Source organism: Carassius gibelio, chromosome A25 (assembly GCF_023724105.1).
Source record: "Carassius gibelio isolate Cgi1373 ecotype wild population from Czech Republic chromosome A25, carGib1.2-hapl.c, whole genome shotgun sequence".
NCBI classification, from domain to species: Eukaryota; Metazoa; Chordata; class Actinopteri; order Cypriniformes; family Cyprinidae; genus Carassius; species Carassius gibelio.
In genome coordinates this window covers 7077367-7203482 of record NC_068395.1, presented here as the reverse complement: position 1 = coordinate 7203482, position 126116 = coordinate 7077367, and the positions used below count along the sequence as shown (strand labels likewise).

General features: G+C 36.9%; 3 protein-coding genes across 7 annotated transcripts; 1 reads left to right on the top strand and 2 right to left on the bottom strand.

Moving 5' to 3' along the window:
- The first annotated feature begins 12398 nt into the window (after nucleotides 1-12398).
- LOC127946887 (fibroin heavy chain-like) lies at nucleotides 12399-27869 on the top strand. Its single transcript, XM_052543710.1, has 11 exons — nucleotides 12399-12594; nucleotides 13984-14118; nucleotides 14702-15706; nucleotides 17144-17436; nucleotides 17531-17674; nucleotides 23837-24062; nucleotides 25522-25656; nucleotides 26273-27220; nucleotides 27257-27292; nucleotides 27407-27574; nucleotides 27611-27869. Exons 1-11 carry the CDS (start codon nucleotides 12480-12482, stop codon nucleotides 27721-27723), a joined length of 3318 nt encoding a protein of 1105 aa, XP_052399670.1. The 5' UTR covers nucleotides 12399-12479; the 3' UTR covers nucleotides 27724-27869.
- A 5597-nt stretch (nucleotides 27870-33466) lies between these two features.
- On the bottom strand, nucleotides 33467-72280 carry LOC127947299 (liprin-beta-2). 4 transcript variants are annotated; one of them, XR_008151268.1, is made up of 27 exons: nucleotides 72170-72280; nucleotides 69476-69681; nucleotides 61625-61711; nucleotides 59984-60097; nucleotides 56401-56538; nucleotides 52509-52712; nucleotides 51664-51756; nucleotides 49322-49433; nucleotides 47055-47116; nucleotides 46855-46930; nucleotides 46646-46758; nucleotides 45824-45888; nucleotides 44800-44860; nucleotides 44545-44580; nucleotides 44043-44184; nucleotides 42485-42623; nucleotides 42147-42269; nucleotides 41927-42071; nucleotides 41394-41505; nucleotides 40854-40942; nucleotides 40645-40767; nucleotides 40417-40542; nucleotides 40062-40250; nucleotides 38980-39162; nucleotides 37801-37866; nucleotides 35883-36568; nucleotides 33467-35177 (listed from the first exon to the last, which is right to left on the bottom strand). XR_008151268.1 is itself a non-coding variant. In XM_052544306.1 (27 exons), exons 1-27 carry the CDS (start codon nucleotides 72231-72233, stop codon nucleotides 35844-35846), a joined length of 3054 nt encoding a protein of 1017 aa, XP_052400266.1. In that variant the 5' UTR covers nucleotides 72234-72280; the 3' UTR covers nucleotides 35724-35843. The 4 variants fall into 4 exon arrangements, 3 of the variants coding, with proteins under 3 accessions (XP_052400266.1, XP_052400268.1, XP_052400269.1); XM_052544306.1 differs by lacking the exon at nucleotides 33467-35177 and adding an exon at nucleotides 45536-45610 and having other exon boundaries at nucleotides 35724-35954; XM_052544308.1 differs by lacking the exons at nucleotides 33467-35177; nucleotides 35883-36568; nucleotides 37801-37866 and adding an exon at nucleotides 45536-45610 and having other exon boundaries at nucleotides 38339-39162.
- Nucleotides 72281-96539: 24259 nt separating this feature from the next.
- On the bottom strand, nucleotides 96540-125899 carry LOC127946999 (synaptotagmin-9-like). 2 transcript variants are annotated; one of them, XM_052543874.1, is made up of 8 exons: nucleotides 125341-125899; nucleotides 118355-118718; nucleotides 117593-118139; nucleotides 109753-109788; nucleotides 101501-101621; nucleotides 99490-99661; nucleotides 98457-98586; nucleotides 96540-97621 (listed from the first exon to the last, which is right to left on the bottom strand). In XM_052543874.1, exons 1-8 carry the CDS (start codon nucleotides 125486-125488, stop codon nucleotides 97550-97552), a joined length of 1590 nt encoding a protein of 529 aa, XP_052399834.1. In that variant the 5' UTR covers nucleotides 125489-125899; the 3' UTR covers nucleotides 96540-97549. The 2 variants fall into 2 exon arrangements, with proteins under 2 accessions (XP_052399834.1, XP_052399835.1); XM_052543875.1 differs by lacking the exon at nucleotides 109753-109788 and having other exon boundaries at nucleotides 96542-97621.
- Between the last annotated feature and the right edge of the window lie 217 nt (nucleotides 125900-126116).

Here is a 126116-nt window from a genome sequence, read left to right as displayed (position 1 = left end):
TGCTGATGCTCCATACAGAAAAATAAGACAAAAACATGCACAAAATAGTTAAGTTTCCTATGGTCAAATTTGATCCTTAATGTCAAACTGAAAACTATCAGGTATAAAATACAAAATATAAAGTTAATTTGAGTGAGATGCTTGATACCCACCATGCAGTCTTCTGATCAACACGCTCATTTCCTGTGTAAAGTTAATGAGTTACCAGTACCCCATTTGTCAAAAAGACACCCTTTCATCCCTTCTATAAATACGCCACTCTTAGTGTTTAACAGCAGAGGACACAGAATGCATGAATTATCCTACAGGACCTTTGTCTGTTTTCTCAGCTTGTTGGGTTTTCTCGGAATGACCTTTTTGCTGTTCATCCCAGTGGTAAGAAAATGTTTAATTCAATTGAATGGGAACAATTCACGGATTAATTACAAAACTTTGTCCTGCCATTTGATACCCAGATGCAAAGTGTGGATCTACTAATACAAGAGGCATCCTTGACCATTCCTTGAGGGTAATCGGAGGATCAGAGGCCAGACGAGGTTCCCATCTGTAGTTGGCTGTAACTGTTTAACTTTACAAATTGCATGATAAATTAATAGTTTTACATTCCAAAAGGCACTGAACTGTTGGATATATCAGTGTGCAAAAAGTCATTCTACTATCATCTACAGGTGTCTCTTAGAATCAGAAGATCACATTTCTATGCTGCAGCTATCTTAACAGGCCACTGGCTTTTGACTGCTGCTTATTTGCAAGTGTATACAATAACTTGTAAGACAGCGGCTGTAAATAGCGATACAGGCTATTGTGCAAATAGCTATAGATAGCGATACACTATGTGCAAATAGTTATAGATTCTATAACTATTTGCACATAGTGTAAATATCGATACACTACAGGTATGTGCAAATAGCTATAGATTCTATTCACACTATGTTAAAATAACATGAATTTATGCTATTTATACTACTTATTGCAAACAATGGCTATTATCTGCACCTCAATATTGTAATACATTATAAAACATTATGCATTACATTATAATGTTTATAAAGTATTACATTATAAAACAATAACTTAATGAGCGTACATTTGAATTTGAATTTAAATTATTAAATGGATACCACCTTACTGGCACAATAAAACCCTCCCTACACCTACCCTAACCATACCCAATAATTCATTTTCAACTTTTTGATTATTTCCTTCTATTTCATTGAAAATAAAAGCTTTTCTGATGTGATTTAAAATTTGGAAAGGGAGAAAAAGTTTGCCAAAAGGCTAATTCAAAACCACGTTGATCATGTCAAAATGAGTACGACAGACGTTTTACCATCTGCGACACTGGAGCTGACGATTGCCGACTCTTTTGTAATATTGACTAGCCAATTCACAAATGTTAGATGGAGTTAGTGTAAATAACTTCAGCCAACATGGCTGGCTATCTGCACTTAGTGTAAATAGACACTCCTAATGTTTAAACCTATCAACACTTCAGTGACTTTCTCTCAAATATATATATATAGCTGCCTGCCCTATGGACTTCCTGCACAAGATTGAGGCTGTAACAGGTGATTTCAACCAAAGAAAATTGACAGAAGGGGAGCAGAGCTTCCATGTAAAGACTGTAAAATTCCATGAAAAATATCAACACTACTCTCCCATGAGCTATGACATTGCTTTGCTTGAGATCAAAGGACACATTCACTTTGGCTAGTCATTCTGTGAGATTAACTAGATTCTTGTATTTATCCGTTCAGTTCATTTATTTCTAAAGCACTATACAAACAACAAGGAGTTGTACCAAAGTGGGAGTCATATCATGGGGTAAGGGTTGTGGTCAAAGCTGGAATAACAAGAAGATCAAACCCTTGTCCAGAAGAGGCTCACTATGAGTTTTTACTGACGTCTTAATTTTCCTGTCATGGATCAAGTCTTATCTTAGGAAAAGTGGGTATTGTTGTCTACTATAACTGGTAGTGGTTATTAATCAGGTTTAGTTCTGAACTGAAAGATTGGCTCTTCAGGAAGACACTTAACCTCATCTCTTTTGAAGTCACTTTAAATAATGACTACTTGCCTATAGAACTTAACACAGGTGTGGACAGGTCCCTGTGCAGTGTACCTGATGGATTTGTTCCTGGAAGTGAAGGCATCATCAGAAATCACGCTCACCCAGGTCAAAGCAACAACAACAAGTGAGTCATATCTGTATCTTAGACATTTGCAAACAAAAAAAAGAAAAAAAAATCTGAAACTTTAATTCAATTTTTTGCCACAGAATGTGTCTGTGGTCTATCCAAGTTGCAGCTGGAGTTTGACCTGGAGAATGACACACAGTGCCATAGTGATCGTTTGACTGTGTGAATAGAGGCAAATAGACGAGGGGGGGAAAGAAAAGCAGAAACTATGACTTTGTTGTTGTTCTGCTTTCTGCAAGTGGTTGTGAGGTTATCTGTTTCCTTGTGACCTTGCTCAACAGACCGATTGTGGTGGTCTCCCTTCATCTCTTCTTATTGGTCTTATTGGTGGCTCTTATAGTATTACAGTGCAGTTTGTGTCTGATGTAGCAGCACAGGTGCAGGATTTGCCTTCCAATTCAGTGGTGTTGGCAAGGACTACAGTTTTGGTGAGTGGAATCTGCCCGACTGATTTCTTTTGTTGTGCACCTAACTCTGAAAAACCCTGAGTTCCTTGAAAGTGACAGTATAATGCTTGCGGTAATCTAAACGCTCAAGTCTGTTTGGTGACATAAATGTTGTGATTTGCAAAGTTTTCTGCTTAAGCTGTTGTGGTGTTCATTTACATTGTTTCTAGATTTTTGTGTAGAGTGATAAGATGCATTTAAAAAAAAAAAAGCTAAAAGTTTCATTGGCCAAAAAAAAAAAAAAAGACCAGCTAACATTAATTGACTAATATCAGCAGTACATGTGAAAGTGTGAAGGAGTGTGTCTATCATACTAAATAGACTGTAAGTGCAGACTAATGGAGGTAAGAAGCACTTCCAGTCATTGTGTTCTTGTTAGCAAAGGTTACCTCCAAAGAAACATGTGCAGCCATCATTGCTTTGCATTAAAATGGCCTAGCATGCAAGGAAATTGCTACAAAGAATATTGCATCTAAAAGAACTATTTACTGGATCATCAAGAACTTCAAGGAGAGATTTTCGACTGCAGTGATGAAGTCTGCAGGACGTCCCATTGTGTCCAGCAAGTGCGTACAGATCACGTGGATACATCCAGGAATTAAGAAAAACTGAAAAGTTACAACATTCTTTCAATTTCTGAAGTAACTACCCTCAGCTTTGCCATAGAAGAGAGACGTTGCACAGACAAGTAAGCTAAGCGAGTTAAGCAGTCATTTAATATGGACTTTGGCTAACTGTAGTGTTCCAATAAACCATGTTAAAACTATTCTTCTAGTATTATGCATTTATTTTTCATCTAATATAATTTCTGAACAGAACTTAGATTTTTTCAAGCATAGTGAAATATTTTAGCCATGGTGCGAAGGTGGAGGATTGGACAGCAGAAAATTGGTGCAGTTATTTTCTTTGATGAAGCTCCCTTTCCGACTGTTTGGGACATCTGGATAATGGTTTGTTCAGATAAGAAAAGGTTAACACTACCATGAGTCCTGTGTGGTGCTAACAGTGAAGCATCCTGAGACCATACTTGTATAGGGTTGCTTTTCAACCAAGAGAGTGGGCTCTCTCATAATTCTGCCCAAAAACACTGACATGAATAAAGAATGGTATCAAAACGTCCTGCAAGAGCGACTTCTTCCAACGATCCATGAACAATTTGGTGACGATCTGTGCATTTTCCAGCATGATGGAGCACCATGTCAAAAAGCAAGAGTGATAAAGAAGTGGCTCGAAGATCATTACACTGAAATTTTGGATCTGTGGCTAGGCAACTCCCCGGATCTCAATCCCATAGAGAACCTGTGGTCAGTCCTCAAAAGCCGAGTGGACAATCAGAAGCCCACAAATTGTGATCAACTCCGAGAACTAATAAGGCAATTATTAGTGAATTATGGACCGCCATCAGTCAGTATTTGACCCAGAAGCTAATATCCAGCATACCAGAGTGAATTGCAGAGGTTATGAAGAACGAGGGTCAACACTGTAAATATTGACCCATTATATATATTTTTGCCAATAAAAGCCTTTAAAAAGTATGATATGCTTATCATTGTTTTTCAGTATACCATAAAAACATTAAAAAATCATCTACAAATAATGAAGCATCAAACTTTGCAAAACACAAAATTTAAGTCACTGACAAAACTTTTGGTCTTGACTGTCATGATCGCAATACATTGCATGAGTGCTTGAGAACTGCTTGCCTACTGTGTACTTTAATAGCATGCTTGAACAGGCCTGATGATGTTGTTTTCGAGCATTGGCTCATGTATTGGTCTGTGTATCCATGCAGTCCCGTTATTTAAAAAAAAAAATGTCCACATTAATTGTGTTCTCCCTAGCAGCATAGGTTATGCCCAACTGGTCTGTTGGTTTCATCACTTGGTCTGCAAGGTGTGTTCATTTCCCGAATCAGGTTGAGAAGCAAACTAACTTTTTCTCAGTAGAATTGTTTTCACACAGAGAGAGGAAAGCTTATCTCAATGAGACTGTCTCCATATTTGCTTGTCTGCCAGGGGGCCTTCTACCAGTGGTAAGTTAGGAGAAAGTAAGAGCTATGTTCAAATCACAACACTTCTTCCCTTAGTATGACCCTTGCTAGACAGAAATGTGACACTGCTGCAATGTCATCGGCCAGGCTCTACTTCACCAGTTTGTCCTTTTGTGTTTGTGCAGGTGCTGAATGTGGAACAGTGGGGCTGTGCAAAGCCCTGTCTACCCACAAGCCTACAGCAACAACATTCTTTGTCGCTGGCTCATCTACTGTATGCCCCAGAAGGCCACATAGTCAAGGCAAAAACAACTCTTTAGCCCTTGTGCTGGCCAAGTTATTGCCTGGTGTCTCCTCTGTCCAGTCGTGACCTGTCTGTCCTGTCATGAATGCATGCATGTAGTGAGATTGGAATCTCTGATAGGTTTCACTGCAAGAGAGAATGTGATACTCAATTAGAATCCAAAGACTGACACCATGACGTCACTGCAGTCATGTAACGCTGGTTGTTTCCTGCTGTTTACAAAGTGAACCTTACAGAAACTTTCAGTGCAGTAGTTGTAACTTTTTACCCTAAATGTTATAGTTAAGACATCTACTTGGCTATACTATGTTCATAATCATATCACTCTGTTTCCTATATGCTAACATGCTAATTACAATAGAATATCTTCACTATGTAACTTACAGTTTGTCTTTGAAAAATTTGACCTTGAGGAGTCAGAGAACTGCAAATATAATTAAAGGGTTAGTTCGCCCAAAAATGAAAATTATGCCATTAATAACTAACCCTTATGCTGTTCCAAACATGTAAGGCCTCCTTTTATCTTCGGAACACAGATTAAGATATTTTAGATTTAGTCCGAGAGCTCTCAGTCCCTCCATTGAAGCTGTGTGTACGGTATACTGTCCATGTCCAGAAAGGTAAGAAAAACATCATCAAAGTAGTCCATGTGACATCAGAGGGTCCATTGGAATTTTTTGAAGCATCAAAAATACATTTTGGTCCAAAAATAGCAAAAACGACGACTTTATTCAGCATTGTCTTCTCTTCCGTGTCTGTGTGTGAGAGAGTTCAAATCAAAGCAGCTGGATTTCCGGTTCGCGAATGAATCATTCAGTTCACCAAATCGAACTGAATCGTTTTAAACTGTTCGCATCTCTAATACGCATTAATCCACAAATGACTTAAGCTGTTAACTTTTTTAATGTGGCTGACATTTCCTCTGAGTTCAAACAAACCAATATCCCGGAGTAATTAATGCACTCAAACAGTACACTGACTGAACTGCTGTGAAGATGAACACCGAGCCGAGCCAGATAACGAACAATAGACTGACTCGTTCACGAGTGAAGAACCGTTTCTGTTAGACGTGTCCGATTCGTGAACCGAGGAGCTGATGATACTGCGCATGTGTGATTCAGCGTGAAGCAGACCGACACACAGACGGTCTGAACTGAACTGATTCTTTTGGTGATTGATTCTGAACTGATTCTGTGCTAGTGTTATGGGTGCGGGTAAACTGAAGGCTTGAATCAAGGACAATCAATCATCGCCAATGACGCCATTACGTCGAGCACAAAAGAACCGGTGAACCGTTTTATTTAACCAGTTTATTGAATCGAACTGTCCGAAAGAACTACTGGTGATCCGAACACCGATGCAACTGGTTCTTCACTCGTGAACGAGTCAGTCTATTGTTCATTATCTGGCTCGGCTCAGTGTTCATCACAGCAGTTCAGTCAGTGTACTGTTTGAGTGCATGCATAACTCCGGGATATTGGTTTGTTTGAACTCAGAGGGAGTGTCAGCCACATTAAAGTTAACAGCTTAAGTCATTTGTGGATTAATGCGTATTAGAGATGCGAACCGTTTAAAATGATTCAGTTCGATTTGGTGAACTGAATGATTCGTTCGCGCACCGGAAATCCAGCTGCTTTGATTTGAACTCTCTCTCACACAGACACGGAAGAGAAGACAATGCTGAATAAAGTCGTCGTTTTTGCTGTTTTTGGACCAAAATGTATTTTAGATGCTTCAAAAAATTCCAACGGACCCTCTGATGTCACATGGACTACTTTGATGATGTTTTTCTTACCTTTCTGGACATGGACAGTAGACCGTACACACAGCTTCAATGGAGAGACTGGGAGCTCTCGGACTAAATCTAAAATATCTTAAACTGTGTTCCGAAGATAAAAGGAGGTCTTACATGTTTGGAACAGCATAAGGGTGAGTTATTAATGACATAATTTTCATTTTTGGGCGAACTAACCCTTTAACTCACAGTGTTAGGAGACATTGATGACAAGGATGAAATAGGTAAAGTACAAAAATATGATTAAAATTTAAGCAATTCATACAATTTATATATAGTTTTATTTGAACTACTGTATACTGTTCATATATATGAGGTTGGTAAGACTTTTTTAAAGGGTACATCAGATGCTAAATTCACTTCAAAATGTGTCTTAGCAGTGTGTGGACACAACCACCCTACAATGATAAAAATTAATTCACTCCTTTCTTTTTACATTTTGAGCAGTATGACATCATCACCACTGATGGGCTTTCTCATTTTAGCATATCTCCACCCTCAGCCAGTTACGCTGTCTGCGATTTTCTCAGCACGCGAGCAGCTGTAGTGAAAACAAATGTTTCGTAAGCAATTCAGGTGTTTTGCATTTGGATGTAAAAGTGAACATACAAGTCTTCATTTCTCCAGACATAAGAGCCACTGAGGATGCAGTGGATTATTTTTGTTTTTGATGGTAACACACCACTGAATACACAAAAAACATAAGAGGGGGTGGAGTGAACATTAGCTCATTATCATTTAAAGAGACATGCACCGAAACGGATCGCTGTGATCAAGGGTGTTGTGTTAGACGACTGTTGAGGAATTTTAACCAAAATATGTTGCACACATTTCATGAAGACCCTAAAGTATCATACATACAACTTGTGGAAAATGGATGTTCGATGTCCCCTTTAATGTAATTCAATTAAAAAATAAATTATTTCTATTTTAATAAACTCCCTCTCTCTCTCTCTCTCTCTCTCTCTCTCTATATATATATATATATATATATATATATATAAAGTATTCCTTGATGAATAGAGCAGCATTTAAAGATCTTGCACTGGCCCGTATGAGAAAGAGAAATGTAGTTTTTAAGTGCTCTGCTAATTATAATTTTGTGGTTGAATGTAATGGGAACGTCTCTCCAGCTGTTCTCAGCTAATTCGCGAAATGCTTCTGCACAGACAACACCATCTCCGCCCATAGTTTCAGAGACTCCTTTTCTTTTATCAGCAAAATAGGTGAGAGTCAACATGAGCAAAGAAAAAAGCTCACAGCAGGTATTCAAATTTCACCCAACCAAACCTGACCCACATGTTTCCGACATGTCCAAATAGTACGCCACAGAATAAACATGCAAGCCAATCTAGAAATATTTATACCTCTACCAAAAGGTCAACAGTAATGTTAAAGGTTAAAAACCTGTTGCAGTCTTTAATGTATTATTTTATGTTATAAAACGTAATAAAAAAAACTTTAAATATTAAAAACATGTTTGTGGCGAGTGGGGCGGGGCCGAGAGGCGTGGGAACGAGGAGTGAGGCCAGGTGTAGTGATTGGAGATGAGCTACACCTGAGCCCCACCGCTAGTATCGAGTCCCACGTAGGAGATGGAAGGATATAAAACTGGAGTGACGACCGTGAAGGACGAGAGAGGACCAGGCCTAGGACATTATTTTATGTTTGCTTTTTATTTATGCGCACCAGTCGTCCGTGAGGGGCTGGTGCGCCGTTTTGTATTTACTTTTGAATATTAAAATGTGTTTTGATTGTGAAAAAAAAAAAAAAAAAAAAAAAAACTGTAACAATATTCCCTTTGTAATCATCGGGAAGAAGGAGGCGGGAACCGGCGCACAATCAAAAAGCATTTTAATAATTAATAAATAAATACAAAACGGCGCACCAGCCCCTCACGGACGACTGGTGCGCACAAATAAAAGCCAAAACATAAAATAATGTCCTAGGCCTGGTCCTCTCTCGTCCTTCACGGTCGTCACTCCAGTTTTATATCCTTCCATCTCCTACGTGGGACTCGATACTAGCGGTGGGGCTCAGGTGTAGCTCATCTCCAATCACTACACCTGGCCTCACTCCTCGTTCCCACGCCTCTCGGCCCCGCCCCACTCGCCACAATGTTATTAAACATAAAATTCAAGATTTTTTTCAAAAACCTATTTGAATTAAATATAAATTATTTAATTAAACTTTTTCCCTTAATTATGTTAGTTATATAATTTATAATTAAAATGTTTATATTAAATTTCGAAAGAGAAGTCGTACCTAACGGTCGGACACCACATATATTATTATAATTTTTTACAAATATTTTACATAAAATCCTATACCGCAACAAAGACACAATGAATACTGCTTATACAGAAACCAAAATACTTCAGATGCATGAAATGATGAAAAAATTATTCTTATGGCACATTTCCTCACAGATCTCAGATAAACAGTGTTTGGTGATCGGGGGAGGAAGTAGATGATGACAGCAGAGTCTCACCACATTTGCACACAGGCTTGCTTTTGTCCTTTCTGCTGTCCACCATCACATCGACTTGTTTGTTGAGCTCTAAAAGAGGCTCCTTGTCTCAGAGGGACTTTAGAATGCATGGAATCCAGTTGGAGTCAAAAACACACACATACTGAGTCACAAATGTGAATGCGTTTATCTCTGAACAGACTGTGAGGGTGTACCACAAAGATTCATGCAAATATTCTACTGACTTCTCAGCTCTGTATGGAATGATTTGCTGCCCCTGGGTTGGACACCCGAAATACAGCAGTGGATGATGGGAAACTATTGTGCCAAGTAAGCATTGGTCTGGGTGCTTGGTATAACTGCAATGGGGCGATCATCCAGACACAACGGATCCTTTCTGATGCACACCGTGTCTATAACCTGTGAGCACAAAAAATGTTTTAAAAAGGTTTCTAGAGTCGTGTACATGTATTATCTTTGGAAAAAGGTCATTCAAACTTATGCATAAACAGTATATACTCTTTTTTTATGATGATTTAACTTTTCTTTGCAGGGAAAAAAGACATTTGAGCCTTTTATCAGTGACAACAAGAGGCTCAAAGAAACAGGTGAGAAGGACATTGACAGGAACAACATGAAACTGGTTGGAATGTTGTTCCAGGAACTTAGGATTTTGACCCAATTTGGGATTCATTCATTCATATTGTGTCCAAAAATGAGTTCAGAAATTTCATTTTTGGGTGACCTATCCCTTTAACACAAATATCTCTTTCTCATATCCATGATGGGATTGGTGTACTGGTACACCCTCATTATAACCCATCCTCTCTCGAATACAATGTGGCTTTGGTTAAGCTGAGCTCTTTGTTAAAACTCAAAGTACACAGCGTGTCTGTCTACCCTCTACTGGACAGGAAATCCCACCCTCCCTCCATTGCTGGGCTCTGTTGTGGACCAGCCAAATGTGTACGCCACCAGTTTGCCTTCACAAGTTGAAGGCATGTACGCCAACATGACATTTCACATCTACTTTTTGAATAAATTGAAAGCCAACCTAGTGCTGAACTTTCAGAACTTGAATGTGACTTGAAAAACTGATTTCCTTTTATTGTAATTTCTCTGCTGCACATTTTGCTCTCTGTGGAGCTTTAGTTGTTAATAATGTTGTACTCTTTTTAGCAGGACATGGGCAGCACACACTTCAATGACTAAAAATATCCGTGCTGGAACAAGTGGTGTGTGAACAATGGCACAAAACTAGATTGACACCGACTATGCTATGCTATGGAGAATCATGCATGGTGTAGAGCAGTAACCTACTGTACGGTTAATACTTCCTAGAAGGGAATGTTATTGCAGAAATGCTGACCTCAAGTGGATAGGTTTGGTAATGATTCTTGAATTGTTTGCTCAGTTACTTTGATGGGCTCTGTACCAAATTACAGACTTGATTTACATTTGCTGATTCGAAATTACTGTCAAACAAGGAAGTGATCCATGAAGGCGTTACAGGATATACAACCCCCCCAAATCAGATTCCTTCTTAACATCGGAAAGATAATTAGCACATCCTCAATTTATACAGAGGTCAGACAGATTCAACCACAATTTCAAAAAGAAGTTACGTGTCTGCTTCAGCTATTATGCTGCCCGCAGATGGAATCAGTTTCCAGAAGAGATCAGATGTGATAAAACATTAGCCACATTTAAATGCATACTCAAAACTCATGTTTAGTTGTGCATTTACTGGATGAGCACTGTACTACGTCTGATTGCACTCTATTTTATGTATAATGATTTTCTATTTTTAACTGTTTTAAATTCATTTTAAATTAATTTCTAAATCATTAAAAAGTTTTTAAGTTCCCTGTTTTATTGTTCTGATTTTTTACGAGTATTATACTTACTTTTATGTAAAGCACTTTGAATTATCATTGTGTATGAAAAGTGATATGTTTCATGGTTACTACAGAGTGTCCATTGCTCCCTACTTCCTGAGCAGAGGAAATTGTGTTGAAGTTTAATGTCTAATGTCTTTACACACAGACAAGTGTGACATCATATACCTCTGTAAATAAATACAATTTATGTTCACGTCTCACACACTTCAATGCACTCTGAATGGAGCATATACATTCACTTTGAGATGGAATCATGGTGGAATATCATGTGATGTCCACTTCGCAAGGCACTTACGTTTGAATAGAACAAACGTCTGAAGCTTAAGAGAAACATAAAAAACTTGTGTTTGAATCGTCAGTGGCAAATCCTTTACATAAGTAAACTTACTTACAGACTGTGAGTCAGAACAGTCGGCATTGTAGTCTTCTCTCCCAGGATCAGGAAACAGTCTTCCATAAAATGTGCTGCACACATCTGAATATTTGAGTTGAATTGTTCTGGAACAGTGTTGTAAATACAACATAACCACTGATTTCTTGTTGTGTCCTCTTTTGAAAGGCCAAAAAAGTATTTTTGCTATCACAATTAAACATGGCACCGGTGGTAACAGCGAGAATCAAAGGTTACTTCTTCTTTCTTTGCGTGAACATTTGGGCGGCATTACGCAAATCTCCCCACATCGTGACATGTGGGGGCATGTTAGAATGAGCCATTTTAGGAGGGCGTGGACGAGTCCTAACTTTTATAAAGTATATCTCTTTGGGGATCTCTTTGTAACACTCCAAAGAGAAAGCAAAAATTTAAATTGCATCATATTACCACTTTAATATTTTAGGAGGAGTAAAACTGACATTTGTGCTTTTAACAGCCAGATGTATCTACACTAGCTATATATATATATATATATATATATATATATATATATATGCATTGAGGCTATAGAGCACACTCATTTCTGAAACAACCTCAGTATTTAATTCTGAGCAGTTTTCATTATCAGTAGCTCATTAGACGATAGCACAGAGTTTTATGTGGCAGTAGACGCTGTACCTGCTGACCACTGCATCTTCATTTTGCAGTTGATAGTGTTACCATAGAAACACACAATCCTCTTGTAATTAGACTATCTTAATTATTATGACATGGCGTGAAAGCACTGCAGTCTTCATATTGTTCAACACCTCAATCAAACACATCTGAACAAGCTAATCAAGATCTTCCAGATCAGGTGAGTTTGATCAGGGTTGGAGTTGACCTGATCTCCTTGGCTCTTTAAAACCCCATTTTTACAGCAATTTCTATTGCAGTCACATTATTATTTGTGTGCATTGTTGTCCACACCTCAATTCAGTGCATTTTCTAGTAGGGATCATTATGAGATCGCAGGTTGGGACGATGACAGCTCGATTGTACTTCTCATTGATTGCTGTATTATGTTGTCTTTCTGGATACTTGAGCCTAACAGATGTTATTCAAGGACAAACTGCAGGTGAGAAAATCTGTTAACTTGTTAAAGAAATACAAAAAAATAAGGGATTAAGGTATTTTGAAGCTAACAGTTTAGGGATGAGTATTCGGTTTTGAAACCCTTTTGATTTGCCGCAGTTCAATGTAAGCTTTGTATTAAGGTTGAAGACTCCTTGTGTAGTCCCTGATTTGATAAATTGCACTCCTGGCCTCCCCCAGTGATCCTCTAGTACAGGGATCCTCAAATCTGGACCTAGAAATCCACTTTCCTCCGGAGTTTAGGCCTAACCTTTATCAAACACATGAGCATGCTAATCGATGTGTTTAGGATCGTTAGAAAATCACAGGCATGTGACTGATCAGGGTTGGAGCTAAACTCTGCAGCACATCGTACCTCCAGGGCAAGACGTGTGGCTGGTTACTGTCTAGTGATTCTAATGGTCATGCTGACCCAACGAGGTCGTTTTCCTGATCGAGACCGCTCTGGAGGACATGCATGATGCTTTTGTCTAAAAGCCTGTCTGTTTCCAGCGAGTTTAATGATTGATGCTAAGGGTCCACAAAATAAACCCCTGTGATGCATTGAATTCAATGTAAGCTTTAAGCAGAGACCATTAAAACTAAGGTATTCCTATTAAAACTAACATGAGCCAAAACTTAAATACAAGTTCTTAATAATCACAAAATTAGGACTGTCCCAGAATGAAAGTCTTACCATTTGGGATTTAAGACCAATCTCAAATGTATTTATTCATTACAACACTAGCTACGCAAGTTAACCCTTAATCGGGATGTGCATGAGTTCTCTGAGCTCACGGTTACCGTTAATGTAAACCATGATTGGTAACGATTAGCCTATGTGTGAGGCTTCTTTTTGCTGACTTCAAAACGATAGGAGCTTTAATGCTTATGCTTAATGCGAATGGACCGGATTAGTAACGGTTAAAAAATGCAGCATTAAAATGCAAGCTGAGTACCAGTCAAACTCGGACAAATTGTGTGCTTAAGACTTATAGAGGTAATCTGCAGGAAGTGCAAAAAGATGTTTATCAGTGGGTCACGTGTTCACTCATAATTAAGAATTATGGTGTTCAGAACATGAGAACTCTGTTGCACTTAAGAATCTTCCAAAACTCTTGGAATTTATAAAGTTGTTCAAGATTTGTGAATCCGGTCCCTGCTTTGGTTTGCCACATCACTAAGAGCAAAAAAAAACGATGCTCATTTTCTCAGAAACCTGCTAGAAAAGGCTTCCCAAAACAGTTATTGGTTTAATTTTTCACATTTCCTTGGTTGGTAGATGGGTGGGGCCTGATTGTAGTTTTTGACCTGGAAAAGTAAGATTTTTCTTGATCTCACTAAGTGAATGGAAGTGCCCTCAGTGATGCTCTTTGACATGTCTTTATAACAGCAAAGCCAGGAGAGTGTCCACCTCAAACATCTGGAAGCTTGTTTAATGGGTCCTGTAACCGTGACTCTGACTGTCCCAACGATGAGAAGTGCTGCGGCAATGGAAGTGGACATTACTGTACAGCTCCTTATACAGGTATTGGTCATCGTTTTGGGATGATTTTGCCTTTATCAAAAGTCTTTCAATTTAAATATTGGATAAGTGACTTCTGGTAGCCAATGCTGAAAAAGAGCACAATGAATCTTCCCCCAAAGGGGTCTGTTTTTGTTTTTGTTTTTTTTTGTTTTTTTAGCTCTGCCCACAGGTGCATAGCTATTTGTTCTCTCCAGCGCTGTAAAGCTGATCTAATATTTACAAGGGTCCTAATTGCCATATCTTAAGCATCCTTTTGTTCCGCAGATGTTTTCCTCTGGCTTTTTCGTTTTTAATCCAACATCTGTCGCTCGTCTAATGTCCTTTCTATGCACTGAGTGATCTCTCCTCCCCATTCATGAGTAGACATGCCCCTTACTGCTGATTGGCTACAAGTTTTTGCCACTCTGGCCAACTTGGCTTTCTAAAGCATTTTTGAAAGCGCATAGCCCACCTTTTAATCCCTTTTGGATGGCTTTACAAAATGGAGTAATTTAAATGTACGCTGTAGGTAAAATTTGTTATTGTTTGTTTCTGTATATTGAAGTGGCGTACAGACTAACTGTTGCTATCTGTGTCCATGCAGTGAAGCCGGGTCAGTGTCCCAAACCGAAGAGCGTTCAAGAATGTGCTGACCTCTGTTTCCATGATGGCCAGTGTCCTGACACACAGAAATGTTGCCCAACCATCTGTGGCCATGTATGTAGTGAACCAAGTGATCAGCAAAGTGATCAGCAAAGTGATCAGGGTAGTGGTCAGGGAAGCGGCCAGGGTAGTGGTGAAGGTCAGGGAAGCGGCTACGGTCAGGGAAGCGGCTACGGTCAGGGAAGCGGCTACGGTCAGGGAAGCGGCTACGGTCAAGGTCAGGGAAGCGGCCAGGGTAGTGGTGAAGGTCAGGGTAGTGGTCAAGGAAGCGGTCAGGGAAGCGGCTATGGTCAAGGTCAGGGAAGCGGCTACGGTCAGGGAAGCGGCTACGGTCAAGGTCAGGGAAGCGGCTACGGTCAGGGAAGCGGCTACGGCCAAGGTCAGGGAAGCGGTCAGGGAAGCGGCTACGGTCAAGGTCAGGGAAGCGGCTACGGTCAGGGTAGCGGTCAGGGAAGCGGCTACGGTCAGGGAAGCGGTTACGGTCAAGGTCAGGGAAGCGGTTACGGTCAGGGAAGCGGTCAGGGAAGCGGCTACGGTCAGGGAAGCGGTTACGGTCAAGGTCAGGGAAGCGGTTACGGTCAGGGAAGCGGTTATGGTCGAGGTCAAGGAAGTGGTCAGGGAAGCGGTTATGGTCAAGGTCAGGGAAGCGGTTACGGTCAGGGAAGCGGTTATGGTCAAGGTCAGGGAAGTGGTCAGGGAAGCGGTTATGGTCAAGGTCAGGGAAGCGGTCAGGGAAGCGGTTATGGTCAAGGTCAGGGAAGTGGTCAGGGAAGTGGTCAGGGAAGCGGTTATGGTCAAGGTCAGGGAAGTGGTCAGGGAAGCGGTCAAGGTCAGGGACAGGGAAGTGGTCAAGGACAGGGAAGTGGTCAGGGTAGCGGTCAGGGACAGGGAAGCGGTCAGGGATGTGATCGTGGACTGGGTCGTGGATGTGGGAGACGTGGTAATTGAAGTGGTCATGGGCATTTTGCATAATACTTGCAGGAGATCTGTTCAATTCAGTGCTCTATTCATATGGCACGTTTTCCCTGTTTGCTTAAACCGTTTAGAAAGCTTTCGGGTCTGTCTCCCCAGCAGCCTCAAATAAAAAAAATTTCTGAAGAGTTGGTGTCTGGGTGTGTTTTTTTTTTTTTTTTTTTTTTTTTTTTTTTTTCCAATCCGATTCAATAAACGGTGCACTCAAACTCAATGTTTGGTTAGATTAAAAACCCTAGTGACTGGAGTCTGTTCCGCAAAATGAACAAATCTGAGTAATTTCGTTCATTTTAGCAAAATGTAATCTTACACATTACTTCCCAAACATGTCTAGTTGATCACACTACAAACAATACAAAACTAATGCTATAAGATACAGAAGAGATTATTTTTATTTTTTTAACCTGGGTCTTCAGTCTATGATTACCTCACCTTGTCTGAAAAGTGTTTGGGTTCAAGTCATTCCTTAATCATGTGACAGCCCCATATGCTAAACCAATGCAGTCCAAGCCGGAAAGAGAACGGAGTAGTTCATCGCACGAGTCTCTCGGGTCGGGTTCATTCCTTATTCACGTGAATGATTCATTCGCTATTTCTGTTATGGTTTCTTCAGGATCTGTGGCGTTTTATAAATAAAGCCATGTTATAAATAAAATATTGATTTAAATTTTGTCTTTTTGACTGTCTCAATAAATAAACACTAGGCTATATAATAATCCAAGCCTACAATACAAAGTATAGCCTAGTTTGTTCATTTTTAATCTCTCGGACATAAATCAGATAAGGTCAAAATAATATAAAATAATATCAAAGTGATTTCACCATATGGACAAAATTTAAAGCATAATGACACTCAACATCCCTGGTGAGTCGGTACAGTCAGCAGCTGTTAAAGCCGAACCCCGGGCAGCGGTTAACTAACCCGGAAAACTCCGCTTGTCTGAGCTTGGGCGCGTGGAACCCTGGAGGAAATTCCACCTAAACGGGTCTTTGGACCTTCTACTGCAACCAGGACCATCTCCAGTCGTCTTGACTACGTCTTGCCACTGGGTACAGATGTGGCTGGTCGAGAGAGTGAGGTTGAATACTGCGCAAATCACCCTCACTTAAATCCAAGTTTTCTGTGCAAGTCATGGCACTTTTTCTTACCATCGTCATCATCCAAGTCCTGTGGCGATGGGTGAGCGACGAAGCAGCAGACACGGATATGCTGGAAGCTGTAGCCGCAAACCTGCATGCAGGTGGCTCAGGATATTGTTCGTTCCCTCACTGGACCGAAGCAGCAGTGAAGTCCGGCAGCACACTGAGTGACTGAGCAGCCCTATTCAGGATCACACTGCTCACCTCCGTAGGGAGGAAAGGGTTAGAAAAGGTACCCTAAACATTGTCTGCTTCAAAACATCCTCGCCAGCCTACCGCAGCTGGCGGGATCCCGTATTAAAAAATAAAGCGAAAAAGACCAAAGTGAGACCACTCACTGTTGGCGCCTGGAATGTGTGCACCTTGATGGACACATCTGGATCAAAAAGACCTGAGAGATGCACCGCCCTCGTGGGCAGAGCCAGATATAATGTGGATGTTGCTGCCCTTAGTGAGACCCGACTGGGCGATATTGGACAAGTAACTGAAGTGGGTGCAGGTTACACATTCTTCTGGAGTGGACGAGGCCAGGAGGAGAGGCGTGATGCTGGTGTTGGTTTTGCAGTAAAAAAATCACCTGGTCAACCAACTGGCAAGCCAATCCAAGGGGATAAACGACCGTTTAATGACCTTACAGCCCCACCTATTTGGTAAAAAGGCGGCCACCATCATCAGTGCCTATGCCCCTACCATGACCAACTCTGACGAGATCAAAACCAAATTTTATAATGACTTGGAAGTCATTATTGCTGCTACAGCCAGCTCGGATAAACTTCTGATACTGGGTGATTTCAACGCCAGAGTTGGAAGTGACCATCAATCATGGAATGGAATCATAAGTGCACATGGTATTGGAAAATGTAACAGCAACGGTCTTCTACTGCTGCAAACATGCTCTGAATTTGACCTACTCGATATTCCAACTATCAAAGCGTAAGAAAACTTCATTGATGCATCCTCGTTCACACCACTGGCACTTGATTGACTATGTCATCGTGAGGAGGAGCAACCGGCACGATGTCAGGGTGACCAAGGTTATGTGTGGTGCTGAATGTTGGACTGACCATTGTCTCATTATCTCCAAACTTAACATCCGGATTAAGCCTAGCAGACGCATAAATGAGGAGGCAATTGCGAGATTGCCTCAAGTTGAAATAAACCATTCATTGGCTGTTTTACCATCCATTGAGGAAATCAGCAAAGCCATAACACTTCTCTCATCAGGCAAAGCTCCAGGGTCCGATGCCATTCCAGCAGAAATCTACAAGGCTGGAGGGCCTTGCTTAGTCGAGAAACTGACCGACCTCTTCCAGGCTATGTGGATATTAGTAGCCATTCCCAAGGAGTTCAAGGATACTACTATAATCAATCTATATAAAAGGAAAGGCAAACGACAGGACTGCGACAACCATAGAGGCATCTCCATACTATCAGTCGCTGGCAAAATCTTGGCAAGAATTCTTCTGAACCGCCTAATTGTCCATCTAGAACAGGGTCTGCTACCTGAGAGTCAGTGTGGTTTCAGAAAAGACCATGGAACCACTGACATGGTATTTACTGTTCTGCAGTTACAGGAGAAATGGCAAGAACAAAATGTTGATCTATATATAGCTTTCATTGATCTAACAAAAGCATTCGACACAGTCAACCGGGAGAGCCTATGGAAATGATGGAAATCATGGCTAAGTATGGGTGTCCAGACAAGTTCAATGGCATTGTGCGCAATCTTCATGATGGCATGATGGCCAGCGTCAGAGACAAACAAGAACTCTCTGATCCGTTCCCAATCACAAACGGGGTGAAGCAAGGCTGTGTTTTAGCACCAACGCTCTTCAGCATGGATTATCTGCCATGCTGCAAGACTCATTCCAGAATTACAACACTGGGATTAACTTCATCTACCGTTATGACAGTGGGCAGCGCAAATCTACCAAGGAAGGACATGTGCCTGTACCTCAGAGCTCTATATCCTCCCTGACCTGTCCAGTGTGCATAGCGCTTTTTACAACACAAATCATTGCAAATAAATTTTATGAAAAACAAATTTTCTACAATATTTAGTAGTAGCTTATTCAGTGGTGACTGTCAATTTCTGTACATATGGCAGAAGTGTACAGAAAAATCAAAGACTTAATCAAACAGACGATGACCACTATTAACGCAAATTATATTATGTGATATAGCAAAATTTGGTAGATCTGTGTTGTAAGAACACACCACCATATGCAAACGTTAGGAATAAGTAAATGATGATTTAACCAGACCACAGTGGGATCTGCATTTAACAGTCAAGGTTATTGAACAATTTATGTGCTGTATGAGTAAAGTAGGGTAGGGGTGTTGGGAATTAAAGTGCTTGCAGTATCCTTTAGTTAAATGTATAATACATATAAAATTTATTTTATAAAAAAAGACCATATACAGGTCCTTCTCAAAAAAATTAGCATATTGTGATAAAGTTCATTATTTTCCATAATGTAATGATAAAAAATAAACTTTCATATATTTTAGGTTCATAAAATATGCACACCAACTGAAATATTCCAGGTCTTTTATTGTTTTAATGATTTTGGCATACAGCTCATGAAAACCCAAAATTCCTATCTCAAAAAATTAGCATATCATGGCTATTCATGGAATAGGTTCTCTAAACGAGCTATTAACCTAATCATCTGAATCAACTAATTAAAGTGAAAGTGACATTCAGCCAAGTATGGTGACCCATACTCAGAATTCGTGCTCTGCATTTAACCCATCCGAAATGCACACACACAGAGCAGTGAACACACACACACACACTGTGAGCACACACCCAGAGCAGTGGGCAGCCATTTATGCTGCGGCGCCTGGGGAGCAGTTGGGGGTTCGATGCCTTGCTCAAGGGCACCTAAGTCGTGGTATTGAAGGTGTAGAGAGAGCTGTTCATGCACTACCGGCCCGAGACTCGAACTCACAACCCCTCGATTGGGAGTCCAACGCTCTAACCATTAGGCCACGACTTCCCTAACGCTAAACACCTGCAAAAGATTCCTCAGGTTTTTAAAAACTCCCAGCCTGGTTCATTACTCAAAACCGCAATCATGGGTAAGACTGCCGACCTGACTGCTGTCCAGAAGGCCATCACTGACACCCCCAAGCGAGAGGGTAAGCCACAGAAAGAAATTTCTGAACGAATAGGCTGTTCCCAGAGTGCTGTATCAAGGCACCTCAGTGGGAAGTCTGTGGGAAAGAAAAAGTGTGGCAAAAAACGCTGCACAACGAGAAGAGGTGACCGGACCCTGAGGAAGATTGTGGAGAAGGACCGATTCCAGACCTTGGGGGACCTGCGGAAGCAGTGGACTGAGTCTGGAGTAGAAACATCCAGAGCCACCGTACACAGGCGTGTGCAGGAAATGGGCTACAGAGAAGCAGCACTGGACTGTTGCTCAGTGGTCCAAAGTACTTTTTTCGGATGAAAGCAAATTTTGCATGTCATTCGGAAATCAAGGTGCCAGAGTCTAGAGGAAGACTGGGGAGAAGGAAATGCCAAAATGCCTGAAGTCCAGTGTCAAATACCCACAGTAAGTGATGGTCTGGGGTGCCATGTCAGCTGCTGGTGTTGGTCCACTGTGTTTTATTAAGGGCAGGGTCAATGCAGCTAGTTATAAGGAGATTTTGGAGCACTTCATGCTTCCATCTGCTGAAAAGCTTTATGGAGATGAAGATATTGTTTTTCAGCACGACCTGGCACCTGCTCACAGTGCCAAAACCACTGGTAAATGGTTTACTGACCATGGTATTACTGTGCTCAATTGGCCTGCCAACTCTCCTGACCTGAACCCCATAGAGAATCTGTGGGATATTGTGAAGAGAAAGTTGAGAGACGCAAGACCCAACACTCTGGATGAGCTTAAGGCCGCTATCGAAGCATCCTGGGCCTCCATAACACTTCAGCAGTGCCACAGGCTGATTGCCTCCATGCCACGCCGCATTGAAGCAGTCATTTCTGCAAAAGGATTCCCGACCAAGTATTGAGTGCATAACTGAACATAATTATTTGAAGTTTGACTTTTTTTGTATTAAAAACACTTTTCTTTTATTCGTCGGATGAAATATGCTAATTTTTTGAGATAGGAATTTTGGGTTTTCATGAGCTGTATGCCAAAATCATCAGTATTAAAACAATAAAAGACCTGAAATATTTCAGTTGGTGTGCAATGAATCTAAAATATATGAAAGTTTAATTTTTTTCATTACATTATGGAAAATAATGAACTTTATCACAATATGCTAATTGTTTAGAAGGACCTGTATATTATTAGAACATGCTTTAAAAGTTCAGTTTCAGTTTACAATTGTGACATACAATGTCATAAAATTTTGATCTGAACAAAAAATGACATCTTAATAACAATTAAAAAGTGCTTACAGGATTCCTAAAGAAAACAAAACCATTATAAAACAATAAAATAAATACAGCTGTCGAGCCTTTCCACTTGGATTTCACAGGTTTGCTTTTTGTATTCAAAATGTTTTGCTTGGAATCACAGAATCCACGACACGAGCACTGCCCCAACTGCACAAAACAGTCCCAAAATGAGAGACAGCTGCAGGGGCAATGCGCTGTGACCCTACCGCTCGCCTCGGGTGAGCCCCTCTTCACATGGGACATCCTCGCCATGGTCCAGTGGTGGACGTTATCACAAAAGCCCTAATGACGGCACAATTCAGCTTTGTACACGAACAGGGACAATTTTCAACCTTCATTACTAACAGCGATATTAATGCTGACATAAGCTAATACCCATAATAATGACAACACCCTAATAACCACCAACTGTTTGATTACCAGCAGTCTTCAAAATATCTTTTAAGTTCAATATAAGAAGCAACTCCTACAGGTTTGGAACGACATGAGGGTAAGTAAATGATGACAGAATTTCATTTTTGTGTGAACTATCCCTTTAAGACTCGGAGTGAGTCTGTTTGCTGATCAATGGAAACCCTAAATGAAAGAGCTGAGTGAGATATGTGGAGGAAATTTTTAAGCAATATTATTTTTTTTTGGCCATTTTTTCTTGATGACCGTGAAAAGAACTAAAAATATGACATTTTTGATCATACAGATAAAAATAAGATGATATATGAAACTGCAAAGGGTCTACTATTATTTGCGTATAGTCATAAAACAATGTGCTTTTCTAAATCTTCTTCTCTGTTTATAAAGAAACAACTCTTGCTTTTGGACTGACAAATACATACAAAATATGTCAAAATGCCCATCTTGGAAAGTGTGATCGAAAAAAACTGTTAGTTAAGTGTGAAATAAACAGTTGAGAGAAATCAGATGTGTATCATTATAATGGATGCATTGTCTTTTAAAGGCACCGGTGGTAACAGCGAGAATCAAAGGTTACTTCTTCTTTCTTTGCATGAACATTTGGGCAGCATTATGCAAATCTCCCCACATTGGACATAGACGTGGAGGCATGTTAGAATGAGCCATTTTAGGAGGGTGTGGATGAGTCCTAACTTTTATAAAGTTTATCTCTTTGGGTATCTCTTTGTAACACTCAAAAAAAAAAGCTAAAATTTAAATTGCATCATTGGTGTAAAAAGGCCTTTTGTATTAATCTGATTGATGTGCTTGTTTATGCAACGTATATGATTTTTGTATAATAACTGAATAATATTTCAATTCCCAACAAGACTGTTATAATAATCATAGGTAAAAAGGTTAAATAAATGAATTGATATTCATTTTGATGGTAACCTATCCCACGACAAACAAAAAAACAAAAACAACAACAACAACAAAAAAACCTCTACAAATGTATTCAGCCTCCTCGTCTATGGGATCCCGTGTTAAAGGAGAGACCATTTTTGTCACTTTGACCATGTCTGCATGATGAAAATATGTTTAAAGAACGTTCACTGCAAAAAAAAAATGCTTTTCTTAGAATTGTTGTCTTGTTTCCAGTCAGAATATTCTTAAATCAAAATGCTTTTTTGCTTATTTTGCTAATTATCTGCCAGTACAGTAAGAAATTCAAAATATGCTTGTTTCTGTTTGAATTAAGATAATTTTTCTTACCTTATGGCAGACAATTTTACATTTTACGTAAACTGTACTTAAATGCACTTGTTTTCCCCCGAGGAAACTAAATACCTTATACAATTGTAAAAATTTCATCTACAGAAACTGCATCTCAACGTCAGATATTTGTACTCCGTAAGAAAATAATTTTTGCAAAGTGAATGAGGTATTTAAATATCGCTTACGCTTTTGGGAGGAGACCGCAAGAAACTCTGGATTTACGAAGAAAACCTGTTCCCGACCAGGTTAGGTTCATAGAGTAAGTTATCACAGAAACTGACTCGGAGTATGTTACTGAGTAAGTTACCTCTTTTTCAGAAACAGTCATGAGTATCCCTGCTTTCTCTGGTTTGACAAACCTCCCATTCTGAAATGGAAAACCCAGAGTTTCCCCTCATTTCAGGGTTAACATACTCAGAGTTTTCACTTCATCTCCAAAAAATGTTTATATATATTATATATAATGAATGTATATATATATATATATATATATATATATATATATATATATATATATATATATATATGTATGCATTGAGGCTATAGAGCACACTCATTTCTGAAACAACCTCTGAAACATTTCTGAAACAACCAGTATTTAATTCTGAGCAGTTTTCATTATCAGTAGCTCATTAGACGATAGCACAGAGTTTTATGTGGCAGTAGACGCTGTACCTGCTGACCACTGCATCTTCATTTTGCAGTTGATAGTGTTACCATAGAAACACACAATCCTCTTGTAATTAGACTATCTTAATTATTATGACATGGCGTGAAAGCACTGCAGTCTTCATATTGTTCAACACCTCAATCAAACACATCTGAACAAGCTAATCAAGATCTTCCAGATCAGGTGAGTTTGATCAGGGTTGGAGTTGACCTGATCTCCTTGGCTCTTTAAAACCCCATTTTTACAGCAATTTCTATTGCAGTCACATTATTATTTGTGTGCATTGTTGTCCACACCTCAATTCAGTGCATTTTCTAGTAGGGATCATTATGAGATCGCAGGTTGGGACGATGACAGCTCGATTGTACTTCTCATTGATTGCTGTATTATGTTGTCTTTCTGGATACTTGAGCCTGACAGATGTTATTCAGGGACAAACTACAGGTGAGAAAATCTGTTAACTTGTTAAAGAAATGCAAAAAAAAAAAAAAAAGGGATTAAGGTCTTTTGAAGCTAACAGTTTAGGGATGAGTATTCGGTTTTGAAACCCTTTTGATTTGCCGCAGTTCAATGTAAGTTTTGTATTAAGGTTGAAGACTCCTTGTGTAGTCCCTGATTTGACAAATTGCACTCCTGGCCTCCCCCAGTGATCCTCTAGTACAGGGATCCTCAAATCTGGACCTAGAGATGCACTTTCCTCCGGAGTTTAGGCCTAACCTTTATCAAACACATGAGCATGCTAATCGATGTGTTTAGGATCGTTAGAAAATCACAGGCATGTGACTGATCAGGGTTGGAGCTAAACTGCAGCACATTGTACCTCCAGGGCAAGACTTGTGTGTCTAGTGGCTGGTTACTGTCTAGTGATTCTAATGGTCATGCTGACCCGACGAGGTCGTTTTCCTGATTGAGACCGCTCTGGAGGACATGCATGATGTTGCTTTTGACTGCGAGCCTGTGTGTGCAGCCTGTTTCCAGAGAGTTTGTTAATGGATGCTACGGTCTACAAAATAAACACCTGTAAATTCAATGTAAGCCTTAAGCAGATAATATTAAAACTTGGGTATTCCTATTTAAACACACATGAGCCAAAACTTGAATACACGTTAATAATCACAAAACTAGGACTGCCCCAGAATTCTTGAATCCCAAACAGTAAGACTTTAATGAATTTATTGGGTTATTTGAAGTGTATCTATTCACTACAACGCTAGCTACGTAAGTTAACCCTTAATCGGGATGTGCATAAGTTATCTGAAGAGCTCCCGGTTATTGTTAATGTAAACCATGATTGGTAACCATTAGCCTATGTGTGATGCTCCTTTTTGCAGACTTCAAAACTCCATAGGAACTCTAAAAATGAGTCGGATAGGAGCTTTAATTTTATAAATGCAATGGTCTTTGGCCGTATTCAGTGCATGAATGGACTGGATTAGTAGCAGTTCAAGAACGCTGCATTAAAATGCAAGCTGACTAGTCAAACTCCCACAAATTGTGTGCTTGATTTATAGGGTTAATCTGCAGGAAGTGCAAAATGATGTTTATCAGTGCTTCTCGTGTTCACTCATTAAGAATTAAGGTGTTCAGAACATGTGAACTCCGTTGCACTTAATCACGAACTTCTTGGAATTTATCATAAGTTGTGTTTAAGATTTGTGAATCCGGCCCCTGCTTTGGTTTGCCACATCACTAAGAGCAAAAAAACCGATGCTCTCATTTTCTCCGAAACCTGCTAGAAAAGGCTTACCAAAACAGTTATTGGTTTAATTTTTCACATTTCCTTGGTTGGTAGATGGGTGGGGCCTGATTGTAGTATTTGACCTGGAAAAGTAAGATTTTTCTTGATCTCACTAAGTGAATGGAAGTGCCCTCAGTGATGCTCTTTGACATGTCTTTATAACAGCAAAGCCAGGAGAGTGTCCACCTCAAACATCTGGAAGCTTGTTTAATGGGTCCTGTAACCGTGACTCTGACTGTCCCAACGATGAGAAGTGCTGCGGCAATGGAAGTGGACATTACTGTACAGCTCCTTATACAGGTATTGGTCATCGTTTTGGGATTTTGCCTTTATCAGAAGTAGGTTTGAATTAAATATTGGATAAGTGACTTCGGGTAGCCAATACTGATTAAAAAAAAAAAGTCCCTTCCCCAAAAAGGGTCCTGCCTCTATTTTAATAGCTCTGCCCACAGGTGCATAGCTATTTGTTCTCTCCAGCGCTGGAAAGCTGATCCAACATTTACAAGGGTCCTACTTGCGTTATCTTCAGTATCCTTTTATTCCGCAGATGTTTTCCTCTGGCTTATTCGTTTTTAATCCAACATCTGTCGCTCGTCTAATGTCAGTGATATGCACCAAGTGATCTCTCCTCCCCATTCATGATTAGACATGCCCCTTCCTGCTGATTGGCTACAAGTTTTTTGCCACTGCCCAACTTGGCTTTCTAAAGCATTTTTGAAAGTGCATAGCCCACCTTTTAATCCCTTTGGATGGTTTTAAATGCAGGATGGCTTTACAAAATGGAGTAATTTAAACTTACTCTGTTGGTAAAATTTGTTCATGCTTGTTTCTGTATTTTGAAGTGGCATACAGCCTAACTGTTACAGTTAGTCTGTATAGACCTACAGACTAACTGTTGCTATCTGTGTCCATGCAGTGAAGCCGGGTCAGTGTCCCAAACTAAAGAGTGTTCCAGAATGTGCTGACCTCTGTTTCCATGATGGCCAGTGTCCTGCCGCACAGAAATGTTGCCCAACCACCTGTGGCCATGTATGTAGTGAACCAAGTGATCAGCAAAGTGATCAGCAAAGTGATCAGCAAAGTGATCAGCAAAGTGATCAGCAAAGTGATCAGCAAAGTGATCAGCAAAGTGATCAGCAAAGTGATCAGCAAAGTGATCAGCAAAGTGATCAGCAAAGTGATCCGCAAAGTGATCAGGAAAGCGGCCCGGAAAGTGGTCAGGGAAGCGGTTATGGTCAAGGTCAGGGTAGCGGTTACGGTCAGGGAAGCGGCTACGGTCAGGGAAGCGGTTATGGTCAAGGTCAGGGAAGCGGTTACGGTCAAGGTCAGGGTAGCGGTCAGGGAAGCGGCTACGGTCAGGGCAGTGGTTACGGTCAAGGTCAGGGAAGCGGCTATGGTCAGGGTAGCGGTTACGGTCAAGGTCAGGGTAGCGGCTATGGTCAGGGAAGCGGCTATGGTCAGGGTAGCGGTTACGGTCAAGGTCAGGGTAGCGGTTATGGTCAGGGAAGCGGCTATGGTCAGGGTAGCGGTTACGGTCAAGGTCAGGGAAGCGGCTATGGTCAGGGTAGCGGTTACGGTCAAGGTCAGGGTAGCGGTCAGGGTAGTGGTTACGGTCAGGGTAGTGGTTACGGTCAGGGTAGCGGCTATGGTCAGGGTAGCGGCTATGGTCAGGGAAGCGGCTATGGTCAGGGAAGTGGACAGGGAAGCGGACAGGGACAGGGAAGCGGACAGGGTCAGGGTAGCGGTCAAGGTCAGGGACAGGGAAGCGGACAGGGAAGCGGTCAAGGTCAGGGACAGGGAAGTGGTCAGGGACAGGGAAACGGTCAGGGACAGGGAAGCGGACAGGGTCAGGGACAGGGAAGCGGTCAGGGACAGGGAAGCGGTCAGGGTAGCGGTCAAGGTCAGGGACAGGGAAGCGGACAGGGAAGCGGTCAAGGTCAGGGACAGGGAAGTGGTCAGGGACAGGGAAACGGTCAGGGACAGGGAAGCGGACAGGGTCAGGGACAGGGAAGCGGTCAGGGACAGGGAAACGGACAGGGAAGCGGTCAAGGTCAGGGACAGGGAAGTGGTCAGGGACAGGGAAGTGGTCAAGGTCAGGGACAGGGAAGTGGTCAGGGACAGGGAAGTGGTCAGGGACAGGGAAGTGGTCAGGGTAGCGGTCAAGGTCAGGGACAGGGAAGTGGTCAGGGACAGGGAAGTGGTCAGGGACAGGGAAGCGGTCAGGGACAGGGAAGCGGACAGGGAAGTGGTCAAGGACAGGGAAGCGGTCAAGGACAGGGAAGCGGTCAGGGTAGCGGTCAAGGTCAGGGAAGCGGTCAGGGATGTGATCGTGGACGGGGTCGTGGATGTGGGAGACGTGGTCATTGAAGTGGTCATGGGCATTTTGCATAATACTTGCAGGAGATCTCTTCAATTCAGTGCTTTATTCATATGGCACATTTTTCCTGTTTGCTTAAACTGTTTGGAAGGCTTTCGGGTCTGTCTCCCCAGCAGCCTCAAATAATAAAAAACTATTTGGAGAGTTGGTGTCTGGCACTTATTTTTTGATTTTATTTTTTGTTAAAATCAGATTCAGTTAAGGGTGCACTTGCACGTAATGTTTGGTTAGATTAAAAACACTAGTGTGATTGCTGTTAGTATGGTACATTTGAGTGTAAATGCTGGCATCCAAACTCTGGTACGCACACCAAACAAGTGGATAAAGATCACTAAAAAGATGGGTCTCCGTCCACTTCCAAACAAACTCTGGTCCAGTTTGAATGCAACAGACAATACCAAAAGAGTAATGACAAGATGTGACCAATCTGATGACATGGTGTAACCAGTGTTGGGAAAATTCAAACTCATACAAACCAATTCATGGACAAAACTATTTTTCGTATGGACCTGACATAAAAAAGGTGTAAATCTTTAATTTGGGGACATGCAAAATAATTAAAAGTTCTCTCCTGAACTGCACCTTCGAGTCCATTTTTCTCCAGTCTCTTTATTTTGCCCCGTTATCCATCTCATGACTTTAATACTCAAGATTGAACAAAAATTATACTTTAAATATATTGTACTATTGTAGAGTATTGCATAGAAAAATCCTAATACTGTACACGTATGGAAGCATATGGGTAGCATTATTCAATTTGGGATGTAATATGCAAAATGACAATGCAATATGTAAAATGGCAATGCATTTCTGTATATACATTTCCATTTTCCAATACATTTGTGCAACGTTTGGTGGAAAATGAAAATTAAATTACATAATTTTCATTTGCCATTTACTACACCAGTTTTAATATGTAAAATGAATATTAATTTTAACGCTTTATAAGTTGCAAAATTAAAATGAAAATGTATTACAGAAATGATTAGATATGTTAAAGCAAAAACTGTGGCAAAATGATCATTTAAATGCTATTTTTCTTAATTGCATTAACACTCACAGTCAAGACACTTACGATTGCATTTTCATTCGGTGTCCCGCAATGAATGTAGCAAAATTCAATGTGCACATTGAAAATGCATTCCGAGCCGATCACGTGTCCCCGCCCTCGCGCCACGTCAATCATTGTGTGAACAAGGCGGGGCTTGCAGAAGGTCAGAGACTCAAATCTCAAGAAGAGGATTCAATCAAGTGAGACAACATGGACAAGACAGTTGGTCCGTGTATGTTTTGATCATTTCGGTTTATGGCTTCAATATTTCATTCGCACTTGTGGGCGGAGCTGAAACGCTGCTTTCATCTGATTGGTCGAATCGGGTCGGTTTTCATCTGACAGCCTTCAGCTCGGTCTTGTCATTCTTTCAGGCAGAATAAGAGTCAGTGCGAGTGAAGCACTGAAATGTCTGAAACTACGCTCACTGTTAATTAGCATAATATTTGAATCAGATGTAGCTGGGCACATAATTCGTGCTGCTGAGACCTGCAAATTATTTCTAGGTTGAAGTATTGTATGAATATTGTCCCACTGATAAATACAGTGCAAATAGTTCTGTCCCTTTGGATAACAGTGAAGTGGAAATTAAAATCAATAATAGACTGAACAGTTCCATGTCTGTAACATTTACCACTCTCATCTTTTAAGTCATAAGGCACTAGGTATGTGTGTGTGTGTGTGTGACATTAATAAATAATTGTAAAAATGAATATAGTTAGATTTCTAAATAAAAATAGTAAAATTAGCTCTATGCTGCTCAGTGCTCCTGTAGCCTACCCCAGAGCGCCCTCTCGCGGCTGTAGTCGGTAATGTTTTCTCTTGGTCTTGAATAAATGTGACATATAGTCCAGTGCGACTTATGTATGTTTTTTTCCTCGTCATGACGTATTTTTGGACTGATGCAACTTATACCGAAAAATACAGTTAACATTATTATTATTATTTATTATGAGAGTAATTGACACAGACTAGAACTTTAATGTTTCACCCAATTCAGCTCATATCTTTAGACTCGTCCGACTCGTGTTGCTTGTATAACTGGCCAGACAATATTCATACAATACTTCAACCTAGAAATAATTTGCAGGTCTCAGCAGCACGAATTATGTGCCCAGCTACATCTGATTCAAATATTATGCTAATTAACAGTGAGCGTAGTTTCAGACATTTCAGTGCTTCACTCGCACTGACTCTTATTCTGCCTGAAAGAATGACAAGACCGAGCTGAAGGCTGTCAGATGAAAACCGACCCGATTCGACCAATCAGATGAAAGCAGCGTTTCAGCTCCGCCCACAAGTGCGAATGAAATATTGAAGCCATAAACCGAAATGATCAAAACATACACGGACCAACTGTCTTGTCCATGTTGTCTCACTTGATTGAATCCTCTTCTTGAGATTTGAGTCTCTGACCTTCTGCAAGCCCCGCCTTGTTCACACAATGATTGACGTGGCGCGAGGGCGGGGACACGTGATCGGCTCGGAATGCATTTTCAATGTGCACATTGAATTTTGCTACATTCATTGCGGGACACCGAATGAAAATGCAATCGTAAGTGTCTTGACTGTGAGTGTTAATGCAATTAAGAAAAATAGCATTTAAATGATCATTTTGCCACAGTTTTTGCTTTAACATGTTAGACATATCTAATCATTTCTGTAATACATTTTCATTTTAATTTTGCAACTTATAAAGCGTTAAAATTAATATTCATTTTACATATTAAAACTGGTGTAGTAAATGGCAAGTGAAAATTATGTAATTTAATTTTCATTTTCATTTTGCACCAAACGTTGCACAAATGTATTGGAAAATGGAAATGTATATACAGAAATGCATTGCCATTTTACATATTGCATTGTCATTTTGCATATTACATCCCAAATTGAATAATGCTACCCATATGCTTCCATATACACGAGTCATGTTTTTCCCTTACAAATTTACCATGCTTTTATTAGCCTATATAAAAGTACAGTTACCTTGTTTTTTTTTTGCAAATGGATTTGTATTTTTAAATTTGTAAAATTTTACATTTTTGGTTACAACAGTTAAACAATAGTAACCATTTTCACTGGATTTATAGTAAAATAATAAAACGTTAATTTTCGTAAGGGTTGTGTTGTTGTCTGTCGTAGCTTCCCCAAAAAATCTGATTATTTTTCTGCTAAATTACTACTGTAACATTACAACAGATAATAATGATGTCCTTTATATAGTATTTTGAGTGATGACTGATGAGCAACGTGCTGCTGCTTGATTAAATAAACAGAAAAACAAAGACAAAAAAAGCACCTTTACAGATGAAACTGACCTGAATCCCTGAACAGTAGTTCTGCTTCTCTGCTCCAGCTGTGCGCTTCCACAGTCCACTCTTTTCTCTCTCTCTCTCTCGCATTGATTACTCGTCGTCTGATCCAAACCGTTTGGCGGAGGCGCGGAGAGCGCGCGAGACATGACTAACAGATTTATTAGAGATTTAATTATCAAATGGCGGATTCGCTAATGATCGCTTTAGTACATTCGGCAGGAAAATATACAATAATGATATTAAAATAGCGGGCCAGATTGAGGAAGCTGCCAGGCCACCGGGAATTGTACCGGTTCTCCCGGTGTCCAGTCCACGACTGATTTCTACTGACACACAGAACGTGCAGGAGTCATATATTGCATTTTGGGGGCTTGATATTCAAAGACACTAGTCCATGTCATGTTTTGATTCAAGTGTACTGACCTTTGATTTATCCAAAATGTGGCATATTCCGTCCGCGTTAGGCATTCCGTTTTTATGACTGGATTCTACAAACCAGACTGTATTTCCGCATCCCGAAAATTATTAGGGCGTATGTCTCAGAATAGTCAGTGCAATTTGGGAAAGAAATCAGTTAAATCTGTATGTGGATGTGTGTAAATATTCAAATGTAATCCCCTTTGTAATCGTTAAAAATTCCATAATTAACTAATTTATTTACAAATTTTTTCTTAGTAATTGTAACTAATTAGTTACATTAATTTTGTAATTAAATTACGTAACGCCGTTACATGTAACTAGTTACTCCCCAACACTGGGTGTAACAAATGCCAAATCTGGCAATATGTTGCTATACTGTCAGCAAGGTTATGTATTGGGATATTTCTTATTTTAGGAATAGGATATTTTTAGGAAAGTTGTCATTTAAGAACTCAATTCAAGTTTATTTTTAATTAAGTGATTTTCTATTTGTACGTGTGGCAGAAGTGTCCGGGAAAATCAAAGACTTAATCAGACAGACGATGACCACTATTAACAGCAAATATGTGATGCAATCAAACTTATAGCAAAATTCGGTAGAACGTTGTAAGAACACTACACCATATGCAAACCTTAGGAACGAGTAAATAAAAATGATTTAACTAGACCACAGTGGGATCTGCATTTGCAATCAGTCCTGGTAACACTGCACAAAAATAGTCCAATAACCTTGAATGAGTAAAGTAGTGTAGGGGTGTTGGGAATTAAAGTGCTTGCAGGATCCTTTAAATATATAACACACAAAATATATTTTATAAAAAGACCATATATTAGAACCTGCTTTAAAAGTTCAGTTTACAATTGTGACACACAATGTCATAACCTTTTAATCTGAACAAAAAATTACATCTTTATAGGGCTTGGGTGCCGCGTTGCATTCTGCAAAAAATCGTCACTTAAAGGTCCTATGACATGAAAATTTCCCCTTTGAGGTTTTTTTTTTTTACATTAATATGAGTTCTCCTAGCCTGTATATGGTGCCCAAGTTTCTAGAAATTTGAATCGGTGTAAATTGAGATTTTTCTATCTTTCTCTGCCTTTTGAGAAAATGGAAGCTCAAACGTGCTGATCTTGAATCTCCTCGTTGTGACGTTGTAAGGAGAATTGTTACCTCCCCTTTCTCTGCTTTGCCCGCCCAAATATTTACATATAATTCAGTCGCAATGTCAGCACAGGCGTTAAAAACAGACTTTTATGAAATGGATTCGACAGCCCCGCCAAAAACAAAGATGCCAATCAAACAGTGGTTGCCATTGACTTCCATGGTATATATTTTTTCCTAATATTGAATTCAATGGCAACCACCAACTGTTTGATTACCAGCAATCTTCAAAATATCTTTTAAGTTTAACATAAGAAAGCAACTCCAACAGGTTTGGAATGACATGAGGGTAAGATGAGGTAATTTTTGGGTGAAATATACCTTTAAGACTTGGAAACCCTTAATGAAAGAGCTGAGTGAGATATGGGGAGGAAATCTCTAAAAAAATATATATATATTTTTATAGTTTTTTTTTTATCTTTTGATCCTATCCAAGTTTGTTCTGTCTATTGGTTTTGTTTTGTACTTGTCATGCTTTAAAACTCAGTCATACTAAAGTTTTTATAAGGCAAAACGTGTCTTTGCACTACAGTATATACATGTTTTGCAAGATGTTGGTTCATAAAAACAAGTGTACAAAAAATAAGGGAAAAAAAGTAGCTGAAGCATAATATGGAGATTTACTTGTAAATATAAAGATGCATAGCTCTGACTAATTTTAAACTGTAATAACCAACTGGGGTCGAAGCCAGCACTGGTGTGGTCCATCTCCTATTTTCTTGATGACTGTGAAAAGAACTAAAAATATGACATTTTTGATCGTACAGATAAAAATAAGATGATATATGAAACTGCAAAGGGTCTACTTTTATTTGTGTATAATCATAACAAAACAATGTGCTTCTCTAAAATAAAGAAACAACTCTTGCTTTTGTACTGACAAATGCATACAAAATATTTCAAAATACTCATCTTGGTAAGTGTGTTCGAAAAAACGGTTAGGTAAGTGTGAAAAGTAAACAGTTGAGAGAAATCAGATGTGTATCATTACGATGGATGCATTTTCTTTAAAAGTGACCGTGCCTAATTTAAAAACTACTTTGGGGCGTTATAATAGAACTTTAATAAAACATAAAAGTAGATAAATAAATTGTATTATTAATAAATTACAAATATAGCTCTAGAGACAGTTACCTATGGTTATGATTTTTTTTAATACAGTTGTCTGATCGACTTTTTTAGTCTCAAGCATTCAGAAATCACTCAAAATAAATATAGGCAGTTTTACTGTAATAAAACCATGGTTACTTTTGGTAAGGATTGTGATGTCAACGTTTTTGTTGAAAAAAAAAAAAAGAGGCTGTAACATTCCTATCGCAATTAGGTGGCCTAAATTTAAATGGATATTTGAGTTAAAGGTTTGGTCATTATTAACCAAGGTTTTGATCGTCCCATAAGTGTAACAACAGCAATTATCTGGCCTTTGATGCCCTTTGCAGGCACATAGGCTAACGAAAATTGTTTATTTTGTATTACCAACATTATGTAGGCTATTTTATTCAGTGAAACCATGATTATTATTAACCAATCATTATTGTCTCATTATTTATATATAATACACTTTAAGTCATGAAAACTAAAATATTAAGTCCTATGCGTTGGTGGTAAAATTATTACCAACATAAAACATGTTACTAACGTCAACAGTCAAAGGTAAGGAAAGGGGAATCTCTGCTATTTCTGCAAAACTAAAGTAATTTGTTGTTGATTAATGAAAGGCTGGTGCATGTTGGCTGGATTATTGAATTCGAGATTAGTCTGCTGATTCCATCTTTATTTTACCTGATAAACTAATTATTTAATCCTAAAGGGGTTAAAGGCACAATATGTAAGTTTTTTTTTTTTCTTTTAATTAAAATATCCACAAAAAACAAAACAAAAACATATATTTTGCTGACTTGCATATCCCAAATGTTTTGAAGAATGTCTAAATCCAGAGAAATGAGCATATTTTACTAGTGTATCTGAACTAATTTTTGACCGTGTCCAGAGTGTCAATGTGTCGCCTGCCAATGACCTCACAATCCCTCAATTTCAAGTTTTGTTTTGAATAAAACATATGGAAACTCCAAAGAAACTTTAATATGTGGTGCGTTTTAATAGACCAGTGACCACTGCACAGAGTAGCATTATAAGAGAACCTGGGCCACCATCTGGATATGGGGGTTCTTGCTCGGCTGATCCCAGACCCAATTGGCACCCAGCCGGATCTTCTATTCTGGGGTCATTGCCGTGCAGTTGAACATGTCGGTAAGATTGCTGCTGTGCAGGATGAAGTAGTTCATCAGAAAGATGTCACTTAGGGTTGAAGGACTTGGGTGGAACTTGTTCTCCGGTTCCCTGAAAAGCAGACACTCCTTTGTTCTGGATGAGGTCTGGCGAGGTTGTTTTGTTGGGTTTAGCCCATAAGGTTCTGAAAATGCTGGTTTTGGCTTACTGGAGATCTGTTTGCTTCAGTCCAGCCGGTCTAGTTCAAAGTGTGGTTTCCCTTATAAACTGGAAATATTGATAGATAATTACACTACTGCATTTTCAATTTACTGTTTCTTCAAACTTTTCTATAACTCACCAAAAGTCAGATTCAAAATATATATATATATATATTTTATAACAATTTAATTATTAATTTTACTTAATTCATTTTTTTCAGAAATGTATATTTTTATTCAGTAAGGATGCAAATTGATTTAAAGGGACTTTGTAATGTTTGAATGTTTTAAACTGAATAGTTTTACACTGTCAATAAATACAAAAAAAGCAATTCAACAAGAATGCATAAATCAATAAAAAGTGATAGAAATTTAAATAAATTGTTTCTATTAATCAGATAATCCTGACAAAAAAATATTACCATGATTTCCCCCAAAATAGCTAACTGTTTTTACCTTAATAATAATAATCGCCATTATTAATAATTGAGCAGCAGTGTTAGTGGACAATAACTGAACTGCAAACCAATATGTTAGAATTAATTCTGAAGGATCATGTGACACTGAAGACTGGAGTAAAAACTAATTTTTCACAATATTGTAACCATATTAAAAAAAAAGTTAACTGTAAAATAGACTTCTTTCAAATAAAATAATTATTAATATTGTTTAAAATAAAATAGCTGACATCTTTAACATGACAGTTTGCCACAAATAAAATAGCTGTCAATGGTCACTGACATGTAAAATGTTGCAAGGTAAAATAACTCACCAATATTATTCTTTCTTTGGTATTGGTTGAGAGTGAACCTGTGGTCTGAGTTTTCTTCTCCTCTTTGGAGTCCTGTTAAGATAAGTATGCTCATTTAAAGCTCAACATATATGAATAAGGACCTCTTAAAGTTTGTCACAGTGTTTGTCGGTTGGATTATGGGACACATTGGACACTGGACAAGTCTTCATACACAAATTAAAGCCCCCTACTACAACAAACCCCTTTTAACTCTTGGGATGGATTTAACAGAGGTATATCAAGCAATGCAGTTAGCATGCAGTTCAACTGGCTATACGAATACTTTAAGAAAAACACAATGGTTGAGGTAGATGATTTTATCTATTGACAGAAAGGCTTTGCGAAAAGTGCTGTCTGCGTATTACACAATCATTTTTTTGTTTGCTCTTTAACTCCGATCTGATTGTCATACAGTACATCATAACCTCATAACGCCTCCAAAATAATTAGTAACACAATAACAAAAATAGTAGAGCTGTGTTCTTGAGCTGAATTATGTAGGATTGTGTTACACAGTTCAGGTCCTGAAGCTTTGAGGGTGAGGTGGGTTAGGTTGAGGTACACTCTCAGCAGGACGGTGGAGTTAATGTGACCCAGGCCGATCACACTATGGCGGTCTGGCTGCGTCTCATTCCTCTCAGCAACTCGTCTTGGCTGAGTAAGTACTATAAGTGAAAGGAAGTGAGGGTGTCAGGATAAGTGTGAAGCTCTGCAGAAGTTAAACCTAGTTAAGCAGTTCAACCTGAACTTTTCAGTAACAGATGTGTGACACTACAAAAACAATAAAATAAGAATTTTAAGCAATGGCAATATTGCAGTTTTAAGATGTGATTTTTATTTGGCCATTAAGTGTAACATGGACCTTTTTAACAATTCTGGTGTTTTCAAAAGCAAAACTTTTTTTTTTAAGCTATTGTTATATTGGTGCATATAAATATAATTTTGCCTTAAAGGGGTCATATGATGTTACAAGCTCTTGGTGCATGAAGAAGATATGTAAAGTTGCAAAGACTAAAGTCTCAAATACAAAGAGATATTCTTTATTAAAGTTAAGACTTTGCCACGCTCCCCTGAAACGGTTCATTCATGTCTACGTCACTATGTGGAAATATTTGCGTAATGCCGCCCAAATGTTTACGCAAAGAAAGTCCGCGTGGTTTCAGTAACCACAGTTAGTGTTGAAGCAGATATGTCAGGGAGATGCTGTGTGTATCTAGGAGAAAGCAAAAGCACTTTATTTGGCCTTACGAAAGTAGATGCATTTAGGAATTTTTAGATTACTTAGAACAAAACAGCAACATATTTTATGGACGACTGTTTTGTTAACCTAGGAGAGGAGGTCATTCTGACTTTGCTATGACAATCTGGTGTTTCTGAATCAGCTACTTTAAGTATGTTTTGTTATTAGTTTTAAGTATTTGCTATTGAATGTTTAAATGCAGAGTTTTGCGCAGTGCGTGAGAGAGAGAGAGAGAGCATTGCGTTAGCAAGCGCAAGGTTGGGGGTTCAAATCCACTTTAGGAGAAAATTGATAGCTTGAATGCAATGTAAGTTGCTTTGGATAAAAGGGTCTGCTAAATGCATAAATTTAATAAATACTATAAGTAGTGTCAGTTAGAGAAATATATGTAAACTATTATTATATAAATGTATATACGTATATATATATATATATATATATATATATATATATATATATATAGGTTATTTTTCATTTGAAACTACAGCAATATTCACATTGCTTAATTATATCGTTTTTATTTTTAAATTTATTGTATAATTTTATATATACTGTATATTTAAGTTACCAAAATATTAGAATAATAATTTATTAATAGGCACTGTAGAGTAAAAACAACAACAACAAAAAAAAAAAAACAGTAAGTTATCTACTTACTGTGAGGTTGTTAATTCCCCTTGAAAAGGCCTCGACCTGCATCCCTGATTCTTTAGTGTGCAACATCTGAAAAACCAAGATATCCATCAAATATATTGATGTAAATAATGTACGTTCACATTTATCTTTTGGTCATAGTTAGGAAAAATAATTTTATTAATAGAAGGAATTTTTTAGCAGAAGAAATGGGTGATAATGAAGTGCAGATATTGTAAATGGAGAGGAATCTACCTGCACAAGTGCATGAAAGTCCTTTCCCAGCATGCACTTCTCCACATTGTGAAAATGGGTGTTTGTTGATGGCCAGATGCATGGATGAATGCAGGTTAATGCTTAATGTTTGCAACATTGCAACAGTTGCAAACATTTTTCAGAGTTTGTTATTAAACATTTGTTGCAAGAATTTATTTCTTAAACCATTTACAGCCAAAAAACATAGTTCCACCCCCCCCCCCCCACAAAGGACAATGACAATGGAGTGGGGGGGGGGGGGGGGTTAGCTTCTCTGTGTGTACAAAAACAACAACAACAAAACATATTACTGGGATTGAGGAAGTTTATTGATTATGACAATATTTTAGGTTCTATATCGTTACACCATCTTCAACTATAAAAATACTTGTGCATTTTATTGTATAAAAATAGCCTCATGATTATTTAAAAATGTGCTGCTGAACATTTAATAGAAGTCTATGTTTTTTTTTGTTTTTAAATCACAAATATACCATTAAATTAATCCCTAAAATATGCAAATATTGCACAAAATTGTACAAACTGTCTTTTAAAACAGCACAAAGTAGATGTCAGGTTACAAAAATGGAATACTTTAATAAATCTCAGAATACACTTGTTTTTTTTTTTTTTTTACGATTCACAAAAAAATTATCAAATAGCTGTCCATCACAGGAAAAATGGCACTATTCTGAGAAAACTGTTCTGTTAAACCCTGCTGCCTTTGTGAGATGATGTCATTTACATAACTTAACCCTTGGGTTCAGGTCTTCCTGCGGTGTCCATACTGCTGTCTTGTGTCCGTCAATGAGGGATGTTGCGATGTTATAAAATGGCACCTGTGTGGTTGTGAGGTTGTCATGGGTTTTGTGGGATATGGGTGGAGGGTTATTGGCTGCAAGCTCAGCGGTGATGGCTAGCAGAGCATCAGATCTGTAGATCTCCCACCTGCTCCCGTCTCGGTGGGTCCCTGTCAAAGGTGGGGCTCAGACCCCTGATGCCGCTGTAGGGTCGGTTGGCCCCATTGAGCAGGGCCTGGGGTGGTGAAGCGTCCAGAGGGCAGATGTAGTCAGTGGAGTCCTCAGCACGCTTCTTACGGTGGCCAAAACTGGAGAAACCTATTTTACGTGGCTGTGGAACCACAAGTGAAGAATAAAACACAAAAGCATGATTAATGCATCATCTAATGCTTACTTAAAGTTAATATTGAAAACACTTAGTCATTTAGGATTTTCAATTTCCTAAAGATTTAACAGCATTATTAAATTATATTTTTCATACTGTATATTATAATGGCCAAATTCACTTTTAGTTCGATTTAGTTTTTAGTGTTTTTTTTGTATTTTAGTTTTTTATTAAGACAAAACAGAATTTTTATTTTTTACATCTGACACCATTTTATCATCATCACTTCTAGTACTACAAGCATTAATAATAATAATAATAAATCAGAATATTTCCACAAAATTAAATTAACTTTTCATTATTATTGAAAAGAATTAAAATAAATATTAAAATAATTAGAATAAATAATTAATTGTGTTTGATACTGGTACTAATTAAAATTAATGAACTGAATTGGGCTGGATTATCAGAAACTGCCTGCGAATTATCAAATTATCCTAAATCGGATTGTGACAAAAGACCAAATCTAGAACCTCCAGATTCAGTTTCAATTTTTTTGATAAAATAATAGAAAAATGAAAAGAGAATTTTTAATGCTGTTTGTTAGAAATAATAATTTTGTATCTGCAGAAGTAGTGCATTTTAAACACACACTTTCTATTAAAATTAATGGCTCAACTGCCTAAATGATGACAGAAATGTTTCATCTAAAGCTTCATTGTGCTTAGTTAGTGTGCTCAGCACATTTGGTCTAGATGCACATTTGCTGCATCAGCTGAGATTAATCCGGAACCGGGCGGCTGAAGCATTTGTCCGTTTGTCAGGGCTTCCAACTTCATTCAGTTGCAGGGATGAAGGCATTTCTAAATATTTGGTCAGCAAATGTCAAATCTGCGATTTCTCACCCGGACTTTAGCAGTGGTTGTTAGCGGCGTGTATCCTGATGATTCCAGATACTCTTGTTTCTCCTGCTGAGCCTGAGAGCCCACCAGCATGTTGAAATTAGTGGCCAGATGCCTCCTCAGCAGAGTCTTCTGAGGGGGGATGTTCAGGAGCATCGCAAGTGTGTCCGAGTTAAAACGAGGTTCCAAGATCTGTGTAAAAGAAAGATCTGCAGTTACTATGGTGTTCGGAGTAGTTTTTGGTGGGCTGCTATGCATTTGCTAGGGTGGTCTGGATGGCTGTTTCCTGGTTGTGAAAAGAGCCCATGGGAATTAATTTAGGAGTTGCAGGAGAACGTGTTAGATGCGAGTTACTCACTATGAGTCCTCCATGCACTCCGCTGCCTCTCAGGTTGGGAGCGTATTCTGCCAGGTCAGCTGATCTGAGCCACTCCATCACACGGTGATTGGACCACTGAACAACCTCAGAAGGCGATGTCTTATTCTGTCAGACAACATGAATACGCATATCAATAATGAGCAATATCAGTCCTGGAAGTATAGAGCTGGATTGCCCTCTCTTTGTTTCTGTTCATTTCATCCACACCTCATCTCCAGGTCTTCTTTTGAGGCAGCTGGGGTTGAACTTGTTAACATGTAAGACGTGGATAGCACACTTGATGCTAAGATGATGCAGCTGACTGGTGACTTTCAGAAACAGCAGATCGTTCTGAACATAAAACCAAATTATAAATACTGATCACATATGATATATTAGTTAATTCCAGGGCACTATAGGAAGTTAAAGATATTTACCACTGTCAAGTACTGCAGCATTCTACCGTCCACACGTCCTTCGCTAAACTGGTCTTTGTACTGTGGTAAACCAATATCATCCAGCCACCCTGTGTAGAAATAACAGTTTCTTTATATAGAGTGTAACTACATTTTGTTTTCCTTTTACTTACATTATTTAAAATATATATATATATGTAAGGAGAACTTGGAGTGTCCCTTAAAGTGAAGTAATTCCTTATAAAAAAAACAAAAACAAAGCAAATATAACTTTTTTTTAATTGACAAATAAATATACAAATTTAAACGTTTAATTTGTTTTAAAATGTAGTTAATAAAAAGCCCTTCATAAACGCAATTGAAATGTCCCAAAAATTCATTTGAAAATATTTATTTGTTTACATTGTTTTAATTAATATTTTGGACTGATTAATTGTATTTTTACAGCACTGGTCCTCCATGTGTGCACAAACAAAACTGTGAAAAAAATGTTTATCAGTAATGCAGAATGATGAAAATTGTTGGCGTTTGTCTCATAAGAGTGGTTTCATGGGTACATACGCGTGACCCAGATGTGGTCCAGTTCAGAGGATTTCTCTGTGATTCTGGTGCTGAAGGAGCGCAGAGCCAGCTGGAGCTTCTTCCTGTGAAGTGGATGTTTAATGCCCAGCTCCTACATGTGAAAAAAACAGAAATCAAACTGGTTGCGACAGCATATTGTTTCTGTGGTAACGGAGTTATCAATATCAAGAAATGAAAACAAATATTTTGAAATGTTCAATTAAATGTGAGAACTGTTCACATTCACTAAAAACCAAAGCTGAACATTCATTTGAGTGGATTTGATGGCAGAACAAATTAGTAAGTCATGCAGCATTACAGACACGGAACAGAGGTTAAAGTCACTCTGGCAGGTAGAACCAAACCAGGATTTGAGTGGCACCACTGCCACCTGAAGCAAGAGATATAGCCAAATCATTTCATAGAGTTGAATGACAAAATCAGATTGTTGATGTAAGCCACAGGTCTGAATTTGTTAATTTTTTTTTTAGCCCATAGTCTTGTGCTAAAATCTTGTATGAAGTTTCGCCCACCTTCTCAATGTCCTGCGAGGAGAGTAAAGTCTGACCGCTGGTGACCCACTGTCTGGCCATATTCACGTACTGAACCAGACCAAACTCCTCCATCCATGCACACACCTGATCACAAGACCATTTTGAGAAGGGGATGTTCCTGTCACTGCAGAACACATGTAGAATATTAGAAACATGAATAACGGTGCTCGTTTATGTATATTGCATGGTGCTGAGATACCGTGCTGAGGCATTGGTGCTCAGGCAGGTGAGTCGAGGGCCGGCCGTGGCCCTGAAACCCCCTCGCTTGAAGTCAGAATCAGATTCGTCTGCAGGAAGACCACCTGACTGTGTTCTCCTGATCCTAAGAACCAGAGCAAAAAAAGGTGTGGCCATAAGGGCACAAAAAAAAAAAATATAGCCAATAATATCACAAGCCACTTTTCATGATACAATCCAATCCCGAAGAGTAAAATTAAAACTTGTGATTTCCATATTTCACACAATATCACTAAAAAAAACATAACGCTTTTTTTGGAAAGCTGTCTTTAACCAATTAAAAAACCCTCAAATACTTACTTTCCCCACAGTTTTTTACGAATGCCTTTCTGGTTCTTCTTGTGCTCTGGTGAAACGGGAGACTGCTGACCTGATTCTAGTCCAGACGACATGGGTGAAAGGTCAGACAAGGTCGAATCATCCGTCTTCTCTGCCTTTCCTGTGAACAGGAAGCAATCCACTTATTCAGTTTTGTGTTTCTGCATATTTAGTGGTTCACTATTGGACTGAACATGCATTATTCCTTCTTTAGTAGTGGTCTAATGGTTAGAAAATTGGACTTGAAATCCGAAGGTGTCGGGTTTGAGTCTCAGATCCGGCAGGAATTGTCAGTGGGGGGATACCATGACTGAGGGGAGACCCTTGAGCAAGGCATTGAACCCCCAAATGCTCCCCAGGTGCCGCAGCAATATGGCTGCCCACTGCTCCGGGTGTGTGATCACTACTGTGTGTGTGCACTTGGATGGGTTAAATGCAGAGTACTTTTCTAGTTTTCAGCACCAGACTTCTGAAGTCTATATGAAACCCAAATGGATTTTTCCTTATTCCTTATAACCATATAAAGTACATTATATTTGCATCACATCAAGTACAAACTCAAAGTCTAATCTCTGAGATGAGAGAGATTGACAGAGAAAGAGAAAAATAAACTCCCCTGCTTTCAGCTTTAAAAAGTCAGGATAGGAGAGCTTAGGTTTAATCCAATATGACACAGCAAGAGTGTGCTCTGTGGTCGCATGCAAATGTGAGATTGAGAGGACAATACCTAAAGCTGGAGCACTGGCGCTTCGGCAGTGATCTTCGCACCGAGTGAGAGAGGAGAAACGCATGCGGAGACAGTTGCACAGCCCAAGAGATGGATTAGTCAGAGAGAAAGAGTAACGAAAAGATAAACAGAAGATCATGCAAAGACACTGCAGCGTTAAAAAAAGCTGAATAAGATGCTTAAAAAGCTGCTATAGTCAAAAAGCTTAGGAGGACAAAAGTATTCAGAAAATGGAAGAGCAAACAAGCACAATCACATCAGCTGAGGTTATAAAGTGTTAATAAAGTCAAAGGTTGTATGATAAAAACGTAGCCTGTGTCTGAAAGCTAAAAATGCAGTCAGTATACAGAAACATCCTGTCTATTATGCCTACAAGAAATACATTCACAAATGTCATTTTTCTATTTGTATTTTTATTTTAATATTTAAGATTATATATTAAATATTTAACTTAATGAAATGGTTCACCCAAAAATGTTAATTTGCTGAAAATGTACTATTCAATCCTATGTACTATTAGTCCATACAAGATCCAAGTTTGTTTCTTCATCGTTATTTATTATTATTATTTTTTTCTTTATCAAATTTGGAGAAAATTAGGATTACATCACTTTGCCTCTGCAGTGAATGGGTGCCGTGAGAATGAGTTTCTGGGTGAACTGTTACTTTAAATTTATGGCAAGAAATCAACATCGTACACACCAAATGCATGGTTCTCTCAAAAGCTCACTTAAATTTTGTTTTCAGACACAGCCCAGGTTAACAAATAATTTCAACACAAAGAATTGTGGGTGCTGCGAGACAATTGCTTACTCAGGTTGAATTCGCTGCCTTCACTTTCATCAGGAGACAGTTGCAGTGGGGAAGACGGCTGCAGTCTCACTCCATTCTGCTCTGGACGACTAAACTTGCCCGGAAGCGTCTGATATTTGTTATTTTCAGATTTATATCGGTTCTATGGAAGAAATGAATTCATCTTAGTGATTAAATATGTTGAATTTTTCATATTGCTATTAATTAAACTAATAAATTAACCATAAAACTGCATTATTACAAACAGCTTTAGAATTTAATTAAACATATAACATGAATACTGTAAATGAACAAATAAATGTAATTTTGAACAACAAGAACAAACACTGTAATATCAGTTGTAAGCGTTTTCTTAATAAGCATTTCTGTTCGAATAAGCCAGGCAAACAAATAGACGTGCATACGTTATGTTAACTAATGCATGTGCATACAGCAAAGGCTATTGTTGTGGTTCTGGTGTTGTGTTAGCGTTAGTTTATTGGTTTATGTTAGCTAATAGTACCTCTAAAACAGCCTCTACTGGTTGGCCCACTACATGCTTAAGAAAAAACACACAAACATACACTCAGAGTCACACTGTTAGTTGAAACATACAGAATTAAAGCACTATTGTTCATGTTAATCTAGCATTAAAGAGATCTGAGTTTAGTTGAGACATTAAGCATAAAAAAGGCATTTTGTTAATTATATGAGTTAGTTGGCCACAAGAAGCAGAATAGTCATATTTATTTATACAAAATGATTCTGGTTTTTGTACCATCTGTAAACTTCCACTTTGGAGTTCTTCTAAGCTGGTGGACAGCATCCGTGGTATTGACCTGAAAATAAAACCATGAACGATTATATTAAATATTTATAAGCTTTGCTTACATTATTGCAGAATAAGTGCATCTTGTTTGTTCATGTTACGTCACAGACTAACAAATGTAAACTGGAAGCATTTTCTCATGGTTAAAACAATAGATGGATGTAATGTTGCTATTTGATTTCCAATGCAAATTAAGCAACAAAATTAGAATTTTTTTAATTCACTTTAAATTTGCAATCTGAGAATAACATTGTTCCTGTCAAATTTAAATTACATTTTTTGCTAAAATAAATAAAATAAAAGACAAAACTCCATTATTAAATTGAAAAAGAAAATATGAAAAAAATGACATACATTTTTACAAATTTCTTGCACCGTTAACACATTTTTCAATTGAATTTTCTCTCTTTCACATTGTACAAAAAAGTTAGCAAAATTATTTTCTATTTGCACATATACTGCAAAAATGATTATTTCTGCTAAATGTATCTAGTAATTGATTGTTGTGATTTTATTTTACATGCAGAGGAATATTGAAAATATCTAAATATCAAAGGAAATGCTCCAGCCATAGCTACATCGATAAGTAACAGCGTGTGTGGTGTGTGGCAAAAACATCACAAGAACAAGGCCACTGCTACTTCAGAGCCCCTTTTAAACCAGCGCAAACACACACTCCACTTGCCATTGTCTGCTGTAAAAGCCCAAGTGGCCAATGGATACCATCGAGGTCTCCATAGAGGGCAGAATACTGCGAAAGCTGGGCCAGAGAAGGATAGAACGGGATGGAGTGCAAGAAAGACAAGAGTTGACAAAATCACATTAGCTTTGGTTAATAATTAGGACAGTGAGTTTGCAACTAAATGGTCCTTTTCCCAAAGAGGCCTCCTGATCCAAATTGCCTTTAAGAACAGCGTCCCACTGAGACTCTGCTATAATCAATGTTCTGTTATTAATACAACCTCTCACTCACCTGGAGTCCAGCTCCCTCTGGAAACATGTAGACACCAGGAGTGGCGACGGGTCTCGGGAAGACATCTGTGGAGAGTTAAATAAGTAGAACTTAAAACCTAACCAAAGTTGAATAGAACTATGTAGACACACAATCTATGCCTTTTAGCATTTTAGGGGTTTCCCCTGAAGTCCACTTATAGTGTTAGTCAAGATTTCTTGCACACAATCATTTTCACACAAACACTGACAATTTCAAATTAAGGATTTTTGTTTTTGAAAGAAATTCAAATTCACTTTTATTCGGCAGTTATGCACTAAACTGTTAAAAAGTAACATTAAAATATTTAAAGTGTTACAAAATATTTCAAATAAATTCTGTTTTTTTTTTTTTTTTTTTTTTAATGGAAAAAATGCATTATAGTTTCCACAAAGATATTAAGCAGCACAAATGACTTCTGTGACTGAAGACTGGAGCAATGGCTGCTTTTAATTCAGATTTGCCTCACAGGAATAGATTAAATATACATATATATTTTTTTTTATCATTTACGTATTTTTAATAAACACATCCATTGTGAGCATAAGAGACTACCTTAAAAAAAACATGAAACAAATCCAAACCCCAAAGTATAAATAGTAGTGCATATAGACTTCTATATATACATTGTTATTGGCGTGTAAAACAACCCACTCTGTTAATGTGTTTATGGTTGCAACATTCTGATGACTTCTGAATGACCTGTTTCTCCATAAATGGTCTGGTTGTGCTATTAAAGAACTCAAAAAAGCAAGATCATGCAGTTTTTCTCTGAAATGACCCATCTGGAACCTTGAACAGTACCTGTAGCTCCGGTCTGACAATGTCAGAGTATGCTTTATGCGTCAGGGTTTTTATTTTTCGAGTGCCATTAAGATCCTCCTCACTGCTGCCAGACAGCAACATATTGTTGGTCACTGAAGAGTCACAGAACCACATTCAAGGCTCAAATTCATTTAGCAATGGACACTAAAACATTAAAATAGTAAAATTAAGTTTTACTCAAAATGTACCTTGAGAAAGGGCTAAGCTGTCCTTTAATTTTCTGTACTGGACCAACAGAAGATTGAGTTCCTCTATGTGTCGATCCTTCATAAACAAAATATAGTTGATGTTTAGTCTATATACAAACCTCTAAACCTGGTACAACATGCATGCTGCTTTCTGCACATTTTGGACCTGTTAAATGCAAAGTGCACAGATGCTGACTTACCTTTTCATTATTGGCAGCTATTAGCATCTCCATTCCAGTTTTTAACCTCTGCAGCTCTTGATCTGGAACATAAAGAGCAAAACTCAATTAATATGTGCACCATTACATCACTATGGCAGTGTTGGGGAAGCTAGTTTAAATTATAAGTAGCATTAGAGTTTCAATGTAGTTAAACTACAAGATTCGCTGATATTCAGTTATATACACTAATCTACATGCAAAAAGAAACTTCATTAGATGATTTTTATTTTTAGATATATATATAATCTAAATTATATCATTCAGAATTTAATCCGAAACGTATATTTCTGACACAAAAAAATGGGAGTTTTGAACAAATTAACACAGATTAGGCTGACAGCATCAAATCTGAATGTTTAAATTTACACTAAATACAACTAGAATACACACTGATTTAAATGAACATCGACATGCAGAGTAGATTTAATGAAATATTATGCAGTATTTGAAAAACCTTTAGGACAACTTGATTGACTAGGAAGAATTAGACTTTGATTTGAAAGAATGAATGAACTGCAGTTAAGCTAAATAAAATGTTGCTGCTTTTAGTAACTCATCCAACACTGTGTTGTGGGGATACACTTCATTTACAAAACACACTAAGAGAAGATGTTGAGGTAAACCAGGCCTCCAGGGCAAAAAAAAAAAAAGAAAGTATCTGTGGCTGACCACCTCAGCTAAATTAAGTGAACATGCTACCATGTTTGAAAAACCAGCATGACATCCTTAAACTAGAATGACCTAGTATTTCTAGAAAGGAAACCTGCCTTCACAGCACCACACAAATCAAAGTCAACTATAATTTATAACAAAATGGTGCCATTGTACTTTTTTTTATTAATTAATAACTTTTATTTTATTATTAATATTTTCTAATTACTGTGCAATATATTTAACATGACAATTTCAACATCAGGATTACAAATAAAATTAAATGTATAATATATTTTTTCATATTTTTAAACATATTTGATATATTTCACCTATTAGATTTGTAAACTTTATACTGCATAATTTATTCTTAATATTGATTTCTAATTATGTATTATATTTAACTCCACATATAATAAGGTTTACACATATAATTAAAGTTTGTACACACTGTGTAATACTTTACAGTCAATAAAAAACACCCACCATTGGGCTGTTAATAATGCACAAATAATGAGATTAACTGCTAATATGTGCTAATATGAAGTTCAGCGACATACAAAACATAGAAGCTGTGAGCAGTTGAGTCATCCTTTCTTTTGCTTTCTTGGAACTGGCCCTGGTGCTATATTAACGAGTTTTAGCTCACAGACCCATGGGAAAGCAATGAATGGCTGCGGGGTGTGACAAGCATGAAACAGCCTCTTAACACCCCCTCCACACACACACACACACACACACAGGTAGCCATTGAGGGGATAATCGCGGCAGACTTGACAGTTTTCCAGTGTACATAAGCCAAATTGACAGTGTGACGCTAAGGGGCAGCTGAATCAAGCTGGGAGAAAGCATGGAAGGATCATGATATATTAAATACATAAATTATACATACATTAAAGTGTTTATTAAATTTTTAATTCTGATATTTTTCTTACAAAAGCTTATCGATTCACTTCAAGAGGCTTTTGTTCACCCCAGGGAGCTGCGTGAGACTTTTTTTAATGGATTCACGCTTTTTATTTATCTTCTTTTGAACTGATGCATGCAACACAGATGGTATTAAACAGCTTGAAAGATCAAAGACAATTTTTTATATAACTCTGACTGGATTCGTCTGAAAGAAGAAAGTCATATACACCTAGGATGACTTGAGGGTGAGTAATTTATGGGCTAATTATCATTTTTGGGTGAACTAACCCTTTATACTTAGTTTTGGCTAAATTTGCAACCCTGTTACTCATTTCAGAAACAGAATCAGAAAGAGATTTATTGCAAGTATGCTTGTGCATACAAGGAATTTGTTTTAGTGACATAAGCTTCCAGTACACAGAGACAACAGCACATAGACATACAAAACTTATTTAGTACATTCATAAATTGTCCATTTGATTTTGATGTTTCTTTGATGTTTATTACTAGGAAAAAACAGTCAAACTAATCAGGGTTTAAAACTGTCCTTAAGACTTAATTTATAAAAGGTTCAAGTCCTATTTTGTACCTTATTAGGGTAAAGGGTCTTATTAATGCAATGCTAAATTATTCTGCACTAAGGCATCACTTCAGCAACCATTAGGATTTAATCTTCTTAGAGGTACCTCTCTCTGTGATGTCATCTTTGACGGTTCCTTGGGACAGAAGCTGATTCTGTAAACACTCAATTTCAGCATTCTTCGTAGCAAGCAGCTGCTGGAGTTTGCCAATCTCAGTCTAAAAATCAAAACATAAAACACTTTAAACCATCATTTTATTAACACTTACTTAAGAAAGAAGAAAACAAGATCCACATGTTTCACAACGGTATTAATATTAATAGTTTTTGGGAAAACAGGGGAATCTGACACTGAAAACACAAAAATGACAGGCACAACAGGGTTATATACAGGTTGAAATAACCTTCACCATTTTGGGTGATAAACGGTACGTTCACATTTAAAAACACCCACTATATTGTCACAAAATGCAAAATGGGGGGGGGGGGGGTACCACAAACATGTAAGCTTTTTCTGTTTCATATGTAGAATATACCTACTGTTGATATACCACCACCAAATAGCTAGCACAACTCTCTGACATGATTTCCCACAAAAAACTTAAATGGTCAAGTAGCAATGCTGGAACTACAGTTGGCTACAAGGTTAAAAAAAAAAGTCACACAATTATTTATATTGAGCTGAATTATCAAACACAAAAAGTCTTTCCACACTGTAGCTTTCTAGCTAGCTAAATCAAGACAACAGATTTCAGATTCCCGCATTACGACGTCTTGAAGAGATTACATTATCCCTTTTAGAACTTTGAGACTGGCTAAAACATCTTTGTATGCAGATTCCTTACACCCGTGTCCAAACCTTGTAAATGCTCAAATGTTAGCACATAGCAAGACCCATGACCCTCCTTTTATTTCTGTGCCGCACCACAAATAAACATTCACTCATCAGCCATTGTTTAGTCAAAAATGAGAGAATGTTGTGTGGGTAGTAACAGGCAAACATGACTAAATTAGGGAAGAACTATTTGTAGTATTTCATTACAGGCTATAGAAGACAATAAGACATGATGAAACGTACATAAAAAATGTGCTGTATGTACAAATATATTGTGTCAATCTGTTAACATTCCTATACCGAACTGTTCAACACTTGTTCCCAAGATGGACGGACCTACCAATCTACCAGAGAAAGAAGTCATACGAACCCACACTAATGTGCAAGTACTCACACAAACAGATGGATGATCTATAGTAGCCCATCCACGTATGCACTTTTTCTACACTGCTCACTTCCACATAATGTGGTTTAAAAGATTGCCGGTAGACCATGTGGAGATCTATCCTTGGCTAAGCTCTCAAAGCTAAAGCAATTGCAAGCCATCTAAACGGGTGACCATTAACAACTGGGGATCATGAAGCTCAACGATTATCATAAAATATTTAGTGATTAGCTTGTCAACAACTGACTGAATACCAATCAGTGATGTGTCAGTGAACGAGTGTCTAATCTCGCTCTTGGAGGGGCCATCTTCCTGCAAAGTTTACCTCCAACACATCTCCCTGACAGTTTTGAGTGGTTCTCAAAAGTTTGATTATGTGGTATTGGTTTGTTTAATTGGGGTTGCAGCTAAGCTCTATAGGATAGTGGCCCGGATTGGATAACCCTGACTTAAAACAAATCTAGATGGAAGAGGGTTCAAGAGGCACAAGTACTGGGAGGTGAGAGGCATAACAACCAAAGGAGATGACATTTTCATGGAACTATGTCAAAGTTTGGAAAATGTAGACTTCCTGAGCAGAGGTGGAAATATTATGAAATAAACACCATCTTAAATGGCACTCTTGATGCAAACTTCAAGTGGTTTTCATTTTTGGGTATCCCTATAGTCCACAAGACTGTAGGGTGTCCCAATTTATGATTCAAAAGGACCGCAAGGACTGAGGGTGACATTTTGGGACAGGGCCATCATCGCCCAGTCCCTTGTGTCATATTCCTCAAGGACGACAACAAGGGATAAGGAGGGGGAGCAAGGTTAAGCACCTGAGCTGTCCGACAGCACTTCTCCCAATGCTGTCGTTCTACCTGAGTGTGCTCGACCGTGAGCTTCAGTGTAGAAAGCTTGGTCATGAGCGACTGGTAACAGACATGGAGAGAATAGGTGATAGAAAGCTGGAGGAAGAGAAAGCCAGAGGGATGTTCATTATGCTAAGAGCTTAAGAGACTCTGAGAGTGCAGTGAACAATTGAATAAAAAGTATGTATAGAACAGTTATGGGATCAGAGAAAGAAATTGCATTGAAAAGAGTCTGCATTTAGGGTTAAGCCAATATATGGCTAAAGAGACTGTTAGTAAATGCTGATGGGGCAGTTAAAGTTCGTTATGAACAATACAGAACGACAAGATACTAGACTGAAAGCTAATAGGAGTCCAGATTAAATATGCATTACCTTAGTGGCTTTGAGCTTCCTTTCATATTGTGATTTCTCACCCTCCAGTTCTTCAACTTTGCTCTTAAGAAGGTGAAGCTCTTGTAACAAAGCCTGATGAAAAAAATAAATAAATAAAAAAGAACAAATTACACATCACCTTGCAGTGGCAAACATCCAACCATTCTGGCAACTGCTCCTGGAAAAAACATGCTTCTGTCTAAGGTACAGTGCTCCTAAAATGACCTTGCAGAAAAATAAAACCCTGAGACTTTCTTGTGCATGTGGAAAAATGTTCTTGTGGGCACTCGAAAGTTCTAGGGGCTTTTTCCCTGCAAATTCCACTTCAGGGTCTCCATGTTAAGGCCATTCATATCAATACAAAGGAATTCGGAAGAAAAGGTTTGGACTGACCCATAAAACCCACACCACACAAGAAAGCTCTGTAGATTCCTGGTAAACCTTATTAGTTTATTAAAAAAGATAACTTGGGACATCAAAAACTGTCCTAACTGATCAAGGAAAAGAATCTAATAGTCACCACTAAGCCCACAACCCTCCTGGAAGCTCTCTGGATCTACTCAGAAACGGTTAGCGTTAGTGAATTTCCTTCATGCAGCTTTACAAACAAAATAAATCATGACATTCTGTCATCAGAACACACTGCAAACACCAGTAACCATGAGATTCCCACAATGGAGCCCACAGACAAATTGGATTCACTGTAAGAAGAGGCAGTTAATAGCAATTCCTGTTGCCAAGAGTCCAAAAGTGAGATGGGGGGAATGGTTATTTTTTTAGGGTAAAGCAAGGAGGTAAAAAGGGGGTCTTGAAGTAAATCCACCACATAATGAGGATCTGCCTACATTCTCTCCTCCACTTCTACAGTGGCAGCTGCATTCCTCAGCATCAGAGGCACCAAGGCCCACATCGGGGCTCTGGTCGAGAGCCTCGCGTGTGCCATTCTCGCCCAGGCTCTCCCGAGCTCGCTGCTCCTGGATACGATTGCTGATTTCCTCCTGGAATTTACACATCTGCTCCTGTAGTTCACTAATTAGATTAACCACACTCTGAGAGAGCAAAAACAAGAAAGCCAGAAAAAAGGAAAACAGTGATCAGATTTGGAAACACAGTTACACATAGACATAGACGGTTTTATGAATAATCAGAGTTCTCTGAATAGGCATATTCATTTTTGGCTTTGTGGACTTTAGGGTTTAGAATCTAATAAGTCACATTTCCACTCCAGAGGTTCAGGCTCAGTTTTATCTAGCGTTTGGCCCTTTGGACTTTCAGAAAACTAAAAAAAAAAAAAAAAAATCTGTCCACAACTAATCCCCAATAGTGTTTAGACACATACCTTCTATGTCTCAGCATTTTTTTGTTGTATTATGCTTGAAATAACATTCTTCTGCATAAATAGTAAAGGTGGTGAAGGGACCTGCATTGTGACCTACTCTTTGCCGGTAAAAGTTTTTTACTGACCTTTTTTTAAATTTAAAGAAGGGTCTATATCATGTCTATATAAATTGCACGACTTCAGCTTGTCCAAAATGCTGCAGCCAGACTTCTTTTAAACTGTCGTAAACATGAACACATAACCCCAATTCTCAGATCCCTTCACTGGTTGCCAATCTTTCAGAGAATAGACTTTAAAATTCTCCTCTTCATTTATAAATCCTTTCATAACAAAGCTCCTGTCTATTTATCTGAACTTCTTCAACCTTATACTCCATCAAGAAACCTACGTTCCTATGACCAGGCTCTGTTGGTGGTCCCTCGCGTTAGGCTAAAGCGTAGAGGGGAGCGTGCATTTGCAGTGGCTGGGCCACGACTCTGGAATACCCTGCCTTTAGAGATCAGATTGGCCCCTTCCTTGTCTATTTTTAAATCCTTGCTAAAAACTTTTTTATTTTCCTTAGTGTACTGACTACTGTGTTATGCTACATTTTGAAATGGGGGGGGGGGGTTACATTTTTGTCTGGTCTATTTTTTTTATGTATGTGTAATATTCTTGCTCTTATGTAAAGCACTTTGGTCAGCCAGGAGGCTGTTGTAAATGCGCTATACAAATAAATTGAACTTGAACTTGAACTATATGAGGACAAGATTTTCTGGGAACCAAGATACTGCATTTCAGAGGACAAAATACATTTTGGGCATCTGTGATACCTAATCTGTGACGTATAATGGTACAATGCACCAATTACAAGATATTATTTTAGCAAGAAGCATGTTAATGTTCAGTTTGTTTTTCACTTGTGCACAAGAGAATGATTAGTCAAGCTAATCTTAGCTATTCTGACAGAAATGCAAAGGCTGTCAGCCAGAGGAAGTTTCATATGATATTCCCCGCTGATGCTAAAGCTGATGATAAGGCACACATTCCATGCTTATATATAGCTCTATGCTAAAGGTGAGTGGGGGAGAAGTGTTTTGCGCATGTTGTATGTTCAAAGTGAATTTCTGCCATTCCGTCCTGTTGAATGGAGCCTTGCAGCTGTCACCCTTGAGGCCAGTGTTTGTTGATGCAACAAATGCAAGGAGAGCTCGGTTACCACAGAACAGAGAGTGTGCAATGACACTATGGATTTATGAGAAGAAAAAAAATATATAAGAAAGAATGATTTTCTCAGATTCACTTCATAAACCCACAAATTTAAACATAAACTAGTCACAGAATATGCATATACCTTTGTGACAATTCTCAATGTTCCCGTTTATAAATATGTGTGCATGTATATGTATGTAGGTAAATGCAGAACATCTTTTAGCAGCCTTTCCTTCGCTTGTTGCTTCATTTCTAAACATGAATGATACTCATTGCAGATGTGCGTTAAAAAGTGTGTGCATGTTGTGTACAGCTGAACACTCCTCAAGACAAGCACTGAGCACTTCTGGCGTCTGTCATTTTGTGTTCATCAAGCTGCCTGTCACGATCTCCCATTTAGGCCCATCACATGCTTTAGTGTCTCTACTGATTAGCATCTTCGCTTATCAGCACGCTGCCTTTTTGGCACTGGGAACATTTGTGGGACATGGGGTTTGAATGTGTGTGTGTAATTGTCTCCGTGTGTATACATATCCGAAAATCACGTTTCGTTAAGCACACAGTCAGTGTGGAAAGACTGAGTCTCTGTGATAGCCCGATTCAAACATATGTCAAAGACATACTGTAACAATGAGACGTCTATGGCTCAGAGTCAAACTCCTTCCTGTTTTTGGTCTCTTTGAGTCCTTGGTATACTTTTCTGAAATCAAACACCAGGATAATGTTCACATACTAATTGAGAAATTTGAAAAGCCATTTTTTCTAACGACTTCCAATGAAGCTGATGAAACATTTTGAGTCTATGATACCAAAGCAAATGAATATTCAATATGAAATTTCCCATGACTTTAAGCTTGTCAATAATAATGGCTCTTCAAGGCTTTGAAATCGCTGATATTTCCAGGTTTTCGCATGGCTGTGGTAAACCCATTCCATCTTTAGACAGAAAGCCAGAGATTTATGTTCAAGAAAAATAAAGCACAGAAAAGATGCTCCTTAAAGTTTTATGGTATTTTTCTGAGTCTGTTTAGACTGTTGACTCTGCACAAAGTATGTAACACTGCAAGTTTAATAAGTAATTAGGTGTTAAGAGTTGATAAATCTACAGGATCTACATATACTCACCACGACATAAACATGCCACCATGACTTCACTGTCCCCTAGTTATCTTTCCACATGCCAAGTGGAAACATCAGATTAAATATCAGCTCAAAAGCACGTTTACTGATCTTGTATTTCAACATGACACTCTTGGTAACCACAATAGTGTGTCTGATATCAGTTTCTCTTCTATTATAACCATACACTTTTTTTTATTACTATACCTCTAAATGTATTTAACAACACATATACTGACACGGCTGCTTCCTGTGTGTGTGGTTTCAATTAAATTAGAGGCAACAGGTGGACAACAAAGACATAGGCATGCTCAAAAATACCTAAATAGCATCTAGTCAACCGAAATCATTCCTAGTCAACAAATCTAAAAAAGTACTACAAATGCAAATATTAGCATTTATCAGTATTATTTTATGAGCTGATAGCAGAGGCGTTGATAATAAAATAGAAAAGATGTATAAATTATACTCTATAAACAAACAAATTGAACATTCATTTTGATATACATATTTAAATATATATTAAATATACATTACTTAATATAGTTTAGAACAAACTGTTGTTATTTTTACTAAAATAAAATAAAAGTTTTCTGTCATTTTAATAAGTCTGAAAAATAATTATTGCTAAAATGAAATTTTAATTAAAAAATACAACTGTTTTCTGTAATATAAATTATTTTGAAATAAAGTAATTATTAGATGAAAAATTTAAGCTCGAAGTAATGAATTGGCAAAAGCATAACACTACTCAAATCTAAAACATTACTTCAATATAAAATAAATACAAAAACTAAAAATATGAAACTAGGAGGCCAAATAATTAAAAACAATTTTTTTATTAATTTTTTTTTTTTTTTGCTTTGATAATAAAGTTGCCATTGAGAATCATGAAAACAATGTATTGGTATTTTGGTTACTGATATTTTGACATCCCTGCAAAACAGACTACACATATAGAGGAAGTAAACAGCCATTGGATTAAATCATTATCATTTAGACAGATACAATACTATGACATTAATCCAATACCATCTCTTAACAGATGAACCCATTGCCCCGTATGAACTGACAGACTGATACAGTACCTCAGCTTTATTATGTTTCTCCTGTTCATCATTGTGGTTGTGTTCCTCCTCCATGCCGACTAGCTTGAGTTTCAGATAGGAAACTTCATCCACGAGTTCCAGTTTCTGTGTCTCCAGTGAGGTTCGTCTAAGGAGCTCCTAAAGCACATGCACACACGTTAGCGAACACATGGTGACACACACAAACACACCCACACATTTGTACTGTATACAGTAACAATCACACGGCACACAGGCGCTTCTTGCTGCTCCACTGGCCAAGTTCTCTCGCAGTAATGCTTAGGCTGAAGCCAAGCGCCACTAAATATACTCAAGCACGCTATTTTTACTTCCTCTGCCCCTGTATGTGAGAAAGTCAGGAGGGCCAAAAGAGGGAAACTTTGTTTGATACTACCGGCTAAATCAAGCAGGACACTGAGAACCTTTGCGAACCAGTGTTTAAAAAGGGCATAAATTGCCTTGTGCACATAAGAAAACCTAGTTCTAGTTATGCCTCATGCCTCATACCAGAATTACCCTCAAACACACTGCCAATTAAAAAATAAAAATAAGCGCAATCACTTCCTCTTTCACCTGAAGTACTTCCTCCTTGTAGTTTCTTAATCAGAACGCTAAAGTCCCTTGTCTTTATTGGAAAGCTCAGATGGTGTGCTCATACTTAGTTTAATCTAGAAGCATGTCAAGTGAGTCCCAGACATAGTGATTTTGGGTAAAGACCATGAATAAAGACCTTGGTATATTGATGATATCTTCTGTAAATTACATTGGACATGAGTCACATTCAGCCACCGACATCACAGTCCTGATGGGGGGAGGATGGGGAGGGGGGTCATGCCCTAATGGTGTTTAGAGAGTCAAAGGTTGCGGGTTCGAGTCTCATGCTGGCAGGGATCTTCAGGCTTATTTGAAAACTAAATGGTCTGTTTGTTGGAGCAGGGTTAGAACTAAACTCTGCAGGCCTCTGGCCCTCCAGGAACTGAGTTTGAAATCATGGTGTCTAGATCATGGTGTACAGCAGTGGTTTTCCAGCTTTACTACCCCAAAGTCCCTAATTGGCCACAATAAAAAAGGTAAAATGCACCACAACTTTTCAAATTGTTTCTAATTTACTGGATAAGAATTACATTACAAGAATACATTACTAGAGTATACTAGGACACTCTACCTACAAATTTTAATTAACTCAATAAAAATTTAAAAGTTTACATATTACACTTACATATTATTGTTCTTTTCTTTGTTTTGATTGTTTCTATTGTCCTCGCTTTGGTTAAAAATGTCTGCTAAATGATTACATGTAATTAAATGTAATGTAAATGTATTTAAATGCTTTGAATTAATAAAAAAAAATATTTATAAAATGAACTAAAACACCCATGTAAATGAGAGTAATCAATTACTATAAATGACATGACTTTTTTAATAATTAAGCTCTTTTTATTTTTTTAAGAACAGCTGGAAAAGATTAAGCTGTAGCAACCAGAGAGGCTCACACTTTTTGAAGTTGAACCCCTATTACCTACTATAAATTATTATTTAAAATATACTTCAATTTAATGTGAACTAATGTGAATTTGCATTATTGCATTTTTCCATTTGATCCATATATTTTCATAATAAAAATACCCATATTTCAATCGTAATAAACACTTTTTCTCTCACTTTCTGTATCTGTTATATGTGGAAGGCATTCCGGCGGATCACGCAGGACATATGTACAGCGCACGTCTCTGAGATATGCTAGTCTAGCCATTTTTCTATAGGAGCAAAGGATCCTTACTATAGGAAAGGAAAACCTCCTTTTCTCCTATTGGTTTATTTTCAAAATCCTTCAACAATTATTATTTTTATTATTAATTATATATATATATATATATATATATAATTAATATTATATATTATTCTTATATATATATTCAATAGATTCAATGAATCTTATCGCTACAGGAGGCCTTTATTTACCTCGCAGAGCTGTGCGAGGCATGTTTTATTATGGATGCGTGCACTTTATTTGTTCAACAGAAACACCCGCTGACTGCAATGATAGAGCTTGGAATAGCCAGGAATATTTTGAAAGAAGAAAGTCATATACACCTAGGATGACTCGAGGGCGAGTAAAACACAGACTTATTTTTTTATTTTTGGTTGAACTAACCCTTTAAATTATCCATAATCAGATAAAGGACTGTTGGTAAGATAGGGATGCACATTAAAAAGAGTCCAACGCGTATACACCTGGGTATCTTTTTAACATGTAGCTGTTTCTTAGAATAAAGGCTTTTTTCCTTACTGACAATGTCAATGTGATTTTTTTGGTTGTGCAACAGGATCCACCTATTATAAAGAACCATGGTATTTAAGAAAACTGCCATGACTAAGCTGAGAGTTTACTTGCCCTATCAATCAATGAAAACATGAGGGCCCTCTCTATCTCTCCATCTCTAGCATTTGTTGACACAGCCGTCCTGTTATGGAATCCTGAACATGATCCTTGGCAAAGTGGCCAATTCTCACTAATACAACCTTAAAGTTGTATGAAACTGAACTGAATTGGTACGTCAAACAATTATAGGATTAGATCATATAAAATAAGTTAATATTTTTTTTTTATGCGTTATGTATCGAAATAAACAATATAAAAATATATACTTTAATATTAAATTATTTGCTATTATTATTATTATTGTGTTATATAATATATATATATATATATATATTTTTTTTTTAAGAATTATTAAATAATTTACCGGCAGAATTCCAGAGACTTTTCAAGGTGTTTATCACCTTGTGGGTGTTTTCAAACTGCTGGGTGTTTCTAAATCATGCAATCTAAATGATCCCAAACCCACTTCTAAACCTAACGTCACTATGACATCAACCAATCAGGTATCATGGTGTAAAAACACCCTGATCTGGTAACTCCCATTACTTTCCTGCAGAGACCTATACTTGGAATTCCAAGGAAAAAAAAGTGACGTGCATAAAATATTAATCATTTAACCTTTTGTAAACATTGTCACAATGACTCAAGTCCTTTCTGTCTGAGTAAGTCTGTGCATTTTTTTTTCAACATTAAAATCCTCCTCACAAATAAGCATATATTTATTTCTGTGGTTTCACTTGGCAATGCTAAAGGAATATAGCCGTTTCAAAATCATTTCTCAAATCAAAGGAACACTTGCCAGCATAAACTAACCCAGTGACTAAACGAGTGTGATTATAGATCCACCAGTTTTAAGCCAGTTAATCACATGATAAACAGTAAAACACACAAAAACATGCACAGTTATCATATTTTATGATAATAACATCCACACAAACAAACAACTAACTTTGTAGAGACAAACGTGGATGTGAAGTTCTGAGGGTGTGATTATGCCAGCACGGAGCAAAAAACTGGTAACCCACATTCATAAATCTAGTACACTGAGTCAAGTCTACACAATTAAATCTGAAACTGATGTAAAAATTACTCAAGTTACTCAAGTTTCAGGTAGTAAACAATGTTTTACAAACATTCTATTCTTCAAACCACAATTCTGCTTAAAACTTGATGTAAATGACAGCAAGTATGTGGTCTTACCTGTTGAAGCATTTGCTCAGTAGAAATGAGTTTGTGGTGGTGTTCTTCCAGGGAACTTTCCAGATCTCTGATCTTTTCCCCTTGAGCTTCAACCTGGTCAGTGAGAACACTCACCTAAAACCAACAGACAGCACAAAACGTTCACTCAGGCTAACCCGAAACCTGCCCAGAGTTTCTCTGTCATTTCCTCTGACAGATATGCTAACGATGATTGCAACACACATGCAAACCCAAAGTCTAAACAGCAGAGGGATGTAGTCCTTCAAATGTGTACATTTGAGTTAAAAACGCTCATTCCTTAGCTCTGAGACACTTCCATGCTAACATGTGAGTCTGCTTGAGATTCAGTTGTTTTAAAAGTGTCCTTTTGTTCAACACCAACTGAAGGACTACCAACCAGCAGGACAGGTAAAAGGAGAAGAACAACACCTCGAGGGCATTAGGAGCCAATCATGTTCAGCAGTGTTTTAGACAATCCACCAATCAGAGCACAGGAGGGGAAGGACTATGGAGAAGGGCAACTTTTGTAACACTTGTTGCAGAGTTAAAAGACCTAACTTCTTAAAGGGGAAGTGCTTCACTTTTTTATGTTAAAATACTTTCTATCACCTCTGTTTAATATTCAAAGACAGCCACAAGTAAGCCTTTGATACTCAGTACTGATTACAAAACAACGCCAGGTTTGTTTGAGTGGAAATTGCTAAATTAGGCATTTTATTGTCCACCAAATAAAGATTATAAGTCAGATTGCTTAGAAAAATACTCTCAGACCTCTCATAGAATTTTATAGACTCAGAGATGAGTTACTTTCACCTTTCAACCCTAAGAAAAAAATAAGAAGAAACATAGTTATTAAATTTGAAGATTTGAGAATTCTGGGAATGTCAGTTTACAGTTTTTCCCTGTAAATGTTTCGCTTTTAAACCATTTAACAGGTTTGTACAGTTTTTTACCGTTAAAATCACAGTCATTTTTTACAGTGTAGAAACCATCTGGAATACCCAAGAAAATTACCCAGAACCACCTAACAATGCCCTAGCAACCATATAGAATAACCTAGTGACTAACTACATGCCCAAAAAACCACCTAGCAATGTCCTAACTACACAGAAGCCTTAGAAACCCCCAAAGCAGTGCCCTAGAAGCCACCTAGAAGACATTCAGTATAGAAATAATATAATCTGTGACATTTGTGTGACATAAAATAACTGAATGATATGTTTACTGTTAAATCAGAATGTCTGCATTGGAAAAATCTCTCTTAAATGAACACAAAGAAGCTTGCAAGCTTACAGTAAACATATACCGTTCTAAAGCTGATAATGGCTTAACTCTCACTGTGATGTCCACCATTGCTGCTTGGTAAAATGTCAAGTAACACCAACCCCCTAACCTGTCCACAGATTGTCCCATAGATATGTGATCTACAACATCCCATTGTGCATTAGACAGGCAGCTGTGTCACCCTGGGCTGCAGCGCGTCAGCGTCACATGCCTCTCCATTCACAGAGACACCACAGTCCCCCGGTTTGACCCTGTGAGGTTTTTACAAGCATGTTGGCTAGCTGTCTTCTCATTGTTTGGACATTGTGACTATTATGCTGAGTTGAAATGCCTTGGAGGCCTAGTGAAATATCTCACCTGGAGAACCAGAGACTCTTTGTTGCCTTCTAATCTCGCCAGCCGCTCTTGATAGGTCTCATTGTTGCTTGAGCACTGGAGGTTAACCTGTGGAGACACACATGTACATGTGTTTTTACACAGAGAAGTTTTCTGGATTGTAAGCGTAATTTGATCACTTGAAGTGGCTGATTTCCTCATGAGGACCAAAATATCTTCTCAGTTTGGGTTGTTTCAGGTTATACTTGCTTTGTGGGGGACATTCAGCGCAGACTGAACCTGAATGTTTTATTGGGACATTCCATAGGTTATAATAGTTTTATAATGTACAAACTGAATCTTCTATCCCTTTACTCTACCCCTAAATTTAAATTTTACATAATTCTGTATGATTTTGTCAGCTGTTTTCCTCATGGGGACTAAAAATGTCCACACAGAGGTAAAAAAAATACTGGTAGTTCTATCCTTGTGGGAACATTTGGTCTCCATAACGTACAGAACCAGGTACACATGCACAGACAGAAACTGAAAGTCAACAGAGAGGTGTGCAAGAGGAGAAATAACCTGCTTGTCCACTTTTTGGAGAATAATTGGCTCGCTGCAAACGACAGAATAAACTTCAACAAAGAGAAATATGCAAGTAAGCCAAAAAAAATAGGTGTTGTTTTAAAGGTGTTAAATGACATGTTGGCACCAAAAAAAAAAAAATAATAATAATAATAAAAATGAACTGACAGCTTTGACACCCCTTCAATAGAAACACAATAAAGTAGCTCATTACAAATTAATGAGGTAATTTGCATAATGGTTGAGGGCGACAATAACAAGGGAAAAATAAACAACAGCATGTTGCATAGACCGAGACAGATATAAAGATTTTAAATTTAAATTCTATTTTTAAAATTCTATGATCAAATAAATCTTCTGTCCAGTCTTTAGACTATATCAGCAAAAAACACATCAGTAAATACAGCATGTCGCGGCGTGATAAGACACTGTCACTTGTCAGCGCTGAGCTAGCAGAGCTAGCGCTTGCCACATGTATAATCTCTGTCTTTTAAGCTTTTGCTGTGTCCAGGGCTGTCAATTTTCACAATAAAGCTGTGTACTCATGGTTCACAGGGCCGACTGCCTGGAGGAGCTACAGGGTTAAGCTTGTCTAAAGGCAGTGCTCAGTCTTCACACATGAGGCTTTCTTTGCATAAATTCAACCTGATTATTTATTTCTTGGGAAACAGGTAATGAGAAAAAATGTTTGATATCAGAAGAAAAGAGTGTAATATCATTCAATGTGTTAAAGTGAGGAACTCAAAAGAACTTAAAAGTAACCATATAATTATAATTTATGGAGTGAGGAAAAGAACTACAATCCCCATAAAGCATTGCTACAGATATAATGAAATTAAAAACAATGAATAAATATATTAATTTAAAGTGCTAGTGCTTTACAGGAGTGGGTGTGGTGCTTAAGTGTTATTTTGAGGTCACAGATTTGTGGAGATACACTTTGCAAAATCATGGGTAATGTAGTTTTTCACCAGGAATTCCACTACTGAACCCGATTATTTAAAAAAATAAATAATGTGGACTGATGGCTTCAACAAATGCATATACCATCGATTAATAACACAATAGTTCTGTCGTATAAGGTTTATTAGTTATCATTCAAATCAATTCCCTTATCGATAAAATGAATGGGATTTTTTACTTTTGGAAACGACTGTTGTGGTTCAGTTGCACTAGAGGCTCACAAACTACACTTCAGCTTTAACCTGGAAACCATGCAAACATCAACTGTTTTATTTACAACCCAAACCCACAGAATGATTTGGCTCCTTGTTTCAGATGTCCACCACATGTCCTGATCTATAGTTGATTTAACCTTTAGAGCTGAGTTCAAACAGTGAGAGTTATGATGCTCTCTAGAGCACCAATTCAATTTATTACCTCACCATAGAAATGTTCATATGCAAGACAACCCAAAAGCCCTGGAATGTCCCCCATTTTCAAGTCCCACTGCCTTCTTGCAGAACTGTAAACGCCTGGTATGACTTCAGAAGAAACTACAGTGATCACTATTACACGGTCCAAGAATTTACGTCAATATTGAGAGTTCTACAGTACAACTCCTCCCTGCAATACATTAATGCATTTAATTCCTCTTCTAAACCACCATTTTATACTGTTACAGCTTGTGAATTTTTATTTCTGTAATTCCTTTCTTACTTTGGAATGTAATGGCTGGTTTCGTTTTACATTGTGTACCTTCCTGCAATGTTACAAATATCTGCCCCATATCCGGCTTACTGCAATCCCACAATGCCTTGTAAACCACATCAACCATGGCAGGCAAGCTTTATAAAGCCTCTTGCACTTTAAGAACAGGTGTGCACATTGATGTTCATACCCCCACCATTAAATTGAATTTTACTGCTTGATTTACTTCTCCAAATGTCAAGTGTTAGTTAGTGAAAGCGTTTTTGTTTGTGTTCAAGGGCATGAGATCAGAATCACTGAAGCTGGACAGGGTAAAAAGACCTTTTGTACTATTGCAAATCACAAGCTCCCGACACAATACAACTTGATGTTTTGAACGACAACAAACAGTTCTACACAAATCAAATCACCATGGACTCTCGTTTCATGCAACTGTCACCATCTAAGGTTATTTATTACAGCTAACTTTAAACTATACATTAAACAAAAAAAGAGCATTCTTTCACTTAGCTTAACTGTAATATTAATATTATGTTTTGTAATATTGTCATGGTGTTTGTAACGTTGCTATGCTGATTGTTTTGTAACATTTTAATGGACTATTATTTTCTTGCTGGAAACTTAATTTAAAAACAATTTAAACATATCAGTATTCCATAAAAAAAAGTTTGCAATAATAACTGGTTGACCGTGCATGAGAGAAAGAGAGAAAAATGTGAGTAATAAAAGCTGAATGGAAATGTCCAAAAAAATGATAACTTTACTATACATTTCAACCTACCTTTTTAAGCCAAGTGAAATGCTTATAAAAGTCAATTTCCTCGTCCATGCTGAAGGCCCATCTTGACCCGTTGTAATGAAGGAGCGACTGCAGTGGCTGGCTGAGATATGAGCTCTCAGTGAGTGCTCTGCCTGTTTTACAGAGTCGCCTCCTTCTTCTTTTCCTCCTTATATTGGCTGCTGAAGACAGGAGGTCTTAACATGCTGAAGTAACTGCACAAGCCTTATTTCTAAAGCCAGATGTCTATCCGAGACCCCCTGAATCTGCTAGCCAGCCAGACACTTAGATGTTCAGTGTGTGTGTGTGTGTGTGTGTGTGTGTGTGTGTGTGTGTGTGAAAGAGAGAGAGAGAGAGAGAGAGCGAGAGTCAGATGCAAAACATAAATCCACGACTTCCACTCGCTGATGTTACATGCTCCAAGACAACATTCAACTCACTGTTTCACACGCAAATCTTTTTTTTTCAGTCTTTTTCTTTTTTCTTTTCTCTGCATGACACAGTGACTCTAATTAAGTTTGAGAGCAAGTCTGAAGCGAAACAAGCCAGTGTCTCTGTTTAAACACATCTAAAGAGGGAGAGTGGGACATTTAAAGTCACACTGCCTCAGTACTCTTCCATCTGTTTTCACTCAAGACTTCAACCCATTATTCCAAAGACCCTATTTCCTGTGGAAGACATCCATCTATTTCTGTGCATTTTTAGTTTTACAACCAAGCCTGCTGTCCAGTTGTATCCTGAAGTCACTTTCAAACCAAGCATCGTTCTGTTGGTCTGCGCAGACATTTTTTGTGTCCAACTTAAACATGAGAGAAATCTGTGTGAGGAACTTTTGCTATTACATGTAACTCCCGACTGCATGAATTCCCACAAAAAAGACTGGACTCAACCTGCAAAATTTTGCAGAGCAATGGTAAATGCAAATTTTCATTTTGGGGTGGCCTATCCCTTTAAGCATATAAAGGCTCCAAAATGCAGTCCTGTAATAACTGAAACATTGATGCCATATTTTTATGGTGAATTTCTGACAACCACAATTATGTGTGATAAACAGTGATGATAAATCTAGACTATTTGGTCTATTAGGTCATTGTTTCGGTCTAGATAATTGTAACTAAGTCAAGAATTAGTCTAATGGACAAATAATTCAGACAGGTTTTGTGAAATGATTCAGACCATTAAAAAAGATTTGAATGTATTAATGATTCATTCACAAATCAGACATCGGAAGGTTATTTATAAATGTGTCAAGAAGAGCCAGTGTGGACTTTTTAATTTCACCCTTTTTGTTACCAAGCTACCACATGGCTTTAGTAGATCTGAAATATAACATCGTACAATATTCTTTATAAATTCACTTTTGCCTTTCACAGAAGATAATCCTACAAGTTTGGAACAACATTAAAGTGAGTAAATGGTTAACTATACACGTTTTCCCTCAAGTAAGTGCAATTATACAAAATGCTTAAACATTCAGTATGGGCCTTGTGATGGTTACCAGGCCCGAGATTCAACCAATATGCCACACCATACCCATTACACCCTCTTTGTATTGCCTCGCATTGAGCATTTCCTGTTTGCGTCATTGGGAGTTTTGTGTACTATACAGAGCAGTAGGGATATGGTCACCCTGAGGATTGTTATCAGAACGGTTAAATACCTACAGATGAAGTCATCAAATGACACTTTGGCTATGATGCACTATCTTTTGGTGTACTTTTTTCATTCTAAGTTTTCAAAAACACATTTTTCTGAGCGAAGGTGTTTGCGATTATGTTAGCTATCAAGCATTATTAAAGGTCCCTGAGATCAAGCAGGGACGATGGTGTCTTATTAGTGTAGCATGCAACTTATCCAAAACTTTGAGAGTTCAGCTGCACCTGGCAAAGTCTCCGATCCCGACAGCTGTGAAGCTGGAGATATACCAGACACACATGTGCATGCATACACAAACAAGAGTAGACGTATTGACATGCTTAGGTCTTAGGTCAGGTCAGGAGATGAACAAGCTCTCTTATCTCGTTTCTGCAGCTGCCGCAAACATTCCTCATGTGCATGTAAACATGGGACAGATATGGCGTGTAAGAACAAAGAGTAATGCAGGCCCTTTAATGTGAACGTTTCACTATCGGGACTTAATTGCATTTCCTGCAATGTTTTTATCGGCTGTAATAAGGAAGCATGACTGTTTTTAAACCCCAAAATTCCCCAATTACGTGGATTTCTATTGAAATAACTGGATTTTGTAAAAATATTCATCAAACAATGTTAAAGGCCTTGAATAACTCAAGTTATTTTTCATTAGATTTAAAAAATGAATGTAAATAAGTATATAACAAAATGATGAAAACAAAGGTGACAGCTGTGAGTAAACAGCAGTTAAGAAAGCATCTGATCATAGCGATGTGGATATGTTTGCACCAGCTTTGTAATTCGGCACTCCGGTCAAGTTACATCATGTTTATTTACAGTATACAGCAATTAATACAATAGACTGCTTTAAAGCAAGCAGCTTTGTAGGATTAAACATGAATAAACATTGTAAGCATTGCTTTAAATTAGAGTTATGACTTACTAGCGTAATGCTAACCCTTATTACTACTTTATATTACTATAAAACTGCTCTCGAGTGTGCTCATTTTTTATGTCATTGACAGACCAAAAAGAAGAAATAAACCGGACAGGATTTCCATGTCAAAGAAAGCATGGAAACGAACCCATTACGTAATCACCACGGACCAATGATAATTCGAAGGTGATAACCTGAGTTTGTTCGAAATGAAGTGACACTAGTTTTTTCTTCATCTTTGCTTGATGTATATCAGGGTCTTTAATGTGTGTACAGCTGCAAAAACAAGGTCCTTGATTGATTCTTGAGCTTTTCTATGTTCATTGACCAAGAAATCACCACAGGCAACTGATGAGAATCATGTGCAAGCATTTTCCATCAGGATACACAAAAAACTGAATGTTTTTGCCAATAGCAAATGCCAGCATAACAAGAAAAACACTATTATGAGAAAGCAAGTATGCATTGTCAGGCTACAGATCAAGAAAATAGTCTAGTTAGTATGAGCTGTCAGCAGAGCTGTCATCCGCAGACTTACCCTAGAGGAGAGGAAGCCGAGCTAAAGGTGACCAGATCATTTTAATGCAGAGCAAGGAGAAAGGAGAGAATGACTGCATGGAGAGGGGGATATGAAGGGAAGAGAGGGAGAGAGACAGGAAGCACAGCCTCACATGTCTCAGAGGGGATTCAAACTCTTTTACAAATATCCAAGCAACATACAATTATATGCACACAAATGCTGGGCCAGAAAACTGCCTCTGGGACACATGAGAAATTGCCCTGTTTTAGGCAAGAGTCTGTACTTAAAGGTATACAGTAGATCACTAAAAAAAAAAAAAAAAAAAAAAGACTCACTCATGTTGTTTCAACCCTGTAAGCTGTTATTTTTTTTTCCACTGCAACACATAAGGACATTGATTCTTCAAGCAGCTTTTAAAGATCTGATTTTAAAAAAGGAGCATAGAAATAGTTCTTAAGACTTGAGCTCACCACTTTTGGGTCAGTGAAATCATTTTTTTGAGTCAATTATTTTTAATGAATTGATCGATTAGGTTCACAGTTCTAACCTTGAGTTGCAATGGTTCTCATGTGAACAGCTCACTAGAGGGGAAGATTTTCATTGAATAGTGATTTTAGTCATTAATGATTTCAATTTGGTCTTCACACAAAGAGATTAAATGACGGAAGAGGACTAATATAGTGCACAAGTCATATGCACACACTGTTCTTATTGTTAACTAGTAATAAAAAATGTTTTGAAGATATATATGTTCATTTATAAATTCATTTTTGTAACTTAAAGTAAACTGAAAACATACAAATAAAAGCTAATTTAAAATAATAATTAAAACCACATTGTATATGGACCACCTTTGTGAAAGATTTACTGTGTTTTTTCCCCCTCCTTTGTTTATATCTTTGCCATTTTTTATTCTACTTTGTGTTCCACTGAAGAAATAAAGTCCAGGTTTGGAACAAAAAGAAGAGTTAGAAAACAATGCAAGAATTTTCATTGATGATGAATTCAATATTATAGCTGCTTATTGAATAAGGCTCGATTCGATTCTCAATTTATTTTTTATTTTTAACAAAATGAGATTTAAGATAAATTATAAATTAAATGTTTCCTTTTATTATTTCTTTGTGAAATTGAAATATAATACTATAATAATTTACTAATATAGCACTTATTGCTCTTTTGTAGGTTTTGATCACTTCTATTTGTCCTCATTTGTAAATTGCTATGGATAAAAGTGTCTGCTAAATAACAAAATTTAAATATAATATAAATATAATTAATAAAAATAAAAAAACAAGCCCCAAATCAAATAAGTAAAACAAATAAAATAAATCTCTTCATATAAACAAAATAAGTCTTTGTTTGTGCTCTTTCCACTTAAAATGAGAGCAACCATGCACTGCATTTTAGTCATGGTCCAAACAAACATGCTGCATTAATACAACATGAGCAATTTTTAATCTATATAAGATTATAGAATTTAGAAATTTGAAGCAAAAACAGAATGATTTTACTTCAGTTTCTGTGAAACTATGCATAAAAAATATCTGCATGAAACAGAAACAGCAGACGAGCTGAAAGAGACACAGATTCACTCTCTGCCAGCAGGTGGCGATTAAAGAGTTTCTGTGGTTTCCGCTGTAAACAAAACAGTGCTGCACTTATGAACTTTAATATGCATTATACTGAGGCAAGCTGAAAATAAAAAATACCATCTAAACGTTTCTAAAGACAGTAAGTTCCCCTCAGACATATATTCATATTAACTTTCACTTTCAAGTGCCTCACCGATCCTTTCTCCAGCCACTCCATGAGGGTCTGTGCGGTGGTGCAGGGCAGCTGGGAGCGCAGTGAGTTGCAGTCCTTGTCCCTGACCTGGAGCTCCAGTGCCAGTCTCAGCTCCTCAGCCAGCTGGAGAACCGGCAGGGGCCCGGCGCTCACAGGAGAGCCCAGATCATACAGCCCATTACTGAACCCCACCGCAGCCTTGGAACCTGTGAGCAGAAATATGAAATGGACTAAATAAAATATAGAAGAGGTTAAACCTTTAGCTTAGTGGTCATATGCTCAAATGGGTGACACAGGTTCGAATCTACTGTAGCATATTTTAAAAGTCCATTCCTTTTTTTCTTATGTTTTTTATTTTACTGTATCATAATAGCAAAAATAATGAGGAAAAGATACAATCTATGGTACAGCTAGGGCAAAAAGTAACTAAAAAGAGGAAAATCAAATAGTAAGAGAGCAGGGGAGGTGTACCATCACGCCATGTCATACATCATCACATCATATTAACCATCACCCCCCACACCACTGCAGCCACGTGTCGCCTCCATCATCTAACACAACAGTTCCAACCGCCCCCCATCTGGATACTATGGAATGAGATGAAACTAATTTACAGGAACATCTGGAAAACTTCAGGATTATATAACACTTTAAACGTGTATGATGACATCGTTCCATTTTTTAATCAATCAGAACAAAGAGACTCACAGTTGACAATGGATAAGGGCCTTGGTGTCACTCTTTTAGCTTATGCAGTTGTAGGCACATTACACAATTCCATTAGTTTACATGTCCCGTTAATGTAAGATTTGTATTGTTTCCATATATCATTACGAAGAAGATAAGTGGGTGCAGTAGCCCCTCACTGCAGAACTCAGGATCCAGGGGGCATGGTTGGATCCACATCTGGGGGGTGGAGATTGGTAGGTTTGGGGTGGAGATGGGTGGGTTTAGGGATCAGGGGTGGAGATGGGTAGGTTTAGGTATATGTAAGGTGGGAGGAGTTGGATCTGGAACCAACCAGGGCTCCTCGATCTCGTGTTCTGCAGTGAGGATCACCTCAGTGGGTGTACTAAAGTGGTGCCAAGAGTAATGAGAACAATGCAAAGAAACGCTTCTTGTATGTATGCCAAGAATGTGAGACGAATGTACAACTGTTTATACAAATGCATAATTTGTGCATTCAGGTGCAAGTGTTTTGCTTGACTGAAGGCATGCAATGACCTCATTTGTTGCTTTAATGGATGAGTGGGGGTGTTGTGAAACAAGCTGTGCATGGAGGGATGCCCTAACGATGCAATTTCAGCTGTAAAACAAAATAAAGTTATTTACAATTATTTGATAAAAAATTACAAAATAAAGAGAGAAAGAGTGGAATATTTATTTTCGCTCAAGCTTTTGAATATCCCTTAGGATTTGATAATCAAAAATCACCTAAAATAACAAAACAAAACAAGTTCTACTGGAAACCGGAAAGTGTATTAAATATATATATAAGGCTAGTTGTTGAATCAATTTACTGTCGTTACATTACATAACATCTTTACATTTTCACATTACTACAATTTTACATTCCTACCTCATGTTTATTGCTCTTGTCATATTGCTGTATTGCTCTTGTTATGTTATGTTTAATGTGCTTTTATGTTTAAATTCCTGTTGTCATGAACGCATGCTGTATACTTGTTTTGTCAATGTCTTGCACCTAGGTCCATCAGAAATGAAAAAAAAAAGTTGAGTTTATCGTAATTGAGATGTTCCAACTGTTACCAGTAGGTGGAGGCATTTCAAGAAGTTTGAGCAACTCGTATAACAACACTTCTTCATTGTCATGAATCAGTTCATACAGCAGAACCAAAGAGACACAACATGCCTGTGGTCATCTCTCATCACACCCTTCTATTCACACAGACAGACATTCATTTAAAGTCTAGATCCAGGAGTAGCCACATGGCATGACATCTGATTACTAAACATTAATGGTTTCAAATGATTTCAATTCATAAGCAATTGATTTATATGTATATGCTATTTGAAATTCTGAATGAGTAATATTTGCCACATGTAGCCATGACACTTATAACTCATGACTTGCAGGACTACACAGCTAATAAACCATGTGTGGTATGCAAAATGTTATTACATGGTACAAATAAGTTTACATTATGATAACAAATCTCATTATATTTTAACTGTAAATGCAATAAAATGGTTTACATATTAAATAAACATAGTATTTCTTATCAAGTACCAGCTCAGTGAAAAATGGAAGATATGAAAATAATCAAAATACATTACAACACTAACATTATGAAATATTATTACAATTTAAAATAACTTTTTTCTATTTGAATTTTTTATGTATTCAACACCCTATGCACACCCTATGGCTCATTATGTACAGTAGCCTAATTAATAGATTAATGTGTTTTAACATTTATCTACTGTAGAGCAGAGCCTTATCTGATTGCTTCCTGAAAAGCAGCCAATCAGAATCCGACTGCAAAATTACCTTTACCTGACCCATTTTTCTGAGAAAATATAATTGCTATTTTGAAATATCCTGTTTGTTATTCAGTAAAGAAGCAATTGACATAATTGTGGACCAGATCATTGCTATTTGGAAGAATGTGACCCATGCACAAGTTCATCAGGAGGATTTCAAGTCAGCTTGAAGCTAAATTAAAGTCTTACCAGCAATAATATCATCCATTTGTTCCAAGGCTGCTTCTAACATGTGACTTGCATCTGAGGCCATGGCGCCAGCCGTCTACTGCATCTGCAGGTTTGCTTCTCAGTGACCTGCAAAAATGTGTCATGTAATTATGCAACATACTGAATAAAAGTCACAATCACAGTTGCTGGGAAAGTGCATTTGGAAATTGAGGGTGGAGTTAATTAATCTTGTGTGTGAACCAATACTATGAATCTCATCTGACGGCAAGTAGCAGCTTGGTGTGTTTAAGACTGTTGCCTTCCTGTACTGTAATGTTACTTGACATTACATAAATTCCCTTGAGTAAATGTGGTTTACAACAGCATTTAAATACAAATCATATTGTCCACTATGAGAAGGCTATATTTAGAATATATATATTTGACTGCAAGCTCTCTGAAGCTACAGGATAAAATGGTCTCCATTTTAAGAGCTAGTGTTTTCCCAAGCGTTAACCCCTGACTCTCTGCTTTGACGTATCCCGAGGCATGTTGGCTTTCTCCTTGTGGAACCTCAGTGTTGGAGGGAAATTTGAGAATAATTAAACCTGTCAGGATCTAGTTTCACCCTATTGTTATGCCTTGTGGCATGTGTAATACACACATTCATACATATATTTAGGCTCACACACATAAACAAATACAAACACAAACAGGTGGCTCTAAATTATTAAAGCCGTTTCCTGCTCACAGTAAAGGTGCACTCACATTTACCATCCTTTGCCAAATCTTTGCAGGTGAAATACAGTCATTTCAATAGGAATCAACATAATTGGTAATATCATGTGAGGGGAAGTTCATCAGACAGATTTGCAGCATTTTTCACACGATGCAAAAAAATTGTGTTATTTTAACAGTAAAAATATTGTATTAACAGTGTTAATAGTTTAACAGTTAGTTCCTGTACTACATACAGGGAACAACTGATAGGACTGGATATTTCATGTAATTTTTCCTGTAAAAAACTGTTAAATGTACAGTTTTTAGAAGTAAAAAAGGTAAATCAAATGATAATTTAAAATAAAAAAACTGTAAACTAATGTTCCCAGAATTCCCTGAGTGACACTTCACATTTGAATATTTTGTTTCTTAATAGATTCTGTTATCAGTTATGCACATTTGGGTTTTATGTTGGGTTTTATCTTTTGTTGTTTAATGAATGTTTATTGCATTATTGTAGTGTCATGAGTCTTTTTCTTTTTTGTAAATTACAGTTGTTCTGTAAATATGTTCACATTTTTTTTTTCAGAATTATTACTCTGTCAACCACAGCTGCCAGTATTTGTGTGTGTGTGTGTGTGTTGATGTTTTCTTTTTACAGTGTTTTTAAAAATGTTCATGCAAAATGTTACTACGGTGAATTAAAAGAACTTAGAAATGATCTCTAAATTTCTTGTAACTGCATTTATTACTGCATTTAACCTACTTGTGCTCTTGTAATTGGGCGGCACGGACAAATGCCACTCAGGTGGAGGGTCAGAAAAGACAACTGTCAAGGGCTAAAGGGGGCACCTCCCACAATGCTGTTCATTATGTAGCTTAATTTAGCCTCACACGTCAAGAGAGTGTTGACTATTCAAGGCCTTGGGATCTTTCACTGAAACAATGTAATTGAAACACACAACAGCGCTATAATCACAGCCAGATAAGGCTGTGTAGGCTTTTCTGTCATATATCTGCCCAAAAAATTGTCTGTGTTAATAAATATACGACCCCTCAATGTTCTGAGATTAATGAGAAATAACAACCATTTTTAGATGTCTGACCCACTGCAGAAGACCAAGCACTCATATCTGACCCACAAACTCAGCAATTTCAGGCAATTAAATCAGCCTGATAAAGATAATATTAGCCACAGCAGCTCTCCTGTGTCATCGGTTCCATATCATTACAACCTGCCATAACACTTCAATAGTCTGTTCCCATGCATTACATCTTCTGTGGTTCAGCTTTTTATTTCACCACTGTGGACAATTTCCATTCAAACATTACCTGTGTATGCTTTTCTCCATGGTGTGTTTCACCTGGGCTCAACGCCAGTCAACTACAGCTAAAGAACATTCGTATAGGAACAGTATGAGAAGCAAATAAAAGATTTAATTCCAAGATGTCATTAAAAAAATCAAGTAGAACTTGCAAGGATTTTAGCTGGCTGCCACAACAATTATAAAATGAAGACCATATAAAATGAAAAGACACTGAAGTTAAACTCATTCAAATAGTTTTGACACTTAAAACGGAATCAGTACTAGTTTGTTTAGTATTTTAAAATAACATATTATTACTATATATATATATATATATATTTATATATATATATATATATATATATAGAGAGAGAGAGAGAGAGAGAGAGAGAGAGAGAGAGAGAGAGCTTTGCAATAAAATAAATTATGTTTTAGTATTATATTAAATATTGTAATAAAATATGAAAATATTAGAGGTGTAACGGTACGCAAAAATCACGGTTCGGTACGTACCTCGGTTTTAAAGTCACCGTTCGGTTTATTTTCGGTACAGTAAGGGAAAGAAATGCAAACATTGAACTGCAGGCTGTTTATTACGATAAACTTTTTTTCAAACAATTTATTTACACTTTTTTTAAATACTTTTTAATAAAATATATATAAAATAAAAAAAGAATAAGAAATAAAATACTGCTGCAAAGTTCTCCACTAAATAAAATACTCTCAGTCTCAAACCAATATCATATAATAAAATATAATGAAAAATATAAATAAATAACTATGATTACAGTGCAGCATTACCAATCCCAGCTTGTAGGCCTGCTCATATTTAAAAATGGCGTTGGACCGATCGGAATTAAGAGCAAAGGTCTGTTTAAATGCCGACGGAAGAATTTTTCCTATTTTTTTTCATGGTTGTACTGATGTTCACACTCGCGTGATGCCTTTTGAAAACATTAGGCCAGTGACACACTGGCATATTGCACCTGTCAAACAAAGTCTATTTTGCAGTCAATACTGTTGTCCTTTATCAGTAGGCTTTATATTTATGCTCAACATGAAGTATAGATATTGTTGTCATGAAGACAAGATCTTGGTCTGTCGGTGGCCTCCCTCTATGTCACCTACAGTTCACAGAAAACGCGAAGTAGCCGTCACGCGACTGACACGCAGCAGAAACGCCACGCTCACGCCACGCAGCCAGTGTGTCACCGGCCTTAGAATCTGCTGCAGGGCGGGATTTGCGCTGAATGCGGAGAATTCAGCCACTTAATATGTTTGTTTGGAAACACGAAAATGTACCTATTGTTCCGCATACAAAATATTGTATTCTTTCATTCGATACACACGTGCACCGTACCGAAAGCCGTGTACCAAAACGGTCCGGTATGAATACACGTACCGTTACACCCCTAGAAAATATAATATATAAGAATTATATTACAAATTATATTCTTAGATTATAATATAGAATATTATATATTTTATATTATTATTATTATTAAAATATATGAATAATATAGACAAACAACAATTATATTTTTACACACACACACATACATTATTCCATCTGCTATTTATTAATTAATTAATTGTTTATTAACACAACAAGGAAATGTACTGTATGCAGAACCTGTAATTGGAATATAATATTTTACAAAAATAACTAATGAAATGCTAACTGATCTACATAACTTACAAAGTTCCTTGAACAAATCTTTCAAATGATTGATTAACTGAAAAGCAGTGCAAGTTCTGGAAAGTTTCACCATTAAGTCAGTGTTGCTTCTATCATTGTTGTCACATTCCAACACAAGCCACTCCTCTCAGTGTTCCTGATATACGCCACCCAGAGTCAAGAGCTAGCGGGTGACTGAATGGCGATGCTAACTCAGTAATGATTGGTGACATCACACAAGTCACATGCCAGACACTCTTCAAGTCCCTGGCTGCTTACATCCCCTTTATTAACAAAACCTTGATAAGCCAACCCAAACAGAGAGACTTGTAAATGACGAGATCTTGAGTTACACAAAATGACCTTTTCTGCCCAAACCCAACAACTGCAGTCTGAATATTTAGCTTCACACTGTTTCTCACAGAGATTGCAAAGCCATCCAAACCACAGGTTATTCACGAGGAGGCTTTAATAGGGGAAACACTGATTGAGCCTGATCCCATTCAACTGCAGCATCCCTCACTCTGCTAATATATACCTAATAGCAATAGACTTAGCTTGAACGAGGGACAAAAGTTATATCTAGAGACTGCAGGATATCATACAGACTTGCCAGTGAGCTATTTTGACTTGGGCCAGTAAGCAGAAATCCAGAATACCATAGTAATCTGCCTTATGGTGGTTATGTTTTCAGGGTTCATGCAAACACAACACACTCACAAAACAACAACATAACAGTAAATATATACTTCATAATGGCCAGACACATTTTAAGGGGATTTTTGTTTTACTTTATCTTTGTTTCAAGGTGAAATATGACCTGGATTTGTTTTCAAGAGATTCACCTAGTGAGATTGTCAGGTCTACTGTGGTTTGCTTTACTTTTACATGTGACAGGTTTCGACAATACTCAAGTGTTTGCTTTAGATATCACTTACAGTACAAGCAGACACTTCAAGAATCTAGAGACCTTTTGGATCCAAAATCCTTTGATATATTGAAACCAAACAAGCATGCTAATTCTCTTATTATGTTTTAACAAGCTACTGCTATTCATCAAGGGATTCAAAAACTGTCAAAGAATGGGAGCCCCATGTCTGGTGCCAAAAAGCAAACTGTGTTAGAATAACCGTTCTACTTAATTTACTCCAGGATGTTTAGATTAGCAAACTGAAGCTACTGTGGAAAGTCCCTGTATTTTGGAGCTACGCTGCAGTTAGTGAGGCTAGTTCAAGGTTATCCCTTACTAAAATGCAGGAATATCGTGATGGGTGGATGCATTAATGAGTAGGCTAATCCATAGTAAACCTGAATAGTAACAGACATCAAACATCTATCTAGGCTTTTACTTATTTAACTGTAAATTTGCTATATTGTGCATAACATTGGAGTTACGACTGCTGATAATTCCGATTTACCTTACAAAATTGTACAGACCCCAAACTTCTGAACAGTAGTGTATATAAAATGTATATGAAATCGATCGATAGATAGATAGATAGATAGATAGATAGATAGATAGATAGATAGATAGATAGATAGATAGATAGATAGACAGATAGATAGATAGATAGATAGATAGATCGAAGTCATTCCATAGAAGTATTTTCCATGTTGTTTAAAAATTCCCACTATGTACAGTAAAAGCAAAAGCAACACATACTGTAAGCAGCCTTGGGCAGAAATACTGCAGTGGGAGGAAGTGGCATCAGCATTATGTGTCAGACCAATAAACCCAGCACGTCAACACATATTAAAATAAGAACATCAAAAGCAGTAGTCCTCAAACAACTTAACCGTCCCTGCTCAGCACTTTATATTAAACCATCCTGATGCGTGTGTGTGTGTTCAGTAAGCATCTGACAGGCTGAGATGTCGCGTGGCCACCGCGCATCCCTTGTTTAAACACACTATAATGGTGAAAAGATGGCCTGTAGCACAATTCAAATGCTGTGGCTGACACAAGGCCTCATTGTTGTGGTATATGTATGCTCTATGTGATGTAAAACAATGAGATGACTATTTATGCCATGGTACAAGCAGGTTTAGGCTTCGCCGCAAGCTCTACCTTCTTGATACAGGTTAATTTTCAGATATTTTAAGTCTTCTACAACAATCCCGCTTCAAATAACAAGGAGATAGAGTTGCGGCATGGTATGACTCCACTGTAAAAAAAAAAAAAAATTGGTGTAGATTTCCTTTGATATAATCTTCACTCTGAATCTGTTAGACAATGTTACAAATAATTACAAAGATATGGATGAATAAACTTCAAACTGAAAAACTGAATAAACTATAAATAATTAAATAACAACATCAAAACAATCTTTTTTTATTATTATTACATTTTGCCCTGAATTAATTTTTGTATTACTTTCACACCTTTTACTTTTTTTTTTCTTTTTTACTTATTTTAACAGCATTTATTTTCTTCTTTTTTATTTCTTTATATGCTCATTTAATTTTTGGTCTATTTATTCCAACCTGTATTTATTTACATTTTATTCACTATAAAGCATGGTTATGACCGCTTTGTTTATTTTTCTATTTATCCTTACATTTCTGTCTCTTGTATGTTAATAAGGTGGGCTGGTCTTGTTTACCATTGGTTTATCATACAGTAGATGGAAGTGTGTGCTCAGCAGCAATCAGCAACAAAATCTTACATGAACTGCCCCATAAATGTTTATTATGCTCAAACAGTTTTTAAAATGGTAATTTTTATATATGTGATGTATAAAAAGCCCAAAATAGTATTTTCTTATTAAAGTACTCCAATAATCTTCTAAAATATTTTTTAACAGTGTACACTACTGGTGGAGTGGTGTGATCATCAAGCGGAAAACTGAGAGGAAGCTTTGTCGCATTAATAAAGAAGTTTCCACATAAAAAATTCCACACATATTAACATCAGAATGTCCAAGAGATCAAAACAGCTCTGATATTACATGCATGGATCGCTATTCTCAGAATGATTCATGGCTCAGTGTAGGCAGCTGTAAGTTCGATTCAGGCTCAACCCCTGGCCGGATTCAAGCACTATTCACCGGAGCGGATGAATTGTGGCTGCTGGCTCGAATGCTGCACTCCTCCGCAGAAACAAGAGAAATGTCAGTCCTAAGCAGGTGCATTCGACTGTGGAACCGAGGCCCGTGAAAATGTCAGTGAACCACTCGGCACAGGAAAGCCCTGCTCATGGGGCAAAACATCACGCCTCTTTCTTACAGGTCCCTGACATCAATACCGCCCAATGCATATTGCATGGGATCTCCATCACTCTCTATCTCAGTCTGCAGAATGGGGTTCTCACAACGTCACATGCCATCTGCAGGTGTTTACGAACTGGAACATCATGTTAATCATTTGGTTCCAGTGTTTTGTACAAAATGTAACTGGGAATTGGATATCAATTCCTAAACCTAGAGGATGGACACATCAAAATCAAAGGGTGACAAGAGAATTCATGTAAACAGCTCAAAGATTGCCAGCTGAAATGAATGATGGGCACTTTTAGGTGGTTATTAAACTGCATTTAACTTTACAAGCCTCCAAAGAGCCTCAAAATACAAAAGCACATTGAGGATCGCAACGCATTTGGTGGCATATTTGATGAACTGAAAACTCTGGCATTATTTACTCAGCCTCACACCGTTCCAAACCTTACTTTCTTAATTCTGTAGAACACAAAAATGATATTGTGAGAAATGTCTCAGTGTATTACTCTCCATGCAATAAAAGTCACTGGGGTCTAAAATTGTTTTGGTCATCATTGACATTCATTGTATGGACAGAAATGTTCTTCAAAACATCTTCTTTTGCAGAAGAAAGTAAGTCACAGAGGGCGGGAAAAAGTATTTATTTTTGAGTGAACTATGTCTTTTACTAACAATATATGTTCTTGTACTGCTTTTCTTTGCTAGCTTTTTGAGCACATTTTTAAAGACCAGATAACCTTGAACGAGGATTCTACTAACATTACTAGAAGAATGTTTGTTCTTCATAACTTTGAGACAACCCTGCCAGAATGTTCTGGGAATGTTCCCTGTTAACTGTGATCTCAGTGAGAAAATAACTACTATTTCCAAATTATCATCCTGGGAATGAAACGGTTGTGGGGAAACTGGTCAATCAGGACATGTATGTGCACCTCTATGGAAATAAGCTCACTGTAGAAGAGCCTGAGGGCTATGTGTCTGTTCACAACAACCATATGAATGTTCTCCTCCACCTGTTCTCATAAACTACTACTCATGTTCAACGTTGCCCCCATAAACAAAAGAAACTACAAAAAAAAAAAATCAACATCTTGCTTGGAATTCCTTGTGACAGGAAATTAACACACTGCTAAGATGCTAAAAACTGTTCATCTGTAAACAACATTCACCGATCTTCCTCAAAATCTCTTACTGAAAACAAAAGAGAAGAACAGAGGGATGGAGAATGAAGTCACAGGTCATGAAGACTGTAAAGGCTTGTACATTTTTCAACCATAGACAGCTATACATTAGAATATACATTGTCCTTTAAACAAACACTTTAACATTTAAAATTTCATGCATAAGATATTAAACTCTATTTCTAAATGCTTTCATTTGGCAACCATTCTACAGGGAAAGGCTCATCTACCTACACTGTATGACCCAGTCTTTTGTACCCTGATCCTTCAGGATTTGACAGAGCGACCACGTCTGTGTTTAAGTTTCTGGTCAGAGATTATTTCTCTTTGGTCTTCATAGTATAGTGTAGTGGTGTATAAATAATGTAAATAATGAATACAATTTTATTTTAAAATACAAATTAATATATATATGCAACTACTTTAGGCTATATATTTTTGCATTCGATAGTAAACTTCAGCTGGTCATCATATTAGCTATAACATATGTGTGTGTATTCATCAGATGTAATATATTTAATAACGTTCTCATTATATATTATGTATATAGCTATACACAATATTAATATTACATTTTATGACATATACAATATAATGCGAATTTTATTCATGTTAAGCATATTTTGCAAAATTCTGATTCTTTATAATACACACAAATACTTAAATGTATCAATAATAATAATAATTAATCAATGCAAGAAATTATACAATTAACTTGATTTTAATTACGAGGAATAATGTTACTGCAGCTAAACTTTCTTGATATTTTCATGACTCTTCACATGGCAAAGACTACTCGGTACTGCTTAAAATTATGAAAAAGTTATTCTGCACCAAAAAAGCAATATAGACAGGATGCCTTTTAAAAATCAACTTACCTGTATAATTCCCGTCTGATTGTAAATCCTCCTACTGTCAGCTGGAGTCCCGCTCATGTGTTATCGTCGAGCTGCCCTGCTCCATATAATAATAATAATAATGCCATACTATGAGGGACATTTCCTCTGACCAATCATCTGTCATGTACTGGAAGAGGCGGGTCTTATCGCGAAACCAATTCCATATTCTGTGCAAATAAACTAAAACAACCCTCATTATAATGCGGGAAACAAAGTATAGTGGAACTCTTTTAATTTAGAAAAGGTAGCAAGGAGGTAATATTTTAAGAATCACAAGGGCGGTAAAAAAAAGAAGGGGTTTCTTCTTTTGTTTCACGTGTCAGCGATAAACGATATAATAAGCTGATAAAACAAACATTTCAGTACGTTGTTTTGTTGTGTCGCCTTTGTCTTCAAATATGCTTCTATACAACTAGTGACAGCGTGTTCAGGTGGTGCTGGAAATCTGTATGGAGGATACAAGCGCCATCTTCCGTGCAAGGTCACAAATACAGAAAGCATGCACAAGTGCGCATGCGCGAAAGTTATATTTAGTGAATGTAGTGTTCGCAGATTTTTTTTTTTTTTTACATAAATAAGGATAATTATTTAGATGTCCTCCCTAGCAATTAAAAATTTAAAATTCTTAAAGAAATAGCTTACTAATCAAGAAATGCCATGAAAGTGTATTGATCAAAAAATGTGGGAAACATTGGCAATTAAAGGCCCACAAGAAGTATTTCATGCAGTACAAATTAATTAAATGGTTAAATAGTATTTCAGTGATTATGCACAAATTGTGTTTTGTATAGTGCACATTATGAATGGAATATTTCAGTCCATGATCTCCGTCCACCTACATAATATTTTATGTCCATATACATAATATTTTCTTCAAAAGACACATGCATTGCAGATATTCTTTTAATTTAATGCTATTTATTTATAGAGTACTGCTGTTAGATAAGCATCTTTTACTGTCTCAAATGATAGAATATGACAGTTGCCTGACTGCAAGGGCGTAACTTTGGGTCTACCATTGGGGGGGTTAAACTTGCGGCATATTAATTAATTAATTAATTAAATAATTTTCTTGTGTAAAAGGTAACATGCTAATTTGCATAATTTAATTATGCACCCCCCCCCCCCCCAAAAAAAAACAAACAAACAAAAAAAAACGGGTGACTGTATTGGAGCAAACAGCAACTTAAGTTACAATTCAGTGACATTGGTTATACACATCCCTGGCACCCTCTGGCTTTACCTCACAGGACACTGGCAAACCAACATCTACCCAGCCAACTCCAGTCAACAAAACAGCATAATAACAAAAACTAAAATAACAGCATTAAAAACTTTCAAATAGAGAAAATGAAAGTGCAATTATATTATCACTTTGCATGAAATAAGACTCAAAAGTAGATAAAAAAAATAATAATTGTGTTTGCATTTAGCCTCTGATAACATCAAATTCAGAAACTGAGAAAATACAAGTGTGGACTGACGTTAACCTTAGTTGTGCTTTGATTAATTTTGTCACTTTGCAAACTCCATGCAAAAAAAAAAAAAAAAAAAAAAAATTTTAATATATTATAATCATCTCAAATTGAACCGGAGGTGGTAAATTCCTAATAATAATTTAACGTTACGTAATTTTTTAGGTATTTTAATAAGATAGATACCTAAAATACGTTGCGCATACAACTCAATTAACGCGATCATTATAAAGGTGTTTGAACAACAAAACACATCCACTTGCACATATTTGACAATCGGAATATCAGATATATCCTGCTATAGCTAACAAATTTGTGAAATTAGAATAAAAAAGCAAATAAAAGCAGATCATCAGTCATCAGAGCTGACAAGCAATGAATGATTCGTCTCCATGGGAACCATAAAGCAATACTACGATCAATAACGGTCGCCTTGAAAAACTTTTAAACTTACGTGTGAAAATGTTAAGTAAGGCTTACATTTAAATGTGTCTTTGTTTTGTTTTGAGTGTATGGTCAATAAATAAAGTAATTAAAAAGATGGGCACAAAACATGTTTGTCATGTATCTACTCCCCACACTTTGAGAAACGCTCAGCTAACTTAACAACCAATTTAGTGTTTGGTCAGGATTTTCTTTTCTTTCTTTTTTTTTTTTTTTTGGCAGGTGTCGACAAACAATGAAAAATTGTTGTCTGGCTGCCTTTCAGTGTCCTTTTCATCTTTCCGTCAGCTTTTTCCACCCATTCATCCCAGGGACTGCGCAAAATAGTGAACAAACTTGGTAACGTTAGAGAAAGCAGGTTGGGTAATACCAAGTAGTCGGTGCGGAGGGCGGGGGGTACGTTACAGATTATTTAAAATATGATAGCTACTATCTTTCTTGCTGGCAAATGAAATTAATAAAGAAAACGAACAAAAGTATTTATTCTGAATATGTCATATTATTTTAATCTGAATGGTTTGATGATATTGAGGGGGTTATATTAGTTGGATCTGATTTTTGGGGGGGTCATGACCCCCCTAACCCCCCTGCAAATTACGCGCATGCCTGACTGAACAGAGGAGGTCAAACAGTCCTTTGTTTTTCAGGAAATTACATACTCTGGCATAACCACAAAGTCCTTTCCACTATATTACAAGCAGATTACATGTTATTGGGGAAAAGGACCTCATTGTAACTACCACATAGAACTGACATATTCTATATCCTATTGATTTCTAACTTATAGATGGTCTGATAACCATCATCCCAAGCCTACAGTTGCTTATCCTTTGGGTGGAAATGCAAAGTGGAGTGGCTTGAGTAATGCTTTGGGAAGAAAATCACAGGGATGCTCTCGGTGTAGATGGTGTCATTGATATCAAACAAGCGTTGGATCCTTGACCTTCCACCATAATGGGAGTTGTAGACCACATATAAGGTGCCACAGATTATGAAAGCTGCTTCTACATCACGACTATTGCAGTTGGTACCCCATTTGTGCTCTACTGCCAGACTACTGGTCCAGCTTGGTGATCACCAAAGTTGCCACTGATGTCAGGGTCGGCATGGATCGACCAGAGCCCCACTTCGTCTATGGCGAGATCAAGCAGGGTGTGAGGATTGAGGAAATATGCTGGCATCCGACCGGCTCCAGGAAGCAGCAACCGATCAGCCACTGTACAGGGTTAGGCTTATGGAATCTGAATATCAGTGTTATCAAACTGTTTGATTCTTCAGATTTTATGACTATTATAGAGTTAGACTGAGGTTATGTTCTAAGAATGTAAAAAATAATTTCCAGGGAACACATTGAACTTACCAAAAAGAGTTGTGTTATATCTGAATGTTTAGCTCATAGTAAGCTAAAATCATATAATAAAATAAAATATTACAATATTGTTTTCTGTTAAAGCATGCTAAAGAACAAATGTATTTGGCCACAAAATCTTAAAAAAAAAAAAAAGTCTTACCTCAAGCTGTTGAAGCTGTCTCTGAAAATATTCCATAATAAAATCATGAGTTGTCCTCTGAGCTTGACCCGTTCCAAGCAAAAGAAATACATTTACCAAAGACAAAAGCATGATGTATATTTTCCACCTTTGAATTCTTTCTTATTTTGTAATAAAACCGAGAAAACTCAATTCTTATCTAATGTCAGTCTTGTAAAATGGAGCCAGATGGAGTTCCAGAAGCAACTGGTTGTTTGTTATTCAGATTCTGGAACTGTATTCGAAGGAAGATGCTGAAAAGTCAGGTCTTCACAAACTGTGTTTTTAATTGTAATAAACTCCAGGTGTCCTGACACACTTTCTCTCGATAAATCAACTCTGCAGATTATGCTATTCAAATGTATTCAAAATATAATATACACCATACTTGACTCTCTCCCCTTCAATTTGTTCATTAGCCTTTTAGAGGTCAAGTTGGAAATTAGAGATCGGGAAACACATCAGGACACCTCCAGGAGCTGTCCAATGTAACTTCCATTTTGGCACACAAGCAGACATTTAACTACCAAATAAGTGATGTGGGGGAAAAATGACTTTATTCTTGGAAAAATTCTCAAAGCTGAAAGGAACTTTGTGTTTTGTCTCAAAAATACTGAATCAGTTGTAAATTCAACTGTATATTTTGAACCAAAGTCTGAATTAAGGAGTTTGAGCTTTACACTAATTCATTCAAAAATAAATAAATAAAATCATTTTATTTGAATTGGTCCTACAATCAAAACAATGAACTGATTTGGTTTCCATCAGTAAAACAAAACAATATTTTGCATTAAAATATTGCTAGATTCTTTTCATATAGTTGCACCTCCAAGAGAAATTGTTACGTGGTGATTCTGTTTGTCCATCAGATGGCGCCTTAAGACAAAAACAACAATGTGAACTCTGGGAACAGGATTCACATGTGTCCAATGTTGATTGTGTTTGCGAAGACAATGAGAGTGCTTACACAGATTAGAGATATATCCCTTTTCCAGCATCTCTGGTTTTTCAGTGATTATCTGAAATTCAGCATTTTCCCTTGGACAATTCCCTTTAGATGTTTATATGACACCACTGGCCCAAATTCCTCTAGTCAATTATTTAGGCTGGTATATAATGGCATCATTCAAAATTGTCTTAAATAGAAATCACAAGAGAAGCCTTTTGCACTAACTACAGTTTCAGATCAAATCTTCTTTATATTTGCCTCATATATATATTTTTTTGTACTATTATTTATTTATTTATTTTTCATTTAAACGGAAATGAAAATGAAGCTTGCAGTTTGATTGTCATGAGGGGATTGAACTAGTGGTCAAAGAAAACATAGCAAAGGGAAAGCGACAGGCTCAAACGATGTAGAAACATTTGATGTGGAAATTGTGTGGCCTAATTCAATCAAAACTCGGCAAATACAAGGACTTGATTTACTAAAGTAAAGCACACTGCAAATGCATGAAGAGAAAATCAAAACTAAAAACAGCAACAAACAATAATACATCTATTTACTTTAGTTTTGTGTTTAAAAAAAATCTTAATTAAAGTCATTTTAAAATGACTTGGGCAAACCTTGTCCCACTGTACTTCCATTGATAACAATCTCTAAGTGGCTGGTGACCGAACTCTAACCCAGTAAGGCGAGACACAACCCCTCATCAAAGGTTCCATTAGTGGAATACTGAATGAGTTTCACATCATCTCATCATCAATCACTTCACGTCCCTATCTCAAGGACATAAAAGCTTGCTAATGTGTATATCTGATATTATTATTTTTTTTATAACCATCTCTAATTTTCTCTGAGATTACAATCATCTCTGTTTTGGAGAGTTGCATCTGATGCCAATGATTATGGTTATTTACAAAAAAGACTGCAAACAGTATAAAACAACAGATCCTTAAAATTCAAAAGGTAAATGATTGGAAATTAATGTGTTATCTCTATAGTGTGTAAATGTAAATCTGTTCATAATTATCAGACAATACACTAACAGACCCAAACATTTCTTCTACCACCAAATGAGGGCATGCCTGGTCCCTATACAGTCTCCACAACTGAGCCAACCCTCTGACACACTTCCATAATTACCTTTCATCTTTTTTTAGGGTTTTATCCCTATCAGCTCCCAGCTGTTTAGAACTACATATGCAAGAACCCATTCATGACTTTGACAGGAAACTTCAAAGCACAATTTATTATTCCTGATAGAATTGCATCCTTTGTGTCAAGCAGCAAAGACTGAGCGGATATAAAAAGACTGTAGATATTGGCATAGGCATGCTTTAATCTAAAATCTAAAAGTTATGACAGAGTTCTTTCTGATGCATTTTTAAGAGAACATTACATATAATAATTTTGGAAATGTTACTTTTGAATGTTCTCTGAATATCAGTAACATAAAAATTATTTCAGAAATAAAACTTTCCACGAACAATTAAGTTTTTGAGAACATAATTAAAGTCCAGATAACACTGAACGCAGATTGTATTGATATTACTGGAAGAACATCTTTTAAAAAAATTGGAGAGAAACATGCCAGGATGTTAGCAACATTTCTGAGAATATTTCTTATTTGCAATGTTGCATGGGGCTTTTAAACTATACACTTACCCTGTATTGGTTACAAAACAAGATGTTGTAAAGGCTCTAACACCAGTTTAAAAAAAAGTTGTTTAAAAGATACATTCACAATTGAAAATTCTGAATAGAACACTTAACTGTTGGCTTGTGTTTATGGGCAGAACTGTCTGTCTCTTCGACCAGTCACAGACAAAGGGAGTGTTTGGAAACAACATGACACTCACTCCACTAAATGTTCCGAAATCTGTTTGAAAACAGTCATACAGCATTGTTAGAGGTGTAGAGATTACTTAATTAACATTAAACATCAGTTAAAAAATCAAATGATACACTTGAAATTAAGCATAAGATTGTGAATGTATAAAGATGTAGGAGTTCTGTGTGAATGGAACCTAATATTGTATGTCTGTTTTTCTTTGGAAGTTACATAATGTCTTGCCTTCTTAGTACTACTTTGAAGTGAAACCAGACACTGGATATTCGTTGCTTCAATCAAGGGTTATTGCTTAGCTGGAACAACTATAACATTAGGGATCCCTCAAGGCTCTATTCTTGGACAGGTTTTATTCACCCTTTATTGCCTTGCCACCTCCTGGGCATGTTATCAAAGCAGCTCTTTGATATTTGAAATGCTAAAAATTATATTAGGGTCATTTAAATTTTTGGACACATGGTTATTGTCCTGTCTGAGGCTTAACATGTTAATCTAAATGTAACTTTGAAACATAACTTCTTATTCAGTGTATATTAGTTGTCACTAATCTGTTGTTTTAATAATAGATTGTGCTGTTGTTTAGGCTCATTTGACTCCTTACTTTGTCTGAAATAAGAGTTGTTTGCATTTACTGACCTTGTCACCAATGACTTCTGTTTGATGTTTTCTGTGACTAGTTGGTGAAATCTTTGTGATTCCATTTGCTTAGCGTTGCAGTGTTTAGAAATCATGCTTTGAGAACAGAGACTTGAATTTCTTTCTTCTGAGCTTGTGAAAATTAATCACCTTTGAAACATTCAGTCTTGCACCTTGGGACTTGGGAAAGCAAACAGTCTATTTATTGCACTTTAATGCAATATACATGCTTATACAATGTTTTGAATATTCATGTGATTTACTAAAGTGTGTGTGTTGTGTACATATACTGTATTGGGTAAAAATACACTGGGGCTCAAAAGTCTGACACCACAATTAAAAGCTGGAATAAACAGAGCTTTTAAAAAAAAAAAAAAAAAAAAACCCACATAATTGTAGAAAAAAATAACATTCCATTAAAATTACAAAAATGCTAAATAATGTAATATATACCTTAAATGAACTGGATTACCCTGACATCTGGTGACATTTCCAAGCTGATATACTGTATTATGCACCATCATATACTCAAAGTGCTTTGGTGGTTTTGCTGAAACCTGATCCGTATTATGCAGATGGATAAGATAGATAGACAACCTTAAAGGAATCTGACAGGAGGATAAAACAGAACACACACCCACGCTTCTGCAAATTCTGCCATATCCTTGTTAATCAACATTATTTTAATTATTTTAACCAATTATTATTTTATTTTTTTATTTGTGTATGTGTATGTTAGGAGCCAGATTTGACATTGGACATCAAAAAGTAACCCAACAGGGTGACCAGATATCTCTTGTTATTAACAATGAATTCAGAAAATGGGCACAATTCACTTTTGTATGCGTTTGGTTTTTATTTATTTATTTTTAATATTAATTATGATATCTGTGGTTCAGATTAGTAAATAGTAACCAATGCAAATAACAACATTTTAACCTTACAAAAATATAAATAAATAAGAAAACATGATAAACTGTATTTAACAAATATGTAACATTTTCTAAGTGTTTTTTTTTTTTTTTTTTTTTTTTTTTTTTTACAAACTGTGAATATAAAATAATTACAACTTTTGTTTTTGAGTTTTAAATGTTATTTTATGTTTGTGCTTTTGGAAGTGGATCTTCAATATCCATAATTAGGTTTATTGTTTTGGATTTTATGCTAATTTTGAGCACAAAGTATGTGCTTTCAGCAAATGTAATTGTGTTGTTTAGTTGATTATGGAAAAATTTTGATATCTGGTCACCCTACACAGTGCAGTCATATGAAAAAAAAAAAAAATCTGTATAACTTTCTTTAACTTGCTTTCTTTAATTCACGGTCTTTCGAGGATGAAGGCACATCATTCAACTTCTACCATGTGGATTTGCAACAAAATATTGTAGAGTTATAGAGAGAAAATTTCTCAATGCATTTAAAAGTTGATCAACCTATTCATATCCTTCTCATATGCTTGATTATAGGGTTAGTTGCATTTTATTGCTTTTATTTAGCATGGTTTTGAACAAAAAATAAACTGAGACCCATTTTTGAGACACGGCCCACCAATTAAAAAATCACCTGTGTAGAGATTGCGCTTGATGTAAATGCTTAATAGTGAGTTGTAATCTTATCTCATTAGGGTTCAGTTCTATATAAGTCAGTTTTTCTGTGGGATTTTATGTGCATTAATGTGTATTAACATGCATTAATGTTTGTGTGTGTAAAATAAAGAGTCATCATGGGTACTACTGTTTGGACAGCAATATAATCGTAGGATGGAGACTTAATTGTTCTGTGTATGAATTGTGTGCTTAGCAGCCAATAAAAAAACGTTATTGGATATTTGTGAGAGCATTGAATTCCCTTGACGATTAAACCGAATAGATGATCAATCCTTCACAGGGCTTTTCAAAAACGTCATGGATGCTAACTGCGAAACCCTAATATTACTGAATTCCCCTGGGTTGTAAATCAGGGACATGTAACCATAGTGTTGCTCACCTAATTGGCTTCCATTTAAGACTAGAGGCGCACATGGGCTGCAGTGCACCTCTGAACTGTAATGAGAGAGGAGATATAGATTGTGAGGATTATAAAGAGGACGAGAAAGGAAAAATAAAATTGTAAACCTGTAGTTAAGGATACCATTGTTTCTTATTTGCATCAAAATACACCTGTAGTCGCATGTGAATACATTGCTTGGCAGTAAAGTGCCATTTGAGCGTGGAAGGCTTTAACACGTTTGTGTAACCTATAATCTGATTTATAAAGCACTTCAGAAAGTGTTCTGTATATATAGACATATTAGCAGAGAAAATCAAATATTGCCATAAAAATATTCTGGCTTAATTGGATGTGACCCTTGTTAGCACACTAACTCTCATGTTTAATTTAAAGGTGCAAAGGAGAAGAATTGAGATAATTACCCAAATCATCCAGATATGTCATCCAGCTTGGTGTCAGAACAGGTTTGCGGGGGTTTCAGTAGTGTGGAGTCGGGAGAACTGTCTATGTAACTAGACCTCTACTCTATTACAGAAGATATGATGTGTTATGGCTGCAGAATTTCACAGAAAGCAGTGGTGCAATCATTAGCTAGTCGTCTTTTTAAACTATGAAACTATGAAACTCTGAGTGTCAAAAGATAGACTGAACGTAATAAACGTGCATGATGTCAGCATTTTCACAGATTCACATTTTCATAGTTTACATGATAACGGTATTATTTTCAAAAACTTGCACTTTAAAACCTGTTTTCAAAAGTTAACATTTCTACATTAACATTAACAGTTACATTAACTATTTCTGCAGTTCATCTTTGACATTTAAAACCACTTCACTGAACATCCAATCATGAATGTCCAGGTCAAATCACAGCATAGTAATATATGAACCAAAATTATTACGACACATTGACCAATGATCACTTAACTCTTATGGATATCATAATTTTACATCTTCAAAAGCCTCCAGATCTTGTAACAGATGTTGCTGTGCAAGAAAAGTCATTAGTTTCTAAGCATATTGGCGTTAAATAACACTGCTGTGAATGCAACCAATGACAGATGAAAGCAAATATAGAATGGCTCCCCAAATTCTATTTGAACAGGTGTGTAGGTGGAGAATAATCAGAAAATATGAATGTTTCTCTCCCACTCAGTATAGTTCATTGGTTTATTACAGATGCTAATTCCGCTGATTTACCATTTAGAAACAGAGGATAAGAACCGTGTGAATCACCTCTGTGAAAAGTTTCCTCAGTGTGTGATTAATGCTTGCGTAGACTATATGTGATTGTCTCACCAATGTTTTTCCTCTGTTGATGAATTAACTGTGGTGATATCTCTAGGTATTTACTAAAAGTAAAAAAAAAAAAAAAAATGTACCAATGGTACCATTATTTGAAGTACCATGAAACCATACCTTATAAACTACCTTTCAAAAGTAGTTTTTTTTGGGGTCAGTAAGATTTTTTTATTTTTTTTTATTTTTAAAAATACTTTTATTTATCAAGGATGCATTAAATTGATCAAAAGTGACTGTAAATACATTTATATTGTTACAAAATATGTTTATTTCAAATAAATGCAACTCTTTTCAACGTTGTTCTTTTAAAAAATGTCATTTTTTATAAAAAATTGTAAGAATTTTTTGCCACACTGATAAAAATATGAAATGTTAAACACCAAATCAGCATATTCGAATGATTTCTGAAGGATCATGTGACACTAAAGACTGGAGTAATGATGCTGAAAACTCAGCTTTATGACAGGAATAAATTATACTTTAACATATATTAAAACAGACAACAGTTTATGATAAAATAAATAAATTAAAAATAAAAAAAATTATAACAATATTTCAAATTATCAAATAAATGCAACCTTGATGAGCAGAAGACATTTCTATTTTTCTAAATTGTTCAAGTTATAAACAATTTATTTTTAAACCAGTTTTAGTTTTATTTTAGTTACAATTTAGTTAATTTGAAGGCAACATTTACATTTTTTCTTAGTTTAAGTTTTTAATCTATTATACATGTTTTATTTTATTTCAGCTTTATTTCATTATATAGAAATATTTTTTTACAAGTTTTAGTTAATAAACCAACTCTGGATACCATCACTGCACCATGGAAAACCTATATCAGAATTAATAAAGCAATGCATGTACACTGGAATCTTCAGATCCACCTTACCAAGGCCCTAAAAGGCTCTCCATTAACACTCCATCTACCAGATATCATTGATTAAGGTAGTCCGATTAGAGCCCCATTACCAGAACCAGTAAATGAGCATAAACAGATTTGAAGTCTTAAGAGCGAATTAAGAGCAAAGGTGCAGTGAGAGGAGATGGCACTGGACAGGACCGTAATTCCCATGATGCCTGTGCTACTAAAGCACCCTACCATCTGGTGACAGATCGGCCCTGTGGAATGATCTGAGAGCACAGAGTTTGCCTCGGTTTTGCACATCAGAGATCCCACTGTTAAATAATTCATAATGCTGCTAGTAATTAGGAAGCGGTGGGGCCCACAGAACACAGCGGTTACTGGAAACACTTCCCTCTTCACCCCTGACAGTTCCCCTACCCCTGAGTGCCAGCTTCTTGACTAGCAATGTGCGCCATTAGCACGTCTTGCCATTTTAGGTTGCGTTAGGTAAACATTGATGGGTCTAATGGCAGGAGGAGGTCTAGCTGCGATCATTTTACAAAACGAATGCTTCTAGTAACAAATAAAACACCTGTTGCTGATAAGAGCAAGTAAAGGAACATAACTAGAATGCTGTCGTCATAATCATTGAAGATGGCTAGTCTGCAAGCTGCTGTATTTGTTATTACAGTAGAACATTTGTTTTATAGTCTAGACAGTTTTGGACATGACGTTAAATATTGCTACTTTTAGCCAAAAGATGTTATTAGTGGCTTGCTAAGCTAATATGCAAATATAACGATTTACTACTCTTAATCAAAGATTTTAACATACCCCTAATCCCAAGTTTTAACCTTTGGCATGAAACTAATCACAAATTATAACTCAAAATATTTTGCAACAGAACCGCCACATATGCCACATAAAGGATTTAGAATTTTATGAAAAATAATTATCATGTTCACACTGCCAGACACCAACAAACGTATCCAGAAACCTGCCCTTTTTAGGATAATTATATATATATATATAAAACTATTAAATAAAAAGCACACCCAGCACTTGCCTCATCATCATGCAACGGTTCGCCATGGCATGGCAACAAAAAACGAGTTTGTTGTGATTTGTTGGAAAATCATATCACACTGCACAGACATTCCACAACCGAACAAACGTCAATGTTTAGTTGGGTGAAAACAAACTCCCAACGGCAACAGACACCTGACAGGGGTAACACATTGATCCAACAAACTCTTGACAGACTTGTCTGTAGATGTTGGTTGGTATTTATCTGTTTGATGTGAATTGCCCTTTACCTACACCACTGAATATAATTAAATTTGATATAATTTGCATATAATAAGTATAATTTGCACTACAATCATTTATCTGCACTGTTTGTTTACTTCACATCTGCCATGTGCCTTGTGCTGCTTTATTTAAAAAAAAAAAAAAAAAGTGAAAGTGACATGATATACAGCCAAGTATGGTGACCCATACTCAGAATTCATGCTCTGCATTTAACCCTTCCAAAGTGCACACACACAAAGCAGTGAACACACACACACACTTGGAGCAGTGGGCAGCCATTTATGCTGCGGCGCCCGGGGGTGCCTTGTTCAAGGGCACCTCAGTCATGGTATTGCCGAACCGAGACACAAACCCACAAGTTTAGGATTAGGAGACAAACTCTCTAACCATTAGGCCATGACTTCCCCTAACTGTATTTTATTTTTATTTGTATTTTTTTTACGTGCCCTTATTTGTATAGTTGTATTATATATTTAATCTGTATCTAACTGTATTTTTATGCTCTACTTTACTGTAACACAATTCAAATTCTCTGTATGTATGTGCTGTTCATGTGGAAGAATTGACAATAAAGCAAGGCCGGGTTTCCTGATAACATTTGATCTTAGCGCTTAAGAGCGTTTTCTACGAGAAATTTTATTAATGTTCGTTATTGTTACATGTGCATCTCCCAAAAATGCACTTAACACAGTCGCATGTATATGTGCTTTAAGTGCTGCTTAGGAGTCGCTATCCGTTTGTCAAGTGCTGAAATGTCACCTTATAGAATGGCTCGTAATTGCAGTACACGCTCGTTTATTGAAATTTTAACCTAATGCTGCGTTCTAGAAGGTCTGAATGTAATATAATAGTTATAAGTATATTTGTAGAGACTTTATTTCCAGGCCCAAGATGTTTGCACCTCAGTAAGTCATTTACAGTTTTTATTTTTTAGTTTATTCCTATTTTTCCCAGTCTTTGAAGCATGTTTCCTACATTACTTCTTTTATTCATTGTTTTTGTTCAGTCATTTAATTCAGATGTGTAAAAGTATTTATGGTCCCACTTTATATTAAGTGGCCTTAACTACTATGTACTTACATAAAAATAAGTACAATGTACTTATTGTGTTCATATTGTATTGTAAAACACTTTTGCTGCTATTGAGGTGGGACAGGGGTAAGGTTAGGGAGAGGGTTGGAGGTATGGGTAAGTTTAAGGGTGGGATAAGGTGTAAAGTATGGGTCAACAGTGTAATTATAAATGTAATTTCAGAAATTAAATACAGATGTAATTACATGTAGTTTTTTTTTAATATAAGTACAATGTAAAAACATGTATGTACACAATAAGTACATTGTACTAAATGATTAATTAAAATGTAAGTACATAGTAGTTAAGGCCACTTAATATAAAGTGGGTCCGTATTTATTTTATTTTCTGCACTTTTTAATTATTTCATTTATAAATTCCAATTTAATTATAATCACATGAATAAAGCACTTGAATAAAGTTAAAGGTGTAATCTGCCGATTGTCCTACAGGTGACCGCTTAAATCGGTCTTCTTACGATGCACTTATGGCTTTACGATTACTCCAGAGCACTCGTAGATCTATATGATGATTTTCAAGTGCTACTTAAGTTACGATGCTTTTGGGAAACAGACCATAATATTAAGATCAGTCGTACGATAGTTTTTACGAACATCTTAGGCTTGCAAAGCTTTTGGGAAACGCAGCCCAGACTTGACTTGACTTGAATGTAAAGTTTAATAATATTTTATTTAAGAATGAAGCTGTTTGTTTAATTGACAAATACTTGAAGGCCAAATATAATTTAATTTGGTAATAATATTATAAATGAAGATTTAAAATTGAAGCTATGCTTGTTTAACTGACAAATACTTGAAGGCGAAATTAAATTTGATAATATAAATATAAACATAAATATGGAAAAAAATGAAGCCATATTTGTTCAACTGAAAAATACTTTGAAGGCCAAATAGCTTAATTAGGTAATATTAACTAAAAAATGAAGTTGTTTCAATGTAAAAAAAATAAATAAATAATTGATTTGAGAATTTAAAATTTTACTGGTATTGGTATAAATTGCTGAAATGTTTATATTGTGACAACCCTACAATGTTATTTTAAAATTCAAATGATCAGTAATGTAAGCTTCTTGTTTCTTGAATCTTCCTGACTGGAGTTCTTCCATCTCTGGCAATCAGCTCTTATTATCAGCTGTCAGTAATTGTGATCTCCACCTGTCAACTGGCAGGAGCATCTTTTCTATCATCAGTCCTCGCCTGCTGACTCCGGTAAAAAGCACAGTATGACAAGCATTATTTTAAAAGTTTAGACCCCTCACACTGATGTGAACCCAGGTCGCTCCACACGACAGGAAGCCTTAGTGCAGCAGGACACTGATTAAAGAGCCATCAATCATCTTTTCTTGTAGATTGCAATTTCTTTCCCTTTTGTCAGGGACCTCTGTGTAGGATCTTTTACCCTCGATTGATTTCAGGATAGAGGAGCATCAGTCACTTGTGGTCAGGGCCTGATGAAACCATCTACTGTAAAAGACTGAGGGCAAGAGGGTGAATCAATTAAACAGATATTACAGTGAAAGATCAGCCTTCATATCTTTGACCTCTTTCATTGCTCCACACATTTTAGAAAGCACAACATTTGTTTAGGTGTTTTTGCCTTTGTAGAGACAAACTCCAACTAAAAACCTTCTGAAGCAGCATACTAAATGAAATGTAACTTCACAGAAAGAAATATCTCAAAACACAAATAAAATGCCTACAGCGTACAACATATGGCTTTTACAGAGCTTTTTTTGCAGATCATTACTCTTCATAAAAAAATTTGATTATAAATTATTGAATTATTAGTGATTTGTATTGAAACTTTTCAGTGTTGAATGAAGTACCAGTTTTTTTATTGTAACTTGTAATGATTCTTTCTTAACCCATATTTAATATACAAAAAAAGAAAAAAGATAAAGTAAATAATATTATAAAATTATAAAAAATGAAATAAATATTCACAGAGCATGTAAAAAAGAAAAGAAAAAAAAGCACATTTAAACATTTGAATAAATATTTAGAGCATAAACTATCATTCAAAAGTTTTGTGTCAGTAGCATTATTATATATATTTTTAAGAAATTAATACTTCTATTCAGTAAAGATGCATTACATTGATAAAAAGTGACGGTAAAGACATTTATTATGTTACAAAAGATTTATATTTCAAGCAAATACTCATCATTGTTAATTATTTCTAAAAAAAAAAAAAGTAATACAACTATTTTCAATATTAATAATTATAATAGAAGTCTCTTGAGCACCAAATCAGCATATTATTATGATTTATGCAATGATTTCTGAAAGGCTGTTGAAAATTCAGCCCTGCCATCACAGGAATACATCTTAAAATACATAAAAAAAAGATATTTTTAATTGTAATAATACAATATTGATAATGTATTATCCCAATATTACTGTTCTACTGTATTTTTAATCAAATAAATGTACCTTTGATAAGCATAAGAGACTCTTTCAAAAACATAAAAAAAATCTTAATCTCAAGATAGATTTTTTTTTATGATAAAAGTTTTTGTTTATTTCCAATATTCGATTTTTGCCATAATTCATGACTCAAGCCTTTTTATGCATTTCTTATATAATTTAAACAGTAAGATTTTACAATAAAATACCACAAAATAGACCCCATGCACCACACTTCAAACAATATTAGTGTATTACAATGTGTTAATACAGATACATAAAACATGACGATGTCAAAAATACTTACCTCTCGACTAAAGTTTTCAACAAAAGCAGAACAATGTTCAAGGCTCGTTTTATAACCAAATACTGTGTCACTTCACATGCAGTGGACCTGACACTCTTCTTCTATCCAGGAAATCTTACGACTAAAGAGTCTTGGGTGTTTACTGCATTGAGTGTGTGCACACATTTAAAGTGACCTTTAATAGGACCAAGATCTTTTTTTCTCTCTCCCGCTCTTTCCTTTTCATTAAAGTTATGAATTGGACCTTGCCGGATGTCTCCATGGCTGAAATTTGGCATCGGCATCCATTACGGGGAAGGAGGTGTCCGCAGGGAATTATAGGAGCCTTGGCTACCGCCGGCCGTGCTTTGACCAACCCACTGCAAGAGAGAAAAATCAAGGTTAGCTGAGGAGAACTCAAATCAGATCAGATGCTGAAAATCATATTTAAAGCACAGACAAAATACACATCGTGGGAGGAAATAAAATTGAATCCCGTGACACTTAAGGGCTGAAGTGCTGCAATATCATAAAGAGTGTATCGTCACAATGGTCCTCTTAGCGACTGAATGGCTCATTTTTGCCTTTTGGATCAATTGTGACTGTGCCACGGCGGCAAAATTCAGCAGAAATCCTAATGAAACCCTGTCATCGACCTCAGTTTTCCCTGAAATGTCTTTGTTTCGCTTGACGTAATGCCGACCTGCGTCTTCTGAGATGTGATTTAATTTTTTTTTATATATTTGTTTATGCGAGTTGTGCTGAGGCTCTAGAGGTTTTGGCTTCCCTTTTTTGTTTAATATTATTGCGGCTCCGGGAGCATAACATGGTTGAGGAGGACAGGAATCGTGAATTATTGAAGATGTGCAGTCTGTGCTCCTGAGAGGTCAAAGATTCGCAAACAAGATTTCAGAGCAGTAATGTGTGAAAAGCTTTAAAAAAAAAATGGGAAAGAAGATGATGAAAATGAGTGTTAAACCTAAGAGAGACATTAAGGGATTCTTCAAAAGGGTAAGTAAACAAAAATAAGACATGACACAAGAACACCCAGACTGAACCACCCTGGATTCAAGAGTATTTCAAGATTTGCCTGATTGATTCAGAAGACAATGTAATTAACAGACTATTAGTGAATCCAGGTCTCCAGACACCTCTCAGAAAACTAATCGTTCTGTTGAAACTGACATAAAGCAATAACCGTGAGCTCAACATTACCTCTACAAGAGGATGCCAGCGGGCGATGGGTTTGCGTGGGTATGTGAGCATCTCATTCCAGTGATCGCGTCCCAGACTCTGAGCTCTGTTTCCCACATGGCACACGCCAATAACCTCATTGTGACCTACGCTGTGAATGAGAAGAGCATATCCAAGCTTAAAATGTGCCAGCTGAACCACGACACCTCCAAAACAGTGTCTCTTTCCCAACGTTAAAGTGTCGTCTACCCACTTTTAATATTTTCATTTCCCTTTCATTACACATAACAAGGACACTAGGTCTCTCTGTCTCCATCCATTTTCTGTTCATTTGTTTTTTGCAGCAGCGACGAGACAATGAAATGCTGCGGTTCGTACTTCTCAAACAGGACAGTGATCTAAATCTGATATGAATCTCTGGCTGCATTGGGAATACACAGCTCAGGCTGTTCCTCAGATCACCCACCAGCACTAAGAATAAACTTCTGTAGTCTCCGAGCACTGTGCTTGGCAAAAATTAAAAGCATATTTAATATAAACAAGACTCTTTTTCAGTTCAAATTTGACAGTGAACACTCACAAGCTCCCTCCACGCTGCTAGCTGTACGTTTGGATTAGCTCTGCTAAAACTGAAGGGCTAACAATAGTGTTGGGGAAGCGACTTTAAAAAGACAGGCTTATCTAACAAGCCCGAGCTGGTTTATGCTGGTTTGGATGCTTGCTGCTTACATATGTTGGTCTTTTCAACAAGCCCAACTATATTCACACTACAGTTTTTAAAAATATTCTAGTACAATATAGAAGGAAGCTAGCTATATTAAATCTATTCAAGATGTTTTTTAAAGGTGTAAAACATTGTGCATGAACAACAAATAAGTAGTTTTCTGAACCTCTTCATGTAATTGAATTGTTTAAACAAATCAGTTTTTTTTAATAAAAAACCTTCTCAACACAAAATGTTTGCTCAGATGTAAATGTGACAATGACATAATACTGTGATGTGAATAATGTGACTAGTTTTAAGTTAGAAGCTGAAAGCACATTAGTATCTTACCGGTCATAGTCCATTACTGCTATTAAAAGACTTATTTGGTCGATGTTCTCCGGTGGAACATCAAAAACAATGGCTTCATTGTAGACAGGATTGAGAGTGTTCCTTTTTGTTGACGTTTTCCTTTTCTTCAGTCTCCGGCCGTCACACATCAGAGAAACCTTTACATAAGGATCTTAAATACAGGAAAAGCAAATAAATAGCCATTTAGAACTGAATTACAAATGGATTTTAATTTTTTTCAGCTCTATATTTATATTGGGTTTGAAACAGGATACAGAAATGCATTGAATTTAGAAAAGTGAATTAAAATGGACTGATATAAAACACACATACACACACACAAACACACATACTGTATATGGGCCCTATTTTAACGATCTGAAACGCAAGTGTAAAAGCGCGAAGCGCAAGTAACTTTGTGGGCGGGTCTCGGCGCTGTTGCTATTTTCCCGGCGGGATAAATGGCTCTTGCGCCCGGCGCAAATCTAAAATGGGTTGGTCTGAAGTAGCTTCATTATTCATAGGTGTGGTTTGGGCGTAACGTGAAATAAACCAATCAGAGCGTCATCCAACATTCCCTTTAAAAGCAGGTGCGCAATTCCATTATGGATTGCTATTATTATGGCGTATTTACCAGGCGCACGCCAGGAGCGGTTCACAGCCGAGGAGACTGATGTTCTTGTAAGAGCAGTGAAAGACAGAGAAGTTGTGTTGTATGGGGATGGGAGAAACCCACCCAAAATTGCGTCGGTTAAACAGGCGTGGGAGGAAATAGCCACAATTGTTTCATCGATTTTTTTCCTGGTTCTTGACGGACAAACATATTTGTCAGATGTCCTTACATAGCCTATATGTCTTGCCACTATTGGGCAAACAGGTCTGATCCTTAAATACTACAATTAGCCTGAATAATTTGTAAGCTAGATTTATGCCTATTTTTTCACATCTTCGTGGCACACCACAATGATTTCCGTCATCTCGTGTTAATATTTTTTTTTAGCGTAACAGTTTATGATTTGCAAAAATAACTGTTGCATCTGTGTAGATTACATGAGCAAAGTGTATGCGCGTTGTGCACGCTATATACATTATAGTCAAGCATGCGCCCTTAAAATAGCATAATGAACAACGCGCAACGCGCCACTGACTTTAGACTAGGTTTTTTCTGGTCAGTGGCGCAATTGTTTAATGGAACAGCAAAATAGCACCAGGGATTGTTTGCGCCGGAACACGCCTCCTTTTTTGCGCTGAACCGCCCAGGGAGCGCAAGTTCATTCACTAGTTTAGCGACGTGCTTCTGTGGAGGGAAAAGCGCGCTTTGCGCGGGTGCAAAATAGGAATGACCCATGCGTCGGTGTACAAAGTCAATTGCGCTGGGTGCAAGATAGGGCCCTATGTGTTCTTCCACCCTGGCATAATAAATAAATAAAAATTATTAATTATTTTTATTAAATATTTTATATAATAGTTGACTAGAAATATTTAGAAATTATAAAGAAAAAATATTTAGATATTTAAAAAAAAAGATAAAATAAATAGCAATGAAATCAATTTATTTATCCATTTTATTAATATTATTTATTTGTAACTTACATAATTATAATAATATATAATTAAAATGTATATTTTTAATATGTGTGTGTGTACAATAAAATAATTAATTAAAAGTTATCTTTTTTTTTTGAAGCACCAGGGTGGAAAAACACGTATGTAAATGCTGTTAGTAGTTCTTCTTGTCAACCTGATCTGATTGTACTCCAATGCAACATCCTGTTGTGTTGGGTTTGATTAGGAGAAACTGCAAAAGAAATTCTGGATTTTGCCCAACCCCAATTAGCAACTACTTGTGTATGTAAAATCTCCTGCCACATTCTCAAGTGTTTGGTCGATTAAATCAATGCTCTTTCAGAGATCCCAGGGCACCTTCTGTTTTAACATGTCATGATGACACCAAAAAATCATTACTGTGAAGACTATAAATCATTTCGAGGTGAGGACAATGGGATCCTACCAGACGCTCCTGTGATGTCCATGGCTTTAAGATTTCTGGCTTTAATTATCGTTATTGTAAGTCGGCCGGCAGTTGGCAAGTAACAAAGAGAAAACATCAGATCTCCCAGATCCACATTATCCTAGAAGAGACACAGCAAAACAGAAACAGGATACATTAACTCAAAGAATCATATCATAAAAGTTGATTTAGTGCAAATTAAATTACATTTACCAAGGCTTCCTTGAACTTCTACTCATTAGAACGGTCTACTTATTCCGGCTTTTCATAGCAGTGTGCAGTAACATATAAAGAAATGGTCAGTACCATGGAACTGTTTCTTTACTTGATGTTTTAAGTGCAAAACTCACTGCCATAATGCTTAAGTGTTGTTGGTGGTTGCTCCAAACAGATATCTCTATAGGTAGACTCCTCATTGGACAGCTCCAAGCACGTAGACGCGTCCGCCATATTTAACGGTCGACTTGACATCATTCACCATAATTATCATTGAATATTCAAAGACGCCACAATCCTACACAGCCCATGGCTGTAAAAACCACCAGGATTTAAATGCCTGAAGAAACGGGATAACTTTTCCCAGGTGAGAGTGCGAGAAATGGGCAGAATCCTAGATATGTAAGGATTGTGGTGTCTTCGGATATTCATTGATTATTATGGTAAATGACGTCAAGTTGACCCTTTCAGTATGACGGACGGCTTATGTAGAGTGGCCCATAGAAACAGTCACTAATGAGGCATCTATGTATACAAATCTACGGCTGAAATGGTGTTTTGAGGATTTGTGTAGTTTTAAGGTGTTTTAAAGTAAGCCTATGGGATTTAAAGTTCATTCAAAGAGTGCAATGCAGTGCCAACTGTATTTGACCCCACAGCAAACCTGGCCAGTAAAAACTACAACTCATTACACATGCAATGAATGCCTGGTCAATTTAAAGAAAGAGAATAGAAAACAGTCACGTACAGCTAAATTACAACCGTTTTTTGTGCAAGACATTTTATAAATGGACATCAAAGGAAAAACATCACAAACACCCCACTTAAGAAATAAAACACATTATTACAGTTGTCTGACATGTACAGTAAGCACTCAATACAGATTTATGGGAACAGAGAAGTGTTTCACCTCAAGGGAATCCAGTTTTTGCACTTTGCTATCCACTCCCAAGAGCGAGCAGAAACCTGCTGTCTAATTATCACTTCTGAAAATAGCCACAATTTACACATTTTTTATTATTTTAAATGAGAGATATCTGTATAACAAACTAAAAATGCAAATCATAATTAACATCTCATCATAACGAGCCTCAGTGTTGTGGGAGCCAACAAAGCATAAACTATCACTTTAATGGTGATCTTGTCACACTCACACTACTCAAATTTATGATAATGACTGTTTATTTTAATGCGTCATAGAAGTATAACAACACTAACTGGCTGATGGCACCACAAGAACACACACATTACAAGTCTTCCACAAGCTGATGTACTGCATATAATTGCAATTTTCTTTTTTTTAAGTTTTTGAAAGAAGTGTCTTATGCTTACCAAGGCTGCATCTATTGGATCAGAAATACACTAAAAACAGTAATATTTTGGAATATTATTTCAAAATTCTTATTATTTTTTCAATTGCGCCTATTATGACATCAAATGATTAATTCGAAGCAGTTCTAAGATTCTTTCTAAACCCCTTCTTCCCGTGAGCCTACTGTGCTCTGATAAGTCAGATGTCCCAGTCTGTTGTGATTGGTCGACCGCGTACAGAGCAATACACCCATTCTCACAGTTCCGTATTTTGAACACTTGATAGAAAATATAAACATATTTTATTTATTTATTTATCATACTCACAGGTAGTAATTCAGTGTCTTTACTGCCAGTTTACTGTTACTTAAATGCTTACTTGCTGAACTATTTTTTTTTTTCTTTTTTAAATTGTTCTTAAATTGTCCTTTAAAAAATGTAAACATTGTTGAGTAGTAGTTTATCACTGTTTTCACAAAATTATTAAGCAGCAAAACATTGATAGGTTGATTGGCATAGGTCATACACAAAAAGGCAATCAATGACAGAGTAAGGGGCTGAGGCAAACAGAGTAATCCAGAAAACAGGCAGAATAAAAAGAACAGGAACCAAGATATGGGAGAATGTAAAAAAAGTGTTTTAAATATCTCAAACATTGGTTAAATTTCATAATGACCTGATAAAATACACTTGTTGAATGATTTTTGTTGAATGCAAATGTTAAAACTTGTCTGGTTTTCAATTTCTGATTTAGGAGACACATTCACAAATGATTAACCTGATTACATGTTTTAACTTTATTGATACTGCTTTTAATCTTAATGCAAAGACCGGTCATCGGGACATAAGCTGTCATGTCCATTAAATGAGCCTGCACAGCAACATGAAATATAATTTAACACGAAAGCCTACCTAGACGGTGGACTTGCGCTCAGGATTTTTTTTTTTTGAGCGGCGTGTGGACAAATTCTTTCTACGCACACACTATTTTATTTCTTGATAAAAGACTGCTGCTAAATATAACACACAAATATCGAGCCTCTTCCTCTTCCTTCGCTCGTCACTTGTGTTCGCTTTGGGTGTTGTGTGTTCAGTCGTTTCGTGTTGCAGCCACAGGAGTATGAGACCTGTAACTTGAGCAACAGCGAACTCGTTCTGAATATTTTAAAGGCGTAACAGCTTATGAAAAAGCAGAGACGATTGTAGACAAAAATGAGGAGAATATTAAGAGATATTTTATCTTAGTTTGTATTTTATACAAAACATTTTCGTCTCATGTTTTTTCGTCAACAATAATGCATGTTAATTTAGTCTTAGTCAGCGTTTTTGGACAGTGGTGCAGTCTTGTCATCGTCTCGTCGGAGTCATGAAAAAAAACGTAGTTGACAAACATATTTCATTTCGTCTCATCTGACGAAATTAACACTGATACAAAGCTTAGAATTGCAGTTATTACACATACAAGACTAAGCAAAAAATGACATTGAGAACCAGGCTTATACAGGATGAGCTAACTGTGCTAATGAGATACAGGTGCAAACAATGAGTGCTAATGAGGCCGGGGAGAGGATTATGGGGAATAAAGTCCTTGACAGAGTGCAGAGCTGACAGGACTGAAGATCCCCACGATGCAGCAGATGAGCACCAGGACCACTTTAGAAGAGCTGATGGTGCAGGGGACCACCAAGTTGGCTCAGGCTGAGCAGATGTACACCAAAGTGGAGCTAACGAACCAGGTGACCACCAAGGCAGATGAGGCAGGACTGGAACCCACCATGGTGGATCTGAAGGCCACCAAGGCGGGGCTGACAGAACTGCAATAGAGAGTAAAGAGAGGTTAGAAATGGCCTCAGTGGCTGTAACAAGCCATTCGGAGAGCTCAGGAACAACTTTCGTGGTCGTGTCTGGTCAAGCTAAGAGTTCAGATTTGGCCTCCATGGACAGGCAGAGACTTCAAGGATGGCCTCCATGGGCAAGAAAGGACAGGCAGAGGATTCAAAGATGGCTTCCATGACAATGACAGGGCAGACTATGAGTTCAAAGGCGGCCTCCATGATCATGACAGAACAGGCAGAGAACTAACAGGCTGACACTAACACATGATTAAGGCCTTAGTGAGCTCTGGAGTGGACTCATGGACTGGAGTGTGTTCTGGAGCAGATTCATGGACTGGAGCAGGCTCTAAAGCAGATTCATAGACGAAAGCGAGCTTTGGTGCTAACTACTCGTTGGACTGGAGCAAACTCATGAACTGGAGTAGGCTCTGGAGCAGATTCATGGATTGGAGTGGGCTCTGGAGATGACTCATGAACTGGAACGGGCTCTGGAGCAGATTCATGGACTGGAGCAAGCTCTGGAGTGGACTCTGCCACCTCAGAAGAGTGCATAGACCAGAGACACAAAAAAATCGCAACCACCATTACTGGAAGGGCAGCGGAAGGTGGGAAAACCTCTGAGATCGAGCGACTTGAAATAGCTGAGACCGCAGGGATGACGGCTGTAGACTCTGGCGTGACATCCATGATGGCTGGAGGCTCTGGAGTGGCAGTCACAATGAAATGAGGCTCTGGAACGGGAGGAATGATGGGACGAGACTCAGGAGTAGCAGCCATGTTGTGATGAGACTCTGGAGTGGCAGCCATGTTATGAACAGGCTCTGGTTTAGCAGCCATGTTGAGAAGAGGCTCTGGTGTGGGAACCACAGGACTTTAAGGCACAAAAAGCACAGGACTAGCGAACATTATAACAGGAAATGCAGGTGACTGTGGTGGGCCAAACTCATTGGACACCAGAACTTGTTTTATTGAACATGGTTTAGAATTGCAGTAATGACACATACAAGAAATAGCCAAGAATGACAGTGAGAACCAAGCTTATACAGGATCATCTAACCATGATAATGAGACACAAGTGCAACAAAGAGTGCTGATGAGACCGGGCAGAGGATTATGGGATATGAAGTCCTTGATAGAGTGGCAGAAGTCTGGGGATGCGTCTCAATTAGCTCTCGAGCTTGTGAATCAGTATATTGTTTACACAAATTCGGTCACTGGTAAGTTCCCTGGCTCACAGCACATTGGGACGGCTATTACTTAATTTCCGGTGACATGACTATGTACAACGTCAACGCATAACATTGTAGAATGTAATTTCTGGAATTAATCAACAACAAGCAGGACCATTTTCTTTTTTATATTATTTTTATTCTCTTTAAACACATTGTTCTGTTACATGTTCTTTCAACATTTCAGCTGAATATCAATTATAAATGTTAACTAAATGTGATCATTTCCTGTCTAGGTAACAATGTAGTTCATAGGTCACCAGTGGTCAACCGTTATGTATGCAGCTCTGTAGTTCATCTCAGTGCGTTAATGCAATGACACAACAGGATGGAAGAGAAGACGACGCCATACATTAGTAATGAATCAAAGTGTGTGCTGAACCCAAATGGACCTTTAATGCACATGGCAGCAAGCATGGCTGATCCCACAGCTGCCAGAACTTTCACGTGCTGTCAATTATTAACTGATCTATGATAATGGACACGCTCTGCACAGGAATCAGATGGGTGTGTAGTGTCGCTGAGAGCATGTAAAAACTTTTATCATTACTTAGCTTCTCAATATCTTACTTCTCCCCCAACAGATATAAGATCTCAATGTTGCATGAGGCCCATCAGTTGGCATAACCGGACAAAACTTTGTCTTGCACTGTAAAGTATTACACATTTACTGTTCAAAAGTTTGGAGACTTTTTTTTAAATACTAAAATATTTTATTAGGCAAGGATATATTAAAATGATCAAAAGTCACAGTTAATATATGCTGTTTGTCTGAATTTTCTAATCATCAAAGAATCCTGAAAAAATTAGCACTTTTCCACTAAAAATTTTTTCAACATTTATTATATAAAAAAAATGCTTCTTTAGCACCAAAACAGCACGTGAGACTGAAGACTGAAAATTCAGCTTTGCATCACATTAATAAATTACAATTGAAAATATATTAAAATAGAAAAGTTATTTTAAATGTTAATATTTTCCAGCATTACTGTAATTACTGATTCAAATGAATGCAGCCTCGGTGAGTATGAGACTTTTATTAAAAACATAAAAATAATTAGCGACCCCAAAATTTTGTTTATAAATGTAAACAAACACCCTTAGAATAAGACACATTTTAAAGGGTTAGTTTAGCCAAAAATGATTAAAATTAAGCCATTAATTACTCACCCTGAAGGCATCCTAGGTGTACTGTATATGACTTTCTTCTTTCAGACGAACTCAGTTGGAGTTATTTAAAAAAAATTCTTTGATCTTTCAAACTGTTGGACTCAGCGGGTGTTGCACTCCGTCAGTCCATGAGAAGTTTAATAGAAAGCTCATTAGTTAAAAAAAAAAAGTGTCTCACATGGCTCTGGGGGATGAACAAAGGCCTCCTGTAGTGAATCAGTGCATTTTTGTAAGAAAAAAGTAATTTTATGGGGTAATTTTCATTTTTGGGTGAACTAACCCTTTAAGATTAAGAATTGTTTTCAGACAACATATATCTTTGAAATCTGCACATATTTTTTTCCATAAAAAAAAAAAAAGCAAATAAAGAACAAAACATGAATTACTTAAGTTTATACTTAAAAAAAAAAACATATCTGAAAATGTATTCATTAACTATTAATCATAGAAGGAAACTCGAATCTGAGACTTGGACTTGAGCCACTCATAAATCACACAATTAAGTGTCTTCTGACTAAATACAGACTCCAAATATCACCAATATATGAAATGGATTGCTCTTCAACAAGTTTTTTAAACACCCATACTTGACTGGAGACATGTTTTAAGGATTTTGAAAATGCTAAGAAAAATGGCTGATTTAGCGAATAATGTGTGTGCATGTTTGTATTGTCTTTCTCTAAGTTACTTTGGGCACTGTAGAGAAAACTGCATGAGTGGTCAGCACACCTCATTGGGCTTCTAAGGCTTCCTGACAAATCTAATCATCTGTTATTGTGTGTATTTGAGAAGCTCAGAGGGCCTGTTAAGATAGATCAGTCCCTTCCAGAGCAGTTCAGAGCCCTCGGGCTTCTCGCACAGTGGGAGGCTACATCTATTACGGTGAAGCAGAAAGGTCACAGAAACAAGCAGCAGAGATAGGCTCATTATCTGGCCAGGTCGCAGCACTGCGTCCGCTCCTGACGGCTATACTGAGAACCGTGTTCATTAATGCTCTACAGAGATGAACTGGAACCGGTTGGTGTTTTCCTGCCAGAACTCGGATTTAAGTGCATTTCCACAATCTACTACACTAGTTCTCCATCACCCGCAATTGTCTTTTTAATGCAGGGAGAAAAAAAAATCAAAAACCAAGATAAAAAACTTATTGAACGATCAGTTTACCATCATGCAAACTGACCAAGTCCAGAGGTAAGTCTTTGTTTTCTAAAGGTTCAAATACGGTGACAAACACAACCTTTCCTATCTCCATTGGCATATTTCAAGGGATATTCAATTTAAAAATGAAAAATCTGTCATTATTTACTCAATCTCATGTCATTCCAAACATGTACAGTATGACCTTCTTTCTTCTGCAGAACACAAAAGAAGATTTTTAACTCTAGTTAATGGGGCCAAAATGTTGATGTTTGGATCCCACTTTAAGTTTTTTTTATGTTTCTCTTTATTTATTATAAATAATAATAATAATAATAATAATAATAATAATAATAATAATAATAATAATAATAATAATAATAATAATAATAATAAAAATTAATTAAGGGGTTAAAAATGCTGTTATACATTGGTTAAAATTGACAGTAAAAACATAACGTTAAAAAAAATTTGTATTTCAAATAAATGCTGTTCTTTTGAACTTTATATTCATTAAAGTATTCTGAAAAAAATAAAATAAAATAGAATTATCACCATTTCAGCAAAAAAACTGAGCAGCCGTTTTAAACATATAATAAATCACTGAAGGATCATGTGACACTGAAGAGTGACGTAATGCTGAAAATTCAGCTTCTTGATCACAGGAATAAATTGCATTTTAAAATATATTAAAATGGAAAACAGTCATTTTATACTGTAAAAATATTTCTAAATATTACTGTTTTCACTGGATTTTTTTATCAAATAAATGCAGATTTGGTGAACACAAGAGACTTATTTCAATAAATGTATTTGAACCCTGTACACCTAGGAAAATACAAACAAAACAATTCATCTATAATTCTTGTATTCAAGCAAAGGCCTAAATTGCTCTTAAAAATGGCAAAATAACTTTTCTTGGCAAATGTATTTGAATTATATTTCTTCTCCTATTGAATGGCATCCTAGTACCAAAGTATGCAGAAAGATCAATACATGTAATGGCCTGTGGGCTTGATGTAATGTAGGCAGTTTGTGCTTGTTGTTCTTTGCACATGATAATTAGCATCTAGAAAAGAGAGTGTGGGTAAGGGAGCATAGTGATGTTTCCTCTTGTTGCCTTTGTCTCATCCATACGAAGCACAGTCTTTACTAACAGAGAAGTAAGAGAGGTTAACTCTTGTTGCAATTTAAATCCTAAATTGGATTCTTCTCATCAAGCCACATCCTGGTATCTTCATTATAATGACAAATGCGATGGCTTTTAAAGCAAGCAGCTCACAAAATGAAGAAATAAAAAGCTAGAGGCTTTTGTTTAAAGGATTAGTTCACTACAAAGTCATCATTTACTCACCCACATGTTGTTCCAAACCTCTGTCTTTGCTGAAGACTTGAAACACAAAAGGAGAAATTTTAAAGAATGTGTATGCTGCTATCTTTCCATACAAGATTGAAGCATGATTAGGATCCGTTAGCTCGGTTAAAAAGAACAAAAATCATTAATATTCTGTCTGGTGATCAGTTCAAAGCATTGACAGAAATTTATATTTTTAAAATTGATTTGTACCCTTCAAGGGTACTTTTACCTTTATAAAGCCATTTTTCTAAAAGTGTGCATTATCGTTTAATCAATAAAGTCAATTACAATACTAAGACATTTGAGCTATTACCAAACAAATAAAATCATTATCAACAAAATTCCTCTTTGCAATGCAGAGGAAACACAAAAGCTGCATCTGAAGTGGCATTTAGATGTACACACTGTTTAATGCAGGACTGAGCACTGATATTTTAAACATATGCAATATGGTGTCTAAAACGTCCCTTAACTTATTGTTTTTTGAACCAACTGTATAAAATCAATACCACATTTGTAATCCTGTTGATTTTTGGATAAAAAAAAATGGCACTCTTCGTATGATATTGTTTAACTATATGAAATTATATAAATATATATGTTTTCTGTCCCCATGTCTTGAATTTTGAATCACACAGTGAAAGAGTGCACTCTAAATGCACATGTCCACTAGTCTAGCCTATTAGAGTTCATGCATGCACTCTGTAGTTTGGTTTATAATGTCAAATCACACATCATTAAAACAACATTTACAATATTACCATAGATGATATATATCGCACACCCCATGTCACAGTATCTTTTTTTGACAAAAATGCAGTCTTCACAGAAAAACCTTTAGATTTTAAATGTCATTTGTGCTTACGTTCCAAACATTTGCTCATATTCATAATCATACCAACATTGTCACTGATGTCAAATCTGTTGTGACACATTTTTACATGAACATGCATTTGTGTATATGAGATTTTGAGTTTCATTTATATACCTTTACTTGAGAAGCATATATCTTGAATATAAGTATGTTTTGTCTTACCAGATTCTTAGATTTTTTTGTAAAGGATTCATATGTAAATCAAATGAAAAAAAAAAAATATATATTTAATAATATTAATATTTTATGCAGAGTTGCTTCTCGATTAGTTAAAATTATTACGGTCTAAAATGAATAATTATACAATCTACATGAATACATTTTAAACGCATTTAAAATACACTCTGAAAACAACTCAACATGTTCTGCAATGTTGCTTCTCAAGTAAATCAAGTTAACTATTTAAATCATTTTTAAGGTAATTTAACTGGAAAATACACAACAAAAATAAAGTTGAAATTGATTACATTATAAGTTATGGAAAAACATGTTATCATAATTAATTGATGACATCTTTTTTTGAAGCAAGACAAAAATATCTAAAGACAAAAAGCCTCTAAAGAACATGAAGGTGAGTAAAAGTCAATTTCATGAAATTCATTGATTTGTTGTAGCCAAACAAAAATATCAATATATATAAAAAATATGACTGTTCATCCAAATTTCCCTTCAGTTGCAATTTGTAAGGTTTCTTTCTCAGACCTCTATTAGTATGGGCATGGTGAAATGGGCAGAATATGGTGGGAAGGGGCGGAGCACAGCGTCCAAACAGCTATTAATGCTCCGGACACACCCTCTTTTTGTGTGTGAGAGACATTAAGGGTTCAACCTCATGAAACCAATTCCTCTCAGGCAAGATAACTGAATTACACCCTTCCATCTGTAGACTATAGGATAACAGACGCCTCTGCTCTGATAAGCACTTAAATCAAGTCAGTGGTAGAATTATGGTCACTTGCGCACTTGTGAATGAAATTATAGTGCAGTTGTGAAGAGGTTGAATATGGTTCGGAGAGAGTCTATCTAGTATGATTCTCCATCTCTAAATCCCACCCACCCCCCCTTACTCGTTCAAGGGCCTATTATAAGGCAGAAGGAAAGAGCATGATGAAAACACTGATGCAAGTCAGGGCGATGTAAAGAGGCATGGTAACATTTGTTTAATTGCTGATTTTCTGTTTTGTGACCAGACCACAGGTAATCAATTTGTACTTTAGCACTGGTACAGAACATTTAATTTCATATACAAAATTACACTACAAACTCAGAGTTATCTTAAAAGTTGCTCACATGCCATTACTATTGGTCTACTATTTTAACACGGCTTTGCGCTTTTATATGTCAAAAAGTTGGCTTTGTATCTTATACAGTAATTGTGAGTGTGTATCTCATAACTGTAACGTTAACATTTAAAAATCGCAACATTATTTCTCCTAATGTAATTACACTTTTATATCTCAAAATCGTTTCTGTGCTTTATTTCTTGTAATTGCAACTACTTGTCTAACTATTGTGTCTTCATATCTCGAAACTGTGACATTAGTTCTTGTAATTGTGTCTCTACGTCTCACAGATTCAAACTTTAGCTCACAGCTACCTTAATAGAGTTACATATATTGGCTTTTGCGAAATATCTAAACTAAAAATGAAGCAAAACATTTAAACTTTTCAGCAACTTTTTGCATATGTCTGCTACTACGGCCTACTCAGACTTACGTCTTTCTCTTTCAACTGCTGTAAAGCTTTACATTATCTCCCTAAAATGGCACTGCAAATGGAGTAGGCTTTACTGACTTCAACTCCAGACTATTTCAGAATGTCTGCTGAAACACCCCTGTCTTTCATGTCTAGGAATTCTTTAAAAAACACAAAAATAGAAGCTTTGTTATAAGTCCTTCCATCTCAGTCAGATTGCTAAATTGCTTGATTTAGAATGGAGGTATGGGATTATGATGAATACAATTGGATTAAATTGACTTTTTTTCATCATCATGTTTTCTTGGGGTCAGCAGAATTACCGTAATTATATATATTTTTTAGGATTTTTATATTTCTTTATTCAGCAAGGATGCATTAAATTGATCAAAAGTGCTTTTACTGTGTTCCTGTAGCTCAATTGGTAGAGCATTGCGCTATCAAGCGCAAGGTTGGGGGTTCGATTCCCCGGGAACACATAATAGGTAAAAATTGATAGCCTGAATGCAATGTAAGTCGCTTTGGATAAAATGCTAAATGCATAATTTTTTTTACAAATTAATTTTTCAAATAAATACAACTAGGATGGGTAAAAAAACAAACAAACAATAAACACCATATCCTCACCATGTGTCACTAGGACTTGCATGTAAAATGCGAAATGTCTCCCAGTCATTCCCAAACAGATTAAAGCCCACATTCCCCAGTTTCAAGTTTACAAAAAAAGAGTGTCATTCCAGTCATAATACAAGGTAAAATGTGAATCCTGACAGGAGATTCAATAGCACTAAATCCTGCTGATCGACCTTTTACTCTTCCGGATTAGTGATGCCTCAATCTTTCTCTCTCCAGCTGGGTGGAATGGATTGGCCTTTTCGTACATTAACTAGCTTGTGTTTTATTTATAGGCAGAGCCAAATTACACCTTGAATAGATCTGAGCAAACATAATCATTCATTCAGATTGGAATGCAAATTTCTTGAGCTCAAAAAATAAAAAGGTTAAGGTTGCTTTTTTTTCATCAGATGTGTTATTCAGAAAGTTGTATTCACATGTCACGATCGAGTATGGATGATTGTATTTCATTTCAATCCAAGAGCAGCTGTGCTGCTGGAACTCTCATGCATTTTTAACAAGTTACTCAGAATCCCTAAAGTAATACAGAGAGTTATCATGGAGGCAGAGATCACTCTGACATCTGTGCTACACTGTTCGATGCTGATCGATGCCAGTTATATAGAAATGAACCTGACACAATCAAATTGGGATGGAAGAAAGATACAGATAAATGGTACAAATGCTATATTTTATTTATTTATTTATTTTTGTTCTTAACACATCTGCTTTATTCGATTCGATCAATGAGTGCTTGCGTAAACATGTTTTATCAGAATTAGCATAAACATGATTTGTACTTTTAAAGTCAACATAAAATCAAGACATTAATCCAATTTACTTTCTTAATACATATGAAGTGTGTTTTTGTGCTTTTCTTCCTTTCTTAGCATTACATCACTTGCTCACCAATGGATCCTCTGCAGTGAATGGGTGCCGTCAGAATGAGAGTTCAAACAGATAAAAGTCCCAATAATTCACAAGTAATCCACACAACTCCAGTCCATCGGTAAAAGTCTTATGAAGTAAAAAGCGGTGTTTGCAAAAAACAAATCCATCTTTAAATTGTGGCTTAAAATGGCCAAAAATGTCCATAATAACATTTCCTTCAGTGAAAAAGTTCATCCCCTGTTGTCCTCTCACATCAAAATCCAACAACATATTTGTTTAGAACTGTTTTGGCTTGTAATTGGTGCTTGATCTGTGCATATTTCTCTCCTGATTCAGATAAATATTTTTGATAGAGGACTCATATTTTTCCAGGTAACAACGGTTTGAAGTTAAAAAACATCTTAATGATGGAGTTAAGCTGTCTGGACTCTCACTCTGACAGCACCCATTCAATGCAGAGGATTCATTGGTGAATAAGAGATGTAATGCAAAATTTCTCCAAATCTATTCAAATGAAGAAACAAACTCATTTACATCTTGGATGGCCTGAAGGTTAGTACAGTTTTACATTAGTGTTAGATATACAATCAAGCGTCCAAAAATGATTAATGCATGGATGGGCACACATGGATTGTGTTCCTCCAAGCTCGTGATCCCTAGAGGTATGGCCCACTTATATGCACTGAAACAGCCTGTGACGCTTGCTATTACTTCAAGCTAACCTCTAGATCCTGTGAAACTCGCTGGTTTGAGCTTTTCAGAGAAATAAATAAATAAAACATTAAACCACTGCTACAATAAACTTGCCGTCAATGTTGAGTACTCATTACTAGCATGATGATTGACAAATATCCAATATAATACAATTTGTACCATACTGAAGGATGCAGTTTGTTGTGTATTTTAGCATCTTTCACCCAAACAGCTGAGAATTTTTAGGTTACTGCATATAAACTAGGGGTGTGCAAAAAATCTAATGCGATTTTCATGCACATCTCATCAGTAAAGACGCTCCTATAATTAGAAGTATATCTCCAGTACGTGTGTTCAGATCAGGGTTGCCAGGTTTTCACAAGAAATCCTTAAAACTAGTCCAAAACTAGAACAATCACATTTCCGGGAGGTTCACAGAAAAAAACATTGCTTCCCGGGGTTAAAATATATGTTTTTTTTTTTTTTTTTTTTGCAGGGTTGCCTTGGTAAAATCGGCATTTTAGGGGCTAAATATCACGTTACTTGTATTGGGGTCGCTTTGACCCGCGGACATGAAAAACAACCACAGACTTGGCAACACCAGTTGGCATTTACTACACCGAGCCGTAATTCACTGACAATCTACACAAAATCGATGTTAAAATCGCAGTCATTTTGAAAACGATTTTGTGTTAGTTGTCGGTAGACTACGGCTCTGTGTAGTAACTGACGCTCCACCTGAACCAGTGTTGCCAAGTCTGCGATTGTTTTTCATGTCCGCGGTTTGAAGCAACTCCAATACCAATAACGTGAAATTTAGCCCCTAAAATGCAAATTTTACCAGGGCAACCCTTCCAAAAAATGTATATTTGAAACCCCAGGAAGCAATTTTTATCGGGGAACCTCCCGGAAACGCGATTGGGCTAATTTTGGACTAGTTTTAAGAAGCAACTGGGTAGGATTTGTTGTGAAAACCTGGCAACCCTGATCTGAACGCACGTGCTGGAGATATACTTCTAATAACAGGAGCGTCTTTACTGATGAGATGTGCATGAAAATCGCATTAGATTTTTTGTCCAGCCCTAATATAAACAATTTAAAATTACAGATTAGGTTTCATGAGATTTATTTGAACAGGGACACTGTAAAATATACATTAACCTTAAAAAGGAGAGATGCATTATACCAGGTTGTTGCACTTATGCTAATTTCCACCTGGAGTCACTGGGCAGGCCGATGACAAATAGATACACATGTTAATAATACATTTACCCCAAAAAAGAATTACAATTACCACACCCTTCATTCATTCCTCACCATAGCATACCTGTGTGAACTATTTCTTTAAGAACAGTATGTCATTAAAAGACCGCCTGCACACAAACACTTTTATGTTTCTTTCTTGGGTCTACTTATGAACCGGATCAATTTCTCCCATCAGACATTTATCCTGCACTCTCCTGTTAAAAACAATAAACCTAAAACCGCTGTGTATTCATGTCAGAGCAAACTCTCCAGCTACTTCAAATATAGGTCACCCCTACGTGGGCCATGTGTGATTATGAAATATTCACGCTTCTCAAAGTATATTTATATGTTGCTACCTTTGAAGCATGAAAGTGATCGGAGGAGAGAGAAAACCATGCTCAAATATCTGAGAAATTACACTTAAAAAGTATAATGTACAAGTAATAAAAATATTGGACCTGTCAATTAATACTACTAAAAAGTATACTTTAAATGGTGAAAGAACTTTGTAAATGGCAAGATTTGACACAGCAGTCAAAAGGTTTTGTCTGATGTTTCTATCAGTAGAACAGAAATAAAATCAAACACTGACTCAACAAGACATAACCTAGACAATATACAATTTAGAATAAATAACACATATTTTCCATTCAATAATTTACTTTTTACTTCATTTTATACAGTAAAAACAGTAAAAGTCTGAAATATTAATTACAATTTAAACAATTGTTTTATATTTGAATAAGTTAATTATTCCTATAATGTCAAAGCAATTACTCGAGTCTTTAGTGTCACATGATCCTTCAGAAATCATTCTAATATGCTGATTTGGTGCTTATAAAACATTTCTTATTATCATCTAGGGCTGTCACTTTTAGTTTGAAAATCGATCGCACAATCGATTGGACCAACCAAAAAAGTTTCGAAAATTAAAATAGGAAATCGATTTTAACCAAATATGTACACTATTGATTTTAAAAGAATTAAACAATTAAAAAATATGTAACAAAACTCACAAACAAGCAGAAAAAGAAAATAAAGAATTCCGAAAGTGCAGTATGCGTTGCGAAAGCTAGATATAAAATACCAGCAATTTTACGCGCCTACAAGACCCAGTGACGTCGAAAGCGACCTCTCTGCATTCACACCAAATGCGATTGATTTCAATGTTAAGTCAACGTAAAGACGCCTTTGCGTGCGTCTGGAGGTCTCGCGGCGCGGTAGATGCAAAAAAGCCTCATTCGCGCATCTAGTTACAGGAGATTCTGAGTTATGAAAAGGACCATTGCAAGCTGACAGCGACCGGTAATACCCCCACCTTGCTGCACCTGAGTGTCCCTGGGATGCATCCTTGATTAATAAAATGTGAAATTTGTTAAAAAAAAAAAAAAAAATTCTTACTGATAACATTTTTTCCCCTCTTGATTTCACTAATTACAAGCATTTTCAAAAAACAAAACAAATAAATACATTTATAATACATTTTTAATTTAATTTAAACTGACACTATAATCTGGGTACAAATTCCCTGCATAGATTTCCAAAAGCAGCCTCCTGGACCTGGATAAATCTATCTTGAGTCACGCACTCAAAGATGCCACAGTGTTGAAACACTTCATACAGGAGCTTATAGAACCCACACCTAATTAAAACCTGAAATCCTTTTGATGACAATTCTACCTTGCTTTCAAATCATGAATTTTACTATTTGAAGATTCTTCCATTGTCAACATTATTTAAGAGGACTAAGCACATAAGATGAGATGAAATTACACGAAAAATGCTAGTTCAGTATATATAGACACGTTAAGGAAGACTTACCGCACTAACATAAAGGATATCCCTGCAGAGCTTGGTTTCCTGCGGAAAGTCAGGTAGATCCAGGAAGTTGTCCACCACCACTTGACCAATGACGTCATGCCGCGAGAAGCGATCAAAGTCGTAGACGCTAAAATGGAGCTTGCGTGTGGGAAGCTCAGCGTACTCCACAGGAAACAGGAACACCTCGTCAAAGATGGGGTTCAGAGTCTTGCGGTGGACCTTGGTTTGATGCTTGGTTTTGCGGTCTGGCAACAGGTAGATCTTCACGTACGGGTCGGATGTTCCCGTAAAGTCCTTTGCAGGTAGATCTTGGGCTTTGTGGATCTTCACAATGAGCTGCTCCAAATCACAGTCGTATTTGAGGATGAAGTGCAAGCGGCCACAGCTGTCCGCTCGTCTGCCGTCGTCCGTGTCCACCGACCGCTGTTTGTAGAGCTCAGGCTTGATGCGGCCCAAACCTGGACCCGATATGGACTCCTGTCTCTGGAACTGGGCCAAGTTGAAATCAGGGTTGGAGACGTTCATCTGTCTCCGGATGGAGTTGTGCCTGCAGCGAAAAAGAAAGGGGGCGGATGTCTTGTGTGCGATTTGCTGGCTTCATATGCTAGACATCTTTGAATAATGAGACTGAGAAGAACTTTAATTAAAGCTGAAGGTCACAGAGGCCCACACTGTCTGACAAATGCCAACTGGGAATTTCTAAATGAATATCAATGGTGGGTGAGTGATTACGCCTGATAAAGTCAGAAAAACATGACTCACCTGACAGATGAGGTCGGTTCGGTGACTTGTCGTTGTACACGAGCTATGTGAATGTGGTTGAGCTCCTTGGCCTTAGTCTGGGCCTCCAGATGGATGTCCGGGGACGTATGGCTGATCTTCATGGCTGACTCCCGGAGCACCAATGGTGCATTAGGATCCTTCTCAAAGTCTTCACTGTATTCCCGCTCCAGGCCCTCCACCTCGGTCAGGACTGGCTGCTGCTCGCCCTGCTGGTCTTTTAGGCCGGGCAAGAAGCGATCTCGCAATGGCACCCAAAACAACTTCCATGACACGAACAGGGAGACGGCAAATAGCGCCAGGCCACATGTGGTCACCAAGAGGGACAACAGGCTCACAGACACATCTGGAGCAATAACAAAGAGAGAAAGTCGGTCACTGGAAGGTGTTCAAAACTTTCAAGATATTTATAGACTAGCTTTAAAAGTCTTGTAAGCAGCTTTTTTTGAAATACCAGACTTAAAATAACCCTCCCGGCTCCAGCTGAAAAAAACTAAACAAAATGTTAACAAATAAAAAAAAAAAAAAAAAAAAAAAAAAAAGAGATCAAGCATTCACCTATTCCGGAAATCAAGGGAGGCCATCAGAAAACTAGCCAATCAGAAAGACTCTCTGGCTGTGAATCATTTTGCACATTTATGTTTGTTGACATGTATTTGGAGAGAGAGAGAGAGAGTGTCTGTGGTTTGAAATTAGCAAAATGGCTAGAATCACTCACAGAACCATTTGTGAGGTGCTGTTTACTAGACTATACGCCCATTCACACAAAGGACAATAATTGTAAAAATAATTGGCAACAATTGAAAAATGGCAACCTCTGGGATCAAAGGTGGACTTAACACAAAAAGAGAGCTTTAATAAATGCTTTAAAAGACATCTGTTACAAACCATTTTTTTCCCTTCAAAAATGAATTCTGAAAACTTTATAACACTTTTTGCAATCCAGATATTAAGACAGTTTGTAAAAGACATCTCTTAATATCTGGGCTGGAGTTGAAGCTTTATTCTCGCTGATGAATGCACAGTAATAGAAGATACATTTAAGATCGACTCACACTCTCTATGTATCTTTCTTTCTCTCTCTCTCTCTCGGCCCCTTGAGATGGTTTCTCTGAATTAGGCCACCCAGGCAGACATGCTTTTAGTGTGGACTGAATGAATCCCTTTCAGATAACCCTGCCTCCTGTTTGCTTTTCTGTCCTCTCCGAATCCTTTCTCCCTATACTGGGGAAGGAAAATGCATATGTTCAGACTATTTTTGCAGGTCATAACACCTGAGACGGACTTAGGGTGTCCTTAAAGTAATAGTTCAGTCAAAAATTGAGGCAATTCTGTCATTATTTACGTGCACTTATGTTATTCTGAACCTGTGTGACTTTCTTCCTGTCTAGAGCACAGAAGAACATGTGATTCAAGATATTAATGCAGCTTTTGCATATAATGAAGCAATCAGGGGCTGCCAACCTCCAAAAGTTACACAAAATAAAAGCATCATAAAACCTGTGGTCATCATTCACTTTCATTGCATGGATAAGAGCAGTGTGCACATTCTGCTAAACACCTCATTTTGTGTTCTTCAGAAAAATTTCTAAATTATTAAATATTAGATTAAATAATGAACTGGAGGAAATATTATTTTAAAACATCAGATTAAAGTCAAGACTTTTCTTTTAAACATCTTGGGTTTTTCTGTTTATAATAATGATGAAATATACTTCCCAATAAACCATGAGAGAACAGATTGCATTAGATATCATGTGCAGGCCTCATCATTTGGTCATGATGTGCTCATAAAAGCTAGAAACATTTGACTAAACAGATCCTCCTGCAAGCTTTATACTGGGAAATCATAAATTGAATGGATTAATCATTTCTTCCTTTTGTAATGCTGTCAAGGTGTAACCAGTATTATTAGCACTGAACACTGTTCCATAGACTTTAATAGACTCTAGTGGGATTTCAGTGACAGTAAGTTAACCATGAGCTTCATTTGCAAAACAGTGTGAGTGCACTAAACTATGTGCATAACATCCAGCACACTTTGAATACAACAATATTCCTGTCTGCATGAAATATGTTATAGCCATTTTGAAAGTTTCATATTCTGCACTGAAATCAACCCTTATAATAAAACATAACTATAAATTCAAACAAATTTCTCACCAATTTGCAAAATGTGAAGAGTTACAAATTGCAATGAGAGAATGTTGGCTAAGAATACATTATACATTATGCTATAATGTAGTAAAATATGCACACAAAAAAGAAAAGAAAAAGAAAAATCTAATTTTCTATAGTCACTGTGTGCTTAAGGTTAACATAAGGGCATACATTGGTTAAGGAAAAGAATCACCCCCCTTAAAAATAAATCACCATTTTGTTGCTTTGCACCCTTGAAATGAAGATGTATTATCCAGCTGCCTTTACTCAGTGCAACTTATATCATCCAAGTAAAAGATATAACACCAACATGTCAGAAAAATAAAAATAAAAAAACGGAATCACTAAGTCGGAAAAAGGATCACCACCTTTTGCTTTAATTACAGTCTGTTGCGATATATGTCTAACTTTGCACATCTAGACTTTCTAATATTTTTCCTGTTATCTTTGCAGAACTGTTCAATTTCAGTGAATTTTGATGGTGAGCGTTTGTGGACTGCAGTCTTCAAGTCATTACGCAGATTTTCAACGAGGTTTAAGTCTGGGCTCGGACTAGGCCATGCAAGGAGATTCACCTTCTTCTCCTTCAACCTCTGTGTGCTCAGTTTTGCTGTGTGCTTTGGATCATTGTTCTGTTGGAACGTAAACCTTCTTTCCATTGACAACTTTCTGGCAGAGGGCAGCAGATTCTCTTTAAGAATTTGACGGTATTTTGCCCCATCCATTTTTCCTTCTGTCCTGACAAGTGCTCCCGTCCCTGCTGCAGAGAAACACCCCATAACAGGACATTACCACCTCCACGCTTTACTGAAGTAATGTTATTGGGATGGTGAGCTGTATTGGATTTCTGCCAGACATATCGTTTAGTGAAGAAGCCAAATAATTCAGTTTCCCCCTGGCTCTTTCATCCAGTTTGGAGTGATGTCCTGATCCAGGGAGGATCTGTTGTACCAAAAACCTTCCATTTCTTAATAATAGACTTGACTGTGCTTCTACACATTGATAAAGCTTTTGAAAATTGTTTGAGTCCATCTCCTCACTTGTGCCTGTCTTTATTCCGGAGATCTTTTGACAGTGCCTTGCCTTCCATAGTTGATTATTTGTTGCACTACCAACGACTGCTCCAGGAAAGCTCTTTTCATGTTAGGCTCATCAAAATGACCACAGCTGATCACAACTGAAAGTCAAATGGCTTTGTGTGCCATTGAGAATGTGATTAGCTACACCTGAGTTTACAAATAATTTTTTGGATGAGGTGATCCTTTTTCCAACTCAGTGATTTTATGCATTTCTTTTTTTGACATGTTGGTGTTATATCGTTCACTTGGATGTTATAAGATGAGTAAATACAGCTGGATAAAACAATAACTGTGTCCGTCATCATTTTAGGCAGCAAAGTAACACATTTTGATTATTTTAAAGGGGGCCGATTCTTTTCTATACCCATACAATATGAACAAATGATGCAACAGAGAACATGGTCTGCCTAGCAGCCTCACTGGAACACATATTCAGTTCGATAATATTTTGTGCATATTGTTTATATGAGTGCACATGCATATCATGCATATCGTCACAAATATTAGGGTATGGTTTACTGGCTGAGCTGATGTAAGAGTAAATGGCATCTTACATGGTGGCAAAAGTGCAAATTCAATTAACTTCAATCTACTAGTTAAGGAAACTTTTGTTAAACTAAAAATGCCTCAAAGATGTGACTAGCAGGTGAGTAGCTAGCTCATGTCAAATAAATCAGATGTGGGATATTATTACTGATTACAAGTTTTCACTGTAACTGCTTTTCTTAAGATGTCTTTGCTAAAAAATATATTTTTAAATGAATTATGGAGATGCATGTAGCCCAACAAATGGAAATCCTGCTTTAAAGTTTCAGTTGTCTTTTTTATAGAGGCATCGCCTGTTTGTTTACTACCGAATATGCATTAGCCAGACTAGCTGGAGAAATATAGGTATAATGTGAGCTAAGAAAATAAACAAAACAATTTATGACCGCATATTTGTCAGATTCCATTCCTGATTTTAAATATCTATTGAAACAAAACAAACGTTTAAAAGATTAAGCTCTTTCTCCTTTCAAATTTCGAAGAGCTGCTCTTTTATAACTGGAAATTACATTTCCAAAATGTCTGCTTAGTGAACTTGCCATAAAAGGGAGTTTGATTTAAAAGGAGTCAAATACAATTAAGCTTGTTCACTCAATGCGGGTATTTCTTCCTTTTCAGGCATTAAAAGCAATCATTCAGAAAGAGCAGTGCATCTCTATGGAAACATCTTCATGTTGCATCTGTGTTGGTTACAAATATGGAAACTAAAGATTGCGTCTACAATCCCACAAGACACTAAACTCATTTCTGAGCTCTGACATCACATTATTAACTTATCCAGCACAAGATTAATGACACTGGTTTAAAGTGAATTTGTATACCATCACTCACCGCCCAAATAAATAAATAATAATAATAAGATAGCATTCTCCTTCCTGTTTTGTCCTTTGAGCACAGATGAACTTACTTTTATATGTAAACAGAGGAACATGAGCCCTCCAGCTGCGGTAAACACACCTGAATGTCTACAAGAAAGGTCATGACACTTGCCAGAGAAGACAAGGCAATGGATTCAAGGTGTCAGGTGGATTAGAGCCAGACCTTCCTGACAAATTGCCTCTCCTATCTCATTTTGAATGTTAATTTTAAAGTACATTCCTGGAGATCATGTTGTTATGCATCTTTTTAAGCAGGTGTCTGCTGCTTAAGCATCAGCAGGTGTAACATAAATCCAGACACATGTGGGTATTTGTTCACATATGAACACCAAAACACTTTTTAATCATGCACCTACATGAATTATGAACATGCATATGCATGTAGATAGTTCAACAGACCATATTCACCAAGCTCAACCTCTCACAACGTCTATTTTTATTTCTGCTTCTGTAATTCCAGGCGGCAGACCGCAGATGCTAGCAGCTGTTAGCCAATCAGAATGAAGCTGGACGAATGTTTGTGAACTTGATGGCAAGACACAACATTTACAAGGTTTATAGGTTGACCAATCAAATACTTTTTATGACAGTCCAGATCTCAATGGTAGTAGAAACTATTGCTATGAATAAATATGATTTACTAGTGCACAACCTTCACAGTCAATATCCCTTCACTGGCACATATTATCAGCATTGCTTATTATGGACGTGTCATAAACTTGCCTGTGTGAGAATGAGACACTGTCTTTCCTGTGTTTGGGCTGTCAGATACAAAAACACTTGTCAATATGTGTCCACAGGTTGCCTGAACTGTCTATAAGTCATCGGTTACAGTGATGTGTTATCAACCTCTAAAAGTGCTGGGTTCCCTTGGGTTTCATTACAAAAGGCTTTCCACCATACAGGCACATTGCAGCGACACATGTGTATTCCCATTATGCTAAAGTATATTTACTGGGTTCCTCTGAACTGAGCTGTTCTCTTTCATAAAATTTTTGCTCAGCCCATCTTGAGGGGCCGAATTACTATGAATCGTTCTCCCATGAAGTCTGAAGGCCTCGTGCTAACAGATCTTAATGCAGGGTAATCGCAACGGAGAAAGTGTACGGAGTAGCAGGGTGGGTGGACTCCTAATGGCTTCCTGTCGACCGCTCAGTGTCTCTGAGGATGAAGACGACAGCATCTGAGGAGAGGCTAGGATCTATGAATGAAGGTTAAGTGAAGCTAATGTTTAGTTAAGCCCATATACTTCATACTGAGTCAAGCAATGCTCTATTTCTGTCATCGATGACAGGTTGTTTCGGGAAATCCTGTGAAAGCTTTCAGGAACACTATATGCCTGTATAATAATTTTATGTAATAAAATATAAGTATGATCATTTCACTTCTGAATGCAGAAAACAAAAAAAGAAAAGAAAAAAGAAACGTTATTAATGTTCCTGCAAGAATGTTAGTGCTAAAATTACACTGCATCTTATATGCTGCAGCATTAAACCTGAATGAATGTTTTGCTGCATTTCAAATGGACAGCTCTAAATAGGTCATTAATACTGGTCTGTGAGGATTGGGGCTGGGGTTTTTTTGTGTGTACTTTTCTTGACTACACTAATAATAATAATAATAATAATAATAATAATAATAATAATAATAATAAATACATACATATATACATACATACATATATATATATATATATAATATCAATTATATATAGCGTTCTTTCAATTTTGCTTATCAGCTAGGCTATGTAGCCTACAAACTAAAATAACAACTAACAAACAAAATAAATAATACAAATATATAATATAATATATAATATAAAACAGAAAATGAAAATCTAGTAGCCTAACCTTCATTGTGTAAATAAGACGTTGAAAACAAATATATATATATATATATATATATATATATATATATATATATATATATATATATATATATATATATATATATATATATAGCGTTAATCTTAATAAATAGCCTACTTTTTGTTTTAGATAATTTATTGGGTGTGGTTATACTTTAATGACAACAAACTCCATCAATGCTAGCTGCTAAAGTTAATTAGCCGAGCGCATTAATTAAATTAAATTAAATGACATCTAGGCTAGTTCAAATAAGGAAATTTGCTTAAAACGCTTTAATAACTTTCTGGCAAGTAACGTTAAAGATTGCTGAAAGTGCTATTGAACAAGTTTAAGGATTTTATGTAGTTTGAAAGAAGCAGATTATTTGTTTCGACAGATAAAACATTAATAACACTGAAAACATAATGTTTTAAACAGGAATTAAAAAATATCCTTACCAGAGTCCGAAAATCTTGGTCTCCCGAGATCGCGAAAATAGTAGGTGAAATCCAAACAGTTTTTATCGTGCACCTCCCCTCTCGAGCACAGATCGGACAGAAGCTCCAGCGCCTTTCCACAAATCTCATCCTCTCTGTCTGCAGGCATTTCCCACCAGCATCCTTCTAAATGAAGACTCCTAAAACGCCTATCGAGACACTGCTGACCGCCACTTCCAGCTTCTGACAGCGCTCTTCATACTCGTCCAGCACAATCCCATAAGGAAAGTTGAATTGAACAGAGTCCAGTGGTGTTTAGATCAAGCCCACAAGTTTGCACACATGTGAATGGCTCTAGTTGAGCGCACACCGCTCCGTGACACTGGTTGAATTCACTCAGCTGGGCTACACCCGAAGAAAACACCAAGTGTCGGTGCTGAATTGCATCTTCATGAATAAAAAGATGTTGGCTGGCTCGCATCTCCCTCAATACAAGCCTTCTGGGATCCCTTGTCTTCTGCCAATCTAAAACTGCTCCTCCCACACTAGCTTTGCTCTTCTCCACAGACATCTATTAAGGGATCATTTGGCTACACAATCCCACTTGTGCTCCTCAAATCCATAATAATTCAAGTTGGAGAGGAATTTAAGAATGAGAAAACAGAAAAAATAAATAAATAAAAAATAGATCTGCCAAAATGGTTCCAGAGAGCAACGGTTTTGTAAAACATTGACAAAGGCTAACAGTTGCAAGTATAGACGAAATACAAATAAAAAGGTTTTGAAGAGTAAACTTG

Coding starts and splice junctions, on each gene's coding strand:
- LOC127946887 (XM_052543710.1), top strand. CDS start 12,480: ATGAGATCGCAGGTTGGGACGATGACAGCTCGATTGTACTTCTCATTG. Junction 27,293..27,406: donor CGGACAGGGAAGCGGTCAAG/GTCAGGGACAGG, acceptor GAAGCGGTCAAG/GTCAGGGACAGGGAAGTGGT. Junction 27,575..27,610: donor TGGTCAGGGACAGGGAAGCG/GTCAGGGACAGG, acceptor GAAGTGGTCAAG/GACAGGGAAGCGGTCAAGGA.
- LOC127947299 (XM_052544306.1), bottom strand. CDS start 72,233: ATGGCCTCAGATGCAAGTCACATGTTAGAAGCAGCCTTGGAACAAATG. Junction 56,539..59,983: donor CTGAGCAAATGCTTCAACAG/GTAAGACCACAT, acceptor CATGTGCTTTAG/GAGCTCCTTAGACGAACCTC. Junction 42,270..42,484: donor CGTAAAAAACTGTGGGGAAA/GTAAGTATTTGA, acceptor TCTGGTTCTTAG/GATCAGGAGAACACAGTCAG.
- LOC127946999 (XM_052543874.1), bottom strand. CDS start 125,488: ATGCCTGCAGACAGAGAGGATGAGATTTGTGGAAAGGCGCTGGAGCTT. Junction 99,662..101,500: donor GGACATCACAGGAGCGTCTG/GTAGGATCCCAT, acceptor CCTGTATTTAAG/ATCCTTATGTAAAGGTTTCT. Junction 98,587..99,489: donor GCAGTAATGGACTATGACCG/GTAAGATACTAA, acceptor TCTCATTCACAG/CGTAGGTCACAATGAGGTTA.